Raw genomic sequence first — 119,380 nt, 5'->3', positions numbered from 1 at the left:
GTAGCAGTCTCCAGGGCTGAAAAATGAAGCCAACATGGAAGAGCCAAAAACTGCATTTCTTTGAATGGGCACTTGAGGCTGGTGCTAGAAGTCAATCAGTCCCTATTGACCTCCATGTAAAAATGCCCAACTTCACAGCAGAAAACATGTTTACAACCTGGTACAAGAAACATTTTTTTCTCTCAAAAGCTAATGAAAACTGTACAGGGTGGAACTGTTATTTAAGTCACCCTTTTACATTTTATGAAGGCTTAAAGTTACACCAAACGCTTTGAGTAATAGGCTGTCTGCCGATAGTGTCCTCAGCTTCTTAGTAAGATCCACCCCTCCCTCCACCACAGCACCAGCCTCTTGCCCAAATACGGTCACTTCTGGTGCCAAAAAAACAAGACAGCGATGACCGAAATGCCGAAATCAAGGCTGCAAAACAGGAGTCCACACACCAGTGGTTAACATCACGATAGCAACATCCATTATTTTTACAGTTTATGCTAATTAGAGCCAAAATATGATATTTTCCTACCATAACCAGGTGGTTTTGTGCCTAGAGAGTGAGAATGAACCAGAACACTGAAGTTACACGACAGAAGGTTAAACAATGAACTGAAACCCACTAATCCACACGAGAAATCCATCTCCATGTAACCCCAAACTTGTAGCATGTATGCTGTATGTTTATGTGTCTGTTTAGTGTTTGTGTCGACCTGCCCAGAGACTACAGATGGAAATCTGCTACAATGCGTCTCTGCTCTTAAAGTGAGATTAATGTTGTTGTGTATGTTCTCTAACAGCTAAATGTACTAAAATAATCATCTAAACATAGCTGGCTTATTAATGTCAGCCACTGATAAGCATTCAGGAATCAGCAAATATCACAAAACAGGAAGTAAGAAATCTCAGAAAGTGCAGATGTTTTCATTTCCTCTACTTTGCTCACTTTCTCACGCATGTTTACTTATTGCAAAAGCCATAATGCTGAGAGTGTCTAAAGGTCATCTGTCTCAAAGCAAATCAATAAAAAAATAAATACTACATGAACCATGATACACAAAGCTTTTAAATGCATTAAGTGTAAACCACAAATTACTCTTATTCTGACTTTTAAGAAAAACCATGTGATAATCAGCAGGTTGTCAACATGACTGTGTGGGTCGCAACAAAACAATGCAGCTTTAACTTATTGTTTACACCCTATGTTCAGGGAAAAGTCGTGCAGATGGCTCTGAAGTTTTAAACAAATGATCATGACAGTCACTGGCGCCATGATTTCAAAGTTTGCATGATTGTGTTTTCTGTTTTATAAAAAATATTTAAAGCTTGTGGCTGTGTGTGTGTGTGTGTGTGCAGAAGAATATTCTCCGCCTATAGTCTGAGGTCTGCACAAAGGCACCGACCTTGTACCTGGACTTCATACTGCAGGCAGGAGCCATGTATGTGCAGCCTGTCCCCTCAGGTAGAGTAACATTTCACCTGCAGGAGTGGGAACAACCCCCCTGGATACTGCTCAGGGCTGGAAAATGCAGGTTGACCTGGATCAGCTTTCCACCAGACATTGCTACAACTAATCTGGGGTCAGACCTGATGAGATGCTGGTTTCTTGCCTGAACAGAGTTTCAGACCACTGGAGAGATGTTGCCGTTGAGCCCTCTGGAGGTGTCGTGGGCCTATCAACGAAACACAAATGAAGGAGGGCGCCCACCTTATGACACTGATGAAGTGATTACCCCTCTCCCACTCAAGACACAAGACACCAGGCAAGTGCTGATTACTCTTTGGGATTGTAGCAAGTCCTATAAGCTCAACTGTTGGGGGAGTAATTTTATTTATAGTGGCTATCAAGACTTTCATTATAACAATGTGAAAATTCAATTCAATTCAATTTTATTTATAAATCCCAATATCACAAATCACAATTTGCCTCACAGGGCTTTACAGCATATGACATCCCTCTGTCCTTCCTGTCTGACCCTCGCAGCGGATAAGGAAAAACTCCCCCAAAAAAACCTTTAACGGGGAAAAAAAAATGGTAGAAACCTCAGGAAGAGCAACTGAGGAGGGATCCCTCTTCCAGGACGGACAGACATGCAATAGATGTTGTACAGAACAGATCAGCATAATAAATTAACAGTAATCCACATGACACAATGAGACACAGAGAGAGAGAGAGAGATGCAGGTAATGACAGTAGCTTACAACAACATTGTTGAAAGTAATAATATTATAGTTATAGTTCTGGCTACTGCGGTACAATATGTTGAAAGTATGTATTAATATCTGGCAGTATACATGTGTGACAATAATCATATGTGTATAATAACAGTAGAAGTATGACTAATGACTAAAGTTGCGTTCACACCAAACGCGAATTCGCAAATTCGCGCGTCAAGATTACATACAAAGTCAATGCAAAGACGCGATTAGACACGAATTCGCGCCAGACGCGTCTAGCACAACGCGATGGACGTGATGGACGCGATAGAGGCGTTCAGCGCGGCGCAATAGACGCGAAATTCGCGTCCAACGCCTCATCGCTCGAGTTGAAAATATTGAACTTTTGAGGCGAATTCTCGTGACGCTGTGCCGCGAAAGCCAATCAGCGTTGAGATTCTCCCCACGTCACTGGCGTGTGTCAACAACAATAAACTGCTACTCACAGGAGACAGATGGACAGGCGCTCCGCAGCTGAAATGGAGCGACTGTAGTTGGTATCCTGCCGGGAGATCCTGGCGCCAACCCTCGCCAACAGGTCCTCAAACTGGGCCCCAGTCAGCCTGAAGTACCGCTGAAAGTGGCTATCATCCAGACGGAGTTCCTGGAGGAGGTGGTGAAACTCGCCGAGCTGGATGCGTTTCTGCAGGATAGTGTAAACCCAAAAATGACGGCGTTTGGCCCTCCGACACATCTGGGACTTCCAGAGGAGGTAAACAACAAAGCAGCGATGGTGGTTATCTCCGCCATGGTCGTCAGTGACGTCTTGACGCCCCGACGTCCGTCATTGCGGTGTGCGGCTACCCGGAGCTATATGATACTACGTGTCTACTCTGCAGAGACCGCAACAAAAAGGAGCAGGCTTGGGTGAAAGTTGCCGAGGAAACTGGTCTACTTGGTAAGTTCTGTAAATATGTGTCTTTAATTAGTTTGCAGAATGGTTGTACTATGAACGTTAGCACTAGCTTAGCTCCGGTTAGCACAGTCGGCTTCCCCGCTACTCGCGCGAATGACGCGAATGAACAAAATGGTCAGGCGTCCAAACTCGGGTGTGACGGGCGGCGCGTTACTCGCGTCACGCGCGTGCAATTCGCTTCACTCGCGTCTGGTGTGAACGCACAGTAATGATGGTAGCAGCAGGAGGCATCTGGCAGGACCACGGCAACAGCACAACCACACACGTCACGCTGTCCAGGCACTGCTGCGATATGAGTTAATCTGAGAGACAGTGGAGCACAAAGGCTCCGGAGAAGAAGCCGAGTTAGTGACATCCAGAATGGCCAAGTTAGGAAGATGCAGTAATAGAATACGAGAGAGAGAGAGAGAGAGAGAAGGAGAGAAGGGGCCCGGTGTATTATAGGGGGGTCCTCCGGCAGACGAGGCCTAAGTCAGCCTAACTAGGGGCTGGTACAGGGCAAGCCTGAGCCAGCCCTAACTATAAGCTTTATCAAAGAGGAAAGTCTTAAGTCTAGTCTTAAATGTGGAGACGGTGTCTGCCTCCCGGACCGTAACAGGAAGATGATTCCACAGGAGAGGAGCCTGATAGCTGAAGGCTCTGGCTCCTGATCTACTTTTGGAGACTGTAGGGACCACGAGTAACCCTGCGTTCTCAGAGCGCAGTGTTCTGGTGGGATAATATGACACTATGAGCTCTCTAAGATATGACGGAGCTTGACCATTTAAAGCTTTATAAGTTAACAGTAGGATTTTAAATTCAATTCTGGATTTCACAGGGAGCCAGTGCAGAGAAGCTAAAACAGGAGAAATATGATCACGTTTCTTAGTTCCTGTTAGTGCACGTGCTGCTGCATTCTGAATTAGCTGGAGAGTTTTTAAGGACTTACTAGAGCTACCTGATAATAGAGAGTTACAGTAATCCAGCCTAGAGGTAACAAAAGAGTGGACCAATTTTTCTGCATCTTTTCGGGTCAGGATAGGCCTAATTTTCGCAATATTACTCAGATGAAAAAATGCAGTCCGTGAGGTTTGTTTTAAATGAGAATTAAAAGACAAATCTTGATCAAATATCACTCAGAGGTTTCTTACGGTAGTGGCAGGGGCCAGAGCAATGCCATCTAGAGAAACTATGTCATCAGATAAAGAGTCTCTGAGTTGTTTGGGGCCAAGAACAATAACTTCAGTTTTGTCTGAATTTAACATCAGGAAATTGGTGCTCATCCAAGTTTTTATGTCTTTAAGGCAGTTATGGAGTTTAGTTAATTGATTAGTTTCTTCTGGCTTCATCAATAAATACAACTGTGTATCATCCGCATAACAATGGAAATTTATAGAGTGATTTCTAATGATGTTACCTAAAGGAAGCATATAGAGAGTAAATAAGATTGGTCCGAGCACAGAACCTTGCGGAACTCCAAAACAAACTTTGGTACGTGAGGATGATTCATTATGAACGTCAACAAACTGAAAACGATCAGATAAATAAGATTTAAATCAGCTCAGTGCAGAACCTTTTAGGGCAATTAAGTGTTCCAGTCTCAGCAGTAGAATTTGATGGTCAATAGTGTCAAACGCTGCACTAAGATCTAATAAAACAAGTACAGAGACAAGTCCTTTGTCTGAAGCAATGAGAAGGTCATTTGTAATTTTAACTAGTGCTGTCTCAGTGCTATGATGCACTCTAAATCCTGACTGAAATTTCTCAAATAAATTATTATCATGGAGAAAATCACACAGCTCGTCTGCGACTACTTTCTCAAGGATCTTTGACATAAAGGGAAGATTAGATATTGGTCTATAGTTGGCTAACATCTCTGGATCCAGGGTGGGCTTTTTTAGTAGAGGTTTAATTACAGCTACCTTAAAAGACTGTGGTACATAGCCTGTTAATAAGGATATATTGATCATATCTAATATATGAGTGTTAACTAAAGGAACAATGTGAAACTTGTGGTGATGAACATACAGATAATCACCCCCTGAATCTGCAGCTGTGGTCAGCTTTAGAGAGCCTCAGAAATTCAGCTCTTTGCTAAGCTGTCCAGCCCGAAACGTCACAGTGTGGATTCTCACTGCTCCCATAGTATTATTTTCAGCAGGAGGAAAAAGCTCTTTAAACCAAAGGTAGGCCTACACTACCTGGTCACCTGTTCAGCACCAAACAGCTGACAGGCACCGTTAGCAACTAGCTGCTGAACATGGAGGAGCATTTAGTAGCTAAAGCACCAGATATTTCCCTCAGGAGAGGGTAGAGACCAAAGAGCTATGGAAATGTGTTTCTGTACTGCGTAGTGTGTAAAGCAACTGTTTGCTACTTAAGATAAGGTAAAACTTTATTTATCTTGGGTGAAATTGCTGTGCAACAACTGCAATACAAAGGGAGAAGAGTGTAAATTTAAAAAGTTTAGGATAACAATAACATTATGCTGCAATTCCAAAACATAAACAATATTGAATAAATACAGAGCCAAAATGAAATGGTGATCAGGTCAATGCTGAGCTGTGTTCTCAACTGCTGCCCACAAGTGGCCAAAGTTTTTATTGCAGGTTATAAGAATACATATATATATAAGAATTACCTGCAAAATGACCATTTGTTTATCAGTTCCTCATCCCATGTTATGCTGAATTCATGAAGAAAACGTTGTCTTTCCTATATCTTCACGGTGACTGGAGAATCCAAAAAACACAATCAATCTTCATAAATTTAACCACAGCAAAACTTTAACAAAACATCTGTGTACAAACTCTCACTCAAGTCATGGAGTATAATCCATGTCTCATTTATCTAGTCGTATGCTCAGTACTTCCCAAACACATACACTTATAATTTAAACACATCTGTACAAACGGTGTCATGTAAGGCCGAGTAGCATGCCTGATCACATGCATGTGTTTGAACTCTGCTCAAGCGGAGCTCGTATGCATGTGCATGCTAAGGCACGCTCAGGGAATGCTATTCGTTGGAAGATGTGTTTTATATTGTAATGATTTTGCAAAATGCATACAAATGGATAAATTAGACACACGAGTTGTAAGCAAGTTTGCAAAAGGATGTTTCAGTGTTTCGAGTTTTCAAGGTAACATGCAAAGTAATTGATGTACAACTGGTCATTTTGCGGGTGAAGTAATCTTTTAACTGTGCATTAAAAATGTTGGACAATTTGTGGGCAGCAGAAATGTTACAAACTTTTACAACTTGTGCAGCATAATCCAAGTCTCATTTATTCAGTGATATGTTCAGTACTTCCCAAACACATGTATTTCACTACGATGAACCCTTACAGATACATACAGTGCATCGCCTGTCTCCTATCGTTCAACACTTCAGATTACTATAAGATGGAGGAGAAATCACTAGTGATACAAACATTCTTTAGTTGGATATGTGGACTCTTTTCAGTGTGTTTTCCCTCCCTGCTCCTCCTGCTGCCATATCTCTGTTACAAATATGTGTGTGATCTTGGTCCAATCGCAACTTCCCTTCTACGTTCAGCCAGCAGAACCATGTGTTCTGCTTTAAAGCTTGATGGATTCATAGACCGGTCCAGTTCAATCTGAAGTTTACCCAACATCAGTGGAAAAATTAGCGTGCTACTGTGTATAAAATATAACCATCTCAGAGTTTGGCTTCATATCAGTCAACTTACCCACATATTATAACTGCGCCCTGATGTATCAGAGATGCTGTTTGACATACCATGAAATGCTGCATTTCCTGGTTCATGGACGACATTGTGCAATCAGGGTATTCCCCTCGCATGAGAGCGAACCTTTTTAGACAGTGAACTCATTTTCAGAGGCTTTCTCAGTTTGTTGAAACCTTTTGTTTTCAGTCAGAATTCCCCTTTTAATATTTTTCATAAAATTTCATTATGATTTGATTACTCTCCATCGTAACACTGCAGGATCTCTCAGTTGGGCTATAATAGCTGGCAGATGTTTTGATGACATGAGAGGATGAAATTGGCTGCTGAGATTAAAGAAGTTATTTGAATTTTAAGTCTCCAACTCTACATGTAGTCTGGCCAAATCAGGACCAGCTGGCTTTGATGAATGCATCGACCGCAAGTGGAAGTGTCTGGCTTTCTCAGGGTTTACTGTCAGTATTGTGTGTGTTGCAGCGTGCAAGCAGAGTGCAAAAATCAGGTCAAAATGTCTGAAACATGCAGATGTCTTTATTTCTATGTTGCACACAGTGGTTTACAAATACATAGAAATGTGGTACCCAGTGGTGAAATGTAACCATGTAGGTACATTTACTCAAGTACTGTACTAACATACTTAAAGGGAAATTTATTGTTTATTTCAACCTGTCTCCTATCATCCTAAATTTGTTTCAAGTGACTAGTGACATAAAAATAATAGTTAGCCTGTTAGCCGTTAGCCTAGATACAGCCGGGGTGCATAGTAGCGTCAGACCTATTAAAACGTAAATGAATGGGCATACCTTCAAGTTCAAAGTTAGTCCACTAAACAAGCTTTTTTTCCACAAAGACCGCCTCATATCGTTAGGATAAATGTCAGAGAACATATAGAAAACAACATGTAAACGTGTTGTCTTACCTTACCGGTGTGGTGCCATGTTTGTTTACCATTTAGCTCTGCTTTCCAAAGCGCGGCTGAAATCTCGCGAAAACAAGCAGCAACAGCTGGAAGGCAGAACCGGACAGTAGCTTGAAAAGTTCCTTCATTTATTTTATGAAAGATTTATAGAATAATGGCTGACTTTTTGCCAGACTTTGACTTCGTGGAGGAGGAATTTGATTTTGCAGAGTTTGATGGCCGCCCTTATTTATTTGAGCCAGAATACACTGACAAAGAGCTTCGTGAAATTGAAGAACAGAGGAGGAGAGAGAGAGAGAGGCACAACAGAGGACGAGAGAGGAGGAATGGCTGCTGCAAGGCTGTGTAGCACTGGAGATTGGTGGTGTACCTGTGAACGCTGTGCCCCAGTGCCCACAGAAGAGGAATGCCTCTGTTGCAAGGATGGGACTGATTGCAGCCTTATTTTCAAGGTCTGGATGTGACCGAGGACGAGACACCTCCACCTGGAGTAGTATCCAGCTGGACTTTATCTAGAGCTCACGAGATTTCAGGCACGGTATGAGATCGCTGCTTGTTCTCGCGATATTTCGGCCGCGCTTTGGAAAGCAGAGCTAAATGGTAAACAAACATGGCACCACACTGGTAAGGTAAGACAACACGTTTACATGTTGTTTTCCATATGTTCTCTGACATTTATCCTAACGATATGAGGCGGTCTTTGTGGAAACAAATTTAGGACGATAGGAGACAGATTGAAATAAACTGAAATTTCCCTTTAACTTGAGTATTTCCATTTCATGCTTCTTCTACTCCCCTACTTTTTACTCCACTGCATGTATTTTCCAACATTCATTACTGGTTATTTTGTACATAGAGTCTGATTTATACAGCAGCTAATACTTTATAATATATATCATTAAAAATAAAGCTACCTAGCAGTACATAAAGTAATAAAATGAGCTCCACCTGTGCCAGCTGCAACAGTCAAGTAATGAACACATTAATGTGACTGTTCTCATTCACTGTTCGTACTTATAACCATGAAAAGTAATGCACTATAATTCCTATTTAGCGCATGTAATCGTGAGCCAGGAGGCTGTGATCATGTGCCTTACTGGCTGCAAGCTGTAGAGAACAATGGAGGAAGTAAGATGACGTAGTATAAAGAGTGACAAAGTTTGCACAGGGAGGTGGTCATGATGGTGGACAAGTCAAATAAATACAGGACTTTAACCCAGGAGACTGGGGTATGTGTCTGGTGTGAAAAAAAAGTCAAGTTTGATCTACACTGCTCAAAAAGGTTGGGCATTATCCTGCACCAGGAGGAACCCAGGGCCCACTGCATGAGTGTAAGGTCTGACAGTCGCTCTGAGGATTTCATCCTGGTACCTAACAGCAGTCATGGTACTGTTGTCTATGACATGGAGGTCTATGCGACCCTCCAAGGATATGCCTCCCCAGACCATCACTGACACACTGCCAAACCGGTCATGCTGAATTATGTTACAGGCAGCATAACGTTCACCACAGCGTCTCCAGACTCTTTCACGCCTGTCACATGTGCTCAGTGTGAACCTGTTCTTATCTGTGAAGAGTATGGGCACCAGTGGCGGACCTGCCAATTCTGGTGTTCTCAGGTGAATGCCAAGCTGCATGGTGCTGGGCTGTGAGCACAGGTCCCACTAGAGGATGTCGGGCCCTCATGCCACCCTCATGGAGTCTGTTCCTGACAGTTTGGTCAGAAACATGCACACCAGTAGCCTGCTGGAGGTCATTTGTAAGGCTCTGGCAGTGCTCCTCCTGTTCCTCATCGCACAAAGGAGAGGTGCAGGGGGGACATGTCCCCCCACCCCCCCCCACCCCATTTTCTGAAAAACACAAATTGTCACCCACGATTCTAAATAGCCTAAATGATTGATATTTAAGAAATGTATTAAATGTATCAAAAATGTGATGTGATAAGGACAAAATAGGCACATTTTGTTATTGGGATATTTATTCCTATAAAGATGATTAATGAATGGATATGAATTTATTTAAATGAATCTGATTTTGTTGGGTCAACTTGTGTAACTTGTAAGTGTTTATTGTGCTCTTAGAACTATGCTAATACTAGCATTTCTGGCTCTGTAAAAACATGATCAGTTAGTTTAACCAAGCTCAGTTAGGGGCTCATATTCTGATAATCATCCATATCCACTGATGTATACAGTAGTCCCATATACTGGGAGAAAGGGAAGATGAGGAGGAGAATTGGGAATCTGTGAGAGTCGAGAGATGAGAATGTGAGTGGACATAACATGCCTGAGACCCTGAAACAAGAAGTAGCATTAACTAACAGCGAGGCAGTGAAAAGGAGGGTGATGGCTGGCTCCATGTACTACTGGCTGTTTAAGAGAAATAGACATTAAAGGTAAGCCTATGATTCTCTGTGTAGTGCTTTTTGAATGACTTGGTGATGGTGATTGGTGGGCATGATTTGCACGTGTGCAATTAACAAAAAAAATCACAACTGATTGTGTCCCCCCCAAACTTGTCATCAGATCTGCACCCATGCTGATTTGCCATCAAGACTTTACTGTACCAGTGTGGTTTTTTGTTTCACCCAGTGAGAAACGCTGACTCCCAGAAGTCAGAGATTCCCATTTGTTTTCAGAAATACATCAAAAGGAGCCCAAAGACCACAAGCCTAATCAAGTGTATTGTGTGGCTTTTCCGTAACATGACTTAGACTTAAATGTGAAGAACCTTCCCAGCACAACATTTCAGTTTCTTTTTCCATTTCACTGTCATTACAATTAAAGGGGAGAGTGTGGTATTTTTTAAACCTGGACCCCATTTTCTGATGTTTTTGTGTCTATGGGACTAATTCGAAAAACAATTTTTGAAATTGTTGTGGTAATTGAGGTCCGTCCCTTGCTAAAATTTAACAAATTGCCTGCTGACTAAAAAGTCGCCGGAAGCACCGTTAAGCATCTGTGTGAGGTGCACCAAGTAATTTTGTCACACAGCTACTGTTACTCCATGGTCATTAACGGGTTTAACGACAAAGTCGAGCAGTTTCAGTGTCTGCGTGAGTGTGGGATCGTTTACGTGTCAGATGTTAGCCACTGCTGTTTTGTTAGCTTGTGCTAACCAGGTAGATGTTGCTCTCTCAGTCTCCAGGCTGCTAAATGGTTAAAGACAACCTACTTTCATTTAAAATGAAATGATAAAAAATCAGAAAAGCCTTTGGCATAAAATGTTTCTCAGTATTTTCATTTAAAATCAAATCTTTCCCAATGTGCAAATGCATTTTTGAACCTCTAATACAAATATACATATCTTTATAAGGTACAGAGAGAGCAGCAGAGATCATGCAAGCCACAGAGTAAATGAGTGGCACTAACAAGAATCAAGAAAAGAATCTGATTCTGATTGTTTCACAGCTTCGAAGCACAAATGAACGCACCCATACCTTCGCACAACCCTGCAGGAAGGTGTGGCATTGTTGGATTATGTGTGAATTCAGCTAAAGTGTTTCATCCTGTCCGCTTGGCTTCTCCAATATGTGTGTATGAATGTGGTTCAACCTCGCCCTCAACCAAACAGACACACAGATCTGCAGCTGGCATCCACAGAGCAGAGGAGAAAGTAGGCTGGTTGCTACGTTTTTATAGAGTCCCGATCTCACGCTGCCTTTGGCTCGAGGCTGCACAGCTCCATCCAAAGGTTTACCCGCAGAAACATCACAAACAAGCCAAAACAAGAACAAAATAACAGAATACAGGCAGAGGGCAGATCTCTGCAGACACAGACACCACCGGATGTTGCTAATAGATCATAAGAGAGGAATTACTTTTGTGTGAGTCTGTATATTGTTTAGGAAAATCCTGCCTGGTATGCCTTTAATTAATACCTGTAAAGTAATACTTTCCTGTGTTGTGTGTCTGCTCTTCCGAACGTTTGTAATAACCACAGAGGAAGAGATCAGGAACTACTAGACTGGCAGAAAGGGCCATAAACCAGAGGTCAAAGGTCAGTGACTCTTTGTGCACTCGTGTCCCTGGTGAAAATGTTTGCATTAAATGTGTGATAATAAATCAAAAATTAAAAAAAAAATAGGCAAAAGTTTGACTTGTGAAATGTGGATATGTTTTTTCAAGATACAGTGGTATGCAAAAGTTTGGGCACCCCAGGTCAAAATGTCGTCAGAGTAAAAGATTAACTGATTGTCAAAAGACAAAAAGCTAAAGATGACACATTTCTTTAGTATTTTAAGCAAGATTTCTTTTTCATTTTAATCTTTTCCGGTTTCAAAATAACAACAAAAAAAAAAGAGCGCCCTCTTTGGCAAGTATCACAGCTTTTAAATACTTTTTGTAGCCAGCTAAATGTCATTCAGTTACATCCTCACGCACTGCTCTTGGAGGTCTATCCACAGATTTTTAATGATGGTTAGCTTGGCGGACTGAGGGCCATGGCAAAACATTCAGGCTGCTCCTCTTGAGGCCGTCCATTGTGGATTTCGAGGTGTGTTTAGGATCATGGTCCTGTTGTAGAAGCCATCCTCTCTTCATCTTCAGCTTTTACAGATGATGTAATTCTTTACATCATCTGTAAATTATTCTGTACTCTAACTGTGAAATGTTTCCTGTGCCACTGGCTGCAGCACAAGCCCAAAGCATGACCCTTTGGGGACCCTGTGTTTACCTCTCTTGGACAGGTGTTCTTTTCATGAAAATCTGTGTCCCTTTTTCTCGGATCATACCTTTGCTCATTGCATCCAAAAACTTATATTTTAACTTCACCAGTCCACAAGACATGTTTCCAAAAAGCACCAGGCTTGTTCAGATGTTCCTTAAGGAACATCTGAACAAGCCTGGTGTCCTCACTACAAAATCCAGTATCAGATGTTTGCAAATTTGCAAACATCTGATACTGGATTTTGTAGTGAGGACACAGGAAAGGTTTTCTTCTGATGACTCTTCCATGAAGATCATATTTGTACAGTTGTCGCTGCACAGTAGAACAGTGCACCACCACTCTTGAAACCATAAATCTTTCTGTAGGTCTTTTGTAGTCAAACAGGAATTTTGAATTGCCTTTTAACAATCCTATGAGCAGCTCTCTCAGAAAGTTTTCTTGGTCTTTCACTTGACCTCCACAGTTCCTGTTAACTGCCAATTCTTCATAACATTACTGAGGACACAGCTACCGAAAACACTGTGCTGTCTTCTCATAGCCTGTAGCAGTTCATCTTCCACTCACTTAAGTCCTAGCAGTAAACAAAACTGTGACCAGGGTGACATTGTACATGTTTACAGGACATTTAGTACTTCCCAGCATCTATTTTGACGTGTTGCACGTCCAAGTGCTTCATGTCCCATTGTTAGCACAATAGCAGTTTACCATCTCTCCCTTGTAAAATATAGTTTTTAGGGAAAATGTGCTTCTAACTGCTCTCCACTCCCCTTGTTAAATTTAAGCTTTATTACATGTTCCTTCTGTGGTTTCAAAGTTATGAAACTGTGAGTTTCTTCCATATATTGTTATGAAGTGAAATAAGGTATAAAGGTTTTACAGATCTTTGATGACACACATTTGTACACCACATTCTCCTAATTTATCCAGCTGCGGTAAAACAACAACAAAAACCCTACATACCCCAAATATTGTTTTTTCACAATTATTATGTTCATTCTTTTGCAGCAGACAGAAAAAGATGCCCTTATTTACATACAAATTCAGGATGTTGTTCTCATTTTCCCTCCGTTATGTTTGTTCCCGGCAGATTACATCCTGAGTCAAATGGGCCTGGATGGGCAAGTGGGTGGGGTGTCTGTGGGACAGGGGTGTTGCTGGCATCTGATTCCCCCTCACACGTTACGGAAGTCTGGATCACATTTAAAACACATGTTATGGCTCTGCGGCTGTGTGCGGTTTGGCAGCCCCAGAGGAAAAGACACTGATATGGGATTTAACAGGCAGGGGACTTGATCACTTGACAAACAGACATTAAAAATAAAGACGGGAACACACAAGCAAATAAAAAGGGCGTGCTTTGAGGCAGCAGGACCAGCAGCAGTGGGAGAGACACAGACACCAAGACAGACTATTACTTTAGCTTCTCATAGCTCCTCCAGAATTAGCCCACATCTTAGTGGAAGGAATTGTGTGGTTGCTCTTGCACCTCAGGGCGTTTATGCATGGACAGACCACAGCAGGATCTGGCGAACTGACAGAAGGGAAGTTTAACATACAGATATCGTAACCACTGAAATTAGCCATTAAGGGGGAAGCCAGGAGTCAGCAGACTTTTTTTTTTTTTTTTAGGAGGTGGATATATAAAGAAGAAACACAGAGGAATCTGTTCATGTAGAAATACCTCACAATCCAGTCTGACATCAGAGTGTGTGCTGATGAGAAGTCCTCAAGGGGATCTTGAATTTATTTTTTTTCTGAGGTGATTTTCAGCTTCTGACTTGTGCCCGCCTTGTTATTTAACAGGACACCTCAGGTTCTGCATCAAAGCATCTGCAGTGAGAGGTGCATGTTTTAAAGCCTCTTTAACCTTCTCCATTTGGCTGGTGGGTGTCTGGGTTGCTGCGACAGGTTACGTCTGGCTCACACACTCTCACACACACACACACACACACACACACACACACACACACACGCTCTTTACTGTGCAGCTGGAAAGATCAAGAGTTTGTGTTACACATACCTGCACTGAGAGGACTGAGGGGTGTGTGTGTGTGTGTGGTCTGAGGGACTCAGCTGGTCTGGGAGTCAGAGAGGCAGCCATCTCTAAGTGCTTTCGGCAAGAAGAAAAAGGAGACAAGTTCATACTGCAGAGTGCTTCTCACAGACTGCGGGCAGAGCCAAGGGATAATGATGAAGATTAAACGGACTCTGTGTAGATTCTCCTGTTTGGTGACTCTGTTGGTGGAGCTGAGTTGGATAAACGTGGGCCACAGCATGCACACAGAAGGAGGAAGTAGGGTAAGTGTGGCGTGAAGCCTTTATGTCTTCAAGTGCACGCAAGTAACAAGCCTCCTGTAATTTGTATCTGATGTATAACAACAGATTTCCTGGAAAACCAGTTTTCCTTGGTACTAAAATAACTTTGATATATTATATTACTTTGTCTAGAGAGCAGAAATTAAAACATCGCATTGCTTTTGTATTACTGATGCTTGATTACACTCATTTTTTGTAGTGTTGTCTTTCCTTCAGTGCAGCTACACTCACATGTGCTCACTGTCCACTGAAACCAAAATTGACAGTCATCATGTGAGCACTCATATGTGGCTAAAAGGAGTAAAAGCATGCCATAATCATATCTGCGTCAGAGGGATTATTGAACCATTTCACTCTTCTTTTTTTTTTTTATCTGGCTGTCATTGTTACCTCTCTCCACTCTTTCTCTGTTTAAACTTTCCCCTTCTTTATCTCCATTTCCTGTCATCCCTTTCTCAGGCACTCTCCCTCTCTGTTTCTCATTAGTGGGTCTATCCCCTGGTAGAAATTGTGGAGGGGAAACCTCCCTATTTTCTGTTGTTGTTTCTCTGATTTAAGTGGAAGCAGTCAGCCAGCCAAACCTGCCCCACCCTCCGTTCTGCAACACACTGAACACATCAGAGGGCTCTGATCGTTACAGATGTCCAGGGGATATAAAGCAAACACTGTGCAGACAAGTGCAGTATTCCATGACTGTCCTCTCTGATGTTTGTAGACGGGCCATCCGGTATCAGGTTCTGGCTTTTCCTGCCTCACAAATGAACCTCTCCTCCTCTTCTACTCTCTTAAAATGCCGACAAGTTAAAACAAAAACAGTAAAAATCTCAAACCCTACAGATCCAATCTGTCCAGCTTCCATTTTGTTCTGCGTTACATCATCATGGGAACCCATCTGATGTAGCATGACAGGTGGTTTTATGGTTTTCTCCCACTGCTGCTGCCTCCTCTTAAAGAGTGTGATGGTGGTGTGGTTGGCTGAGGCCCATATTTGTCAGATGTCCTGGGGTTTAAATCCCGCTGCATGTCATTCTACTGCTGTACATGAATGTATACTCTTTGGTAGCAGAGTCATGAGGCTTCAGAATGAGCTGCATTCAGAGACGGAGAGGCAGACCAGAGCAGACACACAAATTTGCTGCAGCAGCTGTTGATAATCACACTCTGTCTAATGTGTGTGACATCATGCCGAGTGCTCCAAGTAACCACGCTACAGCAAGCATCAACTCAGACGCTGGGAAAAAATAATGCACATACTGTATTATACAGTACATTATTATTTCTAACATGCTTGCTTGAATAGCTCTGAACATTAGTGGCTCTGTGAGGCTGTACTTCAGCTGAGTTCACATTACATAACTTCCAAAGTCAAGTTGCTGTACTGTTCACACTACACAAATTGTTGTCTCAGCTTCAGCGTCAAAGAGTGACCAAACAGCATTCCCAGTTACGGAAACATTGCATTTAATATTCCACCTTCCACCCTGTCTTACCCTTTCTCTGTCGCTTTCTGTCTTCCTGTCAACCACACACACACCTGTTAAAATGTCACAGTGCCACTTTTGGGTCCAAGCACCCATGAGCAATTGCAGGAAATTAACCACCAATTGCTGAAGCAACATTTATGCTGAATGCGGGCAGTGCCAGATTTTAAGGCACACAGAAAGCTTACTTGCAAGCTAATGTTGGCTAGCTTGCTAATAAATACCATGAAGTATGAGGTTATTGGTACATTTTCCATTTTCTTGCATTCCATGCCTGTCTCCTGACTCACTGCCAGCCAGACAGCATCTCTCATGTGGGGCTGTTTGTATGTTTCGTGTCCAGTATCATACAATATCAACTTGTTAGACACAGTAACAGTCAGTGTTTCCTCCACACACTATTGATTGAGACTGGTCAGAGCTTGCCAAAGTTGAACTGCGATACCAAGATGCGATCTTGCTTTGCTACCAGAACCTAATGTGTGACCATACTCTTACCCTGTCCTCAACCTGTGTCTAGTGCTCTTATTGGATGTAGCTTACAGACAAAGTCCCCGTCAGGTCAAGACATTTGCCAATTTGCGAACACTGAGCCAACGCAGATTTGACTGTGTCTGAAATTACTCCTTCTTTACTACATGGGATGGTAGTAGCTCTGTGTTGTGAATCGGAAGGTCGCTGGTTCAAGTCCCCATCCGGACCAAATATGGAGTGTGGACTAGTAGCTCAAGAGGTACCAGTTCACCTCCTGGGCACTGTGGAGGTGCCCTTGAGTAAGGCACTGATCCCCCAACTGCTCGGGGCACCTGTCCATGGACAGCCCCCTCGCTCTGACATCTCTCCATTTAATACTGTACATGTTCAGGTCTCTTTGTGCATGTGTGTGTATTTCGGGCCTATGTATGTGACAACAGAGTGAAAAAATTGAATTTCCCCTTGGGGATTAATAAAGTATATCTTCTTCTTCTTCTACACAGTGTGCCATGTTTACCCCTCACTATTTTATCTGACTGTATCAATTCTGTGTGTGAGACATAGGAGATAGGGACAATGAATGTCTGTACAAAATTCAGTTACAAAACATCCAATAGTTGCTGAGACAGTTAACTCTGAACCAAACAACCTTAAGCAGTAGAGGACAGAGGAAATGTATGAAGATTACGATTACCTGTGTCTGTAGGTTTCATCCTCTGGGGACCAAGAATGTCTGAGAGAAGTTATACAGCAATCTCTTTAATATTTGCCAAGATATTGTCCACTGAACCAAAAACGTCAACTCAATGTTGCTGCTAGAAAACATCTCAGGGCATCACCAAAGTTGGACTGATTCTCCTGGTACCGTGGATATCTGAACCAAATTTTATGCCAATCCATTGAATAGTTGTTGAGATATTCCAGTCTGGACCACAGTGGTGGACCGAGAGAGACCAGTATTGTCAAATAGACAGACACAGTGACATCAAGTGAAATTGAGACCAATATTGAAGAGGTTTTTTTATGTTAATGCAAAACATTGACGGATTTTTGACTGTGATCCCAGCAGGAAGCGAAGCAGTGGGAAAGGAAGGTGCGGTCAGCCTCCAGCCTGGATGAACTGCTGAGGCTCGCAGACTTTCCAGACTGGAAGTTGTGGAAGTGTCGTCTGAGACTGCAGCAGCCAGAGACCCTCTCTTCTCCACCTTCAGTGGGCTCACACCGCTCGACACGCTACGCTGCCGAATCTTACAGCCTGGAGATACTCAAAGGTCAGATAAAACATTCAGTACATGTTACGTGTTAGTCTACACATGTGTGTTGATGTGGTTATGAATGTTGTGTTTCTGCCATTTAGCCATAGATGAAGAGTGGCAGCGGACTCAGTGCATGCCGAGGGAAACGTGTGTCGACGTGGCCAAGGAGCTTGGCACCGACCCCTCAATGTTCTTCAAGCCACCTTGTGTGTCCGTCCACAGGTTTGTTTGACACGACCCAAGACTTTAACATGGTTCATCAGGCCTAATACTGTGGCACTGTCCCTGCATCCTACCACTAACACTTTGCCCCATCTATATGTATACAAATATCCTTTATAAATGTATATTTTCCCCTATGTTTTAGCCTCTTGTCCACACACGAACAGAGTTTTTGGTCACTAAAATTGAGGTTTTTCAAAACACCTTCAAAGGCAGCAGTACGCAACTCATGGCTTGCAGGCTAAATCTGGCCCCCCATAGGGTGCTGGGTGGCCCCCAAACCATTTTCTATTCGATCTGTTTGCCAGGATGATCAGTGCTTTGTCCACATCTTTGGGCCCATAGAACAAGTGCGCTAGAGATTAGCAGCCTAGCGTTCTGCTAACTTGAATGGTGTTAAAATGATGTATTCTTGCGGCTCTTCCAGACTGTCCAAATATTATCAGACTGAGTGGAGTCAAATCCTGATGGTGAAACAAGTCATTTAGCGGGGTTGACACGAAAAAAATGTATGCACTGATTTAGAGATGTCTCTTTCACATTGTAAGTTGATAGGAAGAAGTCTTTCTGGACCCAGTGGCATCACGTGATGAGCCTGTGTGTTGTAATTCCACTGTTTGGCATCTACAAAATGGGATGTAAAGCCCAGGGCACTTCTTGGGGGCCATTCAGATTCAGTTTGACCTCTGACCAAACAAGAGCTTTTATGAAAACTCTCATGAACATGGCAAGCCTTAACTCCCCAGAGTCAACTAAAAGAACTTATGTAATTTTTTTTATGCACATCACTTTACCCAGATGTGAATTTGTTTTCTTACTGACAGGTGCAGTGGCTGCTGCAACCAAGAAGGAGTCACCTGCAGAAACACAACGACTGTATATGTGAATAAAACTGTGAGTAAACAAGTTTGTGATCACATGGATATCCTTTTAACCTTATTATTTAACTATTTTCCGAGGGCTGGAGCATTGCAACAGCAGCACTAGCTCTCAAACACTCTTACCACAACACCTGTGTGTTTGTGTGATTCTATGCATTTCAGGTCCTGAGTGTGATTCCCTTCAAGTTTGTACCCGAGCCCGTGCTAATAAAAGTAGCTAATCATACAGAGTGCCGGTGCATGGAGCCTGCCATAATACGACGTAATGCTGAACCTCAGGGGAGCAGTGGGTGAGTCCAAAACATTGGTCAGTCTTAATTCTCAATTTATTGTTTTTATCTGTGTTCTAATCCATGTGGTTGATTGGCAGCTGCTCTCCGATGGGCCAGCGGTCAGAGGCAGAGGACTCCAGGAGACTTTGTGCCAGTGGGCTGATTTGGGATTGTTCATCTGACAGATGCATACCTTACCCTTCCAGCACAGAAGGTGTGCATCTCAACAACTGTTGGCTGGATTGGCACAAAATTGTGAACAGACATTCATAATGTCTTGAAGACGAATTCAATTGCATTTGGTTAATGACCAAACACCTGCAAAAATAATGACATCCAAATCAGACCTAGCTGCACTGTGCTAATTAGTAAATGATAGCATGCTAACACACAAAGCTAAGATGGTGAACATGGTGATAAATATTATGGTGGCCAACAAGGGTAAAGGTAGTCTGAGTGGGCGGAAGTTTGCTGCATAGATCAGCCTCTCATTGGGCGGAACGAGCCACCCGCTGAAGTCCCGCCCTGCCACCTCCAGTTGTGTAGCAGTTTTCAACACGTCCTTTACTAACTTTTGCAGTGTTTGATCTTGGGGGGATGTAGCCATTTTTCTGCCATGGTTCGCATCCTGTAGGCGATATTTTTGTGGGCGTGTTACACCAAAACCTGTTTCCCCCCGGCAATATTTTTGCAAGCGCACCGTTGCTGTGGCACCGCCCAGAACGATTGTGATTGGTTGAAAGAAATAAAAAAAGCCGGGGCGTTTTTTTTCTCCAATCTTAAAGTGAGAGTCGGCCCAGCCAGACCTTTCTTTTCTTGAGAAAGGTCTGGTGAGCGAGACTAGAGTAAAGGCAACAACAGAAACATCCTGCAAATGGAAAAAATGATTGCAGAAAGACAAAACAAATATGTTAACAGCAAACAAACTGCAAATAGAAATGGTGCAAAATCAAAAACACACAAACAAATGAAAACAAATGAAACAGAAAAAATGCTGCATATCCAGTCGACGCTACGGAAGTCCTCCAGGTTTCTAGGCCTGTAAGTGGAACAGCTTCGTTTTCAAACCTGAGAGACAGACCAGACGAAACAGCATATTTTTTATTACAGACTGTATTGGACATTGGCCATTTTGAAGCCTCAAGTTTGGCATTTCGGCCATCACCATCTCTGTTTTTTAGAGCCAGAAATGACCATATTGGAGCTCTGATGGAGGGAAGGTTGGATCTGCCTCACAGACCATGGTGATGCCTCGCAGACAGTCTGTCAGTCAAGTTGCCCCACCCTTAAATATGCATAATTCTGGGCCCTTATAAAATGTAAATGGGTGAATTATAATAAACTCACCCCCTGTACAGTTGTCATGAATGTTGAAATTAGCGTTCGAGACCAAAATCATTTTTTGTATCAGGCAGTTTTATTCCTTCTGTTAAGTGGGAACTTTAACATGGGCGTCTATGGGAAATGATTCCTGGAGCCACCCTCAAGTGGCCGTTTGAGGAACTGCAGTTTTTGGCACTTCTGGGTTGGCTTCAGTTTTCAGGCCCATGGGTTGCTGCTTGGTCTCCATCGCTAGCTTCTCATTGTTGAGTAGACTCCAGAAGGTAGTCTGAAGAACACAGAGTTTGACTGCTGCACCTCTCTGGCTTGATTTAGGCAGTTTGCCATAAGCTTTGAGGGGAATGGATCTTTCTATTTCTTTTTTATGTCATGATTTCAGTGTGTGTGTAGACAGCTGGAAGCAGACAGGTAACCGCAAGCTTTTAACAGTTTTTCCATACGTTGTCATGTATAAAAAGACCCAAAATGAACACTGTAAGCAGACTACTTGGTCTCAATAAGTGAATTATTTAAACAGCATTTGTATTAGGAAGGATTGTGTCCCAAGATTTTCCCAAGATGTTCCATATAATCAGTTGATCACTGTAACTGTGATCACTGTATGTGGTTTTCACTGTATTATAAAAGAGCAACACATTTACGAGAAGAATGAGGCCTAATATGAAAAGAATTTTGTACCTTTTTATGTTGCTTCTTTACTTAACTTTTCCTCTGGCTTTAAACACAAACACACTCACAAACACACTCACCCGTCTGGTCTCTCTCAAGCTGAAAATCATGTTCTACTAAGTGCTCGGTTTTCATTATGTTTGGATATGCAGTGTTTTTCTGTTCCATTTGTTTCTGGGGTTTATGTGTTTTCGACTTTGCATCATTTCTGTATTTCCTGAGTGTGTGCTGTTAATCTATTTGGTTCGGCTTTCAGCAGCATGCACTTTCAGTTTCAGGATGTTTCTGTTGTTGTATTTGTTTTGGATTTTTGTATGTGTTTTTGAACTGGAACAGTTTCTGAAGCTGCAGCAATGGAAATTTTTTGGGCCATTGTAGCGCGTTTGCCCTTGTCAGCCACCATACATTATATCTACTACAGTAAAGCATCAGCATGTTAGCATTGTCTTTGTGAGTGTATTAACATGCTGATGTTAGCAGTAAGCTCAAAAATACTAAACATATTGTATATCAAATTATATTTAACACAATGTTTTAATTTGAACATCAGCAGGCTTACTGAAACATTAAAGTGAAGTGAATATACTGTAAGTTAATTATCAAAGTATGGAAGTGATACATGTTACAATACAGAGATTCACTTAACAAAATGAAAAGACATTTCTTGTACACTGTCTCTGTGACTTTCTAACACCATTATTACCTCCTGCTCAGAGTTACCACTCAGTTCATGGATGCCTGACTGTGAGATAGACGTCGAGCGCTGTGACTGTCTTCCCAGACCTGTGCCGACTCTCCAGCCGAGACTGATCCATCGCTGTCATCTCAACTCTTCCATCTGCGCCCGGAGAAATCAGCGTTTTCATCAAGCCTCCTGCAGGTAGACCAGAGGGAGGCTTTCGTATGATAATCTGTTTGTTTACCATGGATATGTTAAATGTTCCAGTCTGTACTCAAAAGGGACATTAGACACACAAAAGACCGAGCCATGGAACTGGTGGGACATATTGAGAGGAAAATTGTTATAAGGAAAACATGCTGGGAAATACAAAAAAAGAAGAAAAATAAAAACAAAAATAAAAGTTTCAGGTAAATAAAAGTGTATTCCCAGCAGCTAATCAGACATGCATAACGAACAGAATGAACAAAGTGATCTAAAACGCCTGCTGAGTTCAGGTTCATCCAGGCTTTCTGAGCTCTACTTTGTCTGAATTCAAGCTCATTTTATATTTCTAAATTGTCTCTCTTTATTCACAGATGCAAATGATCCATGTAGAAGTCCACGGGGGGGGAAATTACGACAACCTGCTCACCAAGGATGTTTGGAGGCAGAGAAAAAAGGCTCATAATTTATTTACAGTCCTATTTATGCCGATCACTTTAACTAATTAAGAAGATATTAACTCACATGACCATGTTAATTGATTTTTTAACATGTTTACATTTTATTTCAATCAATGTTTAAAGTTTATGATTTGTACCTTTGTTCTTTGTGCACTGAATATGTAGTTTACATTAAAAGATTATTTTTATAATTTGAATCTGCGATGAATTTATGGATTATTGCTTATCTTCTGATGGATGCACTGTTTTTTAATCTTCATAAATCAATTTTCTCTTGTTTTTCAAAATAGTGGAGTACAGACCTCACCGGGGCTTAAAAGGGTGCAAAACACAACTTTGGAGAAGCTTTTAAACTTGTTGCACACATCATGGGCATCAAGGGCTGCTAAATTCTGTCATGGGAAATTACATTGTTCAGTATGATGGAGTATAAGGGTGACATTGATCAACAATCAGATTCTGAGAATTAAGTCATAATATTGCAAGAATAAAGTCCTAATTGTGCTGGGGGAAAAAAATCACAATATTACAAAAATAAAGAGGTGATTTAATGAGAATAAAGTCATACTATTTTAAGGATAAAGTCATGATTTTAGAAGAAGAAAGTCCTTATATTATGTAATTAAACTTTACCAGAAACACTCATATTTATGCCAGAAAGTCAGATGACATGGTAAAAAAAACATGACAAACTACCTGACAGAGAGAAAATGTGATGGATGATGAATGAACGGGACTGTCACCAGGGTCGCTATTCATATCATGTCACCTGACTTTCTTGCATAAATATATGAGGGTTTTATTCATTTCTTTTAAAATTACACCCTCATTCTCGTAATATGACAACTCTTTCTTGAAGTAGTGTGGCTTGTCATTAAGTCACAACTTTATTCTCTTAATATTGTGACTTTATTCTCAAAATCTCTTACTCCGTAGCAGTTCAGTGAACAATAAATTAAGTGTTGTTTCTTCAGAAAGACACGTTGTAACCTGATCATATGATTTCATCTACATACAGAGTCTCTACAAATATTCACCATCTTTGGAAGCGTTTGTGTTGATTGCTTAAAATCCTTGAATCTAAATGGATTTAATGTGTTTTTGTGATTAAACAGAAGAAGCAAAAACTGATTTTATTTATTTACTTGTTTATTTGACATGGAAGAGGAATTAAAAGAATTAGCGTAAGATTACTGAGCGTGGAATAATTCAATACAATACTACAACACAATATTTACAGTGAAATACAGGCAAAGACAAAGCCAAAGAGGAGAGTTCATCATCATGTTCATGTTCATGTTCATCGTCATCATTTTCATCGTCATCGTCATCGCCATCATCATCATCATCTTTATTTATAAAGTGCTTTTCAAAACAGAGTTACAAAGTGCTTTACATGTCAATAATTAAAACAGACAAGACATGAAAACAACTTTTTAAAGAACTGATAAAAACACTGCCTCTGAAGCCACATTTTACATGAAGGAAGCTACTCAGTGTTCAACTTACTTCTGAAACCTTGCACCACTTCACAAGCGCATCATCACTATTAGGGGGTGCAAGGTCATCTAGTGGGCCAGATTGGACCCTCTGGCAGGCCAGTTCTAGCCCCAGGACCGTATGTTTGACACCCTCGGTTTAAATTAACTTAAAACTAAAACCAGTGAAGGGTCTCTAATAAAAGTATATATTAAGAAGGGACTTAGAAGAGATCACTAACTCGACTGACCTGATTTCCTCGGGCAGACTGTTCCAGAGCCTCGGGGCCCTGACAGCAGACGACCTGTCCCCTTTAGTTTTCAGCCAGGCCTCTCGAACAAACAAAAGACCTATGCCCAAGGACCTCAAATTACATCATGGCATGGACGTAGTAAAAAAAAAACATGAAAAAAAGTCATAGTTTAGTATGTTGTCAAAAATCATGAAAAAAGTCATAGTATAGTGTGTCATTAAAAATCATGAAAAAAAGTCACAGTATAGTATGTCATCAAAAAATCATGAAAAAAAGTCGTAGTATAGTATGTCGTGAAAAACCATGAAAAAAAGTCATGGTACAGTATGTCGTCAAAAATCACGAAAAAAAGTCATAGTATAGTGTGTCGTCCAAAAATCATGAAAAAAATCATAGTATAGTATGTCGTGAAAAACCATGAAACAAAGTCATAGTATAGTGTGTCGTCCAAAAATCACGAAAAAAAGTCATAGTATAGTATGTCGTCAAAAATCACGAAAAAAAGTCATGGTATAGTATGTCGTAAAAAACCATGAAAAAAGTCATAGTATAGTATGTCGTCAAAAATCGTGAAAAAAAGTCATGGTACAGTATGTCGTCAAAAATCATAAAAAAAAAATCATAGTATAGTTTGTCGTCAAAAACCCTGAAATAAAGCCATAGTAAGTGATGAATGAGTCCAATGACAAGGAGCTTTTCATTCTCGATCACCATGAAATCTGACAGTTTGAGCAGTTTTGAAAAGACGAATTTGAGAAATTGCTTCATACACATGCAAATCTGAGAGGACTCCTGACACAGACTCAAGACTGTAACTGCTGCCACTTCGAAATACTTTTAATATTAATTACCTTCAATTTAATATCTGACAGTTTTTTTGTTAGCCAGATAGCAGCCGAGAAGTTAGTGTTGAATTTCAGATTGCAGGTGAACTCTTCTCTGATGATGTTTGACCTGCAGCAGCTTGCTGATGACAGTGGAGTGTAAACAGGGCTTCTCATAAAACAGGTGTAAATGTGCTTCATTTACTGTCGTTGCTTGGTGAATGTATTGATTTCCAGTCTGGTATACCTATTTCTCTCTCTGGCACTGATCTACACCGTCCAAACATTAAAGCACACAGAATATGTTCTCCCTCCTTTTGTTGACATCAAAACTGATATTGCACCCATCTTAAAATGACAAAATATCATGATGTTTGATTAAAAGTAAAATCTGATACTGTATTTATTTCAGACAAAAACTGGTGAACACTGCATATTCCAGATCATATAATAAACAAGACTTCTGTCTAAAGTTACAAGGAGTTTTGTCTCCCCCTTGCTGCACTGCTTGTGTACTCCTGTTTCCAGTGTTCCAGGGACATTGCAAGATATAATTCTTGCATGAGGCTCCACATTTTGACCAGCATTCTCCAGAGTAAAAGGCAACAGTTTGCATGTAGAGCTGTGACAAATAAGCTGTTCCCATGGTTGGCTGTATGTATGGTTACTGGCTCAATGGTCAATGTATCGGACTATGAATCAGAAGATATTAGGCGTGTCTCCTGGCTGGCTCGTACTCACCTTTAACTTGAAAATGACTTGCTGCTCATTTCCAATGTTGCTCCTCCACAAACAGTCCATCAAAGTAAATTTGAATCTAGAAACATCCAGATGCTGGGTAAATAGCTGTTCAATGTCTGGCAAAAGGGGTCTGAAGCCTCTTATTTCAGTCACTCACAGCTGTCATGAGGCCTATGCTGTTTTTTTCTAGTGTTACATCTTCTTTGAAAAACTACATTTCTCCCTGAAGAAGGTTGGTTTAATATCAAGAGCTCCACATATGCTCTCAAAGCAACAAGGAACTCAATAACCCGAATGGCTGTTATTATGTAGTGGTGAACAGTCTGTGTTGTGGCCACAGCAACCCTGGTTTGAATCCGGGTCATGGCAGCAGTACAAAGCTGTATTTTTTTTATGTTGTTGCTTTGAATTTCTTCAACCTCTGCTCCATTTTACATTGTTGAAAATGGGACATCTTGAAACTAAACTTGCTGTATGAGGACCCATATTCTGACCAGTGTTTTCCACACTTGACTACAAAGTAAAACGGCATCACAGTTTGCTTGCAGTGTTGTCAGAACGAAGTTGCTCGCCAAGTCATCGCACGTAAGGCTAGTGTCTGACTATGGATAAGAAGATGATAATGATTAAGGTTTGAAACCTGGCTACCTTGTACTCACCTTTAACTTCTAAACCAATACCCCTCATTTCCAATGTTCTCTCTCAACAAATTCTTATCAAACTAAACAATAATCTGGAAACATCCAAATACCTGGTTAATGGCTGTTTCATGTGTGCTCAAAAGGGTGTGATCATCTTAATTTCAGTCACTCACAATAGTCATGAGGCTTCTAGTGTATTCTCTAGCGTTAGATACTAATCACCTTTGTTTGAAAAATCTAAATTTGTCCCTGAAGGACAGAATCAGCAGTGCTAGATAAACCATCCATGGAGCTGTCGTTTGTCACACATCATTTAGAAACATGAAACAAAAATGTGACGTAGTGCTGCTAGAGGTCACACAGGGTACCTTTAATTTCATAGATGTTCAATATATCTTTACCTAGCCACACACAAGTAAAGTTTTTGATGACTGATGGGGATGACACCATATCTGGCCAGAAGTGCGGGCGCAGAATGTTTGGAAAGTTTGTCATTTTGTAAATGTAATATAAATAACACAATCAAACTGTATCTTACCTAAGACTGCATCTGACGCATGTGTCACCATTATATAAGGCACTCTATTGCTTCAGTCATAAAGATTTTCACACATTTTCACAGTTACTGATCCACACCTGGTTATCTATGAAGTCCCCAAGCTGTCAAAAGAAATAATGACATCCACATCTCTCAAGCTCTGCTGTCAGGAATATTCAATACCATATAACAGGACATCACACTGCATGAAAACCTTGTGTTATTTTACCTCAATGCAGCACAATGGCTGAAAGGAAAACAGTGTGCGCTTCATCATGAAACAGTTTTACACACTAAAGAAACCTGGAAATATAATAAAGCAAGCTCTTCGTGTCCTCATTCAAGCCAACAGCAACAAGCAGGGCAAATTTTAGAAAAGATTACTTTGCCACATACAGAATAAAGAAAATACCTTTTTCAATTTTACCATGTTTGCTTTGTATTATACCACAAGATAGTAACACAACACGTTTCAAAATAAAAGTAAAAAGAAAAAGAAAAACAGCATTTCTTAGAATCACTTTAACTTAATCTCATTTATTTCTTGCATCAAAATACGCAAGAAGCATTTTCTAAATCAAATAATTCGAAATAAAGGTTGTTGGGTGAATTTAATGTATCCATTTCCAAATTCATCTGCTCATCTGAGGGCTGGGTCGTGGGGGCAGCAGGCTGAGGGAGGTATTCAAGGTGTCCCTCTCCCCAGCAATGTTTTCCAGCTCCTCCTAGGGGATACCGAGACATTTCAAGGCCAGATGAGATATATAATCCCTCCAGTGTGTTCTGAGTCTGCCCTGGGGTCTACGACCAGTTGCTCTAACTCGAGGCGCCCAGGAATCATCCTGATCAGATGTCCGCACCACCTTAATTGGCCCCATTCAATACGAAGTAACAGCAGCTCTACTTCCAAGATCCTTACAGATGTCTGAGCTCCTCACACTATCTGTAAGCTGAGCCCAGCCACCCTGTGGGTGAAACTTATTTCTGCTGCTTGTATCAGTGATCTTAATCTTTCTCACCACCCAAAGCTCATGACCATAGGGGAGGTTTGGGATGTAGATGGACTGGTAAATCAAGAGCTTTGCCTCCCGGCTCAGCTCACTCTTCACCACGACAGTCTGCCACAGCGCCTGCATAATTGCCTGTCCATCTCACACTCCATTTTATCCTCACTCATAAACAACTTTCACTCCTTCGCTTAGGGCAGTTACTCTCTCCCAACCCAGTGGGGTCATTCCACCATTTTCTGGCTGAGAAGCATGGCCTCAGACTTGGAGGTGCTGAATCTCATCCCTACTGCTTCACACTCATCTACAAGCCACCCCAGTTAATATATGGATACATTAAAAAATAAATAAATAAATAATAATAATAATAATACCGATGTGTAAAATGTGAAAGCCGAAGACATAAAAATGACTAAGATATTTACTTCAATTTATTATTCTTCAAGCAGCAACCTCTGGAAAATGAAGCTAACGCGCAGGTGCCAAAAACTGCAGTTCCTCTAATGGCCACTTGAGGCTGGCTTCAGAATCGAGTCAATCCCCATAGACCCAAATGTTAAAATGCCCAACTTTACAGCAGAAATAAACATGTTTACAGCCTAGTACAAAAATGTTTTTTGTCTCTAAAGCTAATCTTACCCTTACCCTGAGTGTGGACTCTGTTAAGTGTTGACACTGTTTTGTTTGTCTGTTTTCTAATGTGTGTTTCCAGATGTGTGTCTTGTTCTGTTCTTTGGTGGACATTGGGAAATGGAGATGGTGCTGTGGAAAATAATTTCCTCAAGGGGACAACAAAGTCTAAGTCTAAGTCTAATCACAATTGTAAGGGGAGTGACTTTATTTTTCTCACCCCTTTACATTTCATTAAGGGTTAAAGTTATGCACAATTAAAGAGGTGAGCGCTTTAAATGGCTGGATCTGCCCTTGCTCCTCCACAGCTCCACCCTCTCATCCAAATATGGTCACTTCTCCCTCCAAAAATCCAAAATGGCAACAGTCAAAAGGCCAAATGAGTCTTCAAAACAGGACTTGTTAGCTACATGCATTATTTTTAAACAGTCTATAATTATTCTGAAATGACAATTAAAATTGGATATGGATACTTTTGTTAATTCGATGTGTTTTTCTCTGAAGTTTTATCTGTTTGTGACCAGATAAAATTCACTGGAAAGATCTGACATGAAGATTTGAGAAATGAGACTTGCTTTTATTGCCTGTGTGATGCCGTGAAGAGAGGCACCAATATTATTATACATTGTTTCCCCATGAGGCAACAGTGACATTAACTGTGGAATAAACATGACATTTCAGTCCTTTGATGGTTCTGACACGTCTGCCTTTGGTTGCACATGAACAGCAACCACGGATGGATCAATACACCGCAAAGATAACAACACCTACACACAACACCGACCTTTAGAGTGACTGTATGTGGTGTTCAGGAGGGCTGTGATTTTGCTTTTATTTCCTTCCCATCTGAAGATCGTGTTCATAAAGACATGCTTCAGGAATAACCTTTCAGATGTTCATCAATAGAAGGATGTGACTGAAGCACCCATTGGAGATTCACACTGTCCATCCAGTAAAAGCTACTCCCACCTCTCTATTCCTAGGCTTTCTATCCATAATGACTTCTCTCATGGAGAAAAGGAACATGTCTGTACAGTATGTATTAACAGGTGTGTAAATAACACAGATGTACTGTTTTAATGCTTTAACATGTTGGTGTTGGTGTTGATCTATAAAAGATTTAAGCACTACACACTGTGACAAAATGAATAAACATAAACTGCTCCTAAATGCTTTTATTTTAGTTCTTGTTTTTACTTTTTTATTTATTTGTTTCTGGAGTCTGGAGGGGAACTTTAAACAATTAATAACCTTTACTGATTATAAAAATTATTGCATTTGATGTTATATTTTCTGCAGATGGTAAATGGACCTGCAAAAAGTGACAATACTGAATTCCCTTTGACATCATGCAGAACATATCAAAGCAAATCCCCTGCAGGAAAAATTCCTCTTGAGTTCATTCCGTAAGCCAGAGAATCTTACAGAAGCTCAAGAGGACTTGTGCAGGATTTATCTTACTGAATTCCTGCTGAATTCCTTTGAACCTTCCTACAGGTTTCCTTCATGTTCACGCCGTTACCTTTGCATTTTTCTGCAGGATTCCTGTCACACTCCTTGAAAGAGAGTCAAACATGTGTGCTAATGAGCTCTAATTAGTCTTGATCTGAGTTTCTTTCATTGCGTAAATTAAAAATGCAAATAACTAATCCCTATTTACATTCCAGACGTTTTACAGAATGAGCCTGACTGTGAAGATGACATGTTAAGTAGATGGCTGAGACGATGCAGGACAGAAATTTGGCAAGGCGCTCACACCACAACTAAACAAATGTCATCCACATTGAATTATACACCCACTCATGTCAGCCTGGGCATGATCCTCTCCCACTGTGAAACACCAAAATAGGACATTGCTGTGTGACATGGTGACTGTAAATCTAGCATGTGACTGCACAGAGTAATCATGTCCAGTGAACACAGCGGTGCAGAAACTATGTGGTGTATACACACACCACAGGGCTAAGACTCCAAACATACCCAGAGTACAGTGACGCTCATGAGGATCCACTCTCACTATGAGAACGTGATATAGTGCACATTAAACTGACTGCAATTTTTTACTGATTTAATTTTTCTGCAGTTGGAAAGAGAAATACATGGTGTAATATGTTATCGTTAAACACTGACAGTACGCCAAATCATTTCCTTGACGTTAACTGCATTAACACACAACCAGAAAAAGATATAAACACAACATTTTTTTTACACATGCATTTACATTCACTGTTCATTTTTCACACTGTGTACAACTGAGACGCAGCTTAATAAACATTCTGCAACCAGACAACAGCTGACATTTAAAATACATCTCTCAAGGTACGATTACAATTTCAAAGTTATGACAACATCTGACATTTTGAAATATAACACATAAATATTCTAAATAATCTCCACCTATATAAGAAGATAACATATATTAGAGCACACTGACTGGACAACATCACAGCAAAAGCATCTTCAGAAAAGTGCCACTTTTGTGATTCAGGTTATTTTACTTCAATAAAAGTACTTTGGTACAAAAGGGACGACCCGCCTTATTCTGCCATTTCTAAAGACTAATACTCCTATAATTTATACTTTGATTCTGATTGTTCTTTTTATAATGTCTCCCTCTGAATTAAAGGGATAGTGCACCCAAAAATGAAAATTCAGCCATTATCTATTCACCCATATGCCGATGGAGGCTCCGGTGAAGTTTTAGAGTCCTCACAATACTTGCGGAGAGGGAGGGGAGAGGGTGTAGCAACACAACTCCACCTACTCTCCGCAAGTGTTGTGAGGACTCTATGGGCTCTAGTTTCGTAGACCGGGTGAGGCCGGGGCACAGCGCACCTGCGCTTCGCCAACTGGGTGTGGCCAGGTGGATTTTGCAAGTTTGGCACACTGTGCGCCTGACGCAGCTACTCCTCTTTCCCACCTCCGTCCCTCCTACCTGCACAAGTCGGAAAAAGGGAGGAGAGAAGGCGTGGAGTGGGTTTTACACACATCACACCAATCAAATGAGCCCCTCTCCTCGCCTTTAAATGTGCCGCGCGAAGGCGTAATGAGAGTTTACTCAATTCGCCATGGCAGAAGAGAGCAGCAGCGTCAGACTGCCAAACTTCTCCCAGGAGGAAACTGATGTTTTGGTCCGGGAGGTCCAAGCTCGCAGTGTCCGAATATACGGAACTGCGAGCAGACCTCCACGGGCTGATGATGCAAAGGTAGCCTGGGAGGAGGTCACCACAACTGTAAATCAATGTTGCGTGCGCTCTCTCTTTCTCTCTCACAGTCTCACTCTGTTTCTTTTCTTTTGACTTTTCTAAGATGACAGATGCTGAATATATACTCCCTGTCTGATGTTGTGGCTGTTTGTGGTTGGCTGAGAGGGATGTGAACTCATTAGTTTGCAGCTGTGTTACGCGTGCCAAACGGTGCCAATCTGACATCAGATGTGATGGGACAGTCGATATAGAGATACATTTATGTGCTGATTGCAGATAGTTGCGTTGAATAGTGTTTTTTGGGTATTTATTGCATTGTTAATGTGCCTGATATTCTGGAAACCTGCCTGTGAGGTTTTGGTGACGTGTGCACCTTCGGCGAAGCATTTTGGCACAAAACTGTCACTGCGCCAAGCTGGATCTGTCGACACCTCCCCCTGCTGTGCCAGCACACCCATCTCAGCACACCTCGGTCTGCCAAACTACCAAACTGAGCGTGCCTCGGGTTGCACTGCTCGAAACTAGCTCCCGCTGTGCCAGGAAACTAGAGCCCTAAAACTTCACCTGAGCCTCCCTCTGCATATGGGTGAGTGGATAATGGCTGAATTTTCATTTTTGGGTGCACTATCCCTTTAAGCAGGATTTATACTTGTGCGTCAACTCTATGCAGAGCCTACTCCATAGCCTTTACATGTGGCCTATGCTGTCATGAGTATTTATACTTGTGCGGTTGTGTGTCTGTGTCACTCTGCAGTTACACTTCCAAAACACTCATCAGCGGCGGAGGTTTCTGTGAAGTGCTGAAAGTTAAGTTGATTCTAAAAACACCCAAAACACACATTAAACACACATTAAACATGGCTTAATAGCAACAATTTCAAACACATGTACACAAATCGACTTCACTATAACTCGCAGCATTCACAGACAAAGCACTTGTCTTTTGCTGGACACATTTTCCCCACAGGTACAATATGCTAATGTTTTTAGCACAAGCCTATGGCATTTTACATTGTATAAATTAGCCTAGCGGCTTTTCCTCTACTCATATGAGGCCAGGGATAACAGCAACATTTAACAAAGGTAACGTTATAAAATTCGGCTCCATTACAACTCACAAGGTTCACCAACTAAACACGTTTTCCAAACAAATACAACATGCTAACATTATTAGCACAAGCCTATGGAATTTTACACTGTATAAATTAGCCTAGTGACTAGCGGCAATTTCCTCTACTCATATAAATCCAGGATAAATCACACACAAGAATTAAAATGCTATTTTAATGGAGGCTTTATTGTCTTCACAATGTATTGTCCCTGTGAAATTAAAGTAAATAAAAGCTTCCTTTCTACTGAGGGAAATTGTTTCAGCTGCCAAAAATAGACAGGAGGTCTGCATCGCTGCGACCTGTAGTTACATTTTTGGGGAGGTGCACTACACTGTAGCCGCTACGTCAATGCAGATCCTACGCCATAGGCACAAGTATAAATCCCGCTTGGTGCTGAATAATGGCCAATAAAGTGGTTTCACAGAATATAATGATGTCACAGTAAGTTTGACCTTTGACCTTTTGTCTACAAAATGACATAAGTTCATCATTTTATCCTATTAGACATGTGAATTTCTGAGTTATGGCCAAACACATGTTTTGTGAGGTCACAGTGACCTTAACCTTTGACCTTCAACCACCAAATTCTAATCAGGTTATTCCTCACTCCAGGTGGACATTTGTGCCAAATTTGAGTAAACTCCCTCGAGGCCTTCTTGAGATATCATCTTCACATGAATGAGACAGATGAGGTCACAGTGACTTTGACCTTTGACCAATGACCACCAAAATCTAATCAGTATCATTACGTCCAAGGGGACACTTGTGCCAAACTGAGGAAATTCCCTGCAGGCTTTATTGAGATATCGCAATCACGAGAATGGGACGGACAGATGGACAGAGGGACGGACAGACAGACACTCGTAAACATAATGTCTCCGGCTGTGGCTATCACCCGCACGGAGGCATGAAAAGCAACAAATTCATTGAGATTTCTTGTGAAATAACGATCACACAATTTGATGGTTAAAAAAAGTAATCCATGACTAAAGATATTTTACAAACTGATAAATTAAATAACACTTAGTGTTTAATACACAAGTACATCACCAAAAGAGCAATGCATTGAATTAACATGTATCTGAATGATGTCATACCAAATGACCTCATTATGTGGGTCACTAAAGTCATAAGGACAGTTTGGAAAGCAAAGACACACACATACATGCTGTACAACTTTCTGTCTCACACACACACACACACACACACACACACACACACACACACACACACACACACACACACACACAAAATCTTGTAATTCTATCTTTGTGAGGACCCTCATTGTAATAATGCATTTCAAAGCCCCTTAATCTACCGTCACAACTAAATACCCCTTACCCTAACCTAACTGTAAAGTGGAACTTAAAACCAAGTCTTGACCGGCAAACAGGCCTTTGAAGAAGTGAGGACCGGTCAAAATGTCCTCACTTCCCTTACACACAATCCTCCTGGTTGACCTGTCGGCCATTGATCATGCTCAGACTTGACATGGAGTGATGTGAGCTGCGGACAGATGTCACACGTGTGTTAAACTGACTTGGGCTCTGCGAGGAGCGCTTGAGTATCATGCGGCAGCAGCAACACAGCTGCTGGTTGAACTGCTTCTGGAAGGTCCTGCTCAGCAGGTAAAGGGCGAAGGGGTTGAGGCAGGAGTTGGTGAAGGCCAGGATACGAGCTATGACGCTGCACACAAAGTGAACCAGGGAGGTGTCGACCTGATGGGGAACAGACAGGGTGGAGGACTGATAAAAAAACACAGAGGTGGGTGCATACAAGGGATGTAAACAAATACATAATCTGGAGATGAATACACTCTGAACAGATACACAAGCCCACTTTGTTTCCATCTGAACCACCACCCATCACATGCAGAAACATCTTTTTTGTGTATGTCCCAATAAGCTATTATAACACATGTATTTTGTTTGTTTGTTTGTTTGTGTTTGTCAAAAGCCTTTTTTTATCAGACTGATTAGCAATTGAATAATGGGGTGTCCTTTATCGTAGGCCCAATAAAACACCTCAGTATCAACCTTTCATCTGCATTTGCCTTCGTCCTACCACTGATGGTGTGACTCCGCGCCTTGTGCTGAGAGAATTTTAACTTTTGTGTGCAGCTAAAAAATCGCTAGAATATGCAGGCATGGCACAAGAGAGGACGCATGTATGGTGCAACATACCATTGGAAAACAATGGTTTTTGCAGGCGACATGTTTCTCAGTGTGGTTAGGCCTCAGTTAAGCATGTACATTTTTACATACAACTAAAACAAATGGTAGTAGAAAACAATTAAAGAGCTGTATGGATAATTTCTAACATCTTCCAGTATAATGTCAGCATTACCCACATCTAGTGTAAATCCAAATGAAGAGAAAAATACAAACATTTTGCGAAATAAACAAGTGAAGATACAAATAGTACTGTGTATTAAAGTATAAGACAGAAGCAAATAAACAGATATATTCTATTAGAAATGTAAAGAGGTGCTTCTGTGTACCTGGGAGTAGTGATAGGAACGGTATAAGAAGATGACGTGACACGGAAGCCAACACACTGCGAAGAGAACAACAAACACCAGCACTGTCTTGGCCAAGCGCTTTCTGGATTCAACCTGTTGGTTGTAGAAATGAAAAATTAACAAAACATCAAAGCAAAAAAACAATGCTGTATAATATATATTCTTTCATATTTATATTTAAGTGTTTTTCTAACGGTGGTGTAAAGAGTAATCAGATCTTTTATTTAAGTAAAGGTAGCAACACAACGTAATCTCATCCCTACTCGTCATAATTTGCTGCTTGGGTAGAAGCCCTTTGAGAGCAGCCTTCTGCATTGTATCTTGACATGGAAGGAGTCAGCGGTTAGGTTTAGGCAACAAAACTACTTAGTTATTGTCAGGAAAAGATCGCAGATGTGGCTAAAAACAGCTGACTTTGAGTGGCCCAAACAGTAAAAAGGGGTCTGAGGTAGGTCTTGTGAAAGTATTGTGGTTGACGTTAGTTATGTGAGCTGGAACAGTAGCGGTGTGTCACTAAAAACACCTGTCCCTGTGTAGCACGAACGTTGCAACCAATGTTCTGGTTTGCTGGTCTTGAACTCTGCCCTCCTGGATCAAAGTCTGTTTGCTCTAAGCATCTGATAATGACAGGGATGGGTTTACACTGAAGTTAGTGGGAAGCCTAGTGCGTCTCACAGCTGCTGAACAGTGCCCCCAGTGTCTTCACAGTGATGTCGGGCACGCTTCCCTAGCACCACATTTTGACTCTGGGAGTGAGACCAGGCTGGAAATTAATGTGCTGTAGTGAAGAAATTGATTATGTAAATGTTAATTATGTAATATCAAGTGAAGACAGCTGCAGGCTGTCTGGTGGTCACGATAAGAACCACCTCGAAGATGTGCTCTGTTCTCTATCACATGTTTACAGACTGGTTTTATCGGGTAAATGGAGACAGTGAATGTATTCACATATCTCATACAACATGTTATTAAAAAGTCAAAAGATATAAACAGAGACAAAGGTTTCTTTAGGTTTTGGTGGAGATGATAGCCATGTGTGTTTTCTGTGCTGAAGGCTTCTGTGATATCATATTTATGTGCTGTGATTAAACCATACATACAAGTCAGGACAACTTGTCCTTAAAGAGCTTCATTCATTTTTTTGGTATATGAAGTACACGTTTTTCTTCATAAATTTGATTTCTGATGCATTAACAGTATTTTTCATGTCATAGCTGGTGGAAGTGAAGCTGCTAGTGACTACTTTTTTTTTTTAAGATTTGTTTTTTTGGGCTTTTTAGACTTTAATGTACAGACAAGTGTGAAAGGGGGGAGAGAGAGAGAGAGGGGGGAGTGACATGCAGCAGGGGGCCACAGGCTGGAGTCGAACCCGGGCCGCTGCGGCAGCAGCCTTGTACATGGGGCGCCTGCTCTACCACTAAGCCACCGGCGCCCCGCTAGTGACTACTTTGTTTCCTATCAGTAAATTCACCAGCAATTATAGCTGTCTAATAAATCTAGTGAAGTACGTATCTCTAAATTGTTGTTTAGTAAATATATTTACTTACAAAAATAAAACATTTGATGATTAGGACTGTCGTTACCACTGAGGTGACTATGGCTATGTGACTGGTATTGTTTCAGAGAATTTGGGGGATTTAAGTTTGGGGAAGTTTGATGCTAAAAAAAAAGCTACAAACACGTGGTGGTCATAAAATGGGGCAGATTCATAGATTTTAATAATAACTAGATACTGGATGCCATGATGGCGCCTATACATTCCAATGTAGTTGCTCACCTGGCACATTCGCCCAAAAAGTTACTAGCTTCTGGGTATATTTCTGCATTATATGTTCCACTGAATATGTTCAGTAGAGTCTCTCCTGCTAGCCCCGCCCACAAGTTTCCGCTCTGCTCATAAACTTTACATAGTGATGATGTCATGGATTTTTATATCACTTTTCTAGGCCTGAGGAAAGTTTTATGAATATAAAACCACCATGACTCAAAAATTAGAAATAAAAAGATCCGTAATTGATTTTGTTTGCAGTTTGAGGTGTCCTGTTAATGGTTTTACAGATGTCTCTTTTATAATTGTGTTCTGTGAGGAAAATGATTTTTGGGCCACAGGGGGTTTTTTCACTGCAATACCGCAAGTGGCCACTGTGAAAAAATTGAACTTTGTGATGGTCCGACAAGCTGTTGAAGTAAGCATGGAGTCTACAGTGTGTGTTTGAAGGATATATCCAGGATGTCAAACTGACTCAGCAGCAACAACAGGTTAAAAAGACAAAGATAGTTAGAAGCTAAAGCCGAACTATAGACTACAGATCACAGTGTAAAAGTGAACCACCACATCACTGCTGATCGCCACACAAGACAATGAATATAAAGGGAAACTTTGCTGATATTGAACCAGCTGTGTGGCATCACAGTGTGTGCAGGTGAACAGTGTTTGGCTTCACTCCCGTGCTACTGCCAGCACATGGACCTTCACAACCAGACAGGCAGGGATCTCCGGGGGAAGTCAATTAATGCTCATCTGCACACACTGTAATGACACACAGCTGGTTGAATATCAGCAAAGTTTCCCTGGCTCCCTTCACTGGTTCCTGTACAGCAGGGTTTGTTTCACTGTTATCATTAAAAAGCAAAAGCAGCATGTGTATACATTCAGTAGGCTATATCTTCAGTAGCTAGCTAGCTAACCCTACACTTGTCAGGGTTTGATTATGGTTTTGGAACAGGGAAGAAACGTATATCTTTTTCCAACCTCTCCCGGTAACGAGTATCATTAATACACGACATGCCCCAGGCACAACATTTAGCTCCAAATCCTGGATGCTACGTTATGATTGGCCAGTCTATGTGCGGGGGCAGGACTTAGTGAAGGGTCAGTTGGCTGCAAGGCTGAGTGGTTTTCCGGGGGGCCTGAGCTGATTGTAGTATTTTAAGCAGGCTCACCATCACAAGGGGTCTTTAATCCTTAATTTTTTTTTTTGAAAATTTGCCTTCTCTATTTAAGCTTTATATAACTATAAAAACAACAAAAAACAAAAACAACAAAAATATTGGCCAAAATACAATACAGAGCAGAGGAGACTGATAGAGAGAGTGAGAGCTGTGAGTGCAAACTGTTCATACGTGCCTCGCCCTGCTGATATTGACAGAGAATTATTCATAAGTTCAAAAAATATTTGCTAGTGCCATATTCTTAAGTGAGTCTGATTTTTGAATGTATTCTTTGATTTTGAAACAACAGACTTGTGTTGTTATTTAGCCTCTCTGAAGCTATTGTATGGTTTAAAAATATTCAAAAGATTTTTTGGGGCTTTGATTTGATAGTATTTGAAATTTTGACTAGTTTTAGGCCATCTAATAAATAAACAAACAAAAGGGGCGTGGTCCTGCTTATGACAATTTGAATACTGGCCTGTCGTTTTGCATACACGTTCCCCTCCACAGGCAGGTTTGTGGTGCTCCTCATCAGACTGTGGGCGATGAAGGTGTAGTACACAGATATGACCAGCAGGGGAATGACGTAGAAAATGAGGAAGGAGGCCATGGAGTGGATCTTAGGGTGCAGTCTTCCAGCTGGGGGATAAGGAGCACAGGTGACGAAACTCTCATTTGTGGAGGTGACGTTGAAGGTGTGGAGGTCAGAGAAGATGGCCTCGGGGATAGCTAGGATCAGGGAGAAGAGCCAGATGAGCGCCGCCTTCAGGACAATGCTGGTAGTGGTGCTTGATGTTTGGATGTCCAGAGGCTTCACAATGGCCCTGTATCTGATAGATAGATAGATAGATAGATAGATAGATAGATAGATTAATGGATAAAGGACTTAAGAATGGGTTGGCGATTAGGTTTAGGCAACAAAACTACTTGGTTGGGATTAGGAACAAGATCGATCACTTGAGTTGACTCATGTGACAAAATAACTCAATGTTGTCTCTTAGTTTCACACAGGACAAAAACACTCTTCTCCATGGTCAAAGTCGTGTGCTTGTTGGACCCATCCACCTCCCCTCCCTTCTGCCCTAAGTGGACTTCCTTGCTCTTTATTCTGCGTCTGTTGCTCTCAAGTTCTAACAATGACATTCATGGGTTTACATTGGAGTTGGATGCTACAGATGCTCAGGCCCTGATTAGACGACAACGGTTTCTCTAAAAACGGAAAAGTCTGTCCTTTGTGTTTTAAAAAACTTCTGCGTTTATATGACAAGGTTATTGAAACAATCCCCATTCACACGGAGCCGCAAAATCTAATGGAAACGCTGCAGTATGCACACCAGGCCAATGGGTGGCAGTGTAGATTTGCAAAGCAACACCACGGCATGACGCCATGCGCCTGCGCTGAAGCGCCTTCCTCTATAACGCGGTGATTACAAACCAAAACAAAGAAGACACACTGGCGAAAGCATGCACAGACAACTTTGTCTGGATGGACGACGAGGTGGAGTTGCTACAGTAACAGATCTACACTTCACTTCAAATCAACAGGGTGAGCAGCACAAACAGAGCTCGGCATTGTTGTTGTGACGGTTGACTCTCTCGCGCATGCCTAGTGACTGGAACCGTAATGCACATGTGCGAAAAGTCTCCGTTTTCAGAGGAATTGCATATTGCAAGTTTACATGACAACGGAGGCGCTGCCGTTTCCAAAAATTGCACTCCGGAACCCATTTTCAAAACATTGCATTTTCAGGCACCCAAAACGCTGCTGTCGTGTAAACAATCAGCCAAAACGCAACTAAAGTTTACCGTTTTCAGTTGAAATCGTTGTCGTATAAATGGGACCAGCTGGGACAAGCTGCGTATTTTGACGCCCTAGGAGTGAAACCAGGCAGCCTCAGGACAAGTAAATGTAACTTTAAAGGAAAAGATCAACGATTTGGGAAATGCATGTATCCTTGCTGAGAGTTAAAAGAGATGACTGACACCATTCTTGTTTCTGTGTGTGGTATCAATCCATCCATCCATCCATTTTCATTTTCTTATCTGGGCCCAGGTTGCGGGGGCAGCAGGCCAGCAACGCTTTCCATGTCCTCGTGGGGACCCCAAGGCGTTCCCAGGCCAGATGAGATATGTAATCCCTCCAGTGTGGTCTGGGTCTGCTCCGGGGCCTCCTACCAGTGGGAAATGCCTGGAACACCTCTAATGGGAGGCGCCCAGGAGGCATTCTGATCAGGTGCCCGAACCACCACAACTGACCCCTTTCAATGCGAAGGAGCAGCAGCTCTACTCTATCTCATTCTTTCGGTCATTACCCAGAGCTCATGACCCTAGGGGAGGGTTGGGATGTAGATTGACCGGTAAATTAAAAAGTTTGCCTTCCGGCTCAGCTCCCTCATCACCATGACAGTCTGGCCTGCATCACTCCAGACACCACGCCAAACCACCAATTCATCTCATGCTCCATTCTACCCTCACTTGTTAACAAGGCCCCGAGATACTTGAACTCTCTCGCTTGCGGCAGTAATTCATTCCCAACCCAATCTTCTCATCCAAATCTCAGCAAAAATAAGCATATTTGTCAATATGTCAAACGTTTTTTTTTTTGTTGTTGTTTTTTTTTACCAGAGCTTCTGCTGGAAGAAAACTCAACTGTGATGACAGCAAGGTCACTTTTTGCACATTAGGTATAGCTATACACTTCTACGTCTGCAACAAGTTTCAAGTTGTACTGCAAATTTGGAGCACAATAAACATTTACTTACCTTATTGTACAGGTAAAACTGGTATTGCCTCTAAATTACAGCCCTACCAAAATAGTTTGGCAGCAGTTTTACTTGCTTGTAATATTTTTGTCAAAAGCCTTGAAAAATTATACAATAATGAAAAAGAGAACAGGCTCACATTTGTTCAAGTGCAAACACGTATCATACAAGGATGTGCATCATGACCATGATCCAAGTTCATATATTGACTCCAAGAACGACTCATTTAAACATTATTAAAAGTTACCCAAAAATCAAGGACAAAGTCAGTTGAAGCTCAGCCGTTTTCTGATTTTTCACATTATTATTTTACAAACATTTCTTACACTCACATTCATTTACAGCAGCAGAGGTCTCTCTGTATAGGAGGCAGGTTAACAGTTTTTCTGCTTCCTTGGGCAAAAAATAATAAAGTGACCAAGGAAGGGAAATAGGAGGAAGAACTGGAACATGTGCACACACACACACACACATTACACTTACATGCAATGTTTTCGCAGGACATATTGTCTGATGTGATCAGGTTTTTTTTCTTTCACAATGTTTACTGTCATATTTATATTAAAGCATCCTGAAACATGGAAATAACAAAGAGATGGCAGTTAAATTGTTTCTGTAGCCACCGATTACCTCCAGCCTGCACATGTCAGCAGCCTAAACCACACAGTCCTTTTGTGTCTATAATAAACCCCTAATCAATACACAGTAAATATTTGTTTCCCATTACAATTGTAAAGCATTTAGTTTGTACATATGTCCTGTATCTATCTCTATAGACACAGGAAAGAGGACATCTGCATAATTTGGGTGCAATGTAGGCCATTTTAAACTGATTATAGGGTCAATAAGATGATTATAACAGAAGAAAACCTGCCTACCTGTCCGCAGAGAGGGCTGTGAGAGTGAACACAGACACCCCGACCGAGGTGAGCTGGATGAAGGCGATGACTTTACAGCCCACTCTCCCGAACAGCCACTCCTCTGACAGGTAGCGGCTGGCATCCACCGGAGCGCAGGTCACCAGCAGTAAAACATCCCCCAGCGCCAGACTGGACATGAAGAGATTGGGCACATTGCGGATGGCTTTGGCGGAGCAAAATGTCATGATGAGCGTGATGTTGCCGATGAGCCCCAGCACGATGATCACACCGTAAACTGAAGCGATGACTACGCCGGTGAACCACATTGTCCGTGCCGTGGTTTGGAGAGCAGTGACGCTGCGCGATGCGTTTGGGTACATATGGTCCATCTCTCCCAGCGTTAAACCAGCTGCTCAGGAGATGTTTTAGAGAGATACGAACAGGTCCTTTAGGGGTTCACGAAGAGGGCAAAACTACTGTGATGCCAATTTTGTGTCCAACTCTAGAGTTGAGTCCTCCTCAGTGTTTGGATGTGGGGGTCCGATAGGGGCTGCCACCCAGTGCGCTCACAGAGCATGCACCAATAAAAACAATCAATACCTGAGTCTGTGGGATTGAATTCAAGAAAGAGGGTAAGAAAATGATGACTAGAAAAGCTTTCAATTTGAGAATTATCTCAAATGTGTAAAATTAACTCCTAGTAAAAAATGTTATTAGATATCTGTTTCTATTTTAGTTTTTTATTTATTTTATTTAATTATTCAATTTATTTTTTTATTTATTCTTAGTTTGATATTATTTTTTTTCAGTTTTATTTTATTTATTTATTTTTAGCTTTTTATTTTCTATTCTCCGGCTTTTTAATGACGTTTTAATTGTATCTAAATGTCCATCTATGATGTGTTTATTTTGCACTTTGTCTGGACGCTTTTAATATTTGAATTGCCTTGCTGATGAAATATGTTGTGTGAATAAACTTGCCTTGCCTAATCATAGGTCTGTCATCCTTTGCATATTTTGTAAATCAATCAATTAATCAGACTATTTATACAACACTTTTCATACAAACAGAATGCAACACAAAGTGCTTCACACCATAAAACATTTTTTTTTAATTTATTTTCATTTATTTTATTTATTTAATTTTTACTTTTTTATTATTATTATTTTATCTTTTCATTTTAAGCATTTTATTTTTAATTGACATTTTAATTGTATCTAAATGTCCGTTTATGATGTGTTTATTTTGCACTCTGTCTGGAATTTGATATTTTATTGAGAGCACTTTGAACTGCCTTGCTGATGAAATGTACTGTATAAATATACTTGCCTTGCCTAATCATAAGTCTGTCATCCTTTGCATCATCATACACAAGAGGAGAATAATTTTAAATCAGTCAATGAATAACTAAACAAATAAGATAAAATCAATAAATGCCAGCTAGAAAAACAGATTAATAAAATAAATAAATACACAATAATAATAAATAGAAAATAAAAAAAAGGACATAAAGTTCAATTAAAAGCCAGGCTGAAAGGGTAGGTCTTGAGTTTGCTTTTAAAAACATCAACTCTCTCTGCGACCCTCAGGTCTTCAGGGAGGCTGTTCCACAGATGTAGACCACAGTTATGAAATGATGCCTCGCTGTGGCTTTTTGCTCTGATGTAGGGGATGATTAAAAGGCCACTACTAGAAGACCTGAGGGTTCTAGAGAGTTCCTATGATAAAAGCAATTCAGATGAATAGGTAGAACTAAGACCATTAAGAGCTTTATAAACCAATAAAAAGATCTTAAAATCAAATCTGACACACACAGGAAGTCAGTGCAGAGACTCTTTCTGGTCCTCGTCAGCTACAGGTGCAGCTGAGTTTTGTAATAACTGATACTGAGCAATGTTTTTCTTATGAGGATCAGAAAGTAGAGCATTACAGTAATAAGTTATCCAGGTGATAACAGCATGCATCAGTGTCGTCTGTGTTGGCTTGGGAGAGAAACTGTCGCACTCTGGCGATGTTATTTAGATGATAAGATCCAGTTTTGGTTAAACTTTTAATATGTGGTTCAAAACTAAGATTCAAATCTAAGATAACTTTGAGGTTTTCCACTTGTTGACAGTGTTTTAGTGCCAATTCTTGCAGCTTAAAAGCTTCTTGTCTGACTTAAAAATCTGTCATCTCACTCTAAATCTTTTCTAATGCTGGATCAAAACGAGAAACATTGTTTGTACACCGAACCATTTGTCCAGTTTTAATTGCAGAAGGAGATTAGAACATGAATTTATTCTTAGATTAAAAATGTTTTTCCTCTCTTTGGCTGCAGGATCCACTTCATTACAGTTCAGTGTTTGGTTACAGCTTTGAGGGAGGATCATGAAAATAGGCGATATGCAGATGTTTAGATAGCACTGCAGTGAACCACGTTAAACCTTCAGACAAAACTGCATTTATTGATTTATCTATTAGTAATTTTGTGTTATAGATAGTTCTGTTTGACAGTAAGGAAGTGTGAAGATAAAAAGGGTAGAATGAGAGGGGAAAACGTGCAACAAAGGCCATATTCAATTAACATGGCCACTATCATAAAACCCCCCACTGGGACACCTCAAAGTGTATATGGATCAAAGACACGTTAATGGTAGCGCCATGATAAATCTTTTATAGTTTATTTTATATCCAACACCCAACTGTTCCTTCTGATAAGAGACGATGAAATTAAAACAGTGTTTGACAATCGATTACTGTGGGATGTAAACACAGAGATGGTTATCAAGTGCAGGAGCAGCTACATCTGTTTCTGAATCACAGTGCAGTTATTTTTAGCATCTTAAGCACTCTGCAAGTGAGTATTTTGACCTTGGATGCACATACTGAGTCTATCAAAAACACAATGAGTGAATCAAAGCATCATAGACATACAGTGGACACCATGTTTACTGTATCAGCCTGTTGCTGCAATATCTCAACGTAGCTGCCATATTGGAGGAAGGAGTTGCACTTTATGACATAGTTTCTCTAGATGGCATTGCTCTGGCCTCTAGCACTACCGTAAGAAACCTCGGAGTAATATTTGATCAAGATTTGTCTTTTAATTCTCATTTAAAACAAACCTCACGGACTGCATTTTTTCATCTGCGTAATATTGCGAAAATTAGGCCTATCCTGACCCGAAAAGATGCAGAAAAATTGGTCCATGCTTTTGTTACCTCTAGGCTGGATTATTGTAACTCTCTATTATCAGGTAGCTCTAGTAAGTCCTTAAAAACTCTCCAGCTAATTCAGAATGCAGCAGCACGTGCACTAACAGGAACTAAGAAACGAGATCATATTTCTCCTGTTTTAGCTTCTCTGCACTGGCTCCCTGTAAAATCCAGAATTGAATTTAAAATCCTACTGTTAACTTATAAAGCTCTAAATGGTCAAGCTCCGTCATATCTTAGAGAGCTCATAGTGCCTTATTATCCCACCAGAACACTGCGCTCTGAGAACGCAGGGTTACTCGTGGTCCCTACAGTCTCCAAAAGTAGATCAGGAGCCAGAGCCTTCAGCTATCAGGCTCCTCTCCTGTGGAATCATCTTCCTGTTGCGGTCCAGGAGGCAGACACTGTCTCCACATTTAAGACTAGACTTAAGACTTTCCTCTATGATAAAGCTTATAGTTAGGGTTGGCTCAGGCTTGCCCTGTACCAGCCCCTAGTTAGGCTGACTTAGGCCTCGTCTGCCGGAGGACCCCCCTATAATACACCGGGCACCTTCTCTCCTTCTCTCTCTCTCGTATTCTATTACTGCATCTTGCTAACTCGGCCATTCTGGATGTCAGTAACTCGGCTTCTTCTCCGGAGCCTTTGTGCTCCACTGTCTCTCAGATTAACTCATATCGCAGCGGTGCCTGGACAGCGTGACGTGTGTGGTTGTGCTGCTGCCGTGGTCCTGCCAGATGCCTCCTGCTGCTGCTGCCATCATTAGTCATTAGTCATACTTCTTCTGTTATTATACACATATGATTATTGTCACACATGTATACTGCCAGATATTAATACATACTTTCAACATATTGTACCGCAGTAGCCAGAACTATAATATTATTACTTTCAATAATGTTGTTGTAAGCTACTGTCATTACCTGCATCTCTCTCTCTCTCTCTCTCTCTGTCTCATTGTGTCATGCGGATTACTGTTAATTTGTTATGCTGATCTGTTCTGTACGACATCTATTGCACGTCTGTCCGTCCTGGAAGAGGGATCCCTCCTCAGTTGCTCTTCCTGAGGTTTCTACCTTTTTTTTTCCCCTGTTAAAGGGTTTTTTTTGGGGGGGAGTTTTTCCTTATCCGCTGCGAGGGTCATAAGGACAGAGGGATGTATGCTGTAAAGCCCTGTGAGGCAATTTGTGATTTGTGATATTGGGCTTTATAAATAAAATTGATTGATTGATTGACTTTACTGGACAAAAAACACTATAACAGTTTTATTTCTCAGTGGATTTCAGTGAGTGAGTTTTTATATTCAAGGCTTTATGAACTATGTGTATTAGAGGAAAAAACATTTTGCCTCCAGCTGATTTGAACCTCAATAGTTGGGCCTCCCTTCTAGACAATCAAGAGAGTGTGTGTTAGTAACAGTCTGCTGTTTTCATGAATTGAATTACGTACATAGTGGAAAATAATTTATTGTCATATGCAATTGCAAAACGAAAAGTTACGTAATGTTTCTAGCAGGGATGTGGCTCATTGTCATTGATAATACTCAGGGAGATATGGTGGACGGAATCTGCCAAAATAAATACATAAATAAATAAGAGAGTGAATAAATTAAGATATTTACTTTCCTGTTTAAATTTCCCTTTATTTTTTTTTCATTTTTGCATTACATTTTTAAATTTCTTTAATAGATCAATTTAATTTAATGTATTTTATCTAATTTATCAGTTTAATATTTAATTTTCTAATCTATTTTTCAAAAAATATTAAATCATAATTTTTTCTTTGTTCAGCTGCAGTACATACTAAAGTAAAAAAGTATTTTTTATTCATTGTATTTTTATTTTTGCATTACATTTTTTTAAATTAATCAATTTGTTAATTTGATGCATTTTATTTAATTTAATTTAAAATTTAATTTTCTAATCTATTTTTTTTCAAATATTAAGTTGTATTAAGTTGGTTTTTCTTTGTTCAGCTGCAGTACATACTAAAAGTAAAAAGTATTTTTTATTATTTTTTTCATTTTTGCATTACATTTTAATATCTTTTAAATAAATCAGTTTGTTAATTTATTGTTTAATTTAATTTATTAATTTAATATTTGATTTTCTAATCCTTTTTTTTTAGAAATATTAAGTTATATTCTTTTCTTTGTTCAGCTGCGGTACATACAAAGTAAAAAGTTTTTTTTTTTTTCATTTTTGCATTACATTTTTAAAAAAAAATTAATTAATCAATTTATTAATTTAATGTATTTTATTTAATTCATTGTTTAATATTTAATTTTATTTTTTTTTTTAAATATTTAGTTATATTTCTTTGTTCAGCTGCAGTACACACTAAAAGTAAAGAGTACACAGTCCACATGTACACTTAGAAACCTCATGCTGAAACATAAAAATGTTGTCTGAGATTTAATCCCACAGTTGCAAAGTGTAAAATTTCCTAAAAGCAAATTATCCTTTCATAAAAACATCAGTCATTTAGGACTGATAAACAAAACTGGCTTTCTTTTATGGGCTCTGCTGTCAAAACAATAAGTGAGCGTGACACGGGCTGTATGTGATATTAAGAGTTCCATAAACATACACGAGAATTACTTGGAGGTGTGAAATGAGAAATTATGCCTCCATGAGTTGATATACAGTTTCATGTTTATTAAAATGGGACGGATTTACAGTTTGTACACTCCATCCACATTGGCATTGATTTAGAAAGCAACAAACAAGTACAAATGCAGTATATACATACCAGTTTACATATATTTATAAAATACAATAGCATTTTTTTTCCACACAACTGTACTGTATTTTTTTTTAATTATCTGAAGTCATGGTTAGGAGGCTTTTTAAGCAAGCTACACTTAAACTGTTCAGACAGAAAGATGCTGTGCAGAAAGCTGTGGATTTTCTGTCATGGAAAGTGAGTCGAGCCTACACAATCTACAATTTTCAGATCTCCATGTTAGAAAAATAGTCCCATGTTTGCACAAAGTTCCCCTCGCAGAAATGTGTCGCAGTTACAGAAGGCTAGCGTCAACAGCACAGGCACCAGAGAAACAAGCAAAACCAACAACGGTGTTTAAGAAGGTCGGACAATTGTGAGTTTGGAATAAACAATCGAGGGGAGATACTTCTGTTCTTTTGGGTTTTGCTTCTGTCGTGTTTCTCAGCTGGTAACAATTTCAAATCATGTTCCATAGAGGTTTGATTTCAGGAATACTGATTGAGCCTCTCCTTTGAAGAGGAGTCCTTACAAATAACTTGAACAGAGATTGTAGTGTGTTTGGGTAAAGAATCATTCGACCATCCTCTGATCTTTGAGAAGTTGTGACTGTCAAAATTGCTTTTTCGATAACTGTAAGTCTGAATGGCCATCTTCAGTAAGAGACACATCTCTAACACAAAAGACGAGTGTTTAATATGAAAAAGAAACATGGAAGTAAACATTGATTTAACTTCAGAAAGAGTGTTCTGTGTGTGTTTTCTCTCAGTGCTCTGTTATGACATTCATGCATCCTCCGCTGCCGCAGTTATCACTATTTTTCAACATTCGACATCTTTCAGCAAAGCTTCACCTTCAGCAGACATTTACGAAACACATTATGTACCTGCCGTTAGTTATGTCCGTCTGGGAAAAACATCTACGAGGTCCAGGCTGCACTTTCATTTTCCCACACATACGATGAAACAAAGCGTTGTTTGGTGATGACAAGTCTGTAAAGGTTTTTAGGGTTTCTTTACAGAGGTGTGGACTCAAGTTGCATGACTCGGACATGAGTCACAAATGACTTTTGACTTGACAAAATCTGAAGACAACTTGCAACTCAACTTGGACTTTAACACCAATGATTTGTGACGTCATTTGGACTTGATCGTTTTTGTTGAAAACGCTTGACACCCTCTCAGGCTCAAAGATTAAAAAGTATGTTATCTAAAAAGTGTGCCATGAATCAATTCATTTCCCTTCATTTCCAGAATCAGCTAACATTAAAGTTATTTATTCTTCAACCGATCCAACGGCATCGTGAAGAACTGATGTTACCTTACTGAATGCCAGTTGGAAAAAATACTAGAGATAATTTTGTTCATGTACAAAACTATGTAGAGGTCACCAAAAAACAAACTGCAGTATGCAAAATGTGCAGGCCAAAAATTACAGACGGAGATGCAACAACATTCAACTTCGTTTGGCATTTGAAGTTGCACAAAGGACGGTAAATTGCGGCAAATGTTAACCTAGTTAGCGAGCTAATGCTTAGCTAACGGCTAAGTTTTAACAAACTTGATTTACAAATAAATGCAAATTTTAAAATGCATTCATGATTTTTGTAAATATTTGCATTACATTTGGTGAAAATCCCATTACGACTTGTTTCAGGACTCAAACTCAAACATCAGGACTTGTGATTCAGAACTTGTGTGTAAAGACTGGAGACTTACTTGTGACTTGGTCCCACCTCTGCGTATTTATAATATAATCTGTTTAATTTCCGTTTTAAAGACGGGTTTCATGGTGAAGAGGTTACAGCCATAAATCCAGCAGAGCTGATTTGTATCAGGCCACGTGTTTTTCTTGGGTCATCAAAACCACTGATGATGACGGTTTTGTTTTCTCTTAATGTCAAAACATTAAAAAAAAGTTAACAAGTAATGTGCAGGATCATGTCGTGCATTATGAGATGACCATTTTCTTTGACAGACATCTGTTACTTTAGAAAGAAATGTGGTAGAAATTCATATTCAACCACAGTAAACGCCTAATCCGGAGGTTTCATGCCGATCCCGTTCACTGTCACAGTTTAAGCAATGAGTTTGTGTTTTTCCATCATTTACAGGAAGATGTTTTAATAGCATGATTAAATGTCAAAGCATTTCCTTTCAACCAAAACCAGGGTGTGTGTTATTGAGCTGTGGCGTGACGCAGAGAATAAGAGAGAAAAACCATCAAACAGGTTCAGAGGATTTGTTCCAAACAGCTTCATGTATTATTTTTTCATCACTTAAAGGATACCATAGAGTTATTTTACCCTCATGTTTGTTTAGAGATTTCACACATTACTGCCAGCCTGTGGTCAAACTCTGTTTTACATGCTAAATAAAAAGGGGCACTACATTTCTTGCATCACAAAATGTAAGTTGTGAAAAAACACTGGAATCACCCACAGATGGTGACAACGGAGATTAATTAAATTATCTCACATTATTAAATTGACAATGATTATTTTGTAATGATTATGCGGAACAAATTACCTCTGGGCCCCTCCTGAGGACTTAAGCCAAAGAATATTAATCTTGAGGCCTCCTAAATGTTGCCACTGGCACATTTGGATGTCTTTATAGAGAGGTTAACCCCCCCCCCCCGTTTCTGAGGGGGACAATTTTTTGACCCCGTTTGAATTGTTTCATGATTCACACATACGATGTTTGTCAATTTAAAATATAATTATGCAACTAAACAAAGTCACAGTTTGTCAGAAAACTGTTGAAGTACAAAACTCTGAAAATATGTAATTCGAACAACTACACATGTCGTACGGACAAAAGCAAAAAATGGTTTGTACAATCAGCCCTCCACCTCACCATCTGCGTTATCAATTTCCTATTTTCAAAATGTTCATAAGCATGGGTCAAAGTTTCTCCCATCAAGTCTGTTTTTATACTTCACAGCTTTAGTGGGAGGTGGCGTACTCTTCAATCAGGCATCGTTTTGTGTGTACGCAATATTCATAAATGAGACCTCAGGAATCGCTGGTAAAACACATCAACAACAGATAATCTTAATTTGTGTTTGAAACACAGCTAAGTTACCTACCCCATTATTTTCTTATGTATAAACTTTAATAGTGAAGAACCAACATAAGGAAATGTTGAGATTTCAAGCAGCAGCTTCACACAACTTCTGATACGGCGGATAGCAAACATGAAAACAGTAAAATAAAGCAGATATCTTAATCAAAAACAGGACGCAGGAGAGAAACTAAACTCCACCTTGCCCAGCTCTTGGACTTACTCCTGAGAGGGTCCACCTCCGGCTCAGCGTAGTGTGGCACAGCGTGTCTAAACAAACAATTGAGACAAAAATCAGCAAGGCATGCGTGCCAAAGGAAAAAAGGGTATTAGATAGCTAGTTGGTGTAGGTGTGCGAGAGGAGAGATGTAGTTCACCGAGCGAATTCACACAAAACTAAATGGTACAGTGACAAACTTATGATGAGCAAACGACTTTCTCAACCTGAAAAACTGTTTTAAATTGACAAACATCACTGGTGTAATACATGGCATAATTGAAATGGGGTTAAAACATATTGCTTCTTGCCGTTGATTACTGTACATATTTTAAAAATGAGCTCCCATGAGGGACACTGGAAGAGGAGGGTCTTCACCTCCCTATTACTGTATGTTCCCTGGCCAAACAAACAAAATGGATCTGTATGATGGCAATTGATTTATTTCATTTGTTACCCAAAACCAGACAAAATTTAAATGGAGTTTGTCTTCACATAATCTGATGATACTCTGTACACATCTCCAACTTACTGTGTACATCTGCTTGCATGTTTCACAAGGTGTCTATTGACATATTATCAATAAAGATTATTTGATGTGTGCAGGTTTTAGAGGGTTAATCTGACTACTGCAGTTTAAGTATTGAATCCCCACTCCCATGTATTGATGAGTAGTGGAGCGATGTAACATTTCATGTAGTGTTTTACACTGTTGTTGCTCCACAGACGATACACTGACAGACGGTCTCTCACCTCGATAACAGGACATTCAAAATCTAACGGATTTGGGTCAAAATGTTGAACTGAATTACTGTGAATACAACATCCAATGCCCTTACGGCTGAGGGGGGGAATAAAGCAGCAGTGAGACCAGATCCCAGAGAGTAAAAGACAGACATAAAAGACTCTGTTTCCATCAGCACGGATGAGTCTTTGTAGTATTTCACATTAAAACCTAACGCTGCAATGTGCAAGTTAGGACAATATTAATACAATACCCACATGAGGTGATCAGACCAGAACTGTAAGAGTGGTAATACTATGCATGCTTTGGAAATATCTGCAACAGGTTTCAAATATTGTGTGTTCAAGCAGTTTCTCAAATCTCAGGTTTAAAACTGTTCAAGCGGAGACGATGACCGATACAGCACTGAACCCACGGATAAGCACAGGAGCCTTTCTTTGATTCATTCTCTGTTTAAGTGGATTAAAGGGCCGAGGGACGTAGCTGTTGTTACTCACTGCTATTAAAAACTTGCAGTCTGACAGTGTGGTATAATTACGGCACAGGATTAAATTGATGAAATCATCTGTTTCTCCCTTGCTCTCTCGCTCTCATACACACTCACACACACAGATACACGCACTCGCACAGCTTCCTTTGTGTTTCTCTCCATAGCAGATTCTACTATGGCATTGGGTGTTCTGTGCTTTTTGTTTTTCCCCCACAGTCCTCAGCATGTCCTGCTTTAGTTTGGTGCCTCACGTGGTGGTCTGAAGGCTCAAGTCTCACGTATGGTTACTGCTATTAGTTAACTGTCTCTTTGTGGGAGAGTCTCTTACTCTCTGGGCGACACAGTGAGTATGGACAGGCACTCCACCCGGCAGGCACACCACGTCAGGCTCGCTGAAGGTGTTGTGGCACAGGTGGCATCCTTTCTTTTCAGACACAAAGATTGGTTTCTTCCGGTGTTTCAACTGAGGAGAAAACACATAAAAATAGAGTTATGAGTTCATACAGCAATGAGCACTAACATAACACTACAGATGGTAAAATTATATGAGAAAATTGAATAATCAACCAGACAATAAATGCTTACTCATAAACATTTGTTCTTTTTCTCCAATTTTAGAGGTAAATGACAAAGTTATTTATTCTGTCCTTAAGGCCCTGACGCACAGCTGCAAGTCGGCTGTTGGTCGGCGTCTGTCACCCTAGTTTTTGCGGTGTGTCCTGCACCTTTGGCACTAGTCGGCCCTGCTTTTCAGCGATTCAGGATGTTGGATCAGCATCGGATGCGGCGGAGCCCATTGGTGAGTGAAATCTCTCCAACTGGCAGGTTAGCTCAGTGTTTTTGGAAAAACGGAAGTGAGGAAAGTACACAAACGGATTAAGTCAAGAGGGCATGAGATGAAAACAAACCAGCCATTGAGCTCGTTAAAAGAAACGGGTCGTAATGTTTTGTGTTATTGTTTGTTAGCGCCTGATAAATATAATTTGTTCATCATCAAGCTGTGTTGATAATGTGCCAACAGGCTCAATGGCATCTTGAATTCCTCCTGTCGGTCTTCCAGTTTCTCTATTAGAGTGACAAATACAGACCATCACCGCCGCCTGCTGGTATGAAGACTTACTAACATGCTAGTTGGCCGTTAGCTGTAGTTCTTGCGGGGTGTTCAAGCGCAACTTTCTTTGTCATGGATCTTGTCAAATTTGTTATAAAACTATCAAATATATATATATATAAAAAAAGATAAAGCAAATCAGGAAACAAGTTCTGTGTATTGTTCATCAAATGTCTTCTGTCTGCGGTAAAAATTGAGTTGCTGGGTCAGTAGCTCTAAAGGCCCATACACACCAAACCAGAAAGTCAAAAGAATTGATTTAAATTTAAGGTGACTAACCCACCAAGAATTACTTATTTGATTTATTTATATCTCAGTTCAAAGAGAGAAAGAAAGCTCCAAGACTTAAGCTGATTTGCTTGCACAACGTTTAAATTATGGAGGCTTAAAAGATTGTCAAAGTTCAGTTGAGGGCTGCTAATAACAGGTATTTTAATTTTCAATTAATCTGCCGGTTATTCTCTTGATCATTGTAGGGCTGCCCCCTGAAAGTCAAAGATTTTAATCTTAGTCAGGCAGGTGTTTTGTTTTTTTTTTTGTCAGTGATTGTACTTGGGGATGTTTTGGTTCCCAGATTTAGCTGCCAAATGAGCACTCCTCACTTTAATGCGGCACTCTGGTGCAGGCAGCTCCAACCACACACCCAGGGTGAGTCTGAGTGAGACAGAGGAAGCTGCCTGGAGGAAGAAAGGCTTTATCCAGTCAGGCTCCAAGATAACGTTATCTTCCGCCTTCTGCTTAGAAGTGGTGAATGTGCAGCTCACAACTTAATACGGACCAGTCTGTGGCTTTTATTTGATGTCTTATCAGCAAAAACTGCACATTTCTCATCCATCATTAGCATGACTAGCACGCATTAGCTCAGAGGGCTAACTTGCCTTGTTTATTATATTAGGTGACCGAAGCTGTCACTGTGAATGTCTCGCCAAACACCATTCAAACTCTCAGACTCTATTTGGAAAAACAAATAGTCAAATATTTGTATTGAACAGCCAAATTCAACTGACATTATTCTGAGTTAGGTACAGTCCTAGTTTATTGATCAAACATTTGGGCAATAAAAGGTCAGAAACGGAGATGGATGGACATGGAGATGTGTTCAAAAGTCTAATTTCATCCCACCAACAATCCAAAACCCCTAAATATTCATATTACTATCATATATGACAATGAAAAGCATCAAATCCCCTGATTTAAGAAGCTAGAACCAGCAAATGTTCGGCATCTTTGTTTGAAAAAAATGACTTAAACCATGAACTGATGATAACAAAAAGAACAGTTTTAGATTTTTGTGAAACTAGTTCTGTCTTGTCTTTAAAATAATAAAAAGGTCACATCTTAATAAATCATTGTGTTGCACCCACGACAGTAAAATAACACATGCTGTCATATAATGTGATGTGTTCCTCACCCTGTCATGCAGCAGTTGAAGGTTTTCAGAGTGGGCTAGCCCCAGAGCGATCTGGGAGGTGCGGCAGGCATGCATACTGGCCCTGACGGCTCGACCCAAAAAGGGCCGCAGCAGCTGCAGCGACCAGCCGTCAGGGAGCATGCGCAGGACACGGACGGCATCAAACACCTCGCCGTGCCGATTTAGGAGGTCCACTGCTGCCATCTCCAGGTCTCCACCTCCTGCTGCAGTCTGAGTGGAAGGCTTTCCAGGAAGGCTCCCGTCTAGATACACCCCCAAGAGCTGGTGAAAAAGCTGCTGCCGGTAAGCAGAATCCCGACAAGAAGAGGCCCATATACAGAAGGCCTCGGCGGACGGGAAGTCTCTCAGCTCGTGCACCAATATATGCAGTGCTTTGTCATGCTCCTCCAGCTTTCCATGTAGTGTCGCACGCTCTAGCAGCAGCTGTTCACAGTTCTCCATCTTAGCTAAATTAAACACAAGGACATGAAACATTACAAGTCAAAACCTATCACAACAACACGCAACACCTAATGTTCATGTATACATCGTCAGAATTGTTTTTCACCTAAAAGATACTGTGCACGGTATAGGCTGGACTCCCTGAGCAGAGCTTGGAGCCTCTCTCTAGCTCTGGTGAGCTGCTCCTCATCTGATGGCGACTCCGACAGCAGTGACAAGACTCTCTCCAGGTACAACACGGCCAGGTGTGTGTGGAACTTCTCTTTCTGCATCCACAAACATGGAAGACAACAATCTGAATTCAATAAACGCTCCATTAGGAGGATGACTGAATGAAAGAAAGTGGAAGCTCCAGGTAATGTCTCACACAGAAAATTGAATTGTTTTAACTTGATGTACCACTGAGCATCTTTCATAGAAATGAACAGGGCCCCTGCCTCCAACACTGTATCCAGTTCTTTTTATACCTCCATGATGCCAACAGGATCCACCTTCATTAACAACTACTGACAAGTCGTCCCCCATTTTTCTATCAAGACCTCATATTTATGCAGCAGGACTCCTGGGATGAGCTGGGCTGACATTGAGGATGTGCATACCCAGCAGCGTAACATATTTATGAGTAGCCCTGGTGCAAATATTTCGCACAAATGCACGGACACACACAACAGGCGGTTAAATTGGGCCGGCCCGGGGCTGTCTACAGGCTCTACTTAAGCGGCACACCCAATTAGATCAGATCTAAATTTCAATTTTCACAAGAGGCTGGCGGCCAGCAGCAGAGTTGGGTCTAACTTGTGTTAACAGCAGCAACAGAATGTTTGCTGATTCAGCAGGGAGTTGAATTCAAGTTTCTATAGCCACAGTGTGTGAGCTGCCACCTGCTTTCCTCCCGGTAAATTAAGGTCAGAATGCACCGCTGAGCAGAACGCATCAAAACAACCACCCCTATCGCTGAACTGAACAGCATCCCTCTCTTCCTGCAAACCAGCCTTTGATCAGCACCAAATTCGTCAACACTAACCTAACAGCCTGCCCTGGACTCAAACCATCACAGCCATGTTTCTCCAGCTGGCAATAAATCATCTTTCTACATGTGCACCTGACAGCGTCACCATCATACATAACCTTTCAAGGCAACCTAAGTCACCTGACTCACAGGTCAGGATTGAAGGAGGAAGTCAAGGGACAGTGCTAACCACTGTGTCACTGTGTCCCATGTGACCAGCTTCATCTGTAGCATGTGGTTAACAGTGAGACTGTTGCAGCCTCAGTACTTTGGAGAACTGATACTGCTGGGAAATTTCTCTAATGATGCTGGCAGGAAGGTAAGTGTTTGGATCAGCACCTCTGGGGCGAATACAGATTGTGTGTGTTGCTCAGTGAAACCTCAACAGAGATCTGTCTCACCACAAAACCACAGCTGATAGTTTTCATCCTTTTTATTTTACCTTTATCCTTCTCTCCAGCACCAGGTGTTCCAGGTAGAGGAGCAGCGCCTGGCTGTGCTTTCCCAGGTACGTGATAACATCATCGTGTTTCACTTCTGGCAGATCTTTACTGGAAGGTCTCTTAGTAAAGATGTGGACACCTTTCTATGAATAAAAAAGAAAGACTAGGTTATCACTGTAGTTCTACCACTTCATGTAAAATACGAGGAAATTAAAATGTTGTGAAAATGTTAAAAGAAAATACAGCGTAGTGCAGAAATGCCCATTTAGACTTTCTGCTTTTTCTATTATAGCCAAACATGAGTGGAGTTGTATGCCTGTGTATATAAAGGGAACTCGATAAGAGCTCAGTATCTTTTTATAAGGAACTGAAGACATGACTTGTGAGCACTGGGAAGTGACAGGTCAAATCTCCACTGCCATAATGACTGTTTTATACACATCAGTTCAGTCGTGACTAAAGAACTGTAGAAAGAACTGTATCTTTATATAATCATGCTAATGTCCTGTGGTTATATGTGCGTTTATTTAATTGTTGCAATTTCTGTGGTTTTATATTTTTGGCTAACTCATGTAGTTCTGTATTCTGTTACTCAATGGGCATTATCCTTCAATTAACAATTTAAATTCAGAAAAAAGAATGCAGCTGTTTCACATTAAACTTTATGTCAAGTTGTCAGTAGGACAGTGACATTTTTGAGGTCATTTGAGGCCCTGGTAACCTACAGTGGGATCCTTCCGCAAGGCCCAGTCTGCATACTTCCATATGAGATCCAGGTTGGAGCAGGTACAGAGAAAGTCAATGATGTATTCATACAGGTCAGATCTCGTGGAGTCCTGCAGATCCCCGTCTACCACACGAATCCACAACTGTCAGGAAAAAAAAAACATTAAGAAAGAATACTTTGATGAATTCCTAAACACAGTGTTGGTGCTGAATTCTTCTGTGAGAACCAATAGACACATTTAAGGTGTGCGTACCTGAAGTGCTGCTGCATCCTGACCATTATAATGATAGAGCAGCCCGAGTGCAAAATATCTAGGAGAGAGGGAGGGAAATTATATTGACTAAACTGTACACAGTATTAAAGCAAGCAACAGCAAGTATTCATCCAACAAAGCCCCATCTTCTGCTAAGTGCCAAAGTTTTAAGCATGATATGATACATCAAACTTCACCCTCATCACTCTTTAACAAGCAAGTGCGGTCACAATTTCAAAATCTTTGGATGCTGTTTCAGCCTAAATGTATCAGTCTCCATCTCAATAACAGCACTTCTTCAGATGTGACTCTTGAAAAGCTGAGACTAAAATGTCTGTGTGTGTTAGGCCTGTCATGATAATTACAGTACCGACTTGTCATACAATAAAAATGGACATGACCTCGATCATTTTGCTTAAATCAATATTGCCCTTGTATTTACGTGTGTTTGTTACAATAAGAATGTCACCAGCATATTAGCCAACATGATGCTAGAATAAACCACAGGATTTTCCCAACCATAAGAAGACTTTTTTTCCTACTCCACCACCACCTACTTACACAAGTCCAAAGAAAAATTAAAACAACCCTTCAAAGACACAACGTAGGTTAGGTAGCCTGCAGCTGCACTTTTAGAGTGGAGGGTGCACAGTCCTGATAGTATTTGGGTTGCCAACTCTTTGCAACGAGCCAAAAAGTTTGTCTTTTGTCTTTTACCCTCCAATAATGTCATCCTTAACACAACCGGACTTGACCGGTTTCTGCAATCAACAAATCCTCCAGAAAGCCACACTTATTTTAGCCTATTCTGGGGCCTCATTTATAAAACAGTGCGCAGGGATCCATACTAAAAATGCACATACCGGCAAAAGCCAAAAATGGCGTACCCTAAAAAATATTCTACATTCTAATTTGTACAAACAGGCTTCCACCTCACCATCTGTGTTGCCAATTTCCTGTCTCCAAAATGTTGGTAAGCTTGGGTCAAAGTTTCTCCCATCAAGTGTGTTTTTATAGATCACAACGTTCTTGTGGGAAGTGGCGTACATCACTTTCAGGCCTGGTTTTGTGTGTACACGTTTATAAAAAAGCCCCCTGGACATGTTCTTGCGGGTGGATTTTCTCTGTTGCCATCAGAGCATCGTTACGCTTTACCTGCTTCTAACTAACCATTATTTAAAATCTTTTCTTCCCTCTGCAATACCTCTTTTAAGTTCTCTGTTATCTTTTTGTTTTTTATCTCTTTTATTTATAATCAGTCGATTAACTTTTCATTATTTATAGATTCCTTTATTCCACCAAACTCCCTGACATATTTTTTACTTCTGATTTCTATTTATTACTCATTTATTTATGTGACTATGCAAGTGTTACTGTATGTTATGTTACAGTATGTGTGCAAGGCAAGCTATTCAAACAATCCCAGTGGGATTTATAAAGCTGTCTAAATCAGAATTTCTAAATTCATCAGCAAACACCAAGCTCCCAGGCCATCCATGCAGACTGCTGCACACCGGCCAGATTATGGAGCTAAATGTGGTGTTAGCGGAGCTTCGCTAAGCTTGTCTCCTAGTCACGAGAGGCATCACTTGGTGTCAAGTCTCAAACTGAGTAATTCTGGCTACTTTTATAAAGGTACTACATTTTATATATACTTGCTTATGTGCATTCACAGCTGTTAAATTACTTTTGAAAATGATGTTAAATATTTTTAATATCATTAATATCTTTATTTCGTTAAAATATTCCAATGTCAAAATATTCTTAAGAATTAAAAGTTTATTGCTCTTTGAAAGAGTGTACTTGCATTATTATGCTATTATATAATTATTATATCAGTAGTGTAAAATGGTCATCAAAATGACAATAACATCGTTTATCGCAATTATTTTTGGGACAATATATCATCCAACAAAAGTTGTCATAGGCCTGTGCGTATTTAAATGCAGTGATGTTCTGTGTGTTTTTCCTATGTGATCATTCATATTAATTTATTCTTCAAAAGGAGCAACTCAAAACCAAAATTGAAAGTATACACACTTGTGATATTTCTCCAGCCATGGGACACTGTCTGCTAGCAGGCAGGAGTTGTCTGAAGCTAGCAGGTCTAGGAGGCTGTCATGATCCTGTTCAGCATACAGCTTTAACAGTGCAGTGTCGACGTCCTCTCTGCAGCCGTTGGCCACCTCTGTGCTTCGTACCTGTGTGTGGCGACAAAGAAAAACATTACATGTAATATATTAACACTTTTACAATAACTTCTGTCAAGTGATGTCACTGCAAAACTCTTTAAACAACTCAGTTGTTTTTACTCCACTTACCTCTCCCAAATAACTGATAAGAAATTTCTTGCATCGCAGCACTTTTTCCTGGTCGCCCTGTGCCAGGTGGTTGAGATCTGCAAACTCGTGAAGAGGAGGGTGGCAGCGTGTGAATGTAGAGGAAGCTGGCAGCAGCAGTGGGTAAAGAGATATAAGCTCCCGCACATCCAGCTGACCCTTTCTGCAAATTTAAAAGGTGGAGAGGAAAAAAAACTGCAAATGACAGAAGCAATGAAAAGCCAGAAACTAGCGAACGCACACACATAGTGCATAGAACACACACACACACACACACACACACCTCATAGCTGTTACATCTGTTATAAATTTAAATCACAGAAAAAGGTTTTGTGAATTTGCATTGGTAATGCAGAAAATTACAAATTGATACTAAAAAATAAATTTGAAAGTTCTCCTCAGGACTGGAAACACTGTGTTCCTGGCAGAAGCATCTATAAATTATGACGTTGGAAAGTCATTACAAAGATTGGGTACTAAAGGTTCCCACTAATGTGTAGTTAGAGAAAGATTATGCCTTCTGCAAAAGGTTTTTGCAATCCTTAAACAACTTCAGCTCAATGTGTGCTGGTACATGAGGGTCAGTAATATGAGATGAAATGGAAAAATGAGCACTCTATTACTAATCACTGAAAATATTTATGATGATAACATGAGGCTTTCCAGGGAAAACATTGGACCTGATGGTGCTTGCAAGACACTTTAATCCTGACAAAACAGAGCAGTCATGGAGCAAGACACACTGACAGTGATTTTAGACTCTTACCTGAAGTGTTCTTTTGCTTCTAGAAACTGGAGTTGTCCGAACTGTATGAAGCCCGCCTGCTGGAGGATTCTTTTGTGCAAAATCTGTGCATACAGGAAGTGACAGTATATGAGACAACTGTATTTTCAGTTTCCCCTATAACTGCAGACCTGGTGGGCCACTAGGCCAATAGGAACTCCTGCCAGGAAAAACAACAACAACCTTTTAAATGCCCAAAATAGCTCCAAATATCCATTCATCTAGAACGCAATGATTTGCGTTTGTGAGGGCTTCTGTGCAGTGTTGTTCTGTACTGTGTTTTGCTGTCATTTACAAAATCCTCTCTGTGTTTAATCCAGGGCAGGCTTCACCCATCCAAACCAAGCCCCGAGCCATGAAGCCAATTTTTGCAGTGGCCAAACAGCTGCATTACAACTTCCAGCTCTCACATGATGCCACCGGGCCCAAAAACACTTTTCCCCATAGACTGACATGGTAAAAGAAAGTTCTGTAAATCAGTGGATGCATTTTTGTGAGCATCACAAGCTCCACGAAATGACTTGTTTCACTATCGGGATTTGATTGATTCCGTCTGACAACATTTCGAAAGTCTGGAAAAGCTGTAAAATCATTTTATCCCCATTCAAGTTAGCGGTGGGCTAAACTGGAAGTAACTGTTCAGTCAGTGAAAGTTAGCTGCTTGGCTCACTAAAGTTTGTAGTGTGCTTGCTCTTTGGGCCCAACGGTGCTGAAGATCCCAGTAATTTTATACATGGGAAGTCAAACTTTTTTGGCTTCAAGCGCCCTGAACTTTGATAGGAATGAGTGAGGCTCCCGCCTCCAACATTGTTTCCAGTTCTCTTTATACATCCATGATCCACACACACAAGGAGCGGAGCACAGAGAGACTGGTGAGGTGAACGTTACGCGAGTTGACCTGAATATGGAAACATGTTCCTATTGTTAAGCATGAAATCAATAATTATAATATTAATAATAATATCATGATGTTATAACACTCACATGACTCAGCTCAGATTAATAATTTACATTAAACATTTCTGCCCAAACAAAGTTTTTATATAATCAAAGCTTATTGGCAATACCAGTATAATTATATGGGCCATGAATGCCATACATCATTTCCTTTTCAGCCATAAAGTCACAACAACACACTGTTTGTTACCTGAAACTTGTCTTTGGGAATATTTTGCTGTGCTCCCTCTGTGAGGACAAGCGCCTCCTCCACTCTGTGACTGGCCAGTAAGTCCTGGATCTGTCTCTCCAGCGGCAGGGGTACCAGGACATACACTGCCTTAGTAGAAGCCAGTATGACCTTTCCTAAAACACACAACACTCTCAGGTCAGAACTTCAACACGCACAAACAGCCACTGATACACATACTGATGTCACAAGTGGCCTGTTTAAACAACCAGCAGACTTAATCTTAATCCTGTGGTTTACACAACAAACTATATCCTTTAAAAAAATATTTACGGACGGTTTAGAAAAGGTTTCATGTGTTCAGCTTCAGTTGCGTATCAGCTGTTAAAATGAAGGATTCTCTGTAACAGGAAAAGGTTGCTTCTGCTTCAGATCCCATTAACAATTAAAGCCCCAGTGTGCAGCTCTCCCAGGCTCTCTGACTCTTCCTGCTAAAAAGGTTTTGGTTTCTCTCTGGACTACTTAAACAACAGAGGCCTGTTTTCCATTTTCACTCTTCAGAAAATTGTGTGCAACAAGGAAGCGCAGTTAAAGACACTTGATTTATCTCCAGTTTATATAATATTCTATAAAATACACATATATATGGGATGGACAATTTACTACAAGTTTGAAAATGTACAAAATCTGGGGGTGTGGAGTCAGAAAGAAGTGAGACCTCTGTAGCTGCTCCTTACTTCTGCTTGAGGCTCAAGGTTACATTAGCCACTACGAGCGTAAAATACCAGAAATTGTCAAGGGTTGAGTTGCATCATGGGCAAAAGAGGCACCAGGTTTTGACAAAAAAGAGCATGTTAATGAGGAGACCTGTAAGAGGCTGTGATGTATAGTAAACATAATGCTAGTGTCAGGTGAAACTTCACTTAACAGTTCTTCATCTTCTTCTTATGTCATTTCAAACAGGTGTTTAGTATCAAAAGGAGCATCTTTACCTTTATGACAATTAAATGTGTTACAATCTAAATAAATAATAATAAAAATGTGTTAACATCAACAAGATAATCAATCAGTTGTTGGTTTGATTGGTCGACTTTGGCTCAAAATGTTTAAGAAAGCAATATTTGAGGAGGATACCTTCAAAGTCTTGCAGAATGTGTCCATCCCTGAATGAAAGTGTTTGTTTCAGCTGTTGGTCCAACATGCTGTGGATGGTGATGAAGCTTTCATCCAACGCCACCACGTACGGAAAACACACAGCGGCACCAATCACGCTCTCTGACCAGTTAACTGGAGCCCGCTGAGATACCCCTTCTGCATTGGCAAACATTCCTGCAGGGGGGGATGTGGAGAGACAAGTGTAAGGATAAACAGGAATATGTCATGCAAACACACCATTATGGAAAACACACCAAGCAGCAGGGAAGTGTGGTCTGCGGCGAGCTGCAATGCAATGTCTCTGGAAAGCTGCGGCGGCTAATCTGAGCTCAGCGAGCTGCGGACAATTTCTTCTCACTTGAAACACATGAACACGCCTTCCAGCAGCGGAAAAATGTAAATACTGAGGCCAGCCACACTTCCCTGCTGGTTGCTGTGTTTTAGCATTAAGTAAAAAAAAATAAAAAATACTAAGAACTTTTCTAAAACTTAAAGATTCCCACTGAAGAAACACAGCAAATGCACACAGGCTGTAAAAATGATGAAGGTTAGCCTGAATCCACTTTTAAGTCTGGAACCTTCCATCTACAATGGCTTGAGACACGCCCTCGTTGAGGACTTGGCTCAGATACCAAAACCCTTCTCAAGGAATCTGATCCCATTTGATTTGGCGGTGGGAATCTCTTGCGACTGCATGCTTTTGCTAACGTCGACCCCAGCAGGATTCGAACCCTGGACCTTCCATATGGAAGACGAGTGCTCTAACCACTAGCCCAATTTGATGATATACTAGTGAAATACCTTACCATACTCCAAATACATAATAAATAAAAAATAAGTAATATTGAGATAAAGATGATCTGCCAATACTTTGATTTCGGCAGTGTCTGTTCACAAACTGAATATTTTACCACACAGCATCTGATTTATTATCTTTTTTTCAGCCACACAGGCCAAAGAATGATAGAAATACAGTATGGACAATAAAGCCTACAATTATTTTTAAAGTATGTGAATTTATAGACATTTATATCACAGTTTTGTTTGTAGTTCTCAGCTGTAAAAAAAACCCCTGATAATTTCTTGTAATATTATTAATCAATAACGTGACCTGTATGCAATTCAATGGCACAAGAATGATGGATTATCAGATTAGAAAAAATATTAATTTAAAGATAGAGTGCCGAACATTTAGGCCATATAAATGAAGGTCTGTTACTTAAGCCCTCACCAAAAGAGTTCACACAATGATGAATAAGCCTATTGCCACAAGGTAAAACATTTTGTAATAGCAGTATACCAGAGTTTTACGTCAACCAGTCAAAACTAAAGGAGGCAAGAAGAAGGTGAGAGACCATAGCGATGGAGCAGCAGCGAGGAGTAGGGCTGCACGTTAACCGAAATATTATTTAAATCACAATATGGCAGAGTGCAATGTCTAAATCCCAGGAGCTGCAATTTTGGATAAATGTAACTGTTTCACAAAATATCATTATAAATGAAACATTACAGAGACGCCCCAGCGTACAAATCATACTCCAGACTTGAGGGAACATGCTTGCTTGTTTCAAAAATCACATCATCATTTTATGTTGTTTTTTTTTTTTTTCCCAATGAAAAGTCTCACTTGTCTCTGTTATAACGTCTGCTGACAACCCACAACCACGAAAAAAGATTCACAACCATTGTAGATTACATTTTGGTCTTTTCAATACATTTATAGGCCTGCTTTAAGGAAAATGAATTCTAAGACTTTTAAAGACCAATCAACGCTGTGACTTACCCAGACCACCAGGTGCTGCTAGGAGGAACTCCTCCCTGCCAATCCTCTTCACAATGGGTCTCCTCTCTTCACTGTTGTAAGGGAAGAGGTCTTGGGAGGCTCCTGTGTTGTAGTTCAGAATCATGTACTGTGTAGCAAGGGCCAGGCACAAGAAGTAACCATCAACACTGACAGCGCAGGGCTGCTCAGGAGTGGCCACCTCTTTGACCAGCTGCACTCTGTCCTCATACACCATGTAAATCTGCACTGTCCGCCGCTTGGAGGAGAGCACGCCCATTTCCACACAGAACGGATCACCGTTCACTGGGTTCTCGTTGATGCAGAACGCTGTCACACCTCTGATCTTGGCTCCACCACCTGCTGCCGAGGGGACAGTCTCCAGTGTCACCATGTCGACCAGGAACACTATTCCATCGCAAAGCACTATCAGACGCTCCAATGCTGAGGCGGCGCGCAGCTCAGCAACCGGCTTCTTGAGGCCCAGATATTTGTGCAGCAGCTTCTGAGCCAGGTAACTCAGTTTCCCTTTGGAGGAAGTGACCTCATCCAGCAGAAAGTGGTGGATGAAGCAGTCATTGGTGCCCATGTACAAGTGCTTTCCACAGCATTCGATGCACTCGATGTTGATGCGAGCCTTGTCGCCCATGAGAAGATCTCGCTCCACAGCGGGGACAAGCTCAAAAGCCTTCACACTCATCTCGGCCAAGGCATCTACACTAGATGATACAAAACAGACAGGCATCAACAAAACTGCAAACAAATGACAGTTTATGACAAAACACTTTCTTTTATACACAATGAAGTGGCAATATAACTGTTTATGAATAGGATATACTGAGGCATGGGTGTGTCCCATACTAACAACAAACTCTGGATGTATTCTGCTTTTGGACAGTTCAGACTTACGTGACTGATTGACCTCTGAATAATAACACACACAAGTGCAAGCCTCAAAACATTCCCAAAATCTCAAGGTTTATAAGCACTGATTTGATTTCACCAGGGTTCCACCAGACTTTTTGTAATGCCACTCAGACTGGAATTTAAGACCAGCTTTAGGAAAACTTTTTAAGACTTTTTAAAGACTGATTTAAGTCATTTTAATACCAATTAGATTAATAAAATCAATGCCTTTTAAGACTTTTTAAGGGTCTGTGGGAATCCTGATTATCTTAGGCTCTAGGAAATTGTGGCAAACATTTCTCAATTTTCTTTTTTTATGTCACAATTAATCAACTACTTTACACAATGAAGAGGCTGGTAAGCAGCCTTACACATAACCTCACCGGCACGCAGAAATTGGTTTCTGCCTTGGCTGTGGAATGATCTCTATAGATTATAAGTAAATTAATTATAATTGTATATTAGGCATTAGCAGTGAAAAGAAAAAAAAAAAAAAAAATCGATACAGCTTAGTATCACGATAGTTTTGTGCGGCAATATCGTATTGTCACACAGTGCCAAGTGTTTATTCTCTTATTACATAAATTATTAATAAGTTAAATACAAATACAACTTTAGGAAGTCTATTTAAATAATATAGTCAGTACTTTTTCAGTCCACTACATTCATTTTTCTGCTGCTGCTGCTGCTGCAAAAAAAAAAAAAACTGAAGTGAGATGAACAGTCTGAAAACTCTTTCCTAATAGATGAAACAGATCTTGACAAAGTTTTCCTTTGGGGACGTAATTTACAGTTGAAAACAGGTAATAAAATCCAAATATATTGCAATATATTTTATAGCGATATGTTTAAAATTGCAATAATATTGTATCATGACTAAAGTATCGTGATATCATATCATGGAGCCTCTGGTGATTCCCACCCCTATTAGGTACGTGACTAAGCTCAGGGTGTGTTATGGACTTACTGTCGTCATACAGGAGTGTTATGTGTTAATAAGTTTATCTATATCTGATTTGCTCTGACACATGTAAATACTGTATTGTGTGCTTTGTTTTAGTTTCATTTTTTTTCTTTCTTGCCACTGTTTGTGATGCAAGCTCAGTCTTGTACACACACATAATATGGGTTGGGCACTTTGGGGTGTGTGACAGAAATAATACATGAGGCTTAGACATGACCATGTTCACATATGTAACTAACAATATTTAAGTTACTGATGGGTTTCTTTCCTATATATTCAACATATGTCTTGTTAAAGACCATTCACACTCTTACCCAAATCTCCTGTGTAATGTTTTTAAGCCAAGTTGGTCCTCTTTTCTCATTAGTATTCAGGTTGAGTCTAGTTTTGGTTTATTTTCAACAGTTGTGGCAAACATTAGCTAGCATACTCTGTCATTTAACGTTGCTACAGTGGTGACAGCTAAAGAGTGACGCTAGCTATTTTGGCAAACCCATAGGGGCTAACGACAATTTCAAAACAAAATGCACATGTTAACACAGGCTGTCAGAAGGCAGAGTGTTTTGTTCATGAGCTAAGATAGATTAAGTATGTGAGAAAGTCGTGGTTGGGTCTAAATTGACTGTATTAGGTAGCTTCTGGGCCAGCTAGCTAGCTAGGCTAAAGCTAGCTTAAATATACCAGTGATGCCAATGCTAGCAAGCTAATTAACGCTGAGCTAGCTTGTCAGTGTGGCTAAATGAAGGCTTGTTTATGATGTGTTTTATGGCGTATCTTGTCTGAAGAAACAAACTGCTAGTTTCCACCCGGCCTCTCCTTTCTTGAGATGATGCTCTGCGCACCAACTCCCTCCCTAGTTTCTGTTGGTGCTGTCGGCGTTTGCGAGCATACCTACCGCTGCAGACAGCGCTCAGGACGGCAGGCCGGATCACCACACACAGGCGAGCCCTACTACTCCAAAAACAGCGGCCACGACACACATTTACAGCCACACAGTAACATAGCCATGGTGCTCGGGTTGGCACCGCGCCGACAGCTGAAAAATACGGCTTGAATGGTGGCGTTAGGTCTTCCTTGTCCAGTGTAAAACGCCGCCCATTTGCACTGAACTCCTGCTGGCTGCAGGTTGATACAGGGGTGCGTTCAAGACCCTCCAGCAAGGGTCAACACATTTCAAATTGACTCCTTAAATATGTCAACAAAAGATTGATTCCCCAGACATTTGACTGTCAAATGTAAAAGTAAGCATATCACAGTGCAGAAATACAATTAAAAGTTTAAATTAAACGTCCTGCCTTCAGATGTTTGTGTAGTAAAAGGCAAGGCAGCTTTATTTTTATAGCACATTTCATAAACCAGTCCAATTCAAAGTGCTTCACAGAGCAATAAAATAATAAAACATAATAAAGAATACAGATTTACAATGAAAGAGTAAAGAGAAAAAAACATGTAAAAGGTAAAATTTAATTACTAAATGATTTACAATTTTAAAAAATCCCCATTAAAAATAGCAAAAAATGATTTAAAGTTGAGTTTGAAAATAAGTTTGCAGGCATTACAGGTGGAGTGGGCAGTGTAGAAAAGTACATATTGATAAAGATATACTTAAAGGGCCAAAAGTAATAGTACTTGTTCGGCAGGGCCCATTTCAAAATAATATTAAGGTATTTATCACTTCAGTGTTGCAGCTGGAAACTATGGGCCACTTGCTTCATATACTGCCAGGTAGCTTGTGAATCTCCCCCTAAATTCAATAAAGTTTTAGCTTAATCCATAGTAATTAGTGTACTAAAAGTATAAGGCTGAAGAAACTAGAAATACTCAGGGAAAGTAAAAGTACCTCAGTACAGTAGGCTACTTGAGTAAATGTACTTAGTTAGTTTCCATCTCTAAACTAAGTACATTTACTCAAGTACCTTACTTTTTTGAGATACTTATATTTCACTTGAGTATTTCCATTTTCTGCTACTTCATGCTGCTACTCTACTAAATTTTGGAAGCCAATATTGCACTTTTTACTCCACTACATTTATTCAACAACATTTGTAGATTCAGATAATTCGTGCAAAATGTAAATTCTGACATATCATTATGGATTAAGCTACTCTGCAGTATATAAAGTGGTTGAAATGAGCTCCACCCTCTCCAGCTGTAACATCAAAGTGATGTCCACATTAATACATTGCTAATTATAATCCAGTATTATTATTATTAATATCCATGTGTCCTCATATGTGGACATCACAGTTTAGGTTTACTTGAATTTATACTTCATTCTACTAAACACAGACCTGTTGTACTTGTTTCTGGACACTTTTTGGGTCATCTAGTAGTAGTAGTGGCATGAAGAACACAATACACTTCTGTCAGTCTGCCAAGTCAGTCTACAGCCGATCCCGACACAAAAGTGATCAAGTTCCAAAACTTGATCACAATTTGTAGTTTAAACTCATTTATGTATGATTATTAATGTTTGTAGTTTGATATGGCAGCAAATTTGACCAATTTTAGCAACAGTAAGGACATCTGGACTTAACTGTTGTCTTGTTTGAATACACTGGGACTTAATTATCATTGAAAATGTTAAGTTTTTTATACTCATTGGGTCCTACTGATCCCAGATATCTAGGAGAAATTAAAAATGCACACCAAACAAAAGTTCGGGTGTCAGGAGGATATTATTCAGAAATAGGCCACTGTGCATGATAATCATAATAATAACACATTTTATTTCTGGGTGCCTTTCATGGCACTCAAGGCACGTAAGTAATTTTACTGTTGGTACTTTAGGTAGGCCTATATGTCATGCAAATTCTTCCAGACTTTTATTAAGTTTAATTTGCAGGACTTTTACTTGCAACAGAATATTTCTAAACGGCAGTACTGCTACTTTAACTATTTTAAAGTTTTAAAATGTTTTTAAATATTTCTCCCACCAATGCATTTTAGTGGCAGTGATGCACTTTAATTACATGACTCACAAGTTAAATATTTTGAGTGAGTGACTGCCTTCCTTGGAACGAATGAAGTGTTGTCCAGCACGGTATAAATTAATGTAGTGATTTTATTAAATGTTATGAGAAATGCAAACAAACAAACAAACAAACAAACAAGCAAACAAAAAACTAACAGACTGTAAAAGTAAAAGTCCGAACTGTCTTTGAACGCAACTCGGGCGCTTTTCACCCAAGATGCACCTGTCCAACTGAACTGCCGGAGAAAAGCCATTTTGTTGTGCTAGCTAGCTATGTGGGTAAAAGAAGCCACCAAATAGTATGAGTCTGTTATATCAGCGCTAATTATGTCGCTTCTACGTGTTTATTTACTGGCGCAAAATACAATAATTGAACTCGTTAAAATCTCTAAGTAGCCAGGAGTGGTATGGAGTAGCCTAAAAACAGCTGAAGTGTCGTGGAGAAGACGAAAGCTGGTAGCTAAAGTGTGCTGCAGTTTCAGATAACATACTGTTAGCTAGCTGTCTGTTTACTTGGCAGACGGTAGTTATGTTTTCTGATTAATTAACCCAACGTTAGCCAGTGTTTGTTTGTAAATGTGTTTCAAGTACACTGCGAGTGTGTGTGCTGTCCACCAAAGACAACGGGGTCAACAGAGAGTCCGTGTTGCTGTGTGTAAATAAACAGGCGACTGAACAATCTATCAGTAACTTGGAAAATACACTTGAACCATACAGCGTTAAGCCAAAGCGCTAATCTGATAATGGCAGAGGACACCCGACAGGACAAGAGAGCCAGCTTCTCTGCTATAACCGAGCACAACACCAACGGGATGGCCAGGACCTCAGCTGTGGCCTCAAGCAAAAGTGGCGCTTCAAAGAAATTAGTGATCAAAAATTTCAAAGGTACTGTCACTGATCGTTTACACCTTCGTTATTACACAGCTACGTCTGTTTATGTTAATACCACAGAGGCCGGCACTTTTAGATCCTGCAGAAAAGGTGCCTGTGTTTGTCTCAAGTAAGGTAAGATAGAAATATCAGGAGAAATATCCTTTTTTGGATAAGATACATGCTTATTGATCTTTAGTGGGGAAATGAGGGTGTTGCAGCAGCAGGGCAAGGACAAATAAATAGAGATGGTATCAGACTGAATCCTGTGTTTTGCCAAGAAGATCTTCAGATATAAGGAATTTGCTTTGGTGCATACACAATTTACATAAAAAACACCCCCACCCTCAAAATTAAAGAGCTAGGCAGAATCATACAAAAATATAGTTTTGGGGATGTGCAAAGGACCACTGTATTAAGAAATAAAACTATATTTTAGTGTACAAAAAGATGCTTATTAATGTAACACATATAGCCAGATGTATGGATGTTAATGTAACTGTATTGTCTATGAAAGTAATGAAGATGAATAATTAGAGGTACATAAAGTAAAATAAGACTAGAATAAGGAATAGAAGCTAAACAAGAGCATATGGAGTACAAAAACAAGTACAATTTGTTGGTCTTACTGCTCTGATTAGTACATGTCAGATTTAAATAGGGTTTGTTTTTGTAATCGCTTATGCTAAGTTGTATCTCCCAATGTTATTTTTGCTTGGTGTATTAGTTTTAATGGGGCGTGACGCAAAACTTCAGCTCTCAAACGGTTGTCCCACATAGTGGGTGTAGCCTACTAAGATTTTAGTAAAGTATAAGACAGTGTATGTGTGCTGACATAATTAATCAGTGAGTTATTATTATTATGTCAGTCCTTTTTTTTGTTTTGTTTTGGTTTTTTTTTACTCCACTCACTTCACAAATTGACAAAATAAACTATTACAGGTTACAGCATTACATGTAAAAAGTTGCTTACTTTTATTTTACATTTTATAGAGTGGATGTTCATTTAAAAATAAAACTGTAAATTGATGCCAGAACTTAAATCTTTGACTATAACAGTACCTTTTCATACAGGTAGCTTATTAGTAGGTGTGTGCTATTATACATTAAATACTAAAAAAAAAACCATGTTTCAGACTCAAACAAAAAGTACAGGGTATATTTTTTGGGGGAAAAAAAAGAAGCAAAACTAAGTTTCCTTTAGGACTACATTTGTGCAGACTTCCATTGCCCTAAACATATTTAACATAATTGAAATCAGAGATAGATTAACTCATTGAGAAGTCTCAAAATAAAGTTCTATAATTCTGATTATTATCTGCACTTTATGCAACGTGAAATGTGTGTTTATTTATTTACCTGTGTGAGTCCAAAGTGTGTGGTGTAGAAGGCTTTCCTCAGTTCATTGTCGGTCATCCCAATAATAACCATGGAAACTAAAATTACACTGTATCTTTTTGCATTTTATTATAGATGTGGAGTTAAATAAGAAATTACTTGAAAAAAGCATCTTTGAAAAAGCCTTTGAAAATTGCACTGGACCATAATCCATCATAACTGATTGTTTTCAAATGTGCAACTTCTCATGTGTTAAATATTGATTAATTTGCATTAATGAATGTCGTTGGCTTGTTTTGCAGTTTCCAGGGTGCGTGACCAATAAATTAACAGTGTTGCTTGGATTTTTTTGGTAACAGACAGGCCAAAACTAGCCGAGAACTACACTGAGGACACGTGGCTGAAGCTACGAGATGCAGTGGGTGCCATCCAGAACAGCACCTCAATTAAGTACAATCTGGAAGAGCTCTATCAGGTTTGTTGCATTTCTTTTTAAACACCTGCAGTTTGATTTAGACCCTGATTGAGGTGTGGCAGTGATGGTTTATAGTAAAGTATCAGCACAAAACAATTCAACATAACACACACACACTAACGCATCGTGGGTTATTTTTAACTCGTGATCTTTCACACAGTGCAGACTTGAAGTCGCAGATAGTTGATTTTAGCTCAGCGTTAAGATAAACTTGTGAAGATAAGTACTGTGTCACATCATAAACAGAATCTCTACTGTATCAGTGCACTTTTATGTACATATATTACTATGAATGATGAAATGAATGGAAACCAGTGGCTAAATCTAAAAGAAAAAAAGGCCATTATAATATACATTGCCCATAATTTGTAGTAAATTATAAAACCAGCTGTCTGGACCTTTTAAAGCTGCTGATTGTAACTTTTATATGAAATATCTCTTTGCTGTATTCATACAGCAATAAATGAGACAGATAACCTGTAAAAAGAAATCATACTCCTCTGCCTACTCTACTGCCTTACAGCATTTCTAATGGCCTTACTGCACATGAACAAAACCAACCCGTAAGAGTCCGGAAGTTTCTAAAGCAGCTGTCAATTATATCAACCACTGTTCGTGAATTGTGGTCAAACTGGCAAGCTAGGCAGCACTGATCAATTATGAATTAAGATTCTGTCACTGCACTGAATGTTTCTCGCCTCAAATGTTTTCACAAAAATATTTTAGTGCACTGTTTAGCTGTAAAATGAGAAGGTTTGTGACCTGGATGCCATGTTGGATACACTTTACCTGGAGCACATAGCACTGACCAGCGTTCTCATTTTACAGCAAAATAGTACAATAAAAGATGTTTTTAAAAAATCATTTGAGGTGAGAAATAGGCAATGCAGCAAGAGAATCTTGACTCGCGTTTGATCAGTGCTGCGTAGTTTGACAGTTTGACCACAGACATGATTGACAGCTAGAGACTCTCTAGCTCTGATTGGTTGTTGCTTACTGTGCTGTGCTCTGATTCTAGCAAATGCTATTAGAGGTAGTAGGAGAGGAGAAGGGACATGATTTTTTTCAGATGCTCTGTCTCAATATAGTGACAGTGTCAGCAAGTATGACACAATTTTTTTATAAAAGTCACCAACAGTATTTTTAAATCAAGCAATCATGTGACAAGTTTTCACTCCTCTGTTTGTCTCATGCTCGTCTCTTCTGCTTGTCTCTCTCTCCTGAAGGCGGTAGAGAACTTGTGTTCGTATAAAGTCTCCCCAACACTGTACAAGCAGCTCCGTCAGGTCTGTGAAGATCACGTGCAGGCCCAGATCCAGCAGTTTAGAGAATATCCTTTTTTTGTGTACAGCCACTTAAGGCAAGTTATGTCTGTCGAACCTGTGGCAACATTTACTGATGTTGGAACAGTATCAGCAAAGGTGTGTCTGTTTAAAATGTCTGTTTAAAACAGTGCTGGGTGAAAGTTCTGCCAGCCAGACTGAACACGCTGCTGTGATCAAAAACAGAGAGCACGTTTGTTTTTATTACAAACCTGCAATATTGTCAGTGATTCCAATGTCTGTTATATTGGCAGCTTTAAACTCAATTTAGAAAGTGTGAGCTCTCTTGGCACACATCAGGTGTTGTTGCAGTCTTTTCTCACAAGAGGTCAATACACAAGTTTGGCATTCATCCAGTGAGGCTTAAAAAAGCTGTGGCTGTCACTGGCAGATGATGTAAAAGTGCTTGACCTATTATACTATTAAACAAGTCACTGATTATCAAAATGGTCTCAGATTAGAGGCAGTCCAATCATAGGAGCTTTACTTTATTCAGTCATATCTAATGTCCTCCAGTTGCTCACTAGCTATTGTTTCATCTTTGGCCCAATTCCACTTACCCTTCATTTTCAAGTGCCACCTTGCCCCTCAGAAAATGTAGTGGTTGAAATTTTCCCTATATTAGAAGAACAGTGGCAAGTGTCGCAACTTTGCTGCTGGATTAAATGAAATGTTATGTGTCATACGCCATCAAAGGGGGAAATGTGGCATGGATGTGGATGCGTTATGCACAAATTAGCAATGTCAATGTAACATGAGCTAGCTAGCTACAAAGACAGCAGCATACCAGTGATTTCTTTTGTGATGCCTGTTACAAAGAAAAGGACCAAAATACTAATATGATGGTATGATGGGTGTCATCATTTTTGAATCTTTATTAATGAAGAAAATGCATTCGTTGGTTTCTTTGTTGCATGTGTAGCCATCTTTCTGATGATTTCTCAGAACATCTGGTTTGTGTGTGCCTCTCAAAAACCTCCACTTGGAGGGCCATGTAGCCCCAACACTTCACCCTACCCCTTTATCTCAATAAGAACTGGGACACCCTATCCCTGTATGTGAGCGTGCAAAACTGAGGGGTAAGCGTTAATTGGTAGGTGCAAGGGGTGTAGCTGGGATTGGGCTTTATGAACTTCATTTTCTTTTTCTTCTAATAACAACCTCTGTCTGCTCAGGATACAGAGTATAGACCATTAGCGTTACCCACCTTGAACACCAAATCTTTTTGAGCCAGGATGTGAGACTAATATGTTTATACATGCTGCCTTGCCACAGGATGCTGGGAAGTATAGTCATTAAAAATTTTGGCTTTGTGACATGAGTGATTGGAAGTTTTTTTCCTTAACACGGAGCTCACAGAGTCTTTGGACAACCTTTCCTTCCTGAAGCGAATGAATCGCTGCTGGCAGGACCACTGCAGGCAAACTGTAAGTTTAACGTTTGACACATATTCATATCAGTACGGTTCCACTCACAGGAAAGTGTCCTTAAAGTTTTTATCTTACTCTTTACAGATAATGATCCGAAGCATCTTTCTCTTCCTGGATCGTACCTATGTGCTTCAGAACTCCCTACTACCCTCCATCTGGTAAAGTTGCTGTTTATGCAAATGATTCTGTTTGTTAAGGTGTATGCAGGAGGCTGATGGTGCATCTGTGTTGCAGGGACACTGGGTTGGAGCTGTTTCGCACCCACATCGTGAGTGACAGTGCAGTTCAGAAGCGCACAGTAGATGGCATTTTGGAGCAGATAGAACTTGAGCGAAATGGAGAGACGGTCGACCGGAGTCTGATCAGGAGCCTGCTGGGCATGCTGTCAGACCTACAGGTACCTAATCACCTGCTTACATAACTAACCAGTAGAAAATAGACTGAAAATATGTCATTATTTTTACCTCTGGTCTGTCTTTTTTTTTCTTTTTAAGGTTTACAAAGATTCCTTTGAGGAGAGATTTTTGATTGAGACCAATCGTCTGTATGCAGCAGAGGGACAGCAGCTGATGCAGGAGAGAGATGTGAGTGAGGCGATTTTATCCTGTTTTACACTTAGCGCCGCTGATTTATTAGTATACTGAGTATGTGTGTTTGTGTGTGTTTAGGTGCCTGAGTACCTGCACCACGTGGCTCGTCGGTTGGAGGAGGAGAACGATCGTATAATGAGCTACCTCGACCAGAGCACTCAGTAAGTTGTTTTTTATATGTTCAACTACCAAGACATAAATCACATCATATGTACAAAATAAGCAACTTAAATAAAAAAATAACACCTCATGTAGCATGGAGTGAAAGGCTGTCAACAAGGCAGCACCACAGTCCACGAACCAGCTCCACCCTCACCCGAATACGGTCACTTCTGGCTCCCAAAAAAACAGGGTGGTAATGGCCAAAATGTTGAATTCAAGTCTTTAAAACAGGAGTCCAAAAACCATTGGGTGATATCATGGTGGCTACATCCATTTTTTTGCAGTCTGTTTTTTAAGCACCTGACCCCAGAACCTGAACCCCAGTTTTTTTTATTAGCTTTCAACAAATAATTACCAGACTTAGACTGGGAATTTTGCTCACGAGGTGAGATCAAAGGCATTTTCTTGAATCAAAGGACAGACTTTAAATATGTGGATACATTTTCTAATTTTTTTCCTCATTATTTTACAGGAAACCACTTATTAGCTGTGTTGAGAAACAACTTTTAGGAGAACACATGACTGCAATGCTACAAAAAGGTATGTCTGTGTGGAAGGCTTTAATAAGACCTGTACGTTAGCATGCGTGTTTGTGTGTGTGTGTGGCAGTATATACTACATCTGTACAGCTTGATGTGTACAATTTTTGTGTGTACATGAATATACTAAGTCACTCTATGGTCATTTTTGCTTCAGTTTATGGTGTTCATTTGGTTTGCATTATATTTCAAGGGACACCCTCTGATTAAAATTGTAAAATGCAGTTGAATTTTTATAGTTTAATATATGAAATGCTAAAAAGATGTTATATTTTTGTCCCAGGTCTGAGCACCCTGCTGGATGAGAATCGTGTGACTGAGCTGGCCCTCCTCTACCAGCTCTTCAGCAAGGTGAAGGGAGGACTTCCCACACTGCTGCAGTTCTGGAGGGATTACATAAAGGTATAGATCAAACAACATATACGAAAAAACATTTGCATGTCCTTTTGTGTCTGAGAAATGCATACACATATTGTTAAAATTTTCTGGTCGTAGTCCTTCGGTGGAGAGATCGTATGTACTCCAGAGAAAGACAAGGACATGGTCCAAGACCTGCTGGACTTCAAAGACAAAATGGACAATGTAGCACAGAGCTGCTTTGCACGGAACGAGGGATTCATCAATGCCATGAAGGAGGCTTTTGAGACCTTCATCAACAAGAGGCCCAACAAACCTGCTGAGCTTATTGGTGGGTTCAGCAAATAACGACATGCCATGGCAGCTGTGACTCAGATCCATACGTTTTAATGTGGTTTTCATGAGTCCAGCATGTGATAACGGCTCCCTTGTTTATTGCTTCCCATTCAGCTAAATATGTGGATTCGAAGCTGAGAGCAGGAAACAAGGAGGCTACAGAGGAGGAGCTGGAGAGAATCCTTGATAAGATCATGATAATCTTCCGTTTCATACACGGTCAGTTACATTTCTGTGTATGTGTGTGGCTGAATGCATATGTTTGCTTTCTTAGTGACACAGTGTAACTAACCACTATGACGCTTGAAGCTCTCTGATGAGACCTTTTGATCTCTGTTTTTTTCCCCTTCAGGGAAAGATGTGTTTGAAGCGTTTTATAAGAAGGACTTGGCCAAGCGTCTGCTGGTCGGCAAGAGTGCCTCTGTTGACGCTGAAAAGTCCATGCTCTCCAAGCTCAAACACGGTGAGTCCAAAGTTTTATGGATTTGGATTAGCAAGTTGAATGCTTGCATTAATCAAAACCCTCGTCTAGCTCATGGATATATGGCTGCATTTACATACACTGGAGCTCTACTTCCGTAGACTCAAACAGACGTAATCCCTCTAAATCATCACTAAGGACCCATGAGAGGGGTGTGGGGAGACTTTCCCCTTCTGCCTGTATTTTCATATTTTCTGTGTTCAGGATGTTACTGGTCGTGTACCCCCACACTGCTCAGCTGAGGTGGGAGCTTTGTAAAAAGGTAGAGACCAAGTGCCAGACTGCAAGCAGCAGGCAGCCAAGAGACATGAAGCAAAAAAACGCAAATACAGAGAAATGCTTCACAAGAACGAATCTGTGGTTGGCTTTCATTTTTAATTTCACTTTCTCTGGCAAGCATGTTACAAACTTAAATCAACAGTCCTGCATAGTATACATTTAAATTATTGGCCAACTAATTTAAATAATAGATTAATCATCAGTCATTTTTAAGGAAAAAAGTTAAAAAAAAAAAAAATCTCTGATTCCAGCTTTAATGTGAATATTTTCTGGTTTCTTTACTCCTCTCTGACAGTAAAGTGAATATCTTTGGGTTATGGACAAAACAAGACATTTTTGGACGTCATCTTGGGCTTTTGGAAACAATGATCAACATTTTTCACCATTTTCTGACATTTTCTTGACCAAACAACTTATCAATTAATCAAGAAAATAACTGACAGCTTAATTGACATTAAAAATAATTGTTCGTTGCAGCCCTTAAAAACATCTACCCAGTATTGTAGTGGATGAAGTACTAAAGTAAAGAGTTGATTAAAATCCGAGGTAGTATGTCATGGTCGCACATGTGGGGGTGTGAGAACAAGTCAGTTGTGAGATATATTGTGGTTTTGACTTCCTCCAGAATGTGGAGCAGCGTTTACCAGTAAGCTAGAGGGCATGTTCAAGGACATGGAACTGTCCAAAGACATCATGATCCAATTCAAACAGGTACGTTCAAACTGTGTGCACATAGATACACTAATAAACATGTATGTGTCGCTTGGAAATATTAATGCCGTGTTTACAGTATGTGTATGCATTCCACTGTTCTGTGTCATTAAATGCATTTTTCATGCATAATTGTAAGAATTATGATATTTCTACTTAGTATATGCAGAACCAGAGCGAGCCAAGCAACATAGAACTTACTGTCAACATCCTCACCATGGGCTACTGGCCCTCATACACACCCATGGAGGTCCACTTGCCCCCAGAGGTAAGCGTGCAACATGGTAAAACATTGTCAAAAGAAGAGAGCCTGATGCTGTTTGCGTCTTCTCACTGATTATTCTATTCTTCTAATATAACCTTGGCAGAGTCATCAACTGATCATTGACAGACTGTGTTACAGACAATATTGGTACAAATTTCATGTGTATTTTGGCAGATGGTCAAACTCCAGGAGGTGTTCAAGCTGTTCTACCTGGGGAAGCACAGTGGGAGGAAGCTGCAATGGCAGCCAACACTGGGCCACGCTGTGCTTAAGGCGGAGTTTAAAGAGGTAAGGGGATATGTATCCTAACGGGACATAAAGAAGAAAGACCCATTGAAACTTCGCTTTGTCCTGGCAGCAAACGCAGAACAGCCAATACGCTATGATTACAAATGAACAGTGTTTGGCTGCCCTTTGAGCTCGATACCCTTCTGCGGATGGAGGTCCAGAAACTGGCGGCATGGGGGCAATCCAAACGCTGTTCATCTGCACACACATGACAAAAAGCTGGTGGAAAGTAGGCAGGGTTTAATTTCATTGTCTTGTATCTCGATCACCAGGTAATACAGTGGTTCACTTTTACATTGTGATTTGTACATTATGCTTTACCTTCTGTCTTCATCTTTCTTAACCTGTTTTGCTGCTGAGTCAGTTCAACATCCTGGCCATGTTCTTCACACCCTTTGACCCTTTAGTTTGCTTCTCTCTGAAATCTCTTTTTCATTTTCCGAAAATGTGATGATATTTCTTCAGGGAGTGCAGTTAGTGTGGGCTCCGTGCTCCTTCTGACAGCTTGACAGACCGTCATTGGCTAACAACAAAGAGGCAGGGCTTAGTCAGGGTCAGTGGACTTGAGAAAATGTCTTAACTGCACTTACGATGACTACTTTATCTCACAGGGTAAAAAGGAGCTGCAGGTCTCGCTTTTCCAGACGCTAGTGCTGCTGATGTTTAACGAGGGAGAGGAATTCAGCATGGAGGAGATTCGCACCGCCACCGGCATAGGTTTTACACGTCTTTAGACATGTATTACAACTATTCTGTTGTGAGAAAGGTACCTGCTGTATCACTATAACATTCCCTCTCTTGTCCTACACAGAGGAGGGAGAGCTCAGACGTACACTGCAGTCCCTGGCGTGTGGAAAAGCGCGCGTCCTCAACAAGAACCCCCGAGGCAAAGACGTGGAAGACGGAGACCGTTTCAATTTCAACAACGATTTTAAACACAAACTGTTCCGCATCAAGATCAACCAGATCCAGATGAAGGAAACGGTAAAAACACTGTCACTATTTGTGTACTATACTGTTTTATACTTACCACTTAGATGTTTTCCTGTTTAAAAGGAGTGTTCGTATCCATTTCTTAAACACATTTTTCCGAACAGGTGGAGGAGCAGGTAAGCACCACAGAGCGTGTGTTCCAAGACAGGCAGTATCAGATTGATGCAGCTGTGGTGCGCATCATGAAGATGAGGAAGACCCTCAGTCATAATCTACTGGTGTCGGAGCTCTACAACCAGCTGAAGTTCCCTGTAAAGGTGATGTCCTAACTTATCATTATTTAGATTTTTCTTCCAACACACACGCACACACACAAAGCTCATCAGCATCTGACTTGCTTTCCTCTCTACAGCCCGGCGATCTGAAGAAACGGATCGAGTCGCTCATAGACAGAGACTACATGGAACGTGACAAGGAGACTCCTAACCAGTACCACTATGTTGCCTGAAGGGACGCCACTGTTACCGCCATGCTTTCCTCACAGCAAGCGCACAGCTGGCCCCTCCCAAAACAGCATTACAGCCCTTTCAGCCACCTGACTCTTCTCTGGTGCCCACCTTTCCCTCCAGCCATGATCCTGGACGCAGCGTCCAGGTCACACAGAGCTCCAGAGAGACAAGAGAGATTTGGCTGAACTGTTCCCCACTGTGTGTGATCTTGAGTGGGATGGGGCTGGAGGAGTGGCTCAGGTTGTTGATGGTTGGCTTATGTGACTTACAAATCTGCTAATGCAAAACTCAACTGAAAATAACTAGCACTTTCCTCTGTTTTCGTTTTCCTCCCTGGGATTTGGATTTTTTTTTTCCCTCCATTACGTTGTTCTAAAATCACTTATTTTCTACAATAGTTGGTTTGTCTTGAGTTTTAAGATTTTTTTTCTTTTTTGTTCTCTTTGTGAATGGCTGCATCAACTGCTGAGTGTAAACACGATTGGTTTATTGCTTGGTTTGGCAGAGAAACAGCTGTTGAGGACAAGAAGAGACTCGGGGGAGGATGAAGTGGGACGCAGGGTTTGGGGTCGGAGGGAGGGTTCATCGCTTGTAACACGGGCGCTAAATGACATGCAGGCAACCCACTTGGGTATTTCTTTGGGTATCTTATATGTTTTGACCAAAATGTCCAAATGTCCAATGTCATGTGCTGATGTTTTTGTAGATCAGATTGTATTCTATGTAAGAGTGAGAAAAGTGAACCTGAATAAATGGATATTTAATGATTCAATGAATTATTTGTAGATAACCAGCTAGTGGTAGTGTTTTGTTTTTGTTTGTTTTTTAAATTTGAACACATATCTGCCCTGTTGACTCTGTCAGTTTGAGCTTGCTATGTAGTTCCTCATGCTGACAGTGTGCAACACCTCCAATCATTGTAAATTTGGGCTGGTGAGTAACAAGGAGGGTGTCTGTCTTGTATGCAGCTGTGTGATGTGTTTAAGAATCAAAACATGGACATTATGTCGATCAGAATGACTTGTGCATCAAAACACTGTTGTCCTTTTTCAGTTTATCACTCAGCCCCAAATGATACAATAAGGATGTCTGTTTCCTTTTCCACACTCCTGATTTCAATTTGAAAAAAATTCAATTTGGGATTTATTAGCATTAGCCATTTAGGATTTTTGCTGCTCAAGTTAATGTAAAGTGGAACTGAAAATGAAAGGGTGTTTCTTACTGCTTTCACTATCACCACAGGGAATGTACAGCTTTTGCACGATTAAAAAAAAAATGGATCCTAAAGACATCATCAACCTCTAGTTGTATGACATTCTAGTGTCACTTTAAGACAAGTAAACTGCGTGTTTTTTGTTCAAAAAGCATGACTGAGCTATGCAGAGAGAATGTAGCAGGGCCCTGATAAGTCTCGGGCTGCAGTTTTAAAGCAGCCCCTGCGTTCCTTCTAGGGTTTTGCACTCCCTCGTGAATTGATGTAGGTGTCAGCTGACTAGCCACAACACATGCACTTTGCAGCCTGCACAGCACAGGGAGTGTATGTGTGCGGTCTCTCACCCGCTACAGTACATTTCATATACAATATAGCTCGTTACTGTACGTTGCATGTATTTAAGCCATGTTGTGTTCAAGTGCATTCCTGTATTCAACACTTTGTACTTTGGTAGGAATTTGAGTGAAAAGTGTCAGGAAGACAAGGCAAACCCACCAACCAGGACAAATTCTTTTACTTGTTGGGGTGTTTTTTTCTGCTCCCACATTGTATTCTAATTACTTTTGATTAATTAGCGTTGACATCTGTCACTAACCCGAAGGAGAGTTGTGATATTATTCCTGGAAGTGCACTATTTTTCTCATGAGGCGCCTCTTCACACCTACCCGACACTATGTACAGTTATGTAAGTCTGTTGTAAGTCATATTTATCAGCAGTAATTTTCTCAGGCAATTACACAGTGGGAAATGTGTTAACTATTTAATCTGCAGTGTTTATTAGTGACATTTTGTCTTTGTAAATGGCGCAGAGGACAGTTTATTATCGTTGCCTTGAATCGAGCTCGTGAAAGAAAGAGGAGGGGGCGGGCTCACGTGACTGGGTGGCTCTAAATGCTACCAGTTCACATGACGAGTCATGGTTTATTCACTCGGATCGGCTGCTACCGACTCTAACCGCGTCTAACGACAGTTTCTACCAGCAAGACGAGCTTTAGGAACAACAAACAACTCTTCTTCGTTTATAGTCAGACAGCAGAGGAACGTAAACAACAACAGGAAGAAGGACAACAACAACAACAACAACAACAACAGTGACGCTTCAGTTTAAGCTAACGGTCCGTCAAGTCAAGTGCAGTTCGCCGCGTAGACCCACCTGCGCCTACAGCAGCGGCGACACAACACCACCTCCCGGGGCTATTATCTCTCTTTAACAGAGGGGACAAAAAGAAGTAAAGTCCGCCCGGAAGGATGAAACTCTCCCACGCTTTGGCCGCGCTCATCATCGCCTGGTGTGCGGTTTTAGGTGAGTGTTTTGCAGGTTAAAGCTAACCTCGTAGCCCTGCTGCTGCTACCGTTGGACCGAACGACGTCACGAGCGCTGACTGTTGGTCCGCCGTGGTGTCCAGGCTAGCATGTTAGTGTGAACAGGTAGCTTAGCAGGAACAAGCAGTCGATTAATCGTGTTGAACGACTAGATTAAACGGAAACTAATATAATCAATCAAATTGTTGTTCTCAAAATGTGTCTTTGTATGGAATATAGTTGACTATAAACTGTTCAGAGACTGTGTGTCAATGTAACTGAATGGGCAGACAGAACTATTTAAGATGTCACATGCACTTTTCTGTCATTTTACAGCTTTATTTATTTATTTATTTATTTATTTATTAATTATAGTTATCTAGGTCCATTTATTAATTGGAAAATAATCACCAGCTTAATTGACAATTAAAGTAAGTAGTTGCAGCTAAGTGTTGTCTAAATGTAACTATGCTATATAGTAATGTATACTTGAGTATGAAGTAATAGACTATTACTGAAGTCAGGTGAGGAGTCTAACCCCACCATTTGATGTATAATTTATTATATTAAATCATGCCTTGACTTCATAATAAGGCCCCTAACCAGTGCAAATTTATATGCCCCTCCAAGTTTGATCAAAAAGCTGGTGTGTAAAGTTTCACATGGACTTGTCAGAAAATCCAAAATGTCATTTGTCCTCAGGTAGTTGTGTCAAAACAGACCAGAGATACCAAAGAAGTCCCTGGACTTTATTCTATTCTTTTCTATTCTATTCTAATATAATACCCAGGTTTTGTTAATGTTGTGGACCAGCAGATCGGCCTCATTGTTGAGTCATTTGAGAGCTTCATGTGACCGCTATAATGGCTTTGTGTTTCACACAGCCCGGTAGAGGCCTACTGCCAGTGTTATTTTATGACCAGTTTAATCAGCCTGAACACACACACACACAGACACCTGGCTGCTGACACAGGAAAACAGGCCAATGTAGTTGTGGCTGGGGTAGCTGCAAGTATGTTTTTTTTTTAACCTTTTAGTGCTCATCCTAAAATATACCATGTGATTACTGTAGTTGACTCTGTAGTTCAGTTTCGTTTGCCGCTCTGCATCATGTTGAGGATTTCTGCTACAAACCAAGCCCAGTGGCACCAGATGAGGATGCATATTCACAGCATAAGTTGCAGTATCAGGAAGGATACATGATACATGATGTGTGATAACGTTGTTGAATATCGCAATAACAATGTTACTTGTGATAAATCAACAGATCCTAAAGTGTTCTGCTTTTCTGCTGCTTCCAGTATACTGCTAAAATACAACAAACGGCTTGTTGTCTTTAAAAAAGACAGGAAATTATTTCCTATATTTATATTGAACATTGGACACAAAAACAGGCAGCAATTAAAAAATGAGTTGTATTTAAAATTGAGTTTTCTACTGATGTTTGTCCAATCAACTCAAAACAAGTTGACATCGCAGTGACAATTAAAACAACACCATATATTGTGTAGCCCTATTTGTTATCCTCCCCATGCAGACCGTCTCATCTATCTTGAGCTATCTGCAGCTCAGTACTTTGTACACACAGCCACTTTTACCTCACGATCAGATTGCAGTGTTGTGTAAACCGTCTGCTGTGTGTTTACCGGGTGAACAGAGAGGTAACATAGGGTCAAGTTTCAGCAAGGCAGCAGGAGGGGAGTGTGTGTGCATGTGACTGACAGAGACTGACAGAGGACTGGAGCACGGTGCTCTTTCCTGTAGGATCAATACATTACATTAATGGAGAAAGCTCAAGATGAAGGGAAGTGAGGGGAGGGGAAGTGAGATGAATAAGAAAGCGGGAAGAGCTCAGTCAGTCAGCTGCGTACTAAGTGAGTTATGGGAATAGTACCAGTGGCATGGTCCACAAGCTAAATGCTAATGTCTCTCAGCAATGTAAGGAGGTAACCAGCATCTATTTAGGGCATCTTTTCAGTTCTGTAAATACTTCTTAGTGGCCTGTGGGCAGAATATTTATTTATTAAGTTCTCTATCAGTCCTGAAATGTCCAAGTCACTCCAAGTCCTTTATCACGAAAATATGACTGAACTGAATAAAGAAATAAAACACAATCTAGAACCACAGGTTACAGTAAAGGAAAGTCGGTGCTGTCGGAAGGTTAACTGGAAGCTGTCATACAGCGGCCACAAAATGCCTCAGTATGTAGACATTCTGGTAAGTGTGAAGCAACTGCTGAAACCCCTGTATTGCGTTACTGTGTTATAAAAATGGGTGAGAAGTTTTTAAAGGATATGAGTTGTGGGATTGATAAGTACATGAGTCCTGAATAGCCGTTGTAGATTTCAAACAATAAGTTCAAGAGTTACAGACACTATCAGACACACACACACACACACACACACACACACACACACACACACAATATGAGTTAGCAGTTTCCAGGGCATGATGGTATTAATAGCAGGGGTATTCTTATTATTAGGTAGCAAGTGTGAAAGTTGCCAGGTTAAATGAGCTAATCAATAGGACTCCTGTCTCAACGCTTAGGAGAGTTTCAGTTACACCTTGTACAAGTAGCTCCAACAAGCTCTATAATTGTGTTTGGGGTTCTGGTCTTGGCCTGTCACTTTTAGCAGTATGCAGACCTCTGGTGGTGACTTGTGTGAAGTGCTTTATTTCATATGTAGGGCATGGCATCATGTAACACTTGTACGTCGTGATCATCATCACTGCAATCATCTGGCCTCATCCTGTAACCTTTATGTAACCAGGCAAGTCAAATACAAACCAGAAGACCAGATGATGAATCAATAAACAAGTGTGTGTTTACATCAATACAGTAGTTACACACAGCATCCAGATGTATTTAGTAGCATTTTTTTTTAACTATTTTGAGAACTGAGTAATCGTTTTAGGCATTTTTTTTCTAAGCAAAGTCAAACATTTGCTGGTTTTACAGTTTTTACAGTGAAAATTTGATGCTTTTCTTGTGTAACATAATAACCTGAATAGTTCTGGATTTTTGGACTGTTGGTTGGATGAAAATGCACTGTGAAGATGTTATTTTTCACTGTTTTCTAATTTTTTTATTGACAAAACATCTAACCAAGAAAATAATGGGCGGAAATAAATTGCTAGCTGCAGCCCTGATCAGCAGTTCATTTGTAACAACATATCACAATCATTGTCATATTTGTCTGAATATGGAGAAAAGGTAATTTTCCAGTAGATTTTAATTTCAAGTGAGCTTGTTTTTAAGATGTTTGCTTTCATTGCAATTTTTCCCCATATATTTCACTACTGTGCCTCCCTGCTCATTATGTTCTCCTCTACAGGTTGCATTCAGGCTGTCACTCTTGAGGTGAAGCAGGGGAACTCCACCTGCATTAAGGCTGAGCTCTCTGCCTCGTTCTCCATCACGTACAACACCTCCAGCAGCACAGTATGTACAGTGATGATAACATTCTGGTTTCCATCTCTGAAAGCATCAATATGTATTGATTTAATTGACTCTATATCCTTGTGAACATCCTATCTCTTGTCTTACCTCAGAGAACAGTGCAGGTGCCTCTGCCTGACTCCACCACGGTCGATACAGGCAGCAGCTCGTGTGGCACAGCCGACAGCTCGCCATGGCTGGTGGCGGTGTTTGGACCTGGCCATGCGCTGGGGCTGAGCTTTTCAACCAATGGAAGTCAGTACAGTGTCGCTAACCTGACGCTGCAGTACAACCTCAGCGACACTTCCATCTTCCCTGAGGCGAACAGCTCCGGTGAGAACAAAAACCTGAATCTGATATCAACAGTGTAAGGTGTATGGGGGGGGTACTGTGGGTATTATAGAATAGATAATCAGTGTTATATTACACTAAAGGGAAAGGTGAACAATAACTATGTGTTTAAAAAAAAAATAAACTGGTGGATTGAATTTGGAATAAACAGATACCACAAGCAACCAGTGTTTGACCTTAAAGAAATATTTCACCCTCAAAATGACCATTTGTTTATCAATTAGTCATGACATGTTACCTTGAATTCATGAAGAAAATTTTGTTTTTCTTGCATGCCTCCAGCAGAACTACATCAAAACATCTGTTTACAAACTCTCTCACGACTTGTGCAGTAAAATCCAAGTCTTATTTATCCACTCATATGCTCAGTACTCCTCAAACACGTGCATTTTTGTTAAAACCTTAACAATTAAAACTGAAATTAAAGTGAAACTTATCTGTGCTCTCTTCAAAGCCAGACTCCAATAGCTTGTTTGCATCACACTGCTATCATGACAGGCAAAATTCAGATGGAGGGCAGGAAGTGATATTTCCATGGACTGCATCACTGGATATAGAGGAAAGTGACTACATAAAAGGGTTGGATGAATCTGCAGGCAGCAAGTATCGTCAGAAAATTAAAGCTCATGTTGGAAGTGATCTATACAAAATGAAGAAAAGGGATTTCTCTCACAACTTGATCAGATTGCCCGCTGTGGACACGATCATTGTTACAAATTACGTCATCCTCCAGACCTCCTAACATTACTAACGTCGCATGGAGAGCAGATTTAAGTGTACAAAAGTCCAGTGGACTTAAACTATTTTGTGAAGAGACTGAAGTCTTGTTTTTGGTTCTGTGAGTAAATGTACTTTAGTATAGCTTTGTTTTATATATTTCAACTCTGTACATGGATGCACCGCTGTCAGGCTAAAATTCCCAGCTAACTTTTGCTAACTTTAGCTGCTTTTTCCACCTACTAGGTCAACTGTTCGCAGAGGTCTGGTGAAACATTGTTAAAAATCTGGGTCAAAAACACAAAGGAGCTGTCACAGTACAATGTAACTGCATCCAACTCAAGAAATGTTCAACACAACACTTTGATGTTAATGTTTGACATTAGCTAGGTTTTTGAAGCATATCTGTCGCTGTTTCTCAGTGAGGTTTTTTTTTTACATCTCCCCTTTACATTCTGTTAATTTCAGGACTTGAAGTGGCCTTTGTTTTCCCCCAAATTGATCGATTGGAACAGACGTAAACAGTGCACGTCATAGGCATTTGTGTTGTGGTGGTAGTCCTCCTGTCACCTGCCCTCCATCTGGACATATTGATATATGACCTCATATGCAAAAAGCAGGCGCCCCATGTACAAGGCTGTTACCGCAACAGCCCGCGTTCAAATCATGCCTGTGGCCCTTTGCTGCATGTCACCCCCCCCTTCTCTCTCTCTCCCTCTTTCATGCTTAACTGTCCTGTCCATTAAAGGCAAAATGCCCAGAAAAATATCTTTTAAAAAAAAAAAAAAAAAGTCATTTTGTGGGTGAAGTTTTCCTTTAAGCATGATAGGAGTACAAAATATGTCTGTGTATTGAATTTACAGATGTGTTGTATCTCAGAAGATCATTTCTTTCCAGAAATAAGTAAATTAATCAGTTGCTAAAATGCATTTCAAACGTCCTAGTTCACATGGGCTCATACTCTACAGGTATCATGTTACATATTTATAACTAGTTTGTTCTTTGATTTCGTTCCAGATGTGGTGACTGTGGTGTCAGCTTCAGTTGGGATCTGGGCGACGATCAACACCACCTACCGCTGTGTGAGCCCCTCCACTTTTAGAGTTGGTGGGGCAACTGTCACTTTCTCTAATATGAGACTGGAGGCATATATGCCAGGAAATGACCTCAGTCCAACAGGTACAACTCCGATTGTGTTTTGAGGTCGTTTTGAGTTGCCCTTTTTTTTTTTTTTTTTTTTTTTTTTTAAACAGCCGATCGATTACACATTCCTTTATCATTTCTCTCGTCACAGAAAGTGTGTGTATGGCAGATCAGGCCAGCACTACAGCTCCACCTACCACTGCCAGTACTACAACAACTGCAGCTCCAGCACCGACCCCTCCAGGAACACCTGAGCGGGGCACCTACTCTGTAAAAAACGGCAATGGCACTGTATGTCTCCTGGCCCAAATGGGACTGCAGCTCAACGTCTCTTATTTCTCTGTGTCTCAGAATAAGGTAAAAGATTTACACACTAGGAAAACTCATCGTAAAATAATCAATACATACTGAATGTTGTCAGTCTGTTCTGCGCAACAAACTCCAAACAACATGTATATTTGTTTACTTTTCCAGACTGTCCAAGAATTAATAAACCTGACACCAGATCTGACAAACTCATCAGGATCATGTGAGGCCAGCAGTGCTTCCTTGGTTTTGACACAGGAGCGAAGCACCATGCTCACCTTCATGTTCAGTCTGGTAAGACAGTAAGTAGTGTAGTAAGTTAGTTTTTGTTTGTGTGTGGATACAAGTGTTGATTCAAACCCATCTCCTCCCGTCCACAGAACTCCACGAGCAAAAAGTACCACCTGAGTGGGATAACTGTGCTTGCTAATTTGACTGATGCGACTGGTATGTCATACATTGCAAGCAACATACTCTTTGACTTTGCTCCGATTTGCTTGATAAAACGTACTGATCCGTCTTTCTGTCCTCAGCTCCCTTCACAGCCAGTAACACCAGCCTGGACTACCTGCGGAGTACGCTGGGCCGCTCCTACATGTGCAACGCTGAGCAAACTCTGGCTGTGGTGCCGACTTTCTCTCTCAACACATTCAGACTGCAGGTCCAGCCCTTTGCAGTCACTACCAACCAGTTTGCTACAGGTACAAGTCCTTTATTTTAATCATCCTCACTGATGTACACTCTTTATCCTAAGTTTTCTTTATCTTTGTCCTTTTCTGCAAGGTGACTCAGTTGGCAGTGTTTGCTTCTGCCTGATTTTTTGGACCTGATCAGGGTCTATTAGGATCGACTCAAAGCCTCTAGTGGCCATTCAAGAAACTCTATTTCTTGGCACTTCTGCTTTGGTTTCATTTTTCAGTCACCTGACGCTGCCACTTGGTCACAAAGAATATTCGTAGAGAGGGGTTGGGTTTTACTGTAAGACAGTAACGTTCTTTCTACATCCAAAATTCTCATCCCTCTCGTCTTTTCTTTCCGTCTCCAGCGGAGGAGTGTCAGATGGATCAAGACCAGATGCTCATCCCCATCATTGTCGGAGCAGCTCTCGCCGGCCTGGTGCTGATCGTCCTCATTGCATATCTAATAGGCAGGAAGAGGAGCCACGCTGGATACCAGACCATCTGAATGAACCCCTTCATTTCACTTCTGACAGACTGAACAGTGGCGAGATGGATCCCAGTGTGTGTGTAAGCAGGAACATAATAGACTATGGACACAAGCATGAGTGAATGGAGGCAGTTATTACTCTGTGGCGAGTGCATGTTTTTGCATTTATCCTACGTGACCTCTGGATATTTTTTATTTACCTTTCACTTTCTCTGTGAGATGATGATGAGACGCCACAGACCTGCTAACTTTAGATGGTGTGCATCTTGATAAAGCGTGAGAGGACCGAGTCTTCACACAGTCGACGGAGGCAGTTTGAATTTGCTGCGGCAAGTTCACTGTCAGCTGTTTACTCTTGCTCCATAAAGTTCTAGAGGTTGGTTGGATTTGCTTGAACTGCTGTTTTTAGCGGTGTTATTATTTATAAAAAAATTTAAAAAAAAATCATTTGCAAATTAGAGTCAGAGGGAGGGTCAAATGAATTGAAGGACAAAGATAATTGTTTTTGTATGGCTTATGTGTGCAAGTAAAACCTTTCAAGTTAGGTGGAGTTTTATTTTTACACCTACACATGCTCACTAGCATTTTTTTAACTACATGAGCTAAAAAGGGAAAGCTCTGAGTGTTTTCCAAATGTTTTCCTCCACAGTGGAGACTGTCCCAATAGAGAGGCAAAGTCCCGCCCCTTCTAGTGGACGATTATAGGACCTTAAATTGGAAACAGAAAACGTACGGTAGTTAATGGTGAGAGAAATAATTTTCTGATCTTGTTTGAATTGTGCCAGGATTTTGTTAATTTAAGAGAACATTTTGCGAGTCAAGAAAGGTGCAGTTTGTTGAAAAACTATTGAAAAAGACTACAGGAGTTGCATATGGCATAGCTTTCTTTCTCTGAGGCTACGATGCCTGTGTTTTGTACAGGGTCGTACTCGCACAAGTAGCAGTTCTTGCTCGTTCTTTTGCTTCCCGCTGATAAAAACACCAGGAGTCGCTAGATAAAACAAGTCATAATGATAAACCTAATCTTTGGGTAGAATCTGGCTAAAGTACCTAGCTAGCTAGCTAGCTGGTGTTAGCATCCTGAATTGTGTGAGATGAAAGCTGTAGTTTACCAACAACAAAGTGCCACTTCCTTGACTTGCAAAATTATCTTTTAAATTAACAAACATCATAAGTATAAATTAATGGCACAGTTTGAACAGGATCAAATAATTGTTCGTCTTTTAGTATGGACTACTGTAATATCTGAAATAAAGTGGGTAAAGTGGCGAGGGGAAGGACTTTATCTCTACAGTGCACTGAGGCACAGCTTAATTTAGCTAATTAAACACAATCCGGTAATTGTGATGATGAAAAGGTGGAGAGCTGCTTTGTGTAATCAGTGTGTAGTGGTCTGGCCATACACAGAGTGCAACTCTGCATTACTAAAATGTGTTTAACATAAGTGAACAGGTGCATGGATTCATCTCCCATTCTCCTGCTTTCCCCCACTCTCTCCTTAAAGAAATGTTAATATGAATTGTAGTGATTTGATCTTTTATTTTTATAGAAAATGGTTTGATTTCGTTTTCTATTATGCCTCTTACTGAAAGTTAATAAAAATATTAAAAGTCCAGTGTATTTCATGCAACAGCTCCTTCATAATTTATCTTGTTTTGTGTGAAATAAACATGGCTGTTCACTCTGAACTGTGTAACCAGGTGTACATTACAGAGAATACTCAGAAGCTGGGATCGCTGCCAAGGTTATTTTTGTCCAGTACAACAAAATCTGATGTAAGTACTATCACAGTTTAAAGGGCCACGAAACCCGAACAGAACAAACTGGACACGCCTTGTTTAGAAAAAGAGAACAGCCCTTTCAATTCCACTTGTTTGATCGCACAACCAACAAGATTTGAAATGTTTGGAAAAAAAATTGTGTCATGACATCAGTGTGATATACATTCGATTAGCACAGCAGGTAGTGCGTGGAGTCTTCATTTAACATTCAATGTGAAATACAGTAGGCCTCTTGGCTGAGCTCACAGTGTTTGACACATTCTCTATCTGACCATATGCTGCCAAGCTTTTTCTCTACAGCGTCTCTGACTTTCTGGAGTAAAGTGCATAATTCACCAAAATAAACTACGTTAGCTTCAAAAGGAATCGTCAGCTCATACAGCACATTGCTAAGAATATTCTCATTTAACCATATATTTACACCTGGGCTGCACAATCGTCTGAAGATATGTTTAAGACAAAATACAGCAGTATGTGGTTTCACTGTGACATTAAATCAGTAAGTTTAAAAAAAAAGGTGCAAACGAGCTGTAAGGTGCTCATCCCAGTGGAATGTGTATTGAGTTTGAGCAGCAGGTAGTTGAGTTTGGTTCAGGATTCTTCAGCAATGACGCGAGAGCGGCACGTCGCCCGCAGCTTAGTCAAGGTTGCCATGGAGAGACTTCCTGGTTCAGTGAAGATTTTCTAGGAAAGGCAAAAACAGCAGGATTATAGGATTACAGACCGTTAACAAGAAGGGACATCTGTTTTATACTGATCAGTCTTTCCTCCTGTGTCTGACACTCTTAATGACTGGCAGTGATGGGATACCTCCCTTTTCTTTTACCTGCATGAAAGTATGGCAATCATCGACAAATGGCCCATGGGTGATCTGCTTAAAGTTCTGGCAGATGTCCGGCAGTGACTGGGCCTGTTGAATCAGATCCTGGTTGTGGTGCATCAGTGTCAGAGCCACACGGAACAGGATTTTAGCGCCCTCGTAGAACAGGCAATCCCAAATCCGCAGTACTGTCTGCAGAGAAACAATAACAAAGAAGTAAATCCCTCCAGCAAACACGTGCCAACTGTTAGGGATGGTAACTGATAAGATGCTATTATGCCATGCCATATCAATGCCATTATCAGTTCTGCTTATTAGTTGGATTCTTTATCGATTCCCTTATTGATTACTGGTCAGGTTTCTGTGTAGAAAAAAAATTAGGGTTTCGTAGGTATTCAGGGTTGGCGCAACTCTGCAGTTTTTTGAACGACCACTTGAGGCTGCCTCCTGAGGCCAGTCAATCCCCACAGACCCCCATGTCTTTAAAGATAGTTTCCTCCTTCTTGACAACTGTACTGAGGGTGAATTTTTATATAAGACACCCGTTTACATTTTATTAAGGCTTATTGTCACACATAGTTAAGGGTGGGCCACTTCGAGTGACAGACTGTCTGCCAATAGCGCCAGCCTCCACAGTGGCAGCCTCTTGCCCAAATATGGTCACTTCTGACTAAAATAACCCAGATGGCGATGGCCAAAATGCTGAACTTGATGCTGAATCTTTAAGGCTTCAAAACTGGAGTCCACAAACCAAAGGCTGATGTCACAGTTAATACGTCCATTATTTTTACAGTCTATGATCTGAACACAGTGTAGCAACACTGTTACCATGTAAAATGGATGAAATAAGAGAATATTTGTACAGCATTACTTTTTATTTAGGTTTTCTTAGTCAAAGAAAAAATGTGCTAAGCCTGCCTGTGTGGTGCTAATGTTATATAACTGGATATTTACCATCTGTAAGACATGCTGCTTGGTTGGGGAGCAGTGGTGCTCATGTGTAGAGCCTCCAATACATGGTATTACTGGAATTTATGCCCATGCTGCATAGAAAGATGACCCTCACTTGAAGTCTTAATTTTATTGGCATTACAGCAGCACTGTTACTATGTGTCCTCGTGAAATGAAGCAACACTTTGGACCGTTTCTTCTTCTCCAACATGACTCCTTGTTGCAATTTTCCAGCAGCAAAGATGCATGTATTGTTAAGATATCAGGTGAGAAATAAAGTCAGGAGAAACAATATGTTAAGTTAAATTAGTTAAAGAGGTAAATTATTTTCCATATATTCTTCCTTTCCTTAATTTGCACTTCCCTATCAGCTTCCCTAGCATTAGAAATCTGCATCTCAGGTGCTGTTCGCAAGTGGGGCAGTGGAAAAATTTGGACAATGCAGCAGCAACCCTGAATCAATCTTGGGATGGGACGTTAGTGAGGAATCGTTCTTACTGCTGCAGTATTAACTCCTACTGGCTGTGTGAGGGGGTGAATCTGGAGGGAACAGCATGAACATCTGCATGTGTTACACCCTCCTCGTGAAGCACCAAGTGTATTTAGAGAATGAACGTAACAGTCCACACCCATCCAAAGGCTAACAGAGGGAGTTGGCAACAACAAGGACTGTTTATGTGGTTGGTTGGCCATTTGAGAAAAAGAGGAATAAAAAGCTTATTTTATGATATTAGAGCAGCGCTGACATAAAGCACATGGATTTAGTGAACAGTGTGATTTGATAGAGCTTTCATTATTTGTATGATTAGAAGCATACTGTATGTTAGCGACAAAACAAGAGAGTTTAAAATAACCTTGCTGTCTTGTATATTAATTGTATAAAGCCCTGAATGCCAGTGACCACAGTAGCCTCCCTAAACTTTTGAATGAAGCAAGTTTAACTGAGGACACAGGGTGTAACAAATAAACAGCTGTGACAATGGCAGGACTTCCCCCCATCCGCATTATGAAAACACACACACACACACAGATACACTCACCTCTACTGGCAGGACGTCTATGTAGAGGCAGATGAACCATCGGGAGACCACCAGGGTCCACGTGACATTATGATCCATCATGGTCTGCCACACTCCGGGGATTTTAACTTTCACCAGTTCACCTAACACCTCCTGGTCCGTCTTCAGCCCCAGCATGGCTGGAGTGTAGTAGTCTAACCACACACACACACACACACACACACACACACACAATTGTGAGTCAGACATACCTCTTAATTAACTGCAAATTGATATCAACAAATACATGAAGAAAAAACAGTTTAAGTTAATCTATACTGACATTTCCTTTTTTGAGTGGAATGTAACATACAGATGAAAACATACTGTAGGTCTTCAGCCATGGACAGATAAAGACCATGTGACCTCTGACAGGATTATTTTTAGCTTACAGTAAAGGGACAACCACAACACCTACAAACACACAGTCATCATGACACCAGCGTGATGGCAAATTAATGTATGCACACGCACCTGGTAAAATTCTACCGAGAAGTGCATCCATCAGCCAGAAGGACTTCTCTTCATCTTTTGTGATGATAAGCAGATACCCAGCTATGAAGTTCATCCCCTGGAGACAAAAGAGAGACACTCAGGTCACACATGAATCTCAAAATCCTGCCTGGGCAGATTTTAATAAAGACTGAGGAGGAGCTTTTTAATAAAGCATCAGAGGAGAGGGTAGTAAGAGTACACTCGACACAAAACAAGGAGATAGAAACAAAACATTCAAGCTGAATCAGGCTGTGTGAGTGTGAGTACAGATGGATGTGGTCCAGTTATACTTCCTAAGAGATGTAATCATCAACACGGCCCTGCTGCTTGTTTGAATTGCAAACCAAGGTGCGTATGCTCTGGTGAATGAAATTTGCCTTTCAAATGCTCATGACGTACACAGGCTACACTGACACAAACAACCTCTCTTTGGACACACATGCGTTCAGTGATTTTACAGTCACTCTACAGAATAATTCTGCTCCCACATACTCAACTTTAGACTGTCCTCTTTTTGCCTTATATTAAAGTACATAATTAAGTCAGTTTTTCATGTTTATCTTTTATAATCTACACTGACAATGGCCCAAATCCTTGACTGCAAATTTATAGTTCGGCTTCAGCTTCTAACTATCTTTGTCTTTTTAACCTGTTGTTGCTGCTGAGTCAGTTTGACATCCTGGATATATCCTCCAAACACAGACTGTAGACCCCTCTGTCTGCTTCTCTCTGTCTTCAGGGAGTGCAGTTAGTTACAGTGTGGGCTCAATGCTTACTCCAACAGCTTGTTGGGCCATCACAAAGGGCCGGGACTTAGCAAAAGGTCAATTATGCAACTCTATTCCCCAAATCCTCTGACTGAATATACCATGTTTTTCTGTATGCTTGTACCCCGGTTTATCTCGATATTTATATGTATATTTATTTATGTAGGCCTACTTATGTAATACCCTGTAACCTATATGTGTTTGCATTGTGTATAACTGTTATTTCCTTGTCTGATTTCTTTGCATTTATAAGCAATGTTTCCTTTGAAATTTAAATAGCTCTGAGGAAAATAAATATTCACAGCCTTTTGTTCTCTAAGGGTGTTGTTTTACTTTGTGGTGGTTTAAGAAATTTGTAAAACAGACATAAAAACTTGTTTTTAAAGCTCTGATGAACACTGACAGTCATCAAAACATGTTGGCTCTTTTAATGATATAGCCACTACAATAAAAGTTTCTTAACACTTCCTTGCTTGTTTATTATATTAGGAGTGTTTGAATTGCCTTTCTGTGTATCCTGTTATTTCCCGTTCTCCATGAGCACCCGACACAAGGTAACCAGACATTTCTTTGACAGCTTTGTCACATGTGTAAGAAGGTCTAAGAGAATGGTATTATGCAAAATCCATTTTAGGCTGGCTCTTGAGTGATATTACCTGACAGTAGCCCACAGCTGAGTTGTGGTGGCCGTAAGCCAGCAGCACATTATACAGGGCTTTCTGCAGACATGGGTTGGAGGTCTTGCGGAACTGGACGTTGTCTGGAAATGTTCTGTTCAAGTCTGAAAGAAAAAAGATGGCACAGACACTCAAATTCAGTGCTGCATGTTTGGTGCATGAGAGCAAGTTAATTTCAGAGATGAAGTGCGATAGAGTCTGCTTTTACAACTGACATTGTTACAATCAGTCTTGGATTTAGATGATGTCTACATGCAAAATTGAAGAGCTGTTGTATGTTGTTTTTTTGGCAACAAATGTAACACTGCAGTTAAAGTTAGGAAAACATCTTAATCCATGTTGCGTTGTTGGATACTTCACTATTTCCCACACACAGCTTGCTGAAATATATTGAGTGCTGTATGAATTTAATACTAAATTGAGGGCCAGAGGGCAGTGCAGAGGTCAATGTACCTGCCACAGCACTAACTTTTATGACAATACAATGCAATAATCCCTACAGATGTGCTGAGGTAAAGTATTGTTTACCTATCTAACAAGTAAAATGCCTTCACACTAACGTGTCTATTACCCAGACTTTACTTTTTTTATCTCACACACACTCTTATAACACAGCACTGTTTTCTATATGAATACCCAGCCAGTATCACACATGAGGAAACATCAACAGAGTAGCTGGTCTGATCGAAGAACAGTCTTACTCACAAAGCCACGCATATGTCACACTGAACACTAACAAAATATTCTGTAATGCTGAGTGTAAAGGCTTTGAAACACCAAACTGCTGGGCTTAGGGTGCTCTGTGTGACTGACTGTCGGCTGTGGCTTTTTCAGTGTGTCTGGCACCGTTGGCTGTAGTCAGCATTAATCAGCAGCCATTCAGCCGAATCAGCGTACTGACTAAACTGGCCTCAGAGACGACAAGTGGGAAAGAATTCTCTCACTGTGTGTTCATATGAAATAGAGCTACAATGATTCATCAGTTAGATAATCGCTTAATCAGTTTCAGTAATGTTTCAAGAAACAAAATCTCCAATTCCAGCTTCTTAGACATGAATATTTCCTGATATCTTGGGTTGTGAACCAAACAAGACATTTTCTGAAATTTTACAGACCAAACAAGTAACCAATTAATCAAGAAAATAATAACAACCTCGAACAGAAGACGTAAGGCAGTACAGTGTGAGTCTTTGTTTGGGCTGGTTGGTTTAAGGAGGCCTAAGTGAGCATCTGGTTGAAAGAGAAGCTGTTCTGACCTGTGCATATGGTCTCCACCAGTTTGGGGTCATGCTGGGCTCCGAGCAGTGACTGGTAATATGCAGGGTTCTTCTCTAGCTGGTCTTGAGCCCCGCTGACTGCCATCCAGATCAAAGCCCGGTGCTCATTGGGAATCCCCTTCCGTACATAACGCTTTACTGAAGGAGAGGGAGGACACTTACATTTTGTTCACTGCGTGTACTCACTCTGTGGGGATACTGGCATGCTCAGTTTTCACACTCACGTTTGACATTCTTCTGCACCTTGCCTCTGCCCTTCACTAGTTTGGACCACTTGATGGATCTTCGGGTGAGCACAACTAGATACTCAGACATGAGCTCCTCGTATGAATCATAATCAAAGTCCTTTGAGCGCTCAAAGCCATACGGATCCACACTGGGACAAAAAGGACAATGTTAGAAACTGTTAACAGCTTAAATCAAACACACAAAAGGATTGTTTTCAGTCAGTATGTCCAAATCATCATCATACATACCATGCAAAGATTAATGGTTCTATTTATTCATGTATTTTTTCATACATAGCACGTGTATCTACATAAACTCCACCTACAATCTGGAAGTAGATAAAAATGTAGTGAGTGTAGGTGGCTCAACCTAATGCCTTAGGTAACACGATAATCTTCCTGCAGCTTAAACCTTCCACAAGAGCAAAGTCATCCCTGTAGAAGGTATGCACCTAGAGACCAGCAGTGTAGTAGACTACAACATCTGTTCTAAACATGTTCAAGCACAGCAGAGTAAATGACTTTACTACTGTGTATACAACAAACAGCCAAAGCTCTAACTGGTGTGGCTCTGCAAAACCTGGGTGAGAATAAAGGTATCATGATGCAAACGGTATGTGAGACCAAATCCCAAAAGTCCCAATTCTCCCTCAGGTTAAGAGCTAACCTGAGGGAGAATTGGGACACCACTCCCCCTCACGTGAACGCGCAAAACCAATGGGAAGGGCCAAGACAAGGGCAAAGGGGAAGAAAAGGAATTGGTCCTAGAGCTGTAAGGGCTTAGTGCTTGAGTTAACGAGTCTGTAAGGGATCCATTTGGGACTGGGGGAGTGACTCTGTTGTCAAAACCAGGGCTCGAAATTGCGACCGTTTTATTTCATCTGTGCGACCTCAAAATAGAATTAGGAGCGATGGTGTGAGTGTAAATAATTCTTCTGGTGCGACTATCCCCCCCCTTCTGTCACTCAGAACTAACTAGAAGCTGAAGCTAATTCATGCCGGAGGGAAGAGAAAATGAAGAGAACGCTTAAAGACCTTTTAGAAAACACCACTGAACTGGCCTGGTGAACCCATCCTAATCTCGCGATCTCATATTCTATTTCGCTCCGCAGATCAGTCTGGCCATGCAATCATAAAGGCGCTTCTTTAAAAGCAGAGCAAACAACTGCACTGAAAGCTTTTATTGAAAAAAGGATGTGTTTGCCATCCTTCCTACGGGGTTTGGTAAAAGTTTAATTTACCAACGGTCTCCGTTGAACGGGAAAAAGATGGGACTCAGTGAAAACCCAGTGGCTATTGTTGTTTCTCCGCTAGTTGCTCTTATGGAGAAGCAGGTCAGGGAAGTCCACATTGGGGCGGAAATCCACAAAGACGGCAACACTCTATCCCAGACATCATCACAGCTCATCTCTGCTGCACCTGCAGGTCTGTTTACAGTAGCGTTGTGCAAGCCTACGTCACACGTTTCGTTTACTCTGATCAGTTTTCCGTCTTTCCTGAGTGACAGCCGTTGATACCGGCCCGCGGGAATAGAAGAAATGTACACTCCGTGTAAAGACCCACTCACACTTTGCGAATTGGGTCTGGCAATGCCAGGCTACCACTGAACATGACAGTCATCATCATCATCATCATCATCATCAGTATTATCATCATCTAAGGTTTCTCTTTCATTCACAGTGGTGCTCAGTGGCCCAGTTAATTTCAAGCCCTGAAAACACAAGCAAGGGCACACACTGAATCTATCTGTGCGGACTGAGTGAATGTGGCACCTGAGTTCAGGTGTTGGTTTGGGTTATCATATCACTGTCCGTTTGTTTAAACTGTGCAACAGCTCCCCTTTTCTTAAAAATAATAATTTAACAAACACTGCAGAGATTAGTGTGGATGGTGTAGAAATACAACAAGAACCAAAATGCTTTAGCCTATGTTTAAATGCAGACAGCCTAGATAAACTTCACTATTTAAAGTACAACTACACAAATTTATAGTACACACTCAGCTGCCAGTTTATTAGGTACACCTCAATTCAACTAAAGCAGTCTAATCCAGTAGGCCTGCAATAAAGCTTACCTTTAGAAAGTTTTAACCTTCAGTTTTTGTTGCAACTGTTTTAAAGAAGCATTGATTCAACTTTATGGTCATTTTGGAGGCAGCACTTTGTAATATTTAATTGATCCTCATTAATATTTATGGAGAACACCTCTAAAATTCAACAGAGACACAAAATACAAACTCCATAATGACCACAAAGTTGACTAGACACCTCACTTAAACACATCCAGCAAAAGGTGAACATTATAATTTTCTTGAAGGTGGTATTTATCATAAGGCTGGTGTGTCAGACTGCATTCACTTTAGCTAGGTGTACTACATAACCTGGCAAGTAATTCAGAGTTTTATTTAAACCATCATGTGACATGGCCAAAAAATGTGTCCAATTTCTAATAAGCAAAACAAAACTATAAACATCAGAAGGCCACTAATAGCCTCTGCACTGATTATTAGTCAGCTGAGTCCATTTATTAAAAACACCTATGAAATACAGTAGCTGTCTGTCTAGATTGTATGGAATAGAAATAAAACTACAAACAGTTACTGCGATTTGTTAAAATACCACAATGTGTATCATGAGTTTTGTACGTAAGTAAGTTAACTACGTTAGTGGACTAGCTGTAACAGCAGGGTTGGAAATTAACTTTTTTGTCCACCTGCCACTATGGCTGGTGAATTCCAAAATCTACCAGCCACTCAATAGATTGCAGACCATTGTTTTTTCAGGGGGTTTGGGCTGATGAATAAAGGAAATCTAGCAGCCACTTGCATATTTTACCAGCATTGGCTGGTGGCTAATGCTAATTTCCAAAATAAAGTGTAGAAATTAAAAAATATTTTATTTTGATATTTTTGCAATCTGGTCTTTTTGTCAGTGGCAATCTTTTTTTCTTGATGCCACTATTTCTTTAGTGTCAAGTGTTGTTTTATTTTTACTGACTTTTACCAGTCTCTTTTTTTCTCATTTTCAAATCTCTGTCACTTTTTTGGCGTGGAAAAAACTCTGCACTGTATTTCATGATTCATTTTTTGTTTTAATTGTATAAAAATTATATAAAAAACTAAACTAAAGACTGACAAAGGAAAAGAATCAAAATATTGTCAATGATAGTCACTGAATATAAAAAAATAATAATAAATAAAATACAATAAAATAATAATAATAATAATAATAAAATGAACCTTTTCAACCCTTTGTGTTTTATCTTTCAGTGCAAATGTTTCCCTTTTCAATGCCAAATTTTATTTTCAATGCCATAACTTCTTGCCACTGTTCTGGCTCCATTTAAGTCAACTCGCCTTTTCTTGTCGTTTTTGTGTTTTAATTGTGCAAAAAAACTAAATATATAAATAATTTAAACTAAACTAAACTAAAGAATCACAAAGAAAAAAAAATCAAAATATTGCCATTGATGGCCACTGAATGTAAAAATAAATAAAATACAAATTAAATAAAAAAAATAACTTTTTTTTTTTCAAGCCTGTGTTTTATTCCTCAGAAGATTTTTTTTCAGTGCCAAATTTTATTTTCAATGCCAAAACTTCCTGCCGCTGTTCTGACTCCTTATAAGTCAACAACTCGAGGAACTTTAACGGTTAAAAGTGGTTTCTGCTCCCAATTTCCCACGAAATACTGAATAAAATAATTTGCTGCTTCTGAATTTACTCATCAGGAAGCCTCCCAAAGTCTGTAGGATGTGGTTCTAAACGTTTAAACAGGCTGAATTAACCGTTAAATAACTGTTACAGCCCAACGTTGTGTTTGCTAACGGTACCTGTCCACTCTGTCCTTGGCTCTACCGTCCGGGGAGCGTGACACATCGGTCGGCTTCTTCTTCTTCTCCATTGCCTCTTCAGCTCCAGTGATATCCTGAAATCTGTGCTAAAGTCTCACCATGTATCCATGGTGTTGTTTCTCTCCAAAAAAGGCAAAACAACGACGCAAAAGTTTACAACAAACATGAACGTCGACGTCCCGGCTGAGGTAGGTTAGCTTAAACGGTCACTTTTAACTTTTCTCCATGTTTGCGTGAGACACGACCGAGGACGCTGCTTAACATGGGCTTAACATGCTATTCCCGACAGGAGAAAGCCATGGAAAGTGTTCTTCAGCTTCCCCCCAAATTAAGACGTCGTTTAAGTCCAATTCTTCAAGTATTTTATCGACCTGCCGATGTTGAAGCCGTGTGGAGAGAGCGGAGTTTTCCTGGAGTTTTATCGCCATCCACATGCACCTGCTCGTTCCTCGGAGTGCCCCAACCGGTCTGTGCCTCTGTTAACAACATCGACACATAACGACACCGTGAATGCAGCACAGTGTAATCCGGATACAAGTCACTTCTTCCACTCTTCTGTCCGGATAAACTACTCCACGGAAGATTTCGGACTCGTGACGTCTGCGCCTGGACAGTGGACACACACGCCAATCAGACCTAATGCTGCTTTCGAGTGATTCCCGGAACATCCCACTTCAGAGCGGAGCTCCAGTGGGAATGAAGAAATGTGACCTATGACGCATTCAGGGCGCTTTGGTTCAGTAGAGCTGAGAGGTGTGCATCAGATTGAGGTTTGCCTTTGATCATGATGTTTTTGCAGTTTTATGTCCTCCTATATATGACCTATACATGAGTGCAATACTGTTATGTGTAGTATGTGTTTTTATGTGTTTTAGTTAGTATGTGTTTTTATGTTGTATGTTGTAGTTTTTTATGGTGTATGCTTTTCATTTCTTCTGGACTATTATCGTAAGGCAGCAATACTTATGCAGCTCCTGAGTCCAAGACAAATTTCTCTATGGGGGACAATACAGTATATCGTATTGTACTTAAAACTGTCAGCAACTTTTACAAGAAAACACAATTTAAAGCTGAGTTAAAGCAGGTAAATCTGATATTACTGTTCAACTATAATTTGTTAATAATGTTCAGTAGTACACATATTTAGGCTTTGACTTTTCAGCAGTGGTGGAATATAACTAAGTATTTAACTCAAGAATTGAGCTTAAGTACAGTTTTGACGTGCTTGTACTTTACTTAAGTATTTCCATTTAATAAGATAGGATAGATTTTATTGTCCTGAAAGAAATTTACCTGGGACACATGCTGTACCTGCTGTTTAAAGATACAAAACAGTTACACATACAGTTCCTACATCTATACAGTCCATACACAGAGCTGTAGCTATTCACAACTCCACGCACACTCAGTACCTACAGTACAGTTTTACATAGTCATCATAAAAATACATGGTTATGTTAAAAAATAAATAAGTAAATAAATGTACATATATACACATAGACATACACACATATATACTTACATTACATACCTACACATACACAATATATGGTTAAGAAACAGTTAGCTTCCCATTTAAGGTTTTAATGGACGAAGGGACAAAAAAGTTTTTAAGGTGGTTAGGCTGCACTGGGGGACTCTAAAGTGTCTTCCTTAGGGGGAGACTGTGGTACTCCTGATGGAGGACATGGGTGGGGTCTGAGATGCTACTTTATACTTCTATTCCACTACATCTCAAAGGTAAATGTTGTACTATTTAACTTATATATTTAAAACAAAACTATACTTGCATTGGTATCTGTACACACATTTATCTTCACTTCCATTTATATTATGCACAGCAAGTTCATTACTCCTACACTTTAATCACCTTACATTGCAGTACCTGCGCTGTCATCCACCAACATTTGCACTACCATCATAAGCATATGCTGTAGTCATGTGTTTTTATTCTTACACTTGTATTCTCTATCCCTGTGTGTATCTTTGTTTTGTATGTGTTGTGTAATAACCTACTGGGTGCCTTAATTTCCCGCAGGATTAATGAAATATCTATTTATCTATGTATTAAGTTAAGTTGGGCCATTCTACATAACGGGTACTTTTACCTTTGGTACTTTAAGTATAGCTTGATGCTTGTGCTTTTACTTTTTTAAAAAAAAATACATGCAGGACTTGTAACAGAGTATTTTTTTACACTGCAGTATTGCTACTTTTACTCAGCCTAAGTAAAAGATCTCAGTACTTCTTCCACCACTACTCGTCATTTGCAACTCCTGCCGACGGTGCCCTCATTTGCACTAAGGTGTATTAGTTTGTCCGATAACACGTGAAGGCAGCACAAAATGCTGAGCAGCCGCGCCCTCTCCTGCAAAGCCACGTAGCACAGGTAACTGCAGCCATCTGTTCACCTGCTGGAAGTAACGCTCCAGTAAAATATAGGTGGGTTTAAACATATCTGCTGCATCATGGGTGATTCAGAGCTCACAGTCTTTGAAAACCATTAGATGTTTGTAGATATGATCGGAAATTACATAAAAATCACATAGGGAAATATTTGATTAATGTTTTATTTGTTTTAATGTGCTAATATTTAAAATATATAATGAAATTACTTTAAAGTTTTGCACAAATATGAGTGGGAAACCTTGCTCTTATTAGAAAAGGTCATGAGTATAGAAATGATGCAAGCTTTACTTTATCATATCACCAGATTTCACTTTGATTAGCCTGTGAGAGGATCTGGAGCAGAGCCTCAGACACTGTGTCCCAACATTGTCAGAGAGGGACACTAATGTTGTTCTGGTGGGGTTTCAGTGGCTGTCTTTGAACACTTGTCTTATTGTGTCATATTGTCCAGAGCTGAAAAGTGAGACAATCACGTGGGGGTAGAAATGTGGTTAGTGTGACTGGTACTCAAAAGAGGTCACGTAAAGGACACTGTTTGATGTGGCAGTTTTGGGAATTTTTTCATCTCCATAAACACCCCAAACACCCGATATAATTCAGTGTGTGAGTGTGTTTATCTATGATTGAGTTATATGTTATTTTAATAACTGTTAACCAAATGAGAGTGAACAGAAACTCACCAAATTTGTAGAAAGTCATGCTTAACCTACTTAAATCAAATTACTTAAAATCTGATTTAGGTGTGTCTGCCCTACATAGACACTCAGTAACAACACCACCACTCTCCACATTACTATCAGGATAAGCCTTGAAATGAACAGATGATGGATCATGTAGGCCTCGATCTCTTATCCTCTTGTGAAAATACCAGAGTAACTCCAAATGCAGACTCATGTTTCGGCAGTAGCGTAATCCTGCTGGTGGGTGGGGTAGGATCTGTGAACAGGATGAGCTTCCAGCCACTGACATGTTTGGCACTGCTGTATGCAGCCATTCATCTGCTCTAGGCAATCATCACTGTGACCTCTTTAGACTTGATTTACAATCATGAAAAAAGGCTTGTGACCTTTCTGACCATGTATTTGGCCAGTTCCCCACATAGTAGCCCAAGCAATACACACAACAGCCAGTTTGTTCCAAAAACTGTAAATTTATTAAAACACTGCAGGATACTGTCTATTGATTGTTATAGACAGAGACAGAGAAGCTAGTTTTACATGCATTATTGTTGGAGGTAATACAGCATATAGCTAAACTTGAGCAGCATGTACTCTACAATGAAATCATCGTGCATGGAGACACTTCTCCAGGAAGCGCTGGGAAATCCTGCTGTGCAGAGGAGTGTCTGAACCCTGCTTTGGCCCAGATAGGCAACAGAAAACTGATGGGATGGATTAACATATTTATATTGAACTGAATTATAATACACCCTTAAAATGTAAAGCTCAAAATGTTGAACTAGTCTTTTTAACTGCAGTCTCCATATCATATGCTGTGTGAATACACTGCTGTTTGTTTCATTAAAGTGTTGCAAGTAGAAAAGATGATGACTTTTGTAAAGAAAAAAAGAAACCAGTTATCAGGTTGGCAGTACTGTTTGCACCACCTCAACCTTGATAAGGCCGTGGCCAGCCAGTGTAACCGTTGTAGGTCATTTAGAGGTTATCACTGCTCTATTGTAAAACATCAAAGTGGACTATTAGTGATCTTTTTTTCTTTTCCTCCTGATACTGTAGCGCCATTTAATGAATCTCTAAGCAGATAGACTGAATGGCTTTTAATACAAGCCTTTTAATATGGAAAATAATCTTTAAATCAACCATGTCGGATATACACACGGTAAGTGTTTGCAGTGGATTTGCCTGAGCAACTGTGGCTCAGTAGCTTTTCTAGTAGGGGAGATCAGGGTCAGGTGGGACAGTGCCTCAACAATGCCTATGCCATTCATTACACTGATAGTAACTATTTTTACTTTCATCCTCAAAGTGGAGACCTTCTGACTATTCCTCATAATTTATTCATAGTTTTAAAATCTACGTTCTTTCTTCTACCATGCCGTTTTTAGTCACACCACAAACAAAAAAACATATTCTTGGAAAGCAGATTTCCTGGCCCATTAGTTGATCCTAGTGTTAGCTGCCTAATATTTTGTTGATAGGTAGCACAGGAGTCCAAAGTGTGTCTGCTCTCCCTGGGATGGTTAGGACAGTAGAGGGGCAGCTGAAAGGTATCGTTTATTGTTTCCACTTAGTTACAAATCAATAAAAAGTAGGACAAGAAACAAGACAAAGGCTTTTGCTATCTGAATAAGACCTACTATAAAGTCATTACGTGAATATTTACTCCATGAGCTTCAAACAGGCCTATATTTCAACCCCTGAGCATATTCTATGCAGAGTTCAACTATATAACTTCATTTAACTCTCAAGTTGTTGCTTTTGACTTTTATTTTAGTCCCTTTTTTTTCCGAAATGAAACAAAATCGACAGCATACATAAACCCATAAGCTATCTGTTGTGACTGAAATCGTGATTTAAAGTCCTTGTTCAGTATCCGTAAAAGGAAACATTTCTGAGGTTGTGCATCACTGTCTGTTCAATAGCACCAACCTAGAAAGTGAAGGTGTCAGTGAATCGTATGATTTTGGGTTTATATGTTTGTTTGACTGAGGGATCCCCGTAGTTGATCGTTGTGTACTTTGGTTTCTGTTTTGGATTGCCTCTCTCAGGTTGACTCTTTGACACTGTTTGAGCAGACATCTTGCTGTCTTCAAATGCAGAGTTACTGACACTGTCTTCAGGAAGTCTGAAACTTTGAGGAGCGCTCGTATTGTTTATGTCCACTGGTGTTATTTTTTCTCTTCCGTCCCCAGCCTCATTGTCTTTTTCATGTTGTATATCCTCTGTTGTTGTCTTTTGTGTTATCATATGAAGGGTTTGTTCTTTCATGTCGCTGGGAGGACATACTATCCCTACTGTCACCATTTCATTGTTAAAAGCAGTCACAGACGTAGCAGAGTGCAGTGGTGGCACTGGAACCAAAGGAGTTACAGTTTTTGGGCGGGATGCTGGCACACTAGTATTGTTTATATCCACTGGTGTCATTTCTTCCCTTCCCTCCCCAGCCTCCCCGTCTTTTCCATTACCCTCTGTTGGTGTTTTTTGAGTTATCATATGAAGGGTTTGTACCTTCATGTCATAAGGAGGACATAGGTTAATCCCTACTGTCACCGATTCATTGTTAAAAGCAGTCACAGATGTAGCAGAGTGCAGTGGTGGCACTGGAACCAAAGGAGTTACAGTTTTTGGGTGGGATGCTGGCACACTAGTATTGTTTATATCCACTGGTGTCATTTCTTCCCTTCCCTCCCCAGCCTCCCCGTCTTTTCCATGTGGTTTACCCTCTGTTGGTGTCTTTTGAGTTATCATATGAAGGGTTTGTACCCTCATGTCACTGGAAGGACATAGGTTAATCCCTACTGTTGCCAATCCAGTGTTAAAAGCAGTATCAGAGTGTGATGGCGGCACCAGAACCAAAGGTGTTGTAGTTTTTCGGTAAGGTGCTGGCACACTAGTATTCTTTACATCCTTTGGTGTGATTTCTTCTCTTCCCTCTCCAGCCTTCACGTCTTTCTCATGTGGTTTACCCTCTGTTGGTTCCTCTTGCTTTATAATATGAAGGGTTTGTACCTTCATGTCATTAGAAGGACATAGGTTAATTCCCACTGTCTCCAATCCAGTGATAGAAGTATCAGAGCGCGCTGGTGGTGGCGTTGGAACCAAAGGAGTAATAGTTTCTGGGTGAAATGCTGATTGAGGGGAAGAATCATCATCATCGTGTTGATTATTAAATCTGTAAACACATGGGATGACATACTTGGCAAACCCTCTTTGAATGGATGGACGTCCCACTGCTCCATTCTCCACATGGTCGTGACCTGTATAAGTAGAGAGTCCCTCAATTTTGGGCTTTAAAGGGCATCTCCCTTCAGCTGCTGTGGTGGAAGGGTCACCTAGGACTCTATGAGGAACTTCTGTCATCAAGTTAGGTATCTCTTCCAAGTGTGAGCTCTCTGATGGCTCCACAGAATATAGTTTAGGAGAGGAATCTACACACATGGACCACACAGGAGGGCAGGTCATGATGGTCGCCACATGCCACTTCACTTGGGTTTCTACATGTGGAAAAAGCCTGTAAGGCTCTGGGAGTGACCTCTCTGTGACAGATGTTAAACAGAGCAGCTCTAGATGTCCGTATTTTAACTTGTTGGTGGTAGCAGTTTCTTCGACTGGACTCTGAATGTCACCACATTTCCGTGACCTTCTGCTCTCAGCATCATTATCATAAGCTTGATCTTTATGGTTTAATGAGCAGTGACCTTCAGAGTTTTGATCTGAGTAGTGGTCCTCCATTTGCCTCATTTGATCTCCTTTCAAATTAAGTTTTTCTTTCAGGTTTACTTTTGTTAAAATGTCTACTGCTTGCTCTGGTTTTTGTTCTTGCCCATTTGTAGTTTGATTTCCTTCCAACTTCTGTAAAACAGATTTTCCTTTTGTTTGCTTGTGCTGGTTTTGTTTGTGGACAGTTTCATCCAGCGCCTGTTGGTGCCATCTTTCATGACAAGCCACCCTCTGTTTTATATTACTTTTCAACCTGACTCCTCCAGAAGGCTTTTCCCTTGAACTTTTTAAGTCACTTCCCTTACATACAGTGGCCACGGACTCAAACCTCTCCATCAAGGACGACAGGAGGATCCCTCTTTTGATGCCTCTTGGATTGATTGGTTGTTTCCCCGGCATATTCTCTCCCTTTCCTTTTTGCTCAGCCACAGCAAACTTGGCTACAATATCTTTCACACTGCCCCCTGTCTTCAGTCCTTGTTCTTTTCTAGTCCGGTTCTTCTTGTGAATGTCAAGCTCACTGTCTTGGCATTGGCTCAGTTTACCTGCTCCTCCTCTGCTGGAGGACAAACTTCCGACCTCCCTTTGGTTGGTGATGGGAGGTTTGGGTGTGGACCGTATGAATTTGGACTGGAGAAGCTGGAATGTGGTAAGACGCCGCTGTATTAAGCCTCCTGCTTTTTGTTCTCCTCCACACCTGCTTGGCAATTTGTTGGGACTGGTCTCAGCAGTCTTCCCCTGGGTGTTTTTATGCTCTGCAGGGAGCTGAACAATAGTACAACTTGTCTGAGTCTGAGTCTGAGTCTGCTTCACTGAAGCCTCAACTCTCTGATCAGGCCAAACTGTGTTTCTTTCAACCACAATATCCGACCCTGTCTTCTCCGGCTTTCTGTTTCTGGCGGTCAGCTTGGGCAGCTCCTGTGTCAGGTAATGCAGGAGCATCTCCAGAATCCCTCGCAGCACCGGACGGCAGTTGCGGTCTCTAACCAACTTCCTCAACATTCTGGCATCAGGGCTGATGGTCGTTTTCTGAGAATCTGGTCTATGGAGAATAGAGGACATGCAATCAGGACATTAATCCCTGTAGCCATCTGCAGATAGGCATACCTGAATAGTAATGGATATTGACAGCAGAGTTGAAGGATGATTGCCAAAACATTAGATTTACTGTTGCATAAAAATAGTGGCAGTGCTGAATGTATAACTGTGAGGAGATCCAACCCTGTCTCATAGAAATATGTGAAATGGACACAACTTCTTAACAACATGTTAAATGGTGGCGAGCACCAGGGCGGGGCAGCATATCAATATTATACTGATACTGTGATATGAGACTAGATGTCGTCTAAGATTTTGGATATCATAATGTTGCACGTGTTGTTTTTCCTGCAGCAAATTAAAGTGATGCAACTTTCTGAACTTATCAGGCTGTTCTTTTATTAACCTTTACTCCATCAGTCATTATGTCCACATCACTGGTAGTTATTTATTAAAAATCTCATCATGCAAATATTTTGTGAATGCACCAATAATCACTCCTACAATATTGTTGCAATATAGATGTCTAGGTATATGGTCAAAAATATTGTGATATTTGATTTTCTCCATATTGCCCAGCCTGAGTGGACACAAAATATGTTAAAACTACATGCTGGCAACATGAAAACAATGCCAGTGCAAAGTCATAGTGGGCACACGAATTAAGTGTGAAGAGCGAGACAGTCCATATTGGGTGGGTTGGATGGTAGGTCAATGGGTCAAACAAACATCAACTTTCAACCAGGAGACTGCTGTAGTGTCTCCTAAGTAGTTTGTTTTGTTTTTTTTTAACTAAAACTACGATCTTTTCCTAAAATCAACCAAGTTTGTTCCCTAAACCTAACCAAACTGCAAATGTTTCACTATGAAACTACAATCATTCATAACAGATTTTGCATTGATATTGTTTTTGTGCTGCCAGCACATAATTTTAACACATTTCATGCCCACCACTAGATAATGCATTAATAAGGGGTCGTGTCCATTTCACATATTTCTGTGACACTGTGTTGGGAGATCATGCCATTATATGTATATATATGGATGGTCACTAATTACTAATACTGTCAGTATTATAAGTGAATACAGCATTTCCCAGAGGTAAAAAATGTGCAGTAGTATTTGTTTCAATTGATAATGTGCAGTCTGCACTTGTAACGTCATTGCCACTGAGACCTTCAAGAGAACTAAATATCATTTTATAATCTGTACCCAAACTCTGGAGTATCTTTTTCATGTTCTTGCACTGTTGCATATGTTTCTCCTTACTGTTAATGTACTATTCTGAGTACGTAGATAGACAAGAAGTTGTAGTGATACAAAAAAAGAAATACTCTTTTAAAAAACTGATAGCATCATCATGGATAATAATTTGGGGATAACTTGCACACCTGTTACAGCAGAAATGGAGGGATGTACTGTTCAGTTCAAATCTCTTTTAACCCATGTAAGTCTATCCCTGGGGAAAAAAGCATCACTGAACTGGAGAGGAATTAGTTTTTGGAGCATAGTGAATTTGGTCTGTCACAGTGACCATATAAAGCTAGCTGCTGTTACTCTCCAAAGACCTTTTCTCTCTTTTACTTGGTATTCTTCTACCTGAGGGATATCAGAGTCAGTAAGCATTACTTTAACTTGAACTGGCTACACCAGAAGTCATCCAACCCGTGCAGCAAAGTAGAAGAGATCAAGTGTTCAGACTGAAAGTGTTCCAGCAGAGTTAACTTGTTATAGGCAATTAGTTCGGCGGGTTGCAGAGAAGGTTGTGTAGCAAGAAGAGGAAATCTGGAAAAATTAAGAGAGCAGAAAAGCTGTCCGTCCAAATAAATATTGTCGTTAAGATAAAGAGAGACAGGCACTTCATGCGTGATATATATGAGTCCATTTTAATGTTCATATATTAATAGTCACCATGTAATGGTGGTTTTACAATATAATACACTGATACCTGGTAAGAGCATCACAGTGCAAATAATAACTGATCACAGTAGGAGATAAAATGATTACTATTCAACTCAATCATGATATGCTTTAAAAATTAAAATTCAAAATGTCCACCACATGTTACATGCATTAAAAGGCCAAGATAGATCTAGATTAAAAACTATTTAAACTTACTGTGGAGACTTATCTTAAAATCAGTTAGGCCTTATCAAAAGTTTGAACAATTAGATACTCTATAACACAACATCAGCATGTGCTTCATGTTAATACAGGTTAGCTTCAGAGAAGAAAAAGGGCAGAGAAGGAAACTGTCTTCTGTTTGCTACATCTGAGAAGTTAACTAGTTTTCTCAGTTAAAATAGAAGTTATAAATGCCGAAAGTCAAACCGAAGTTCTGTCATACAATATTAGGTGGAGTAATAGAGACAAGTTGTTCCTCCCTGCCACCAACAGAGCAGGAAATTTATGCAAACTGATTGCAGGTGTAGCTCCTGAGGAAAGCACTCATGACAGAAAAAGGCTGAAACTCAATGCCCTAAATGGTCTCCCTTTTGACGTTCCCCTGCCTCACACCTACAGTGACAGGTGCTTCAATTTTTCCAATTGTGTGCAGAAAAATCAAGGAGAGGAAGGCAAGAGACGTGAGCAGAGGAGAGGATGCCACTTAAGACTACTGAGATGCAACCAAAGAGGACTAGAGGGTAGTGAGGGGCAAAGGGAAGCAGTTTGACAGTCATGTGCAGTTCCTCTGATAGCCAGTAGGGTTCAGGCCAGTGAAGAGCAGGATTACTTGTCTATGCACTTCTCTGCAGATGCTGCATTGTACAGCTTCATTCCCAGCTCCTCCAGATGCTCTCTCTTGTCCAAATCCTGGTATAGGCCTTGGGGAACTTGACTCAGGCCGTGCATGAGGCCATACAAACAGCCTGCAATCAGGCCTGTGGCTTCACTCTCACCTACAAAAGAACATTTTCATAGATTAGCAGACAGTGTGTTTTATCCATGTGTGTTTTAAAATGTCTTGCAGGTCCTCACCTCCATGGAACATGGCTCGTTTACACAGCTCCGCCCAGTCACTCCCTGCCGCCAGAAGGGCATCATAAGCTATCATGGGGGCGTCATGACCTCTGCGGCCCGCAAGCCCCTCTGAGCTCCAGCGCTTGTACATCTGTATGGACGACAACAGAGTAACAGCAGCACATTGTTCCTGTTAGGGGCTCTGTTCTTCACGTGTGTATATATATACTAAGCATGATTTACCTTGTCTGTCTCCTCAGCATCATAGCGATCAGGGAGCAAAGGTTTGTTCTGTCCTTCATTCTCTATCTCTCTCTCCTCTAGGTAGAATTGCCACTTGGCCTCAAAGTAGAACCAGTTTTCCTGATACTCTGCATAGAAATTCACAATGACATGCAGAACTCAGAAAATGAATATATATATACTGACAAACGGATTGACATTACCTTTTTTTCCTGTGTTTTTAAACAAAGTTTAAAGGGAAAGTTCAACCAAAAATCAAAAATGCAATTTCTCCTCTTACCTGCAGTGGTATTATATGAATCTAGATTGTTTTGGTGTGAGATGGTGAGTGTTTGAGATATTGTACTCAGCTCGTGGTACTCAAAACACCAAAGAATATATACAGCTGAAAAACTCAACAGCAATGTCTCTTTCCAGAAGTCAAGAGCAAGTTACTCAAGATAATCCAAAGATCTAGTTGTTTTCATGCAGGGACTATTTTCTTCCTACCTAACAATACCCGCCAACTGTATCGCAGAAGGAAGCGTGCATCTACTCATACTGTAGAAGTCAAGAGCCAGTTACTCAAGATAATCCAAAGATCTAGTTGTTTTCATGCAGGGACTTTTTTTCTTCCTATGTAATGACACCTGCCAACTGTATCGCAGAAGGAAGCGTGAATCTGCTCATAGAAGTCAAGAGCCAGTTACTCAAGATAATCCAAAAATCTAGTTGTTTTCATGCAGGGACTATTTTCTTTCTACCTAACAACACTTGCCAACCATATTGCAAAAGGAAGCATGCATCTACTCACAGAAGTCAAGAGCCAGTTACTCAAGATAATCCAGATCTAGATGTTTTCATGCAGGGACTTTTTTTCTTCCTATGTAATGACACCCGCCAACCATATCGCAAAAGGAAGCGTGCATCTACTCATAGAAGTCAAGAGCCAGTTACTCAAGATAATCCAGATCTAGACGTTTTCATGCAGGGACTTTTTTTCTTCCTATGTAATGACACCCGCCAACCGTATCGCAGAAGGAAACGTGCATCTACTCATAGACAAGAAGCTTGTGACTGAATGAGATGTAAACATAAATGGTGTCCTCCTTAGCTGAGCTCTAAGACGCTTCCTTCTGCGCAGTAATACTACCTATTTAGAAAGAAAATAGTTCCTTCATGAAACTGCCCACAACAAGGTCTGCGAATTATCTTGAGTAACCGTGATTTTTGATTTTGGGGTGAACCGTCCCTTTAAGTTTGAACTGACCTAAATTAATGAGCTGTAAAATAAGCAGCCTCTTGCACAAACACAGTCTAACCTGCCATGTGTCGTATGGTCTTCCTGCAGTACTCCTCAGCTCGAGGGATGACCTTCATGAGCTCGCGGCCCCAGGACACAAGAGGTTTCCCTTGGATCGCGTAGGATGCAAACAGTGCCGTTGTCATGGCGCCTAAGAAGCCTGAAACCAAGAGTGACACCACAAGTCCCTACACCAGTTGTGTCTGTTGACATCTCAAAGTCACCAATCGAATAAGTATTGAATCAAGAGGTGGTTAACAGTTCATCAGCAGCACAATCATCACCCTCCAGATTTGTTTTCATAGGTTAGAAACTGTCACCTGTGGGGTGGTTGTGGGTCATTCTCCCAGTCTCAATGCTGACCTCCACCAGGCTGCCTATTCTGTCAGGTTGCCAGTACCTCATACCCACACACATGGCCTTGGCAGCTGCCCCGAACCCAGACCCTGGAGACATGCACACATCCAGACACATATTTTAATATACTGTAGTTATGTTGAACATTAAAAAAAGACATCATCTAAAATCTCCATTGACCTTTTTCATTGAAGGGTGTATGCCAGGCAAGCAGGAAGTTGTGAGGTTTGAGGTGAACACAGCCCTCCACTGTGGCAGGATCAGGGGCTCTGCCCTGGAGGGACACCATGGCTTCAACATAGAGACGCACCAGCTCCCGGTACAGATCCTCCAGACACCAGTAATCTGGGGACACACACACACACACACACACACACACACACACACACACACACACACACACACACATACATACACAGTGACTTAGAGTCATTCATGATTGGCATGCAAAGCAAGATGAGTGGAGCTGCAGTGGGCTAAGTTTAGCCTCAGCCTGCCACACCACAGATTAGGACAAGCATGCCTGTGAAGTGAGTGGAGTCACTTCCACACCATGAGGTCAACTGGGATCCACGAGCCATGCGGTTAGAATTTGTTTATGGGTGTACTGTATGTGTGTGTGTGTGTGTGTGTGTGTGTGTGTGTGTGTGTGTGTGTGTGTGTGTGTGTGTGTGTGTGTGTGTGTGTGAGAGAGAGAGAGAGAGCGAAAGGGAGACTTTGTTGACAAAGAAGCATGGCCTCTAATTTAGTGATAAAGGATTTTGATGACAGACAGGGACTTTCATCCTCTTGACTGGACTAGAATAGAACAGAAGTATATTTTCTTTAGTGTATAATCACCTGAAAGTAAGAATACTCATCGTCAGTGTCCACCATGTTGCACTGCCATGTTTCTACATTAGCCCAGAAGGGACAAATCAAACACTGGCTCTAGATAGGGCCAATCACATTTTGATGTCATCAGCCCCTCCGTGACAAGCAGCATTAGAAAAACATTGAATTTTTAATTGTTAATCTGCTTTAGTTTGTGTTTTTACCGGTTTATACCACTGCTTATGTTTGTTTTGGAGTGGAAGAGAATACTATGGATAATCTGACTCCCTGTAAAACCTCCTGAATGTCTGGATCGGGTCAGGTCCTCCACTAATTCTAAAGATTAGCGGTTTGAACCTCGGCTCCTCCAGCCTGCATGTTGAAGTTTCCTTGAACAAGATACTGAACCCCAAATTGTTCCTGGTGGCTGTTCCATCGGTGTGGTGAGTGTGTTAAAAAACCGAGTAGCAGGTGGCACCTTGTATGGTAGCCTCAGCCACCAGTGTGTGAATGGGTGAATGTGACTCGTAGTTTAAAACCGCTTGGAGTGGTCAGATGACTAACAAGGTTTGTTTTGGAGAGGAAGAGACCTCTGCAGATAATAATTTGGCTCCTGGTTAAAACCTCCTGAACAATACATACTAAAGGAATTCTAACAGGGAGAAGTTTAAGCTGGTTGCAATCTGCCTTCCTCACCACTAGATGGCACACTGAACCTTTAATTTAAGTTATTCATGTTCTGCTTCAGATAAGAATGAATAGCAGTTGGCCTGTTTCTGCTGTAATATTTGCTTTTACACAACGTAATTCTGTATAGTGTTGTTTTTTTTTGTTTTTTTTTAAAAAGACAAAACCACCACTTTTATCCATCTATTCTCCTCCATAAGTTCTTTTGTTTTTGGCTGGCGGGTGCAGGCATACTGAATTGTGGCTAAATAGGGCTTCCTAATCTCAATAGATGTCATCGTCATTTCACAGGCCTGCTGTCATTGGCTTTGAACCGCGTCTGCAGCCAAACATGACACCGGTAGATTATGGAGGAGTCTGACCTGCTATTGTTCAGTAAAGGGGAGCCGAGGATCAGCTTTTCCAAAGTAGTCTATTTTGGACTTTTCTGTCCTGGTAACTCCTGGCCACCCTGCGAGGGGTTGAGATAGCATGGCAGTGATTTGTAGTTAGGCTTCTACTTTGTCTTTGATGACCAGTTGCAGGGATGGATCATGGTATGTCAGCAGGTTTTGTCATTGGGACACAGTCTGCCAGTTAGTGATTAGCAGCTTCCATTGAGTGTATAGAAGAAGCTATTCTGGTCCTTCTAAATGTAGAGCTCAGCTGGACAGGTCAAATGTTGTCTCTGTATTTTATGGACTTATTAGGTTGTGTATATATTTTTAATAAAGAAAGAATTAAAGATTCTAGTGCTGTTTAAAGTTAGATGCGATTCGATATTTATATTTAACAGTTCAAAATAGAAGAGAGAAGCAAACAGTGAGTACCCTGGCTATGGTTTCCACTCCATTATCTGCCTCTTAGACAATCATAAATCCTCTTTATCTTTTATATTGATATCGATCCTAAACGTACCTGTTATAAGTGCCTCTGCTGTGGTGATGTGCATCAACGCTGCATCACTCAGGGGCCAGTTATCAGGGTCCAGTTTCAGGGCCCCCAGTCCCCCCAGAGAGGCCAGCTCCTCTTGGATCTTCTTGCCCGAGGTGCAGCCCTCCCAGCGGCCCTTTCTGTAGCCCAAGGCATCACCAACCGCTCCCAGAACCATGGCCGCCTTGAATTTCTCCATGATACTGGGCTCTGCTTACGTTAGCTCTCTCAGCTCAAGAAGATCTTCTCTTCTCTGGATGGTTCCTGGCACAAACTTGTGCCAGTATCTCCTTTCAACTGTAGGTCTTCACCACCTAAGAAGACTCACAGTCACAGACGAAAAACAAAACATCCTGAGGAACTTTAGCCTCACCAGCTCTACCACCACTACGTAATAGCTCTACCACTTCCCCACCCTCAGAGCTCTCGTCTAGTGTCTCATCAGTTGTCTCATACACAGACACGCACTCTCAGTACCAAGGGCGGGCACACACACACACACACACACACACAAGAAAGCATCACGCTATCAGCCACAGTTTCTTTGTGTTGGGCGGTGGGAAGTTCAGCTGTGATCAGGTGTCTCCTAAAAAGGCAATCCCCATGGCCCCGAAGCCTAAAAGCTGGACGGCTGTGTGTGGAGTGGTAATGGGAGGGCTGGACACGCTGGAGGAGATGCTAATGTGCTGCTGGGCTGGAGTGCAAACTCGTCAGCTGGTGCTGGACCTTGTTGACATCCCAGCCGTCCCATGGGAGGAGGTTAAGAATGGAGCATCATCTACACTCCTCAGGGCTGCCTCCTTCTTTATTAAAGCTCAACTCTCTAATCTTTACCTCGCTATTTTAAAACATCTTTATTAATCACCTCCTGCCCTGACATCAGATAATCTCCTCTCCTATTATGTGCACTGCATCCAAAAGTTTCCCTCCCTCGCTGCTTCTTTAATCTTCACCTCGCCTCGATTTTAACCCTTCTCAGTTATTCCCAACCCATCATACACCTTTCATTTTTTAATGCATCAGCTGGTGAATGTCGCCATGCACATACTCAGAGTAACAGTAGACAAAGCATTACCAGAGGAGCCAATGATGATGATGATATGCAGCAGGAATGCAACCTGATAAGGGACAACTGTTGCCAAGCTGACATTTTACATACACTCTCAAACACACACACACACACACACACACACACACACACACACACAGTGTAGGGCAGAGGTTCTCAGCAGAGATGTTTTTGTCATTACTGCTATTTAGTTTTCATATCTCTGACAGGGTGTCTACAGGCATCAGACACAGAAATTTAAGGCTTTTAAAGCTCTTCTTAAGATAAATTTTAACTAAATTTAAGACTGATTTTTGCACAATTCTTTTTCTAGACACTTGTTGCAGGTAAGTATAAAAGAAAGTGGTATATATGTGTTCCTGTGCAGAGGTAGGTTTTATGTAGGAATATGGTTATTAGAGTGAGTTAGGTTAATCCACATTTTGCTGTACATGCAAGTAAAATACAGAATGAGGTTTAATGGCAGTTATAAAGATTTTTTACATCAAAAATGTGGACTTTTTAACCGGAACATCTTGACTTATTTTGACAAAAAGAAATTAAAATGATGATGATGATGATGATGATGATGATTAAATGAAATTAGATAAAATTCTTGTGGCAATCGAGACCTCACAAATTTCAAATAATTGATTTTAAGGCCCAATATTTATAAAAATGGATGCAAGACATTTTAATACTTTTCAAGGACTTGCAGACACCCTGCTGTTTGAGAGCTTCAGCTTATTCAAAA

The 119,380-nt window shown here is 40.6% G+C and overlaps 7 protein-coding genes across 11 annotated transcripts; 3 read left to right on the top strand and 4 right to left on the bottom strand.

The window, feature by feature from the left end:
- Positions 1-14,103: 14,103 nt before the first annotated feature.
- Positions 14,104-23,393, top strand: vegfd (vascular endothelial growth factor D). 2 transcript variants are annotated; one of them, XM_049599904.1, is made up of 8 exons: positions 14,104-14,697; positions 17,740-17,941; positions 18,028-18,148; positions 18,973-19,042; positions 19,192-19,319; positions 19,400-19,515; positions 22,026-22,191; positions 22,569-23,393. In XM_049599904.1, exons 1-8 carry the CDS (start codon positions 14,587-14,589, stop codon positions 22,576-22,578), a joined length of 924 nt encoding a protein of 307 aa, XP_049455861.1. In that variant the 5' UTR covers positions 14,104-14,586; the 3' UTR covers positions 22,579-23,393. The 2 variants fall into 2 exon arrangements, with proteins under 2 accessions (XP_049455861.1, XP_049455851.1); XM_049599894.1 differs by having other exon boundaries at positions 17,737-17,941.
- An 11,006-nt stretch (positions 23,394-34,399) lies between these two features.
- grpr (gastrin-releasing peptide receptor) lies at positions 34,400-42,552 on the bottom strand. The gene is made up of 4 exons (XM_049600429.1): positions 42,182-42,552; positions 39,020-39,371; positions 35,587-35,700; positions 34,400-34,804 (listed from the first exon to the last, which is right to left on the bottom strand). The coding sequence occupies exons 1-4, from the start codon at positions 42,550-42,552 to the stop codon at positions 34,523-34,525; spliced, it is 1,119 nt and encodes a 372-aa protein (XP_049456386.1). The 3' UTR covers positions 34,400-34,522.
- Positions 42,553-47,997: 5,445 nt separating this feature from the next.
- On the bottom strand, positions 47,998-68,202 carry tgfbrap1 (transforming growth factor, beta receptor associated protein 1). 4 transcript variants are annotated; one of them, XM_049599687.1, is made up of 14 exons: positions 67,968-68,202; positions 65,206-65,921; positions 63,402-63,596; positions 62,289-62,443; positions 61,124-61,206; positions 60,340-60,520; positions 60,059-60,219; positions 58,019-58,076; positions 57,764-57,907; positions 57,038-57,181; positions 55,693-55,852; positions 55,125-55,591; positions 52,931-53,065; positions 47,998-51,420 (listed from the first exon to the last, which is right to left on the bottom strand). In XM_049599687.1, the coding sequence occupies exons 2-14, from the start codon at positions 65,900-65,902 to the stop codon at positions 51,397-51,399; spliced, it is 2,604 nt and encodes an 867-aa protein (XP_049455644.1). In that variant the 5' UTR covers positions 65,903-65,921; positions 67,968-68,202; the 3' UTR covers positions 47,998-51,396. The 4 variants fall into 4 exon arrangements, with proteins under 4 accessions (XP_049455644.1, XP_049455637.1, XP_049455620.1 ...); XM_049599680.1 differs by having other exon boundaries at positions 47,998-53,065; positions 67,964-68,202; XM_049599663.1 differs by having other exon boundaries at positions 47,998-53,065.
- A 2,075-nt stretch (positions 68,203-70,277) lies between these two features.
- Positions 70,278-81,721, top strand: cul4a (cullin 4A). The gene is made up of 20 exons (XM_049601064.1): positions 70,278-70,931; positions 72,614-72,729; positions 73,956-74,060; positions 75,410-75,478; positions 75,566-75,639; positions 75,716-75,878; positions 75,976-76,065; positions 76,150-76,232; positions 76,706-76,773; positions 77,056-77,174; positions 77,268-77,460; positions 77,580-77,684; positions 77,818-77,928; positions 78,851-78,936; positions 79,097-79,204; positions 79,376-79,489; positions 80,101-80,206; positions 80,301-80,473; positions 80,587-80,739; positions 80,835-81,721. The coding sequence occupies exons 1-20, from the start codon at positions 70,790-70,792 to the stop codon at positions 80,928-80,930; spliced, it is 2,274 nt and encodes a 757-aa protein (XP_049457021.1). The 5' UTR covers positions 70,278-70,789; the 3' UTR covers positions 80,931-81,721.
- A 1,303-nt stretch (positions 81,722-83,024) lies between these two features.
- Positions 83,025-92,197, top strand: lamp1a (lysosomal associated membrane protein 1a). Its single transcript, XM_049597421.1, has 9 exons — positions 83,025-83,447; positions 86,785-86,891; positions 87,002-87,221; positions 88,974-89,135; positions 89,251-89,456; positions 89,574-89,699; positions 89,786-89,852; positions 89,939-90,106; positions 90,451-92,197. The coding sequence occupies exons 1-9, from the start codon at positions 83,393-83,395 to the stop codon at positions 90,588-90,590; spliced, it is 1,251 nt and encodes a 416-aa protein (XP_049453378.1). The 5' UTR covers positions 83,025-83,392; the 3' UTR covers positions 90,591-92,197.
- A 139-nt stretch (positions 92,198-92,336) lies between these two features.
- On the bottom strand, positions 92,337-103,157 carry grtp1a (growth hormone regulated TBC protein 1a). The gene is made up of 8 exons (XM_049597447.1): positions 102,456-103,157; positions 98,623-98,774; positions 98,378-98,536; positions 97,101-97,225; positions 95,657-95,753; positions 95,165-95,337; positions 93,180-93,365; positions 92,337-93,037 (listed from the first exon to the last, which is right to left on the bottom strand). Exons 1-8 carry the CDS (start codon positions 102,524-102,526, stop codon positions 92,945-92,947), a joined length of 1,056 nt encoding a protein of 351 aa, XP_049453404.1. The 5' UTR covers positions 102,527-103,157; the 3' UTR covers positions 92,337-92,944.
- A 9,031-nt stretch (positions 103,158-112,188) lies between these two features.
- Positions 112,189-118,096, bottom strand: adprhl1 (ADP-ribosylhydrolase like 1). Its single transcript, XM_049597434.1, has 7 exons — positions 117,564-118,096; positions 115,347-115,511; positions 115,130-115,255; positions 114,829-114,969; positions 113,528-113,655; positions 113,303-113,435; positions 112,189-113,223 (listed from the first exon to the last, which is right to left on the bottom strand). The coding sequence occupies exons 1-7, from the start codon at positions 117,775-117,777 to the stop codon at positions 113,054-113,056; spliced, it is 1,077 nt and encodes a 358-aa protein (XP_049453391.1). The 5' UTR covers positions 117,778-118,096; the 3' UTR covers positions 112,189-113,053.
- Positions 118,097-119,380: the final 1,284 nt, after the last annotated feature.

Source organism: Epinephelus fuscoguttatus, linkage group LG2, assembly GCF_011397635.1.
Source record: "Epinephelus fuscoguttatus linkage group LG2, E.fuscoguttatus.final_Chr_v1".
NCBI classification, from domain to species: Eukaryota; Metazoa; Chordata; class Actinopteri; order Perciformes; family Serranidae; genus Epinephelus; species Epinephelus fuscoguttatus.
This window is presented reverse-complemented; position numbering and strand designations above follow the sequence as displayed.

What these genes read in the sequence shown, in the direction of transcription:
- grpr (XM_049600429.1), bottom strand. Translation starts at nt 42,552, where the DNA reads ATGGACCATATGTACCCAAACGCATCGCGCAGCGTCACTGCTCTCCAA. An exon ending in ACAGCCCTCTCTGCGGACAG is followed by an intron (nt 39,372 to 42,181) that starts GTAGGCAGGTTT and finishes TCTATCTATCAG; the next exon opens with ATACAGGGCCATTGTGAAGC. An exon ending in GTTCCTATCACTACTCCCAG is followed by an intron (nt 34,805 to 35,586) that starts GTACACAGAAGC and finishes GTTCCCCATCAG; the next exon opens with GTCGACACCTCCCTGGTTCA.
- cul4a (XM_049601064.1), top strand. Translation starts at nt 70,790, where the DNA reads ATGGCAGAGGACACCCGACAGGACAAGAGAGCCAGCTTCTCTGCTATA. An exon ending in ATCTGGAAGAGCTCTATCAG is followed by an intron (nt 72,730 to 73,955) that starts GTTTGTTGCATT and finishes TCTCTCCTGAAG; the next exon opens with GCGGTAGAGAACTTGTGTTC. An exon ending in AGCTGATGCAGGAGAGAGAT is followed by an intron (nt 76,066 to 76,149) that starts GTGAGTGAGGCG and finishes GTGTGTGTTTAG; the next exon opens with GTGCCTGAGTACCTGCACCA.
- lamp1a (XM_049597421.1), top strand. Translation starts at nt 83,393, where the DNA reads ATGAAACTCTCCCACGCTTTGGCCGCGCTCATCATCGCCTGGTGTGCG. An exon ending in TCACCTTCATGTTCAGTCTG is followed by an intron (nt 89,700 to 89,785) that starts GTAAGACAGTAA and finishes TCCCGTCCACAG; the next exon opens with AACTCCACGAGCAAAAAGTA. An exon ending in TACCAACCAGTTTGCTACAG is followed by an intron (nt 90,107 to 90,450) that starts GTACAAGTCCTT and finishes TTCCGTCTCCAG; the next exon opens with CGGAGGAGTGTCAGATGGAT.
- adprhl1 (XM_049597434.1), bottom strand. Translation starts at nt 117,777, where the DNA reads ATGGAGAAATTCAAGGCGGCCATGGTTCTGGGAGCGGTTGGTGATGCC. An exon ending in TACACCCTTCAATGAAAAAG is followed by an intron (nt 115,256 to 115,346) that starts GTCAATGGAGAT and finishes GCATGTCTCCAG; the next exon opens with GGTCTGGGTTCGGGGCAGCT. An exon ending in ACGAGCCATGTTCCATGGAG is followed by an intron (nt 113,224 to 113,302) that starts GTGAGGACCTGC and finishes GTTCTTTTGTAG; the next exon opens with GTGAGAGTGAAGCCACAGGC.
- grtp1a (XM_049597447.1), bottom strand. Translation starts at nt 102,526, where the DNA reads ATGGAGAAGAAGAAGAAGCCGACCGATGTGTCACGCTCCCCGGACGGT. An exon ending in GCCAAGGACAGAGTGGACAG is followed by an intron (nt 98,775 to 102,455) that starts GTACCGTTAGCA and finishes TTTTTGTCCCAG; the next exon opens with TGTGGATCCGTATGGCTTTG. An exon ending in TCTCGGTAGAATTTTACCAG is followed by an intron (nt 95,338 to 95,656) that starts GTGCGTGTGCAT and finishes GTGTGTGGTTAG; the next exon opens with ACTACTACACTCCAGCCATG.
- vegfd (XM_049599894.1), top strand. Translation starts at nt 14,587, where the DNA reads ATGATGAAGATTAAACGGACTCTGTGTAGATTCTCCTGTTTGGTGACT. An exon ending in ACACAGAAGGAGGAAGTAGG is followed by an intron (nt 14,698 to 17,736) that starts GTAAGTGTGGCG and finishes CTGTGATCCCAG; the next exon opens with CAGGAAGCGAAGCAGTGGGA. An exon ending in CAGCCTGGAGATACTCAAAG is followed by an intron (nt 17,942 to 18,027) that starts GTCAGATAAAAC and finishes TCTGCCATTTAG; the next exon opens with CCATAGATGAAGAGTGGCAG.
- tgfbrap1 (XM_049599680.1), bottom strand. Translation starts at nt 65,902, where the DNA reads ATGAGTGTGAAGGCTTTTGAGCTTGTCCCCGCTGTGGAGCGAGATCTT. An exon ending in TTCCCAAAGACAAGTTTCAG is followed by an intron (nt 61,207 to 62,288) that starts GTAACAAACAGT and finishes CTGTATGCACAG; the next exon opens with ATTTTGCACAAAAGAATCCT. An exon ending in CCGTGCACAGTATCTTTTAG is followed by an intron (nt 55,592 to 55,692) that starts GTGAAAAACAAT and finishes TGTTTAATTTAG; the next exon opens with CTAAGATGGAGAACTGTGAA.